This window comes from Onychomys torridus, chromosome 11, assembly GCF_903995425.1.
Source record: "Onychomys torridus chromosome 11, mOncTor1.1, whole genome shotgun sequence".
NCBI classification, from domain to species: domain Eukaryota; kingdom Metazoa; phylum Chordata; class Mammalia; order Rodentia; family Cricetidae; genus Onychomys; species Onychomys torridus.
Window position 1 is genome coordinate 38,374,621 of NC_050453.1, and position 135,409 is coordinate 38,510,029.

The 135,409-nt window shown below is 46.2% G+C and overlaps 2 protein-coding genes and 1 pseudogene across 8 annotated transcripts in view; 2 read left to right on the forward strand and 1 right to left on the reverse strand.

Annotated features, from left to right (window-relative positions):
- The window catches only part of LOC118592865, a 9,776-nt pseudogene extending 2,833 nt beyond the window's left edge, over positions 1–6,943 (forward strand).
- A 35,002-nt stretch (positions 6,944–41,945) lies between these two features.
- Fam163a (family with sequence similarity 163 member A) lies at positions 41,946–121,009 on the forward strand. 3 transcript variants are annotated; one of them, XM_036202842.1, is made up of 5 exons: positions 41,946–42,421; positions 114,841–114,938; positions 117,936–117,957; positions 119,221–119,335; positions 119,919–121,009. In XM_036202842.1, exons 4-5 carry the CDS (start codon positions 119,243–119,245, stop codon positions 120,330–120,332), a joined length of 507 nt encoding a protein of 168 aa, XP_036058735.1. In that variant the 5' UTR covers positions 41,946–42,421; positions 114,841–114,938; positions 117,936–117,957; positions 119,221–119,242; the 3' UTR covers positions 120,333–121,009. The 3 variants fall into 3 exon arrangements, with proteins under 3 accessions (XP_036058735.1, XP_036058736.1, XP_036058738.1); XM_036202843.1 differs by having other exon boundaries at positions 114,844–114,938; XM_036202845.1 differs by lacking the exon at positions 41,946–42,421 and adding an exon at positions 108,353–108,455.
- Positions 121,010–132,082: 11,073 nt separating this feature from the next.
- LOC118592729 (torsin-1A-interacting protein 2-like) overlaps positions 132,083–135,409 on the reverse strand; it is a 37,230-nt gene continuing 33,903 nt past the window's right edge. For all 5 annotated transcript variants that reach the window (XM_036201755.1, XM_036201754.1, XM_036201753.1 and 2 more), the window contains one exon: positions 132,083–134,603. In XM_036201755.1, the coding sequence (XP_036057648.1) occupies positions 133,846–134,603 (758 nt within the window). In that variant the 3' untranslated portion in view covers positions 132,083–133,845. The remainder of the gene's footprint in view (positions 134,604–135,409) is intronic.

Consider the following 135,409-nt stretch of genomic DNA (forward strand, 5'->3'; position numbering starts at 1 on the left):
TCAGAGAGGAAGCAAATTCTCAAGGAGGCACCTTAGAACCTTCAGTGGCTGGCATTTCAACAAGCAATCCTCACACAGCTCATACCCACTCAAGGATGAAGTAGCAGAGGGCCTTCAAGATGAGGTTAGGGCAGGGAGGCTCAGACCTGACCTGGAGCTAAGAGGTAAACGTCATGACATATGTGATGAGCTGTCTCCTATACAAAATATACAGCCAGAGTCTCCGGCCATGGTGGCCTGGGCCCTCCCACATCAGTCACTAATAAAGAAAATGATCTACAGGCCTGCAGACAGCCTGATCTGTTGGAGGCAGCTGACATAAAATCATCTAGCACAATCAACCCCTTGTAAGCTTGACACACAACACTTTTTAAATCATAACCTTTCCTTTTTGTTGTTGTTGTTGTTGTTGGTTCATGCTCAAGATCTCAGATTAATGAATATCACAAACGTAAAACAGTCCCACAGTTCTTACTGATTCAAACACTTTAAAAGTTCAGTCTTTGTAAAAATACAAAGTCTCTTTTAAAATCCCCAATCTCAGGCATTCCCTGGGAGCCCACAGGGCCACTCTGGCTAGGGAAGCAGGTAGACTAACTGCAGATCTTCACCTCTCCCTGCATTCCTCTATGTCCAATCCCCCAGTCTCACCCCCAGCTCTGTAGCAGACCTTCTGCTGTGGCCTCTCCTCACTCTCTCCCCCAGTCCCAGGGGACTAAGAAGATCCTGGTAGAACACCCTGCTTTCCTCCCCCCAGGGGCCCCTCAGCTTTTCCCCTAGCCCATCCCCATTCCTCAGTCTCGGCTCTTGATACCTAGAAATGCATTTTACCTGGAACCCCCAGTCTCCCACTATCAGTGTGTAAGAATTAATGTGTCCATCCCTCTCTCTTCTGATTAGTTTTGGTTTGAAGTCTATTTTGTCAGATATTAGAATGGCTACCCCAGCTTGCTTCTTAGGTCCATTTACTTGAAATAATCTCAGTGTAAAAGGGTACTACATACTCAAAGGAAAAATCTGCCAAGAAGACATTGTAATTCTTAGCATCTATGCTCCAAACACTACTACAGCTTAAATCACATATTGACTCTCACACACTGACAGTGGGAGACTTCAGTACCTGACTCTCACCAATATCATCCAGACAAAACCAAGTAGAAATGCTAGTGCTAACAGACATCATAAACCAAATGGAGCTAACGAATATTTACAGCACATTTCACCCAAACACAAAGAATATACCTTCTTCTCAGCATTTCACGGAACTTTATCCAAAACCGACCACATATTCAGACACAAAGCAAGTCTCAACAGATAGAAGGAAACTGAAATAACACCCTGCATCCCATGTGACCACCGTGGATTAGAGCTGGGTGTCAGAAACAACAGAACACTTACAAATGTATGGAAACCGAAAAACTCTCTTCTGAATAAAAAAAAAAAAAAATGGGTCAAGACAGAAATTAAAAAAGAAATGAAAGACTTTTTAGAATTGAATGAAAATGAATATACAGCACACCCAAACTTATGGGACACAGTGAAGGTGATTCTAAAAGGCAAGTTCACAGCACTAAGTGCCTACATTAAAAACAACAACAACAAACTGAAGAGATCTCATACCAGTAACTTAACAGCACACCCAAAAGCTCTAGAGTAAAAGGAAGAAATCACACTCAAAAGGAGTAGATGGCAAGAAACTACTCAGGGCTGAAATCAACAAACAAATACAAACAAACAAAACCCAATACAATGAATCAATGAAACAAAACGTTGGTTCTTTGATAAATCATTAGAATTGAAAAACCCTTATTCAAGTGAACTAAAGACAGAGGGAGAATATCCAAATTAACAAAATCAGAAATGAAAAGAGGGCCATAACAACAGGCACCAGGAAATCCAGAGAATCATAATGACACACTTTAAAAACCTGTACTCCACCAAGTTAAAAAATCTAAAAGAAATGGATAATTTCTTTTGATAAGTACCACTTACCAAAGTCAAGTCAAGTTCAGATAAGCAATTTAAACAGATCTAGAACCATTGGTGAAATAGGAGCAATCATTTAAAGTCTCCCAACCAAAAAAATAAAATAAAATAAAAATGCCCAGGGCCAGATGGTTTTAGTGCAGAATTCTACCAGACTTCCAAAGAAGAGTTAATGCCAATACTCCTCAATTACTTCACATTATAAGGTCATAGTTACCCTGATACCCATAACCACATAAAGACCCAAAGAAAGATAATTACAGACTAATTTCCTTTGTGAACACAGATGCAGAAAAAAAAATACTCAATAAAATACTTGCAAACCAAAATCCAAGAACACACCAAAAAGATTATGCACCATGATTGTGGGCTTCATCCCTGAGATGCAGGGATGGTTCAGCATATGTAAATCAATAAATGTAATCCACCAAATAAACAACTGAAAAAAAAGCCACATGCTTACTTCATCAGATGCATAAAAGACCTTTGACAAAATCTAACAGCCCTTCATGACAAAAGTCTTAGAGAGAGTAGGACACAAGGGACATTCCGCAACATAATAAAAGCAGTTGACAGCAAGCCCATAGCCAACATCAACCTTAAATGGAGAGAAACTCAAAGCAATTCCACTAAAATCAGGAATAAGAAAAAATGATCCACTCTCTCCATATCTATAGTACTTGAAGTCTTAGAGACACTTGCTCAACCATGTTCATTGCTGCTACATTCATAATAGCCAGAAACTGGAAACAACCTAGAAGTCCTTCAACAGATGATCAACAGATGAAAGAATAGAGAAAACGTGGTACATCTACACAATGGAGTGTTACTCAACCAATAAGGCAGCTGAAGGAGATGAAAGGGATACAAATTGGAAAGGAAGAAGTCAAAGTATCTTTATTTGCAGATAAAGTATACATAAGTTCCCTGAAAACTACCCTGGGGAACTCCAACAGCTGATAAACATTTTCAGCAAAGTAGCTGGATACAAATTAACTCACAAAAATCAGTAGTCCTCCTATATACAAATTTCAAATGGACTGAGGGAAAAAACAAAAACAGGGAAACACTCTTCTCAGTAGCCTCAAGGCAGCTAAAGTTAAGGACCAAATACTGTATCTTAGGGTAACTCTAACCAAGCAAGTGAAAGACTTTGTATTTAAAAACTTTGTCATTGAAGAGAACTGAAGACGGTATCAGAAGATGGAAAGTTCTCTCATGCTCATGGATCAATAGGATTAACACAGTAAAAATGGCAATCCTATCAAAAGCAATCTGCAGATTCGATGAAATCCCCATCAAAATCCCAACACAATTCTTCACAGATCTTGAAAGAACAATTTTCAGTTTCATATGGAAACAAAAATCTCAGCACAGCTAAAACAATTCTGCATAGTAAAAGAACTTTGGTGGGCATACTATCCGGATTTAAAATTGTACTACAGAGCTACAGTAATAAAAACAGCATGATATTGACATAAAAACAGATGTGTTGGTCGATGGAATCTAACTGAAGACCCTGATATAAACCCACATACCTATGGACACCTTAGTTTTGATAAAGAAGCCAGAAATACACATTGGAAAAAAGACAGCATTTTCAACAATTGGTGCTGGTCTAACTGGACGGCTGCATATAGAAGAATCATACTTATTATTCTGAACAAAACTCAACTTCAAATGGATCAAAGACCTCAACACAAAACCAGACACTGAGCCTGCTAGAAGGGAAATTGGGAATGGTCTCAAATGCACTGACACAGGAGAAGACTTTCTGAACAGAGACCTGATAGCACAGGCACTAAGATCAACAATTAATGAATAAGACCTCATGAAACTGAAACACTTCTGCATGGCAAAGGGCACTGTCATTCAGACAAAGCAGCAGCCAACAGAATAAGAAAATATTTTTACCAACTAAACATCTGACAGAGGGCTAATATCTAAAATATGTAAAGAATTAAAAAACTAGCTAACAAGAGAACAAATAACCCAGTTAAAAATGGGGTGCAGATCTAAATAGAGAATTCTCAAAAGAGGAAACTCAAATGGCTGAGAAATACTTAAAGAAACATTCAACATTCTTAGCCATCAGGGAAATGAAAATCAAAACTACTTTTGAGATTCCATCTTACACCTATCAGAATGGCTAAGATCAATAACATAAGTAACAGCTCAGGCTGGAGAGGATGTGGAGTAAGGGGAACACTCCTCTATTGCTGATGGTGTGCAAACTTGTACAGCCACTGTGGAAATCAAAGTGGCAGTTCCTCATGAAGTTGAAAGTAGATCTAACTCAAGATCCAGCTATACCATGCATGGGCATATTCCCAAAGGATGCTTCATTCCACCCCCAGAGACACTTGCTCAACCATGTTCATTGCTGCTATATTCATAATAGCCAGAAGTTGGAAACAACCTAGATATCCTTCAACAGATGAAAGAATAGAGAAAATGTGGTACATTTACACAATGGAGTGTTACTCAACCATTAAAAAAGGGAGAAGGAAAAAAATTCAAAGGTAAATGGATGGAACTAGAAAATCATCCTGAGTGAGGTAATCCAGAGAAATACAGTATGTATTCACTTATATGAGGATATCAGCTGTTAAGTCAATGATAAGCTACAAGCTCTAGAACCACAGAGGTTAGTCATAGAGTAAGGGACTGGGGAGGACCAATAGATTTCCCTAGGAAAGGGAAATAGAATAGTTACAGATGGATGGGGGGTTGGAACAGGAGGATCAAGTGTGAAGGAGCAGGGGGAAATGGGGATGAGGGAGGGAATATGGGGAAAGACAGCTGAAATTAAGGACCATTGAGGGGGGGTATGTAAACCAAATACAGTAGAAGCTTCCTAAAATACATATGTATAGAAGATGATCTAAATGGGGGAGACCGAGTCCCAACTATACATCTCTTGTCACCAAATGAAACTTCCAGTCCCAGGGTTGGCCAAGGGGTCCCCAAATGACCCAGGCTGTCACCAAGGCTATAGGTGGCTCTCCACAAACTGACAGCAAGTTCCTGTTGCTGAAGACAACACCCACACAACTCACTGAACATGGAGAAGTCGAGCTGGCGCCTACATGGAGCCTTCACCCCTATGTTCTAGAGTCTTTAGTACAGGAAGTACACACTACCAAAGGAGAAATGCAAACACCAACCCAGCCCCAAACCCTTTGCCCTACAATGGTGTCTTGCCAGCAAGATATGCTAGGGCAATGGTGGCACAAAGCTTGTAGTTAGTTATTAGAGTAACTAATTTTTGCTTTGACTCAAGGCCCACTCTACAAGATGGAACTCATACCGGACATTGCTTAGGTGACGGAGAACCCGAGAGCAGATAGCCCAGGGACCTAGGGCAAAACCAATTACTACCATTCAGGAAAAAAAAAAAAGTGCAATAAAATAACTTCTAATGACATTCTGCTGTACCCATAGATCAGGACCTTGCTCAGCCATCATCAGAGAAGCTTCCTCCTGCAGCAGAGACCCACAGCCAGACATGCAGAGAGAGAGACCTTGGAATATTCAGCCCTAAAAAGGGATGTCTCCATTAAATCCCTCCCCTCAGGGTTCAGAGAACCCTGCTGAAGAGGAAGTGGATAGAGTGTAGGAGCCAGAGAGGATGGGGAACAAGGATCAAGACCCTTTAAATCAACCTGAGCAAGCCTCACAAACTCCAGAGACTAGCAGCAAGCACAGGGCCTGCAGGGGTCAGTACCAGGTCCTCTGTGCTTGTATTATGGTTTTAAGTTTAGTGTTTTGTGGGATTCCCAAGTGTGAGAATGACTGGGTCTCTGATTCTCGTGCCTCCTCTTGGGCTCTTTTCCTTCTGTGTTTGTTTGTTTTGTCCAATTCTGATTTATTAGTTTTATATTAATTATTATATTATATTATATTATATTATATTATATTATATTATATTATATTATATTACTATCCCTTAGAAGCCTGTTTGTTTTCTAATGAGAGACATTAAGAGTGGATCCAGATGGGGGGTGGGGGATGGGGAGGAACTGAGAAGAGGAGAGAAAAGAGAAACTATAATCAGGATATATTAGGTGGGGAAAAAATCTATTTTCAATAAAAGATTATTAAATAAAATCCAAACTCTCTTTTAAAAATTCAAAGTCTCTTAATTGTGGGCCCCTATAAAATTAAATATAAGTTTAAAACTTCATTCCTTCAGCAGTACATTGAGCTCCATAGAGACAGCGCCGGGGCAAGCGAGAGCCGGACGGGCACTGGGCGACTCTGTGCCTTGTGGAGGAAAATCAACTAAACACGGGCAAAGGAGATCCTAAGAAGCCGAGAGGCAAAATGTCCTCATGTGCATTCTTGGTGCAAACTTGCCGGGAGGAACACAAGAAGAAGCACCCGGATGCTTCTGTCAACTTCTCAGAGTTCTCGAAGAAGTGCTCAGAAAGGTGGAAGACCATGTCTGCTAAAGAAAAGGGGAAATTTGAAGACACGGCAAAGGCTGACAAGGCTCGTTATGAAATGAAATGAAAACCTACATCCCCCGCAAAGGGGAGACCAAAAAGAAGTTCAAGGACCCCAATGCACCCAAGAGGCCTCCTTCGGCCTTCTTCTTGTTCTGTTCTGAGTATTGCCCCAAAATCAAAGGAGAGCACCCCAGCTTGTCCATCGGGGACGTTGTGAAGAAGCTGGGGGAGATGTAGATCAACATCGCTGGGGATGACAAGCAGCCCTGCGAGAAGAAGGCTGCCGAGCTGAAGGAGAAGTATGAGAAGGATATCGCTGCTACAGAGCTAAAGGAAAACCCCATGCCGCCAAGAAGGGGGTCATCAAGGCTGAAAAGAGCAAGAAAAAGAAGGAAGAGGAAGATGAGGAGGAGGATGAAGAGGGTGAGGACGAGGGAGAGGAGGAAGAGGACGAGGGAGAGGAGGAAGAAGAGGAAGACAAAGATGAAGAAGATGATGATGAATAAGTTGGTTCTATCGCAGCTTTTTTTTCTTGTCTATAAAGCATTTAACCCCCTGTACACAACTCACTCCTTTTAAAGAAAAGAATTGAAATGTAAGGCTGTGTCAGATTTGTTTTTAAACTGTACAGTGTCTTTTTTTGTATAGTGAACACACTACCGAATGTGTCTTTAGCTAGCCCTGTCCTGTGGTGTTTTCAATAGCTGCTAACCTCGCCTGGTCCAGTCTGGGGGCTGTAAACTGGCATGGAAATTTAAAGCAGGTTCTTGTTGGTGCACAGCACAAATTAGTTACATATGGGGACGGTAGGTTGTTTTTGTTTTTGTTTGTTTTGTTTTTTTGTTTGTTTTTGTTTTATTTTTTCATCAGTTGTCTCTGATGCAGCTTATATGAAGATAATTGTTGTTCTGTTAACTAAATACCACTCTGTAATTGAAAAAAAAAATTGCAGCTGTTTTGTTGACATTCTGAATACTTCTAAGTAAATACAATTTTTTTTTATTAAAAAAAAAAAAACAAAAAAAACCTTCATTCCTTCAAAAGAGAAGAACCAGGGCACAGTCACAATCTAAGCAAAACAAAACCAAACTCCAACAGTGTAAATAATTCAATGTCCAATATCTGAGATCCACTCACCATCTTCCGGGCTCCTCCAAGGGCCTTGGGTCCCTTTCTCCAGCTCCGCCCTCTGCAGCACACATGGCTTGTCCTCTAGGCTCCAGCTGGCTTCACTCCCCACTGCTGCTATTAGCGGTGGTCAACCGGTATTACTGGGATCTCCAAAAATGCCGGATCTTCTCTGGGTTGCACTTCACCAGTAGCCTCTCCCGGGTTCTCTTCATGGTGCAAAGCTTTTCTCCATGACCTCTTCGATCCCGGGGTTTCCACTGACACCCAGGCTGAACCTTCACCAATGGCCTTCCCAGCCTCTCACAGTGCCAGTCCTCAGCTGCTCTCTACAACCCCTTTATGCCTTCAAAACTAGTATTACCTGGGAGACTATTTCACTTAACCAAGTTTAGCTGCCACACAAGGTACAACCGTGGCCACCTCTGAACTTGCATGACTGACTCTGAGCAAACACTTCCCAGATTTCACTTCAGTGATGCTGGAATCTTTATTCACAGCTGATTCTTCAACTCCAGCTGGCCAGCATCCCTTGTTCCAGCAAAACAAAGGTTTTGCTTTCATGGTCCAGGTCTCTTGTTAATCATAGCTGATTTTTCAGCCCCAGCTGACCAGACGCCATAGATTTGTCACACAAATAGTCTGGTACAGTCTTTGCTTCCTTCTGAACCTTCACAAGCCAGGCCCCCATCGCCTACACTGCTTTCAACATTCTTACCTTCCAAGCTCTTACAGAACGGCCCCACTGACCCCTCAACCCTTAGTGCCTTTTCTACTCCAAAGTTCCAAGTGCTTCCACAATCCTCCCGAAAGCAATATGGTTAGGTCTGCCACAGCAATACCCCACTATCCTGGTGCCAACTTGTCTTAGTTAGGGTTACTATTGCTATGATGAAACACCATGACCAAAAGCAATTTGGGGAGGAAAGGGCTTATTTGGCTTACACATCCACATCACTGTTCATCACTGGACAGGAACTCAAACAGGGCAGGAACCTGGAGGCAGGAGCTGATGCAGAGGCCATGGAAGGGTGCTGCTTACTGGCTTGCTCCCTGTGGCTTGCTCGGCCTGCTTTCTGGTAGCACCCAGGAACACCAGCCCAGGGAATGTCCCCACCCATAATGGGCTGGGCCCTTCCCCGGACAATCACTAACTAGGAAAATGCTCTACAGGCTTGCCTACAGCCCCATTTTATGGAGGCATATTCTCAGTTTGGGTTCTCTCCTCTCAGATGACTCTAGCCTGTGTCAAGGTGGCATAAAATTAGCCAGTACAGACAGAAAGAACGACAGACAACAAACCCCGCCCTTATCTTCTTGGTTCCAGCCCCTACACTGAACTTAAAGGCTAAGAAGCCAGAGATAATTTCTACATAGAAGGACCTTACGGTGAGGTTGAGGCTCTTGCATGTCTGATCAAATTCTCTGAACAAGCCACAATCCTCTCTATCCTCTAATCTCCCTCTGGTTATTTCCTACTTTGGTAACTCCCAAGAGAAAAGCAACCTGAATACTAAGCAGGAGCAGGGAAGAGCACATCTGCCCTAACCTCTGCATGACCCCAATGCGCTGCGGTAGCTGGAGAGGCGAATTAAAGCGAGGAAGCCGAGGAAGCCGCTGGCGTCAGTCTCCATTGACGCCAGCAGGAAGGTGGAGCCCAGGAGCAGATTTGCGGTTGACAGTCATTCTCTCCTCCACCCCCCACCCCCCCAAGAAAGTCAGGGGAGGGCCAGGAAGCCAATCCTGCTGGGAAAATGTTTGCTCAACAGCTTTGCGTGAATTCTTAAAAATCATTGCAGTTTGCGGAAATGCGGTAGTGACGGGCTACAATACCTAGGAGGCAGAGCTTTGGAGTAGGATGCGTACACAGGTCATTTCTTGTCTCCATTGCCCCCCACATTCCAGATGGGCTCCCAGCATGGACTAGTCAGTAACTTCGAGGGAGGTCATTCTCCAAGTCAAGGGAAATGTATGAGGGACCTGTTTAACACAGTCTATGTATCTTCCTGTATCTGTAGTCTGTGCTGATATGTAACAGAGTATCTGAGACTTGGAAACTTGTGGGTACATTTTTAAAAATAATATCAATTAAAAAAAACACATCGGGGTAAACATCTCTAAACATCCATTTTTAAATTGCTTCATAAGTTTCTTTTACAGTTATTGCTGGAGAGATAGCTCAGTATTCATTTTTTCATTCAGTATTTCATTGTATCCAGGTGACATATGAACAATTCTCCAGAATAAAAATTGCAAAAGAAAGAAATCCATTTGAGAGCCTGAGAAGGCAGAGGGTAAACTTGCCTGACAATCTACATTCAATTAGCACAACCCACATAGTGGAAGGAAGAACTGATCCCTGCAGGCTGTCCCCCTCCCCCCTCCCCCCTGTAGTGGGTAGCCATCCCAGCCTTGGCCTGGAAGTTCCAACCCCCTTTGAGGCTTCGGTAATGGTCACGCCCACAAGGCGGGGCTGAGGGAAGAAGCTGAAGACCCAGGATCGAGAGGAGAGGCTTCTCTTGGTTCTGGGACCCTGGACGCTGGAGGTAGACCGAGCAAAGTTCTCCAGAGAACACCGCCGGACTGCACCATACCTTTGCCAGACCCTGCAACCTATCCCTTCATTTGTAAGTTACCCCACAAAAATAAACCTCCCTTTTAACTACATGGAGTGGCCTTAATAATTTCACCAATACCCCCCCAAGGGGGGGTGCTCTGTAGCTGTGTGCACTCATGCACACAAACACATGGATAAATGGAAAAAAGAATAAAATCAAATGGCAGTTAATAGCCAGCATGGTGGTGTACGCCTTTAATCCCAGCACTCAGGAGGCAGAGGCAGGCAGAGCTCTGAGTTTAAGACCAGCCTGGTCCCTACAGCAAGTTCCAGGACAGCTAGGGTTTTACAGAAAACCCTGTCTCAAACAAACAAACAAAGGCAGTTAATGTCTCATTTGTAGTTGAAAAAGTCCCCTTTAACTGAAAGAAACCCACTAAGTATGTTCATTTCTTCCCGCCACAGACCTCTGATGTAGGAAGGAGCTGAGTTCAGGCTTTGGTACCCATGACACTGTCAGAGGGCTTCTGGAGTAAGGGTTAGGGACATCTGTGGCCACATATCATGTACAAGTGTAGGAACTTGGTTGTTGCTGTTACCCAGGGCAGAAAAACACAATGCCGCTGTTGTGGATATCGCTCTGTGTAAATAAAGTTCTGATTGGCCAGTGGTCAGGCAGGAAGTATAGGCGGGACAAGAGAGAAGAGAATTCTGGGAAGTAGAAGGTTGGGGAGAGACACCGCCAGCCGCCGCCATGAGAAGCAACATGTAAAGCACTGGTAAGCCACAAGCCATGTGGCAAAGTATAGATAAACAGAAATGTGTTAATTTAAGATAGAAAAAGTAGATAACAAGAAGCCTGCCTCAGCCATATAGTTTGTAAACAATGTAAGTTTCTATGTGCTTTCTTGGTTGGGTCTGAGCGACTGTGGGACTGGCGGGTAAGAGAGATTTGTCCTGACTTGGCCAGGCAGGAAAACTCTAACTACAAATGGCGCCCATCGTGGGGCAAGAGTTTCCACCTAAAACCTGAGAAAAAAGATTCTAAGACGGAGCTAAAAACAGCTTCCTAGTTGTCTCCCTCAAGTTAGTGGCAGCCTGCCGGTTTGAGCTACTATGGCGGGTTTCTGGCTTGTGCGTCTGACCTGTAATGTGGCGGGAATAAGGAGTCTACAAGCAACACTTTGCTCTGCTGCATGGTGGATTTAGCCTTTGCTAGTTAAAAAAAAAAAAAAAAAAAAAAAAAAAAAAAAGGGTTTCTAGGCTATGCACTGCTTTGATAGAACTGCTTCTGATAGTTGATGGTACACATGGCTCCAGACCCAGAGCTGGCAGTAAACTGTACCGCCGCCATGTTGGGAAACAGAGGTGGGCAGAGCCAGCAGCCACAGCAGCGTTTCAGTCTTACAAAGATGGATATTACACAGAGAATCTGGTTTATGTTGTCTTTGGGATTTTTAACTACAAAAAAAGATTTGATCATAAAAGCTGTTGAGTTAAACAAGTATGTAAATTTTAAAGGTACCTTGACTTCAAAATTTGGATATAAGGATATGTTGCTTTAGAAAGGAGTCTCTGCTTTTGTTTCCACAGAAAACCAGAGGCTATGGATTTGTTCCAGATTAAGATACATCAGGTTTGATCAGCCAAGACCACCTAAAAGGTCTCCAATGACACCATGGCCCAGATGATCTGACATCCAAAATGATTTCAAGGCAACTGGCTCAGAGGTTCACCCTAATGGACTACTCCATAATCCTAAAATTTTCTTTATGTCCCCATAAGATACAGCGCCCCCCTCCAGCAGGAAGTAGTAAGAGAAACTACGCCCACATTCCCAAAATTATCAAACTGGCTTTGGAGATGGAATTGGCTCACTCCTTCTCTAAACCCAGACATATTGCTAAAAGAAACGGTTAAGAGATTCTTGTGTCCCAAATCAGAAGAGCCCTCTGGTGTGGGACAGAAAAAAAAACAATATTTTTCTTTAAAATAGATTGATTATAAACATGATCTCTTTCTAAAGAAGAAAAGGGGATATGATATAGATATAATAGGACAAAAGGGTAGTTTAATGAACTTACTTCTAAAGAGCAACAACTTGTTTAAAATGTTTTACATTGGTTTAGATTTTAGTCTATTGATACAAACTTAAAGTTAATTTTGTTATACTGTGTGCATATTTCTACTCATGTTTAAGGTATTATGTTTATACAGTTCATTTTAAATTGAAATGGATAATTAAAAATAGATTAATAATTAGTCATCTATGATGATCATACTCGTAGCCATGTTAGTTAAGTCTTCTAGGTATACATAGAGATATTTCAGATAGATAGGTAATCTTCAAATACTTCAAAGACCTACAGAATATGACATTTAAAATACTTTTAAAATTTAGACTTTCTGGACAGTGAGACATGTCTTCTCCTGGCAACACCAATTTACTTCAGAGAGGAGGATGGACATTAAAAACACTTCATATGGAGTTTATCTTCACCTTGACAAAAATAGCCATTTGGGCAAGAAACTGTTCTTGCCTGGACTGCTCGATCAACTGGACATGCAGGACCCATAGAAAGATGACCATTGAACTTTGCTTGACAAAATGGTCCTCAGACTCCTGCTTCACAGAGGAAACTGACAGACATTCTACAGGACACTGAGAGAAGTGACCGAGAGACTCTAGCCCTGTGGGCTAAAGACAAATGCCCCGACTTTACAAAGGAACATTAGGTGACTGTCCAGGCTGTCAGCTGTCTCTGTCTACCCTACAAGACTCCCGAAAGTTGCTTGCATCTTTCTCCCGGTTCTCAAGTAATATTATATCCTTCTGAGGTCTTTGATGTGGTTAAAGACTAGATAGTTATAATTTCCTCAATTATGATAAACGTTAAGTTAGATATAAAACCTTAGACTCACAAATGTAAGATAGATAGGATATCTTCTTTAATAGTGTAACTATAATTCTTGCTTGATAATTGTTTTGTTATATGTAATTATACTATATAAAAGTTAAAACCTTCCTTAAAAAAAAAAAGAAAAGGGGAAGTGCTGTGGATATCACTCTGTGTAAATAAAGTTCTGATTGGCCAGTGGTCAGGCAGGAAGTATAGGCGGGACAAGAGAGAAGAGAATTCTGGGAAGTAGAAGGTTGGGGGAGAGACACCGCCAGCCGCCGCCATGAGAAGCAACATGTAAAGCACTGGTAAGCCACAAGCCATGTGGCAAAGTATAGATAAACAGAAATGTGTTAATTTAAGATAGAAAAAGTAGATAACAAGAAGCCTGCCTCAGCCATACAGTTTGTAAACAATGTAAGTTTCTATGTGCTTTCTTGGTTGGGTCTGAGCGACTGTGGGACTGGCGGGTAAGAGAGATTTGTCCTGACTTGGCCAGGCAGGAAAACTCTAACTACAGGCCGCCCTGGTGGTTAACCTCAGTGGCTCTGCATTGTGAGGAGGGCTGAGTTCACAGCTTAGACTATGTGAAGTCAACCATACCCTCCACACTGGTCTGGTGCTGCCACCCGGACAAGGACACAGCCTGCCCCTCCCACTGGGGACTGGCTGAAAAGAAATCACATCCAGACAGAAGGCAGGGGATTTGAGAAGTGTAGTTTCTAGGGTTTTCATTCCTGTGAATGTTCCATAGCCTCTTAGGAGGTGGACTTGAAGGCTGGTCGCCAACACCTCTCTCTGCCTCAGCAAAGGAAAGAGCCACAAATGTTTGTCTCATTGGAAAGAAAATCAGGCAATTTTACAGCTGTCAACTCTTGTGAATGAGAACTTTGTGGCTACTTCCCAACATGTAGCAGTTTCCAAAATGAATTAGAATTCTGACTTTCAATTAATCGGTTAATTTTAGTTTTTGAAACAAGGTGTTACTTTGTAGCCCAGGGTGGCCTAGAACTCACTTTGTAGCCCAGACTTGCCTCAAAGTCTTAGAGATCCTCCTGGCTGCGCCTCCAAAGAACTGAAACTACAGGTGTGAGCCACAGCATCCAGCTAAAGTCCTTTAACCAAATCAGTCTCACTGATGATATCCTGAAACATTTAATCGGCAGAATACGATGTCCAGAGGAAACGGGACTATTAACAAGCAAAGTGGCCTGCGAGGTGTAAATGGACATTGGCAATTTGTGCTGGCTAGTCTCTATTTCAACTTGACATAAGCTAGAGGAGTGAACCTCAACTGAGAAAATGCCTCCAAAAGATCAGGCCATCAGCAAGCCTGTAAGGCATTTTCTTAAATAGTGATTGATGGGGGAGGGCCCAGCCTGTTATAGATGGTGCCACCCTGGGCTGATGATCCTGGGTCTATAAGAAAGCAGACCAAGCAAGCCAGGGGAGCAAGCCAGTATGCAGCATGCCTCCATGGTCTCTGCATCAGTTCCTGCCCTGTTTGAGTTCCTGCCTGACTGGAAGTATAAGCCAAATAAAGCTTTCCTCTGCAAGGTTTTTTTTTTTTTTTGGGGGGGGGTGTGATAGTGTTTCAATCACAGCAATAGAAACCCTAACAGAGTCACATTCCTTCTCTCAATTGCCACCTCAAATATTCCAGGGAATTTCTTCTTCTCCTGCTAGAAACTAAAGGTGGTTGACACAGCTTTCTCAGGAAATGCCAAACAATCTTTAGTTTTTAAAAAGTCCAGTGTAGGGATGGAAAGATGTCTCAGTGGTTAAGTGTTTGCTGGGCAATCATGAGGTCCACAGTTCCAGATCCTAGAACCCTATCCCATGCATGCCAATTACCTCAACTTTGAGGGGTGCAGAGACATGAGGATTGTTAAGAATTGATGTCTACCAGACAAGCCAAAAAAAAAAAAAAAAATGTGAGCCCCAGGTTCAGGGAGAGACACTGCCTCAAAAGAAAAGGGTGGACAGAGGCAAAAGATACATGATGGCTTCTGACCTCCACATTCAAGCAAAGGCTCAAATACACACCCCCACACACACAATAATAATAATCTTTTTTAAACCCAGCCCAGTGTATATCACATTAAAATGACAAACCTCATCTTAGGGAATGTCTCCCCTTGCCATTTTAGACAGTCACAGCCTGAGCTGTGGGTCTGGAGCACCAGAGGACACAGTCAAGCTGACTTACTGGGCTCCTCAGATGCACCCTTCTGTGGAACGAGATAAGAGAGCTCTTTCGATTTCTCACCAGTATCCCCACAAACAAGCTATAATGAGAAATTCTTCCCTAGATCTGGATAAAATTTACGGCTTTCCCAGACTCTCCTGGGTCTTATCATATTTAGTCTTATCATTACTTTTAAAATAGTCTTTTTTTTTTCCCCCTAGGTAGTAGCAAGTCTTATCTAGGGTCAGATAGAAACTTCAAATGTCATTTTATTGAAAACTTCCCACCTCCTCCAGCTGAGAAGTCTGCGTCGGCAGGAGGGTCATATCCAGCATCATTCTGTCCCTCGAAACCCCGCCCCACTTACTAGTGTGGTATTGTACTAGGGAAGCAGAGGCCAGGCCTGTGTTATGGAGCCTGACGCTGGGGCAGTGGCTAATCCTGGATGTTGCTTCTTTTCTTGTAGAGCTTTCTTGTGGCACTCAAGACCTTCTCAGGACACTGGGGCTTCTCCCCATGCTATCAAGGGTCTTTTCTCATGGGGCACTAGGATTTCTGCCCAGCTGCTCTAGCTTCCAGCAACCCTCCTACTTCTCCGGGGGCATGCACCCTCTGAGCATTCCCTTTGGCTAGTTTGGAAGGATTTCCTTTAGAGAAGCTCAGTCTTTCAATTATCAGCAGGCCTCCGGCTGACTGAATGAGCCGCACCTGTGTTAGGGTCTCACCTCTCTCAGGAGGGCAAAGAGCTGTACTCGGACTGCTGATCCAGTGCTAAAGCCAAGTTCAGGATAGATCCTGTCTCCTGCCTCCCTTGGCCACTCTCAGGGCAAACAACAGTAGTATGGGGGTTGCAGCTAGGGGATGGGGGTGGCATTAGCTGCTGCGGCAGCCATGAGCCTGGAGGTGGTAAAGAAGACATGAACATCCTACTTAAGATTTCAAGAATTCTGAAGATGAGTTTTGATATGAAACTTAATTATGTGCAGCTTTGTGAACAATAGGTTAATCGTTGATTATTAAAGAGCTTTGTGAGGCTGCTGATGACATGGCAGGCTGATTTTTGGGAGTCCTGATGAGACATGACAAGTAGTGTAGTCAAGAGAGTGCTTATTGGGAGCTGGGGAGATGGCTCAGTGGTTAGGAGCACTGGCTGCTCTTCCTAGGATCTGGGTTCGATTCCCAGTACCCACACAGCAGCTCACAACCATCTGTAATTCCAGTTCTGGAAGACCCAACACCTTCTCCAGGCCTCCTTGGGTACCAGGTAGGCATATGGTGCTCAGATATTCTTACAAGCAAAACATCCATATACATAAAAAAAAAATAGATAAAATAGTACTTACTGAACACAGTGGAGTGGAAACATTTGCTTTAAAAATACCTATCAGGCTATAGCTTCATAATCCAGTGGGAGGCAGCTTCCGGGGAGAAGTGTCAGGTGTGTTCCTGTGGCAGCATACATTTTTCATGGCCCGATACTACATTTTCATGGTACTGCTGTGTCCACATGTGTGTCCTTATTTACAGCTCTGGGAGCAGCTGCCCTCAAGCAGTCTGTCTTTCACGTATGCATGTCTGAAGTTAGTGGAACCCAGTTGTTGCACGAATCCTAAATGGTCTTATCATAAAAAACCCGGAGCCAGATATTGGGGTAATTGCTGAAAGATCAGAGAGACAAAAGAACAAGCCACTAGAGAAACTTCTCACCACTACCGAATCCTCAGGCCAAATGGAAGGTGAGATCTTGTCTCCATGAATCCTCAGACTGAAAGCCTCTGAGTCCTCAGCCGAAAGGGTCTAGTTCCTGTCTCCTCAGGCCTTACATGCCTTTCTCCACCCAGCCGGTTCACTTACTTCCTAGTGCTGGGATTAATGGTTTGTGTGATTCTCAAATTCTGGTAGCAAAGGCCTGAGATCTCAAATGCTGGGATTAAAGGTGTGTGACTCCCAAGTACTGGGATTAAAGGTGTGTGTTTAAGTCTGTTTCTCTCCTAGACTGAATCAATCTCATGTAGTCAGAGGTGGTTTTGAACTCACAGAGATCCAGACAAATCTCTGTCTCCTGAGTGCTAGTATTAAAGGTGTGTGCCACCACTGCCTGACCTCTGGCTAACTCTGTGGCTGGCTCTGTCCTCTGATCTTCAGACAAGCTTTATTTATTCGATTATAAATATATCACCATACCTAGTAGGGATATGTAGTAGTTATGGCTTGTAGACATTTCCACTATAAGCTTTAATTTTGAATTGAATATTTAAAAGGAAAAACAATGATATAATTATAATGCCATGCATCAATGGGAAAAATTCATTTTGGTGGTTAAATAAGAAAAAAGGCTGAAGCCATCCAAAAGTACCTTCACAGAAACACCCAGAGTATTTGTGTAAATGTCTAGGTACCTATGGGGATTTAAGTGAGAAATATCCATGTAGGTTCAAGCTTTTGAACACTTTGTCCCCAGTTGGTGGCGCTGTTTAGGGAAGTTATGGAACCTTTAGGGGGTGTGACCTTGCTGAAGGAAGTCATTGGGGGCTTTGGGAGTTCATAGCTGCACCCCAGTCCACTTCTTGCTCTCTCTGTTTCCTGTTTGTGGTTGAGATGTGATCTTAGCTTCTTGCTCCTTCTGCATGCCTTTCCTGCCATGATGGACACCTAGCCCTCTGGAACTGCAAGCTAAAATAAACTTTAAGTTGCCTTTGGTCATGGCATTTTGCTATAGTAACAGAAAAGTAAGTAATACAGCATCTGATGTCCCAGGTAAGTTTACATATTATATCAACCATCCTATGACTAAAATTAAACTAGTACCCTTTCATTGCAACACACACACACACACACACACACACACACACACACACACACACCTGGAACTCAGCAGCCTGCCAGCCTAGCCAAAGCAATGAGCTCCATGTTCAACGAACCTGGTCTCAAAAACTAAAGTGAAGGGCTGGAGAGTGGCTGAGTGGTTCAGAGCACTTGCTGCTCTTGCAGAGGACTTGGGTGCTGTTTCCAGCTCCCACATCATGGCTCACAACTATCTCTAGTTCTAGGGGATCTGACGCCCTCTTCTGGCCTCTCTGGGAACCATGCATGTGCATACATACATGCAGGCAAACATAAAAATAAATATTTTTTACAATAAAAAAAAAGACTGTGATAGAGAAAAATACACCTTGTTAAACTCTGGCTTTCATATACCCATGAACATAAATGTATACATATCTGCATGCACACATACATATACCATGCACATGTGTAAACATGTACAAAGATCCAAAACAGGTCCTCTGAAAGAACAGCAAGTGCTCTTAACTGCTAAGCCACCTCGCCAGCTTATAAACAGTTTTTCTTAAGTTAATAAAAAAAGTCTTTTAAAATTTTATGGCCTTTTGATAGAAGCAAAAGCCCACATGGATCAAGCAGGGAGGGAACACTATTGAATTCACAGATGGCCAGGAGGAAGATGACAGACACAGCCGGCAGGCCTGCTTTAGAGCTTCCTAATTAAATAGGTCCAGGGTTGGACAGTTCTTAGTGGCTTTATAGCTCCATTAATATTTCCACACCATAACTCCACCCTACCAAAATTCAGGTAGAACTGAATCTAGCCAGGCATGGTGGCCTATGGCTGTAAACCCCAGCATTTGGGAGTGAGTTCAAGGACAGTAATGGCTACTGAAACATTGCCTCCAAAGCAAAACCACAAACAGAGACTGAACTTGGGTCATTTTTTTGTTAGCTATTAGTTGTACAGAATAATGGGTTTCATTGTGGCATAGATAGACATTGCCTTGATCATGTCCATTGTTCCTATTACCCTGGCATGTGAACTTAGATCTTGAAGTATTCCTGGCTTTGCTGTTCAAGACTGTTCATAGTCAGGAAACCAAAATGCAACTCCAGATAAATCATTTGATTTGACGATACCAAACTTCATCTTCTAGACTCTCAGAACAGTGGATTTCCAGCCCTCAGGTCTCATGAAGAATATTTACAAATCATTTTGGTCACTGGTACTTTTTCCAGATTCATGCCAGCGCCCTGACAGTGTCAGGCACACAGAGGTGATCCACAAATGTTAATCAATTTCCCTTTGCTATATCAATTTCTGCCTGAGGCCCTTAACCTTCAAGAAGGAATTGCTTTCCCTCATTTGAAATACATAGAGAAGAATGGATTGTTCATCTCCAAATGATTGTGAAACCCAGTAAACTCTAGAATTCCCCTTCACTGAACAGCATTATGTAAGTCTGTTACTCACAGCCTAAGTCTTGGCAAGAACTATAACATGAATCTCCAGGGTTGTCCCAAGAACAGCGGGTCCCAGAAAGAGAAGAATGACCTGTGACAGGAACTGTGAGGGGAGCCTCACCTGCTCCCATGATTTATGGTCTCCCTTCCTTGGTAATGACTCCCACCATTTGGTCCAGGCCCACAAGGCACTTCAGCAGAGGGCTGGGAACCTGTCTTGGGCTCACATCACACACAGGCCCCACAAATCATCTTTGTTTCCTGCAAAGTTATCATCTGCCTAACTGTAGAAGATAGGTTTGCTCTATGGCCAGGAACCAGGGCTGCGTATAATAAAACCTAAGTTGAATCCAAGGGCAGCCAATGTCAAGGAATTCCAAACACTTTCCCAGGAATATAGGTTTGATGGAAAATGTCAGCTTTTGCAAGAAAAACATTTTCAGATTTGCGAATGACAATTTCTAATAAAACAGTGTGAAAATGTGTCAACTTGATACAACTCAGAGTTATTTGAGAAGAGAGAACCTCAATTTAGAAAATTCCCCACCAGACTGGCCTGTGGGCAAGCTTGTGGTACATTTTCTTTCTGTTTTTTAAAAATTTTTTTTATTTAAAAATTTTTCCATTTTACGTATCAACCACAGTTCCCCTCCCATCCCTCCTCCCATTCCCCGCCCCCGCCCACCCCCTATCCCCTCCTCCAAAAGGGTATGGCCTCCCATGGGGAGTCAACAAAACCTGGTACATTTAGTTGAGGCAGGATCAAGCCCCTCCCCCTGCATCAAGGCTGTGCAAGGTATCCCACCATAGGGAATGGGCTGCAAAAAGCCATTTCATGAACCAGGGACAGATCCTGATCCCACTGCCAGGTGCCCCACAAACAGACCAAGCTACACAACTGTCTCCCACATGTAGAGAGCCTAGTTTGGTCCCGTGTAGGCTCCACAGCTGTCGGTCTAGAGTTTGAGTTCCTACAAATTTAAATTTGGTTCAGTTGTCTCTGTACATTTCCCCATCAAGATCTTCACTACCCTTGCTCAGGTAACCCCTCTCCCCTCTCTTTGACTGGACTCCTGGAGCTCGGCATAGTGCTTGACTATGGATCTCTGCATCTGCTTCTATCAGTTACTAGATGAAGGCTCTATGATGACAGTTAGGGTAATCACCAATCTGATTACAGGGGAAGGGCCAGTTCAGGCACCCTCTCCACTATTGCTACTAGTCTTAGCTGGGTCAAACTTGTGGATTCCTGGGAATTTCCCTAGCACCATGTTTCTCCCTAACCCCATATATCTCCCTCTACCAAATCTCTCTTTCATTGCTCTCTCACTCCATCCCTCCCCCAGCTCAACCATCCTGTTCCCTCATGTTCTCATCCCCTCCCCTCTCCTGCCCCTCCAACCCCAGTTTACCCAGGACATCTCAGCTATTTCCCTTCCCAGGACAATCCATGTGTCCCTCTTAGGGTCCTCCTTGTTAGCTAGCTTCTCTGGAGCTGTGGGTTGTAGTCTGGTTATCCTTTGCTTTATATCTAGTATCCACTTATGAGTGAGTACATACTGTGTTTGTCTTTCTGAGTCTGGGTTACCTCACTCAGGATGGTATTTTCTAGTTCCATCCATTTGTCTGCAAATTTCATGATGTCGTTGTTTTTTTTACAGCTGAGTAGTACTCCATTGTGTAAATGTAGCTTGTGGTACATTTTCTTAATTAGTGGTTAATGTGGAAGTGCCCAGCCCATTGTGGGTGGTGCCATCCCTGGGCAGGTGGTCCTGAGGTGTGTAAGAAAGCAGGCTGTGCAAGGCTTAAAGAGCAAGCCAGTGAGCAGCACTCCCCCACGGCCTTGAATTCAGTGCCTGCCTCCAGGTTCCTTTCCTGCATGAGTTCCTGCCCTGACTCCCCACAGTGATGGATAATGGCCTAAGAGTTACAAGAAGAAATACACCCTTTCCTCCCCAAGTTCCTTGTGGACAGGGTGTTTTATCAATAGAAACCTAAGAGAAATGGCTATTGTAGGCCATTCTCTAGTCTGTCTAGAACAGAGACCACAATCAACTCTATCAAATACTCAACAAAATGTGAAGTTCAGATGAAATGATATCCAGCAATGTGACATGTGACCCCTGCATGGAAAAGATTGGGGACCTGGGGTAGAAGGTGGAGGTAGGAACTTGAGATGATGGGGGGAAAGAAGGGATGGGAAATGAGGTGGCCTTAGGCAAGTGACTCTCCAGCTCTTCTTATGAGTAGACAGGACAATGGGACAGTTGCTGGGCAGGTCCACTGAAATGGCACAGAGAACTCGTAAGCCCCGTGCCTGCCATACCACGCCACGAGCACACACAGAGGCATTTACATCAGATGGTACCTTTGGCCAAGACAGACTAAAGTTTTTCTTCCATTGCAAATGGAAAGGCTAGTAATATTTTGGGTTTTGGGTTTTGTTTTTTGAGACAGGGTTTCTCTGTAGTCCTGGTTGTCCTGGAACTCGCTCTGCAAACCAAGCTGGCCTCGAACTCAGAGATCCGCCTGCCTCTGCCTTCCAAGTGTAGGGATTAAAGACGTGCTTTACCACTGCCCGGCTAGTCAGGTGTATTAGTTGCTGGCAAGATGAGGTTGGATGAAGCTCATTTCTGACTGAAGAGTGCTCTGGGGGGCGGGAGGGGGGGTGCTGCCATGGACCAGGATCCAGGCAGGGTGAGTCTCTCTCCTCTCTGCTGCTTCTGGCCCATCTTCAGTCTTATCTCAGGACTCAGGTGAGAGCACCCAGGAATTCCTGATCTCCAGACAGGCTTCTTGGCATGCCCATCCAACCTTTGACAACTTTAGAGCGCTGTGCTTGCGTGGTTGTTTGCTTTTGCCCTTTGGTCTGTGAGATGTCACTCTATATGAGCACTTAGGTGGCCACATCTTAGCCGCCGGGAGGAAATGGCAAAGCGGCCAGGATAACTTACAACTGAGGTCAACTGCTCCACTAGAAGAGAAGGAGGGTTCAATGGCTTTTGTCCGTAAGTCCCTGTTGCCTCAAGACCTGGATTTATGTGCAGTGCAGAAGGGCTGCTGAAGTCAGCTTAGCACGTCAGGCATACTGGCTTATGTCTGGAATCCCAGCGCTCACGAGAGGACCAGTGAGGTTGAAGGGTCACAGTGAGTTGTCAGGCAGTCTGGGGCACCGAGTCAGGCCCCATCTCAAAACACAAAGCCGGACAGCACAATAGCAAGGTCCTCTCACTCACTCAATCGGCAAACGCACATCCATGCACACCTGGCCAGCTGCAGTTCCAGAAGGCCATTCCTTCTCATCTCCAGGATACCAGGGCGGGGAGGGGCCTCTCGTTTCTCTTCCAGCCCACAGAAGTCAGCACCCTGAGATCCTGAAGCTTTTCTTTCTTGAAATATATGTGTTCCTCAGATCCCTCCTGTGTCCCGAGCTAATGGAATGCGCTGAGGTGTGTGTCTCTGTGCACGTGTGCATGGACTCAGTACACACCCCCTCTGTCACTGCCTTGCATCGTTACAGATTGTACGGCCTACTCAGCCAACTGCATTTGGGTCTCCACCCTCCAACTCTTCCAAATCCCTCTAGTTGAGTATGGAATACAGACATTCTGATTTCCTTCTAATTCATCGCTGTTCGGATCTTAAGAGTCAATAAGGTGGACGTGTTCGTTCACTACAAAGGCAAAGTGGTCACAATTCAGTGTCATGTATGCAGTGGGCCCAGGGAGGTGGGGGAAGGGGGCGCTGGGCTGAGGATGTTGACAGAGAGAGTCATCAGGCCCAATCTGAGATGTTCCCCTGCCTTTAACGTTTGTCTCAGAGGATAAGCCAGTAGCTTCTCTCTGAGCTGGCCTGGTTTTACAGACGGATCTGACTGGCATCACAATACCCCTGCCCGTGCATACTGCCTCCAACAGGGATCTGTGCAGAAAGAAGCTGAGCTCACAAGGCCCTGGAAATGCCCAGCCATGTTTTCATCTGTCCTCCTTTCCTGTTTTCCACACACTCTTCATCACCGTGCTTTTTCCCTTCCAACCTCTGTTTCTATGAAAAGATTAATCTTTATGGTTCAGCTCTCTAAAAGAAAGCGCTGAGAGTGGGAGAGGCAGTGAGCAGGCACTTTCCCGAGCTGACTCCGGGTGCTGTGCTTTGGCTTTTTAATCTTGCCGCTGTCAAGCTCCATTAGGAGGCCTGAGCATCAGCCTCCTACCTTTGGGGCCTGGCCTTCCATCAGTCTTGGCAGAAAACAGAGGCGGCTGAGATTGGTATAGGAAAGAAGGATGGCTGTGTATTCCAAAGAACAGGGCTCTGACTCAACACCCCACTGGCCTGGTCCCCTTACACCTCACAGGAGGCCGCTGGTCCTCCCAGGGCTAAGTGGTGACAGCCTCTACTGGAAGCTGTCAGAATGCCATGTGCCAGCATGCAGTGGCTTAAAAACAGCCAGTGCCAGGGCTAGGTAATGGATTCCCTCTTTCTGCGAGCACAGGATGGTGCTAGAGGAGAGAATCCCCACCTAAGTGAATAAGCAAAGACACCAGATTAGGCAGAGGGGCAAGGGTGTCAGCTGTTCCTGCTGACTTGGCTTCTCGTCTAGACCCCTGGGTGGCTTGGCTGAGTCAAAAGTAACACTTGGACTCCAGCCTCAGAGGACCAGGACCGGCAATATGTCCCTCAGAAGGAAGAGGCCCTCTGCATGGCTCTCCTTCTACGCCTTTGATATACAGTAGACACCGGCATCGTAAAAGAAGCTGAAGGAGGTGCTTCTTTCTCTGGCTCAAGTTAGGACTTTGGTGTCGCCAGCAGAAAACATTAAGAGCTCAGCTATACAAGTTATTATGCTGGATCTAACGAGACTGTGTATGTATGTATGTGCATATGTATGTGTGTATATGTGTGCACATGTGTATATGTGTGCACAAGTGTATATGTGTGTATACATGTATGTGTGTACATGTGCATATGTATTTATGTGTGTGTACATATATATATGTGTGTATGTTTGTGTATATGTATGTGAATGTGTGTATATACATGCATATATATGTGTGTACATATATGTGTCTGCTTACATATATGCTGTATACTCTTAAAGCTCTTGATATTTTTGTTTGTAAAAAAGTCCTTACTTGTATAAAAGGGATTTAGTAAACTTTTTTTTATATGACAAAAAATGAAAGCAATGATTTTCATTCAGCCTTCTTGCTAGTCCATGCAGATGGCACTAGCTAGGGCAAGGCAGCACGTGTAGGAAAGTAGAGAGGGTCAGGAGCCTGCCTGGCCCTTAGTCTGAAGGCATTGTTGGAATAAATGCTTCATCTCTCAGAGAAGATGGAATCAAACCTCACATGCTTCTTTACCATGCTAGGTATTTATTGTGGAATACTCATTTTTGTTTTTTAATAATTTTGTTTAATTTGGAATTAAAATGAATTTGCAGCTGGGCGTTGGTGGCACACGCCTTTAATTCCAGCACTCAGGAGGCAGAGGCAGGCGGATCTCTGTGAGTTAAAGGCCAGTCTGGTCTCCAAAGCGAGTTCCAGGAAAGGTGCAAAGCTACACAGAGAAACCCTGTCTCAAAAAAAAAAAAAAAAAAAAAAAAGAATTTGCAAATGAGAAACTTAACTGTTCTCTTAGTTATGGATTCTGCCACTGTGAAGAGACACCATGACCATGGCAACTCTTATAAAGGAAAACATTTAATTGGGGCTGGCTTACAGTTTCAGAGGTTTAGTCCATTATCAGCATAGTGGGACACGGCAGCATGCTGAGACACATGGTGCTGGAGAAGGAGCTGAGAATCTACATCTGGATCAACAGGAAGCAGGAAGTGAACTGAGCCACTGGGCCTGGCTTGAGCTTCTGAGACCTCAAAGCCCATCCCCAGTGGCACACTTCCTCCAACAAAGCCACACCTCCCAATATTGCCAGGCCCTATGAGCCTATGGGGTCATTTTCACTAAAACTATCACACTTGTGGTACCTATTTGTTTTGGTGATACAAATATGGCATATTTCTTTTTTTAATGGTTGCGATTCTCTTTAGGCTAAAACAAAGACTTATTAAAAAGAAAAATGTTCACTGCAACAGAAAGCAAACTAAGACATCCTGTTTGCTACAACAATTGCTCAGTCATGAAGAAGTGAGGTGGGAGCTAAGCGGATGGCTTGTTCACGCAAGTGCACGTGCGTGTGCGTGTGTGCGAGTGCACACACGTTCTATTCTAGCACCAATGTAAGAAAATCCAGGCATGCTGGCATACATGGTAGCTGTAACCCAACACTGGGGAGGTGGAGACAAGAGGATCCCTGGGCTCTCTAGCATGACAGCCTGGCCAATTAGTGAGCCCCAGGGACTCCATGAGAGATCCTGTTCAAAAAAAAAAAAAAGAAAGAAAAGAAAAAACAGAAGTGGCCAGGCGGTGGTGGCGCATGCTTTTAGTCCCAGCACTCAGGAGGCAGAGGCAGGTAGATCTCTGTGAATTCGAGGCCAGCCTGGTCTCCAAAGTGAGTTCCAGGAAAGGTGCAAAGCTACACAGAGAAACCCTGTCTCAGGAAAAAAAAAAAAAAAAAAAAGACTCCTGAGGAAAAAAAAACACCTGAGGTTGGCTTTAGTGTGGTATGTGGTACATGAATTTTCACATGCAGGGCACTTTGTGTGTTGTTACCTGTGTGCATGTGGAGATATCCAAGGTTGATATCGGGCATCTCCCTCAATTGCTCCCCACCCTGTATCTTGAGGCAGGGTCTCTCGCTGAACCTGGAGCATGCCCATTCAGCTAGTTTGGCTACCCAGCTTGACCCTGCGATTCCTTATCTCAGAAGCTGCTGTGCCCACCAGCTTCTACTTGTGTTCTGGGGATCCTAAATCCAGTCCTCATGCTTGTATGGCAAGTGCCTTATCAGTTATGCTGTCTCCCCAGCCCCTCCCCCCCCAGTTCTTCTGTACAATTAACAAGACAAATATATTTTGTGTTGGAGGTTTGAAACAAACTAAGACAAATAACCTGGGCAGAGAGACACAACAAGATTTATGAGATATATGCCATAAAAACTATGGGGCCTGGGAGAACAAAGTCACTACCTGAGGGCTGGAGAAACACCTTGTGTGACAGGGAGCTCATCATTTCTGGCGTGAAAGCCTTAGAAAGCAAGGCTGAGCTAATTACAATGACCCAGGATTCTTCTCTAGATAGAGGTGATGCCAGTACCGAGAGTAACTGGGGAGAGAGCCCAAGGGGAACTCAGACAAAGTATCAGACAAGTATCAGACAAATGTACGTGTTACATTTTGACAGTGTTGTTGGACACAGTCTCACTCTGTGACTCAGACTGGCATGGTGTTTTCTATTTAGCTCAGGCTAGCCTTGACCCCAAGGTGATCCTCTGCAGCAGCCACCCAAGTGATGAGATGACAGGGTGAATCTGGCATGTGGGGGATTTTCAGCTACAATTGCCTTGTAGTGAGTGTCCATTGGGCAGAACTAACAATGCTGTGGACATAGCATGGAGACCAAGTGTTGCTTGTGCTAAGCATGGGCCCATCATGAGTCTCTCTCTCTCTCACGTAGTTGCCTAGTAGTGGAAAACAGTCTTTCTCTCTTGTGCCTGTTTTCCTACTTGCTAATACATTATGTAAGGTTGTGTCAGCCAAGGGCAAATAGCAAATCTTTGCAGAGGACAGATAGGATGTCCTTGATAACAAAGCAAGACCAAGATGCCCGCAACACCATTCTAGCTCTCTTCAGATCTTCTTGCACAATCTTGATGTCAACACTTTCCACTCTATTCCCAGGAGTAACACAGACGAATAATCCCAGTTCTCATGGACACAGAGAAGATCTCAGACTTGTGAATTAGTTGCTAAAAGGAGATTGTACTGAGAAATATAAATATGTTAATGACTTGTCTGTTTCAGGTAGCTAAAAATAGTCCAAAGGTTAGCTAATTTCGTTTCTTTAAATAATTCTCCTTTAATTTACAGTGTTACAACAGTCACAGGACCCAAGTACACAGCTTATAAATCTGAATTTGAGAGTGCTCCCCAGTCATTTCCTGAGTGACCTGTAGCTCTCTTACGACTTTCTGCTCAAGAATTGATTTATCCTTAAATACCTTCTGGTGCCCCATGCCAAATGGAAATTGAAGGTCAACTACTTCGTATGGAAGCAGACACTTGGTGTTGGACGATGCTTTATTAAATCTGGACCGCGATGCTACACAGCCACATAGTGCCACACACTTTTTAGCCTGTGTGGAAGTACCTGGAACTTTGGGCTGGAAAAAGCTAGTGAGTGCTAAGAGAAGGAATTGTTGTGGGAATTTGGAAGACAAGATGCTGACAGCAAGCTAGTAAGGAGCCTTCCTCCACGGCGTCTGCTTCAGTTCCTGCCTCCAGGTTACTGCCTTGTGTTCCTGGCTTAGCTTCCCCTGATGATGGACTGTGGCCTGTAAGTGAAATAAATCCTTTCCTCTTCAAATTGCTTTCAGACACAGTGTGTTATCCAAGTGATAGAGAGCAAACTAAGACATCCTAAGAGCTAACTGCTATAACAATTAGTTCAGTCATGAAAAGGTAAGCCAGGAGGTTGAGAGGATGGTTTGTTCAGTAAAGTGCTCAACACACACACACACACACACACACGCACACGCACACGCACACGCATGCACGCACGCATGTATGCGCGCACATACACACACACACACACACACACGCATGCACGCACGCACGCACGCACATGCACGCACGCACGCACGCACATGCGTGCACAAGTTTTACCCCTAGACTAATGTAAGAAAATCCAGGCATGCTACCACACATGATAGCTGTAATCCAGCGCTGGGAGGTTGAGACAGGAGAATCCCTGGGGTTCACTCGTCAGCCTGGTCTACTTAGGGAGCCCGGGGACTGAGTGAGAGATCCTGTTCCAAAAAAATGAAGCAAATGACTCCTGAGAAAAACACCTGAGTTTGGCCCCAGGTCTCTCTCTCTCTCTCTCTCTCTCTCTCTCTCTCTCTCTCTCTCTCTCTCTCTCTCTCTCACTCACACACACACACACACACACACACACACACACACACACACCCCACAATTTTAAAAATGTAAGGCAGACTAAAAAGACAAGAAAACTTAAGGGCACATGAGAAGGAAAAGAAACCATTCACTCTGGAATTGAGAATTAATTTTCTCTCTCTCCTGGTGTGTGTGTTACCTGCACTGTGGTGGGCTATGCACTGCTTTGATAGAACTGCTTCTGATAGTTGATGGTACACATAGGTCCAGACCCAAAGCTGGCGGTAAACTGTACCACCGCCATGTTGGGAAACTGACAGGGGCGGAGCCAGCAGCCACAGCGCTGTTTCAGTCTTAGAAATGCTGCAGTTTAAAGCAATTGATTCACAATAAGACAAATTCAGATGGAACAAGACTTTAAATGCTTTACAATGTGTGTAAAAATGTACGAAGGCTTAAAAGAGAGAGAAAAAGGAATATATACAGTTATATAAACAAATAGTTTTTAAAAATAAAGTCTTTAAAAAGACAGTAAAGGTAGTATAAAAAATAAGCCACGTAAAGATGGATATTACACAGAGAATCTGGATTGTGTTGTCTTTGGGGTTTTTAACTGAAGAGAGATATTTGATTGTAAAGGCAGTGGAGTTAAGCCAATATGTATATTTTAAAAACACCTTGACTTCAAAATTTGGATCTAAGGATATGTTGCTTTGGAAAGGAGGCTCTGCTTTTGTTTCCACAGAAAGCCAGAGGCTATGGATTTGTTCCAGATTAAGATACATCAAATTTGACCAGCCAAGACCACCTGAAAGGTCTCCAATGACACCATGGCCCAGATGATCCAACATCCAAAATGGTTTCTCTTTCTCCCTCCTGAGAGGCTATCACTCACATCTTAGGTTGCTTTCTCTTCCTAAACCTCCCTTCCTTCCTTCCTTCCTTCCTTCCTTCCTTCCTTCCTTCCTTCCTTCCTTCCTTTCTTTCTTTCTTTCTTTCTTTCTTTCAACACCTGCATTGAAGCCTGAGCAGTGTGCTCACTCATTCTCTCTCTCTCTCTCTCTCTCTCTCTCTCTCTCTCTCTCTCTCTCTCTCTCTCTCTCTCTCATTCTAATAAACCCATTGACTCTTTGTTTTGCTCTGACTCACCCTGGAATTTGTTCCTGTGCCTCCAGAGTCAAGGACCCAACTTCACCTGAATGGAGGTCCCTAAGGAAGGGACCTCAGGCTGTTGGTGGAGGTGCTGGGCTGTATCTCCCTACTGCTGCTGACCAAAGTGCTTCATGCTGGTCACAGTTTTCAGAACAGCCTTCTTTAGTGAGCAGTGTTTGTGTACACACACACACACACACACACACACACACACACACTCCAGCAGCAGCTCTGCTGGTTGTAAATGATTCTTTAGTCTTGGTCATCTGCTGATTGCAGGTAAGAAGAGCCACAGGAAAGGATCTGAACAGAGACCTACAGTGTAAAGGACACCTGACTAGTCACAGGAACGTGAAGCTCATGCTGTGGGGTCAGGGACCTGGGCAAGTCTTAGTATGCAATAAATGGTAGCTTTACAAACTACTCACCATGTGTAACCTGCAGGACTAAGCTCTATATCAGCACAGCCTAAGAGCTAAGGTGTAATTCTTTCCCAGTTTCCAGCTGAGGAACAAAAGAAAATGTGAAACTAACATTGGGGGTGGGGCTGGGGTGAGGTGGGACAGTGATCCTCACACTAAGCCTCCTGAGTGCTCAGCTGAATTCACAGCTGAGTACATTTAAATACCATATGAACTTCAGACCTTCTGAATCATTGCCTCCCTAGTCTTTAAGTCACTTCTTGCCTCTTCCGAGACTCCCAATTCAAGGCCAGGTGAGGGAAAGCCTTGAGGCAGGAAAGTAAGGTGGAGGAGGAGGAAAATGGGTTTTGGGATCTGAACTCAGGTCCTCTGGAAGAGGCACAAGAGCTCTCAGCCACTGAGCCACCGCTCCAGTCCAATAAAGCTTTACAACTTAGGATATGAAAGAAGTTGACAAAAAGGAAGGCTAAAACAGCTTCCCACCCCACCCCCACCTACCAACTAAACCCAGCCTCCACCCAGCCCCAGAGAATCCAAAGATGTCCTGTAGGTCATTAGGATGCTCCACCGCTGGGTGAAGATTTACGATACCAATGATGCATGTGACACATGCAGTTGTGTGTAGAGCTACACAGAACACACAGAGACACTTAGAGAAGTCCATGTTATGCCGATAAACCCCGAATCCCAGGGCTGGTGACAGAGATGCCCTGATCATCTGCATAAACATGTGCTAACCTTTTCCCCTGGGCTCCAGCCTCCTTCCTCCCTTGGAAGTTTGTCTCTCCTAAGAAACTGACACTGCTTCTGCTGTCTGCTTACATCCTTGTTGTGAGACACAAGCGCCTGGGACCCCTCTGGAGGTGCCCAGGGAATCCCAATAACTCTGATGGCAGCAACATGGCTCTATCGTTTCCAGGATTCTCAGAACTCCTTCAGCCTTCTCTCTATTTCTGCTCTGTTCTGCCTCTTTTTTTCTCTTTACATTTTCTCAAATGCATGTGGTATGCATGTGTATAGTGTGCTTGCCTATGTGTGGACACACATGTGGATGGTGCCTGTGGTGGCTTGAAAGACAATGGCCCCCAAAGGGAGTGACATTATAGGGAGATGTGACTTTGTTGTGGTAGGTGTGATTTTATTGGAGGAAGTGTGTCACTGTCAGGGAGGGGGGGCGCTTTGAGGTCTCCTATGCTCAAGCTACACCCCGTGTCTCAGTTCACTTCCTGTTGTCTGTAGATCAAGATATAGAACTCTCAGCTCCTTCTCCAGAACCATGTCTGCCTACATGCCAGCCTGTCCCACCATGGTGATAATGGAAGAAACCTCTGAAACTGTGAGCCACCCCCAATTACATGTTTTCCTTTATAAGAGTTGTGTGGTCGTGGTGTCTCTTCACAACAATAGAAACCCTAAGGCAGTGCACACATATGTACATGCATGTGAAGACCTGAGGCTGGTGATTGGAATCACCCTCAATTGTTTTTTTCACATTATTCATTGAGAAAGCATCTCCCATCACACACCTGTAAGGCTAGTCTTGCTCTCACTAGGCCTTGGAATTGGGATTTTTGTAAGATGTACCCAGTGATTTGAGGATCGGGAGTGTGCTGCTTCCACGCGAGTCTAAAGTTCATAGTGTGGTCACATTTACTCGGCTCTGAACCAGTGTGCTGGCTCAGGCTTGTAATACTGATTCTCAGTTTCCTCTGGGGGTCTCCTGCTTCTGTCTCCAAGGCTGGGGTTACAGGCAGGTGGCCACACTCACCAGACCTTTGCATGAGATTCTGGGAGCACTGGTCCTTATACTTCCACAGCAAGTATTTAACCTCTGAGCCATCTCCCTAGACTGGTCTGTTGCTTTTCTAACCCACGTGGAAACAGGTCCAAGGGTAGCTCTCTTCATCTATTCCCACACCCCCAAATTCACTCAAAGAATTTTTTTGATTTGAAAATTTTGCTCAAGATTTGGGAGAAGATTTCATGGAGGATGTGTGCCACCTCATCCTCTGTATGTCTGTGCCCGCTGTTACCTGCTCTCCAGCTTTGCATCTCACAGCCTGGTAGCAACAAAATCTCCTCTTATTTTGCAGAGAACAACTTTTTGGACTGGAGAGATAGCTCAGTAGTTTTGTGTGTGTGTGTGTGTGTGTGTGTGTGTGTGTGTGTGTGTGTATGTATGTGGTGTGTGTGTGGTGTGTGTGTGTGTGTATGTATGTGGTGTGTGTGTGGTGTGTGTGTGGTGTGTGTGTGGTGTGTGTGTTGTGGTGTGTGTGTGGGTGTGTGGGTGTGGTTTTTGTTTGTTTGGTTTGGTTTTTCAAGATAGAGTTTCTCTGTGTAGCCCTGGCTGTCCTGTCCTGGATCTCACTCTGTAGACCAGGCTGGCCTCAAACTTACAGAGATCTGCCTGCCTCTGCTTCCCAGGTGCTGGGATCAAAGGGATGTGCCGCCACCACCACCGGGCTGGATGCCTCCACTTTATAGGCAACATTTGGGTCCATTCTGAGTGCAGTGCAGAAGCAGGGTGAATAGCTGTCATCAAGTAGACACCACTCATTAGGCGCAGGCTGGTAAATAATCATCCCAAAGTAAAACACTTCCACCTCTTAAATGTATCAGAGTAGATGGGGAACAAATGAGCTCACAGGCATATTAAACCCTATCAGGAGGACCATGCCCAAGCGCTTACAGGACACACCAGACCCCCTCAGCAGGGCTCCATACAGAGAAGAACACAACAATGGCAGCTGCCCCACTGACCTGTCATGTGACCGCAGTGTGCATGGCATAGGACTGACAGCAGAGAATTCCTAATTTTCTGCAGGCCTTCTGCTCAGTTCAGCACCACTGGCACAGACTACTCAAACAGCCACTCGTCCATCTGTCTGTCTGTCCACCCGTCTGCACCATATCTGTATCTCATCCCTATTGCTTCCAGAGTCCTGGACCCCACCTCAGCACCTCAGCTCAACCCTGTAGTGGTTTGAGCCTGGAAGCTTCTCCAGTGGGATTGGTTAAGAGCTCATCTAACCACTGCAGCAACGATTTCCAGCTGTGGCAGCCCTCTGCTTCAGCCTCCAAGGAGGCTTCTTTGAACTCTCTGAGCTCAGCAGTGACCTCTTTATTGTTGCCATTCTGTGTGTGTATGTGCGCGTGTGTGTGCGTGCGTGTGCGTACACACTGATTATATTAATATTGTGTGATATGTAATGTGTAATCTGAGAGTTGATATTAGCAATTAAGATCGGAATAGAAGAACCTGCTTGCCAGTGGCCAGCTAACAAAGGAAACAGACTACTTGGCCAATTTCAGCCAACAAAGCTGGCACAGCTTGTAGTTTCTTATGTCTCAGTAAAATGACATTGTAGAAAGACAAATGTGTGCCATCCATGTTTCTGGCATAGCCTGCTCATGGCAGTCACCCCTTGCCCATCCCACTGTGAGAACAATTGGCACACTCACTGGCTCACCAAGCTAGACCTAGATGGGATCAATCCTTTGTTCTGTTACCGTGGCCCTGTCTGGGGTGCATAGAGGTTTGTCCAGGTTTTTCCAAGAAAAATAATTCAATGCCCTGATTTTAAAGAGGTAAGTCTGTGCATCTCTTGTTTACTAGCAAAACCCAGACTGATAGATCCTGTAATCAAGTATATCAATATTTCACAGTAAAATCATTAATATTAACATCAAGTAAGATAAAGATGTATGAGGCCTTGCTGTGGTTTCATTTTGCTTCCTAATCAGTGCGGCTCAGGGATTGTACTTGAATAGTGCATCTTTTTACAACTTTGACTTTCAGAGATTTTTGAAAGTTAAATTGTAGATAAAAGACTGTGAGCCTGCAAGGGAGAAGCCAGGGAGTTGGGTTTTTTAATCTGGCTCCCCTCTAGAGAAAGACTTGGTCTTAATCACCGGTTGTACAGTACTTGACATCTTTAGAGAGGAAAAGTTGAATCCTAGTTCTGATATCATGTGGTTTGACGGCCAGAAGGCAGAGCTGGGTAAATGCAAGAAAATAAATTACACCACACACACACACACACACACACACACACACACACACACACACACACACACTTTTCTTTATATCTGCCTGGGTCTGTCCAGGCTGTTGTAACAATATCACAGACTCAAGGGCTTATAAACAACAGAAACTCCCTTCCCACTGTTCTGTAGGCTAGGAACTCCTCAGTGGAGACACTGGAAGACTGTGTCCAGGGAGTCTGCTTTCTGGATCATAGAGGATGCCTTCTTTCTGTGTCTTCACTGGGAAGAAGGGTGAATGAACTCCCTGGGGACTCCATTATAAAGGTACTAATCCTGTTAGGAAGTGCCACCCTTAGGAAGCCCCTGCTCCTGATAGAGCCTCTTTAAGGTTGATTGTGACCTTTTACTGGGGGAAAGGGCATGAGCATTCAGCCCATGGCAATATTTCAGAATGCTTCCACAGATGCACCGTCTCAAATGAAAAGCTCTGCCCTCCCAATGCGCTTATAACATCAAACTATCTTGAAACAAACAAAAAAGATCTCAGTGGCTAACAGCATTTACTATCCAAAGGTGAGGACCTGAGTTTGGATAGGCAGCACCACAAACATAAAAAGCCCAGGCAGAGATGCACCTACCTGCATCTCCAGCATTTGTGGGCCAGTGAGAGGGCATTCATACAACACTAAGTGCACATATCAGAAAAATCTACAATTAGAAATTTAAGCATCTGTATAAAAGACTCAGAGAAGGTGAAACAAAATCAGCCCGAAGGAAGAAGGAAGAAAGGACAGGGCCTGGAGATGCAGGTCAGTTGGCCAAGAGCTTATCCAGCATGCATGGTCCCCAGACTCCAACATGGCCCCAGGTAGAGGCCTAGACCCCTGTTAGTCACATGGCTTTTGATAGTAAAAGGAGCCATGGACCTCAACACAGATCCTGGCTATGGCAGGGCCACTGACCCTGACATGGCTCTCGACATCAGCTTGGGCCCAGACAACACTATGGCCGTGGGTGGCAGCTCAGGCTACTCAGGTCCACATTGCCCCAACAGCAGCACATCCCTTGGACCCCAACATGGCCACAGGCGGTGACCCAGAAGTCAGGCATCATCTTGAATTTGCAATTTTCAAACATCCTGAAAAGGAGCATCCAGGCCCAGACAATTCTGCAGAAAAATTCTACCAGACATTTAAAGAATTAAATATCATATCTCTTCCAGAAATCAGTAGAGGAAGACATAAATCCCAATTCATTATAAGGAAGCAAGCTTTACCCACATACCAAAATAAAAGGCAGTAAAAGACACACATATACAATTACAGAACTAAATTGATTTTTAAAAATAGCTTAGCAAATTATCATCAGATAAAATGTAGTAAGACTTCAAGCTGGAGATAAAGCTCAGACTGCTAGCCTAGCTTTTGTGAAGCCCAGAGTCTCATCCTCAGGACCACATAAACCAGGTAAGGCAGCAGATTCCTGTAATCCCAGTACTCAAGAGGTAGAGGCAGAAGGATCATAAATTCAAAGCTCTCATCTATGCATCAAGTTTGAAGCCAGCTTGGGCTGCATGAAACTACATCTCAAAAACTAAAAAATAAAATAAGTGAATATAGAAAGACTCTAGTCCACAAATAAACCTTATTATTAACAACTAGAATATCTCCTGTATATAGAATAATCATAAAACTTGGCACAGTGGCACCCACATAGCCTATAATTGCACTTGAGAGACAGAAGCAGAGGTCAGGAGTTCAAGAGCAGCTTGGATTATATCAAGTCCTCTTTTAAAAATAAAGAAATAAAAATAATTATATCTGCACACACACACACACACACACACACACACACACACACACACACACATCAGGCATGGTGGTGCAGTCCTATAATCCTAGCGCTCAGGCTGAAGCATAAGGATTTCTATAAATTGGAGTCTAGCCTGGGCTACTTAGTGAGTACACACCTCCATAATAAGACCCTAGATTAAAAACACACTGGCGCACACCTTTAATCCCAGCACTCTGGAGGCAGAGCCAGGCAGATCTCTGTGAGTTTGAGGCCAGCCTGGTCTACAGAGTGAGATCCAGGACAGGCACCAAAAACTACACAGAGAAACCCTGTCTCCAAAAACCAAAAAAACCAAAAACTTTAATTCCAGCACTTGAGAGGCAGAGGCAGGAGGATTTTTTTTTTTTTTTTTTTTTTATGAGTTTGAGGCCAGTCTGGTCTACCAAGCAAGTTTCAGAATTGTTTAATTGTTCTATCATTGCAGACTGTTTGCAATTTGGGGCTACTACAAACGAAGTTGCCATAAACATTCACCGACTGGATTGTGCATGAACCCACTTTCCATATCTCCAGGATGGATGCCCAGCCATACCAGTGCTAGACGATGTGGTAGCTGGGTGCTTTATTTTAAGAGTCAGAAATTCTGTTTCCAAGAACAGCTACATCATTGTCCTCACTAGCAGTGTGGTTGATCTAGCCTCACCTTCTTCCATCATTTGATGAATGCTGATGAAACTATCACCCGAATCTAGGTAATACTCACACAATGCCCCAGAAAAAGTTCCCTTGTGCCTCTTCATCTTATGTGGGATTCTTAGATGTATCTTATGGTTGTTTGAATATTTAACACAGACTTACCTCAACAGAAATTTGTATGGGCAATATAGTATTGCTAACTATAGAGATTATGTTGTTGACTACTGATCTTGCATAATTGAAACTTTATACCTGGTTCTAGCAAGATGGCTCAGCAGTAAATAATGCTCTTGCAGAGGACCTGAGTTCAGTTCCTAGGACCCAGGACTGAAGCTTAGAACCATCTGTAACTCTAGTTCCAGTGTATCTGACAAGCTCTTCTGGCCTCTATTCACGTGGTGCACATAAACTCATACAGGAAAACACACACACACACACACACACACACACACACACACACACACAACACACACTTAAAAAATTTAATTAAAACCTCTGTACCCATTGGGCACTAGCACTCCATCTTCTAATCTTTCAGCTACTGGAAACTGTTCTAGTCACTGCTTGGTGAGTGGCTGTGTTGACTTCATGGCATTAGCTGGATCAGGCAGCTTGTATGGTTAATTTCACTTAGCATGATGTCCTCCTGGTTCATCCACCTTGTGCAAGGAACAGGATTTCCTTCTGCTGTGTACAGATCACATCCCTCTCTCCTCTCCTCTTCTCTTCTCTCCTCTCCTCTCCTCTGCTCTTCCTCCCCCCACCTTCTTGAAACAGGGTCTTAGATGTAGGCAGACTGGCATTGAACTTGAGATCTCTCTGCCTTACTGTCCCATGGGCTGAAGTTATAGGTGCACACCAGCTAATATATCATTTTTATCCATGCATCTGTTGGTAGGCATTTGGATTATTTTCATATCTAGGCTAAGATGGATAATGCTGAAATGAAGATGGGAGTGCAGCTATTTCTTCAAGATACTGATTTTAGTCTTTCACCCTCCTCCTCCTCCTCCTCTACCTCCCCCCTTTCTTTCTTTTTGTTGTTGTGGGGCCCCATCTTCTTCCTGGAGATTTCAGTTGATATTAGGCCTGGCCGTGATTTCCTGCAGAAAACTGATAAGAGACTCAAACACAAAGACATGTATATGCAGCTAATTGAAGTGGCTGGTGACCACTCATTAGAATAATACCTTCTAATATTTCTCTCAGAAACATGTGCTAGTTTACGATTTGTTTCTGAGGTTGGAGGGATGTTAATCTGAGTATTCCATTGTTGCAACAATTCTCGAACCCACAAGTTAATAGCTATGTTAGCCACATATGGTTTTAATTTTCCTCTCTGTCCTTCTGGACCTATACATTCAAGCCATCTTGCACTGTTTCACTTGAGATAATGTTCCAATTCCTAACAGTTGAATGTTTACCTCCTAAAGAGGCCAAGTTGGATACCAAAATTCTGGTGCAATTATGGTCACGTCAGCACCTGTATCTACCAGACCAGGCAACAAAACACCATTTATTTTTATTGTTAATTTTGGTCTTTGTTCGTTTATAGAAGTTTGCCAAAAATTTTTCTTTATGTTTTCTCCTGAATTTTCTGTTCTCTCTGTTTCATCATCCTGAGCAGCCTGGTTTATTCCAATAGGCATTTGGTTATTTAATTGCTCTGAGTAGGGTTTTCCTCTATGACTGCAGGAAAGGTCTGAACTGGATTCACAGTGGGGGCCTGCCTGAGGCCCCTCTGGGAGTTTCCCAAACACTGAAGCAAAGTATTACCTTGTCTTTCCCTTGTTGATCTATATTCATTGGTCCAGTGTTTTCCCTTACCACACCTTCTGCATACTCCAGAAGGAAGGGGCATTCTGTTGCCATTGTTCCTTGAAGAAACATTGTTTCTAGGAATGCCCTGTTTACAGTCCCTTTTCAAATGTCCTTGCTTTCCACATCCAAAACATCTGACATTCCTCAAACCTCTTGAAATTGCTTCTCCTACCCACATATTATCATGATCATGAGCCTCAACATTAACCGTGTCTCTAATCCAATCTTCCAAGGGTGCAGATCTTGCCTTTAATGGCCTGATTATTCTTTTGCATGCTGCATTTGCGTTCTCAAAAGCCAAAGATTTGATTATTATCTGGCTAGCTTCTGAATTCAGGACCATTCTCTTTACTGCTGAAGTCAGTCTTTGTAAGAAATCTGTGAAAGATTCTTTTGGGCTCTGTATAACCTTTGTAAATGACTCAGTTTTCTTTCCTGGTTCCTCAACTCTGTCTCATGCATTCAAGGATGTCATTTGACATAGAATTAGAGTTTGGATATCATATAAACATTGTTTTTGTATTGCAGCATATTGGCCTTCTCCAACAAGCTGATCCTGGAAGATTTGTATACCTTTATCCCTCCATTTTTTTTTTCTATGTTTTTAGCTTCCTCTTTGAACCACATTTGCCACTGCAGCTTTTGTCCAGGTTCCAGAACAGCATGTGCCATCTCTCGCCAGTCCTGTGGTATACTCCTATTATAAGTTAAATATAGGAGTTTAACATTTGCTTTACATATGGGGAATGCATGCCATAAGATACTATTGCCTCCTTAAACTTTTATAAATCTAACATTTCAACTGGAGTCCAAATATTTTGTGCATTCACTTGACCAGGTAGCTGCTGTACAGTTACTGGATAAATTAAGGGTGATTGTGTGAAAATAGGCTTTCTTTCTGTAACTTTATAATCTAATCCTGAAACAATTTCACTGTTAATTTCTTCTGTCTGAATATGAATTTCTCTATAATTCATTTTAACAGATTTAACAGGTTTTTCCAAAACTTTTATCCTGGCACTTAAATTGACTGTCTTTTTAAATAGTAAAATAAGGATAAAGAAAGTAATAATGTGCATAATTCCATCAACATTAATCTTCTCATATAGTTGTTCCATTTTCAGACTGCCTAAAATGTTATCAAACAAAGACCAATTTTGTTCCAATGTGCACATAAAACCCATTTCTTTTTAATGTGGAAAGAAAATGTTCCCTTTTAAATAGTTTTTTTCTTTAAAATATCTGATATCTTAATTGACTTACTAAGTCTGTTTAGAACAGTAGAAATCCGAGGGAATTTCAAAACAGCTACCTAGCATCCAAGGTGGGAATCCAGAGAGAGAGAGAGAGAGAGACAGACAGACAGACAGAGAGACAGAGAGACAGAGACAGAGACAGAGAGACAGAGAGAGCAAGAAAGCGTAACCACGTTCTGGCTAGAAGCTTAAATCTAGCCACGTGTTCCCACTTGAGCCCAGTTGAGCCTGGGCTCTGGGTTCTTTAAGCTCCGATCACATGCGTTGGCATTTTGGTGTAGCTGTTGCAATTATTACAGTCAAGTGCAGCCAACAAGTAGCTCGGGCAGGCCTGAGTTGTTCATAGCAGCGGCTTTAAGCAAGTAGCTCCAGCTGTGATAACCACTTGTAGCTAAGGCCGAGCTGGGCCCAGGCAGGGAGCCGGGCCCACCCAGGCGGGTAACTGGGCTGCTAACCCAAGCCAAGCAGTTTTTAATGAATTCTTGCCATGTGGGTGCCAAATGTAGATGAACAGTCTTATTAAATAAGAAACACAGAGCCAAATGCAGAGTTAATAGCCCAAGAGGTCAGAGCAATAGCTAAAAGCTAAAAACCCTTTCTTACCCTTCACTGCTGCTGCTGTCCTTCCTCTCTGCAAGAGATCTACTTCCTGTGTGTCTGTCCTTTTATTAACTTTCTATTCTGCCTTCTCATTGGTTGTAAACCCAACCACATGACCTCCTCATCACTGCCTGTCTATACAGACCTCCAGGTCTTCTATGGTTGGTATTGAGATTAAAGGGGTGTGTCTCCATGCTGGCTGTATCCTTGAACACACAGAGATCCACCTAGCTCTGTCTCCCAAGTGCTGGGATTAAAGGCATGTGCCACCATTGCCCAGCTTCTGCTATGGCTTGCTATTAGCTCTGACCCCCAGGCAACATTATTTATTAACATACAAATAAAATCACATTTCAGTACAAATAAAATATCAACATAGAGATGTATCACAAATAGACCAAACCCTAGACACACAGGAGAATATGACAAGGTCAGGATGGTGGCTACTTCAGGAGGAGGGCTTGGGAAGTGGACAGGTGTAGAAGAGGCTTTGGGTTCTGGCAATAACTCAGATGGGACTTACATAGATGTCTGGCTTACAGTGAGTCATTAACCAGTGTACAGACAACATCTTGTTTTTCTGTGTAAAGGTCTGTGTTACAAGATGCTCATATTTTGTTGTTTAACCTTCGCCAAGGAGATGAGAAAGGAATGAAGGTGTGAGATCTGATTGTGCCAATACGAGGTGATCCATGGAAATGTGGGCTTTATATTTACAACCCAGGAAGAGAAAGTAACATAGTCCTGAACAACGGAAGTTCCCTTGCAGTGACCAGGTGGAGGGGAAAGTTGGCCTTAGATGGTTATTTCTTTAAAATAACGAATTGAGAATAATGAAGTCATCTATCTTTTGATGAATCAGATCAGACTGGGAACCTATCACTTCTCATGTTCAGGATTTTATTTTTGTTTCTCAAATCTGTCTTTTCCTTGAACCACCCAGACTGCTTGGAGTGTGAAAAAGAAAACATAGTTGATGTAATGGGCAAGCTCCCTCACTGAGCTTATCCTAAGTGACCCGGTTTCTTCCTCCAAATCTCCAGACCAAACAGGACTGACGCAGAATCCTGAGAAAGGAATTCTGGCCTGAGATCCTTTGGCGAGGATAGTTTCCTTCATTCTCTTCCCGTACTGTTCTCTGAGCAGACCTTCCAACGACTATCATAATTTTCCTGTTTGGGATACAGTCCTCAGGTAACTCTCAGAGTCTTAAGTCATTGAGCAGGGCTGCTGAGGTGGCTTAGAGGGTAAACACTTGTCACTGACCACCCAAGTTCAAGTCCCGGGACTCATATAGTGTAAGGAAAGAACTGATTTCTGCGAGTTGTCCCCTGACCTTCACAGGAGGGCCATAGTACACACATCTACACAGACAAAAATAAATAAATGTTTTGTTTTGGTCTTAAGACGCCAGTTAAGAAATCCCTAGCACCTCTATGTTTCTCTTGTCCCTTTCCTGATAGTCTGACACCAGAGGGGTAGGCAAGCACACACTCTAACTCTGCCTCCTCCACAAGGACCTGGTACATCAAAGGCAGGGACCTCGGCGTCACTAGACTCCCAGACCTGGGAAGAGCAAAAAGGATGAGCGTTTGAGGTAGTTGTCCAGGCAGTCCCTCTTCAGTGGACAGCGACACACTCTGGCGCCTAAATTCTCTTCTAGACTTTCCATGCTGGACCCCATTTGCAGCCTGTCGAGTCCCCACTACTGAGTCATCTCTTGGATGCTGCGACTCCTGGAGTCTGCGTTGCTTGGGCTAAACAGCAGCTGAGCTAAGTGAGGGGGTTTTTTCTGGACAAACACGCCAGCGGACCCATTACATCCCCCTAAGTGCAATTCTCCTTGCTGGTTGGGGATTCTCCCAGGACTCCCGCCAGCGCCAATCAGGTCTCTCGGTACCTGCCCCCATCCCGGGCCACCTGGAGGAGCCTGGAGGTTCTGGGCTGGGTACCCGGCCAGCGCTCTCAAAACCGGGGCGGGCAGAGCAGCCTCACGTGGGCCGGCCAGGCCGCTGGCGCTGGGAGGAAGGCGCGCAGAGCCCGGGGCAGTGCCGCTCGGGAGCCACGGCGGAGCGGAGCAGCCTTGGCCTCGGGACCTACGAGGCAATCGCCCACGCAGAGGGAGCTGTGCGGTGCGGCCACACAGCAGGCGGATCGCGGGGCTCGGAGTGTGGATGTGCCCGGCGCCGGAGCGCTGTCGAGGGCGACTGAACACCCAGGTAAGCATGCCGCCGCGCCACCTTGCGCAGCGCACCGCGCCCTGACCCAGCTCCGCGTTCTTCGTCCTCCTGGCTCCGGCTGCGGTAGCTCAAAGAGGCGCAGACCGGCGGCTGCGAGCTGCTGGAGCCCCTCGCCTCCACCGGTCCCCGCCCGTTGGCCCCGCACCACTTTCCTGGGATCCTGCCTGCTTTCATGGCTGAACCTTGGTGCTGGCGACCCTCTGGGACCCTGGCGACCAGCTGCGGGCCAGGCGACACCGGGTGCTTCCAGGGATGTCCTAGGCATGGGAACCTAGCGTTCCGTGGGTGTGGGAGGGGATTCGGGGACTGGAGGGCGATGTCGTGGTCATGGGCAGTTGTCAGTCGGTGCGTCCAGGTTCCAGCAAGCTTGCTAGGGATTTTCCTGAAGTTTTACGAAATGAGGGCAGAGATGCTTTTGTGGCTTCATAGGGGCGGGGTGTGTGGGCGCGACAATCCAAGGGAGTTCGGGGACAGGCATCTTTGCCAGCGACTCTGGGTCCAGGGCAGCCAGAGGTTTCCCTGTTAAGAGATCTGGCTCCGTGGCAGGTCCATGGCCCGCTTGCTCCTGAGCCCCCAGGCCCACCTCCCGGCGCCCGCATCCCGGCCCCAGCTTCTGCTAGCGGCATCAAGGCTTGACCCAAATAGAGACCAGGGACGGAAGGACAAGAGCTTAGACTGAGTCTGCTGCCTGGTCCTGGCCACCCCGATCTCTGCTGGCACATGTTGGTGCTTCAGAAGACTCCCTAGAAGGGTGGTGTCCTCATAGGCAAAGAAGAAAGGCAGAAATGAGACCTACTATCAGCACCCTAGGGCTACTTTGATTTTGTTTGGCACGCGTGAGTGGGGTAGGGGTAATTGTTTTTGTTTGTTTTGGTTTTTGGGTCTCACCAGGACCTTCCTTTTCTCTGCACGCAGCTGTGGGGCCCTGGATGTTTACACTTCCTAACAAGTTTGATGTGAGAGCTGTCCAGCCAGCAGACTGAGACACATTCTCTGGGTTTTTCCAGTCTGTGAGGACAGCAGACCCTCTCCCAGTCCAGGACCGCGTTATTGGCCAGGTTGCAGAACAGGAACTGGGGTTCTCCCAAGCAGGCCTAGGGGCCGATTCCAGGGAGACAGCCATGTAACTGGCAGGGACTGATGTACGCAGTGGGGGATCTCTGCGTCCTGCCTGTGTCTGAGCCAGTCCCAGGAGAGACAATTCCAGACATAATAGGAGACAGGGCAAGGGACAATGACGGGAGACAAGATACCGGACGTTCACTTTGCTAAAGATTCCCTGGGGGTTTGCAGTCTTCAGAGGGAAGAGGCAGTCTCTTGTGGTACTAAGGAAGTTTTTGGAAGTCACAGACATTTTGATCCTGTCCCTATCAGACAGGCCACAGAGGTGAGCCACAGGAAAGAAAGAACAAAGGCACACTTCGATAACAGTTATAATTTCTCAACCTCCTCTTCCCGCTCCCAGGTAGGAGAGGCTCTAAGCTGGCATACAGTCACATGGGTATCCAGAGAGAACCCTGTGTGGTTTTCTGATGATTCAAATGTGTATTAGGCAAGTGAGCTGCAGCTCTCCTCCCAGCTCCCCACTCACTCCGGGAACATGTTCATAATTTCTACCAGCCTAGGGAGTGAAAGGAGGTGCTGTGTGCTTGAATGGAAAACTTCTGAGTCCTCTCAGGAGATGGTTATTGGCGCAAACAGAGACCCTAGCTGTGGGCATTCCCGTCAGAACTAGAGATCTGTCTTTGGTGACCTCCTCAGAAATAATATCCTGAAAAGGCAGACACCACAGAGTATGGAGCTGATGGAAGAGCTTGGCATTCTGTCAGAGGATTCTGTGTTATCTCTCACCTGCCCATCTGTAATTGAAAAGGAGCCCTGTCTTCTCTCTTTGTGTTCAGACATCTTATGGTAACAAAGAAAGCCAGCCCGGGGCAAACTGGCGTAGCCTTCACTCAGGCCCAGAGAAGAGTTTAGAGATCTACCTCAGGCTGTGGAAGAGGCTAAGGACTCAGAGGAGGAGCTGGGAACGGTCTGGCTGGCCACTTGAGGAAAAAAGCCATTTGATCCTGGTGAGGGAGTAAGAGTGTGCTTTGAGAAAAGTATCCAGGGGGTTAACCCTGAGCTGGTGATTATTAACTCCAAGGAAAGCTGCTACCATTTAAGTACCATTATTAAGTATCTTTCATGTGCCAGATCACAAGGCATTGCAAAAATCAATATTACCTCCATTTTTAATGTGAGGAGACTGAATTTGGAAGACGTAAAATTATTTGCAAAGATCATAATGCTAAGTGGCAGATCTGTGCCTGTAGCCTAATCCCTCAAATTCCTATATCTCCCACCCTGCCACAGGACCACACTTCTCAGAACCAACATTCTGCGATGCCCCAAATCCAGAACCATCATAAGAAAAGACTGTTGTTTACAGACAGATCCCATGAGACTCAGGGAAGGTGCTAGTCTAGAAGAGCCGGATGCTGGTCATTGGCTTCCATATGCACAGCACAGTAACATAGACAGCCCCTCCTTCAGTTAGCAACAGTGGAAAGATGCAGTCCTGGGCAGACAGGCTCTCTCCTATGTTGACGGCAGGGAAGTCAAGTGGTCCAACCTCTTTGAAAACATTTTGGAAATGCCCACCCTGATTAGAAGTTCCTGACCCATCTGTCCTGTTGATTCCGTTTTTAGGGACTCAACTTGCTGCGTGCTGTACTTGTGTGGACACAAAGACATGAGTCTATCATAGCATTATTTGAATTAGGAAAGGAAGGCTATGTATTCATCAAAAGGAAGCTTGTTGAATATTTCACCCTACTTCCAAACAGTCAAACACAGTCCTACTCATCTATAGGAAAAGAATTTGGAAGCTTCCTATATAACTGATGAGAATGTTTTCCAAGGTATGGGTTTAGGGGGCAAGATAAGAGACACAGAATGTATACTATGTTACAAAAGAGTAGGCTAAAGAGAGACACGAAGTCTAAAAGTATCTATTGACCCCAGGACTGATGGCACTGTAAACCCTTTGTGGCTTTCGAATTTTGAACCACATAAAGTTTCAACAACCCTCTTTCCCTGGCCTGCATTTACCGAGTTTCCTCAAATACATCTTCGGCTGAACAGTGTTGGTGATGCCTCCCACTTCCTTTATGGCGCTCAAGAGGATTCTTTTGGATTCAAGCCAAGGGACACAGGGTCACAATATCAGGGCCATCCAGAATTCCTTTGAAACACGCAGGGTTGTTCTTAGGAAGCCAGGAAGAAGAGATGTCTTCAGACAGGAGGCTGTCTTGAGGTGGGTAGACAAGGTATTCTCTGCTGGCTTTGAAAACAATCCAAATAAGCAGAATCACCTCTCAAAGTCTCGCTCTTATCACAGGATAGGGGAGTGCACAGCAATTCTTGGTAAAGAACCAGGAGGAATTCAGTGACATCAGCAGATATGTACGTCTGGTTCTGGGGGTTGTGTTTGGTAGGGGGGCGGGAGGCATCTTTGAAAAACCCCATGTCTTAGTCAGTGTTCTACTGCTGTTATTGCTAATAAAGAGACACCATGACCACAGCAACTCCTATAAAAGAAAACATTTAATTGGGACTGGCTTATAGGTTCAGAGGTTTAGTCCATTATCATCACCATGGGAAGCATGGCAGCACACAGGCAGACCTGGTGCTGGAGAGGGGGCTGAGAATTCTACATCCAGATTCACAGGCAGCAGAAAGAGTGAGCCACTGGGCCTAGCTTGGGCTTTTGGAACCTCAAAGCCCACCCACCAGTGACAGCAAGGCCACACCTCCCCTAACAAGGCCACACCTCCTAATCCTTTCAAATGGTGCCACTCCCTAAGCATTCAAATATGTGAGCCTTTGGGACCATTCTTATTCAAACCACCCCAACAGGCTTGAAAATTATTCTGGGATTGAACTGGCTAGACAGCTAAGCAGTTAGGAGCACTTGCTGCTCTTCTAGAGGACCAGAGTTTGGTCCCCAGCACCCATGTGCACCAGCATGCCTGTAACTCTACAGAAGGTGCCCTCTTCTGGTCTCTGGGCACCTGCACACATGTGACATATACTCACATTAATGAGCAATTTAAAATTAATAAGAAAATCATTCTGAAGTCTAGGGTTATATTGCCCTCAGAGTATTTGAGCAAGGGAGTTTTCACTGGGTTAAGTGGAGTCTCCTGAGATGCCCCATTGATTATTTTTCATCAGTGAAGATGCCAAGTTTACTTCCTTGCCCCTAAGAATCTCTGTCCCCCCGTGGTGTTGGTGTACACCTTTAATCCCAGCACGCAGGAGGCAGAGCCAGGCGGATCTCTGTGAGTTCGAGGCCAGCCTGGTTTACAGAGCGAGATCCAGGACAGGCACCAACACTACACAGAGAAACCCTGTCTCTCCCCTGGCAGCCCAGCCTGGAAGTGATGAAAGCAGAAAGGATGGTGGTGCCTATTAGCTACAGTCTTCCCCTTTGCAGGCAGGGCAGGCTATCGAATAACAGAAAGACTCTGCCAGCCACAAGCAGGGTTCTCCAGTTTTCACTAGGAGCTTTCCAGGTCCCAGCCCCTCTGGGAAGCTCTCTGCTTACCCCGTGTCATTTGCCCTCTTGAACCTGAACGTGTGAGAGCTCAGACTCCTCCCCATGAAGCCACAAGTCTTGCTCCTGCCCCTTCACAGGCTCTTGTTCTCTGTACAGGAGCTTGCAAGCCAGGTACGCCAGCACCAGCTGGGCACACACAGCTTGGATTATAACCAGATGAGGCTGGGAGTCCTGTGCTTTGATGGTTGGAATCACTGTGATAGGTGTAAGTTTGTACACATCAAGGGCAGGGACAAAACTATCTTCTTAGTTAGATTCCCATCTCTCTTCTACCTCTGTGTATATATAAAGGATGGGACTGAGACAGCCTGTGATGTCCCCCGGGGAATGGTGATTGTCATTGCTTTGGTCCAGATACTAGTGGTATGGAAATCTGTGTCTGTACCAAAGAGAAAGGTCAGCAGGGGTATACCTTGAGCCTCAGGTCTGGGCTGGGAGTCTGTCCGATGTTTAGAAGAAACAGCCCAAGACCTCTAAGAACCTTGCTCTCAGGTAGCTCATTGGTGAGGACTCACTGCTGACTTCCATTCCACTTCAGAAAGAAATAGCTTGAGGTTTTCCCCCAAACAAATTCTGGAGCACACAAGGCAATAGCTTTTTTGATGTCCTGTGGTTGCCTACAGAGGTGGGAGCAAGAAGCTGGCCTGGGCTCTTAGCCAAGGCCACTAGAACCTAGCCATCAAGGAGAAAACCCACTACTTTTAAAAAGTAGAAAAAGATGCTTACTTAGCATCCTGGTAATGAATAGTCAGTCAACTCACTTGAATTCGGAAAACACATGTTGCTCAAGGTACTGAGAAATCAGAGCCAAGCAAGGCATGGTTCTTGCAGAATGTTATTTTAAGTGTGTTACTTTTGTTTATGTTGCATTTGTTTGACTCTGTGAAGCTGTGTTACTGTGCCTGTCTGAAACACCTAATGGTCTAATAAAGAGTGAATGGCCAATAGCAAGGCAGGAGAAAGGATGGGTGGGGCTGGCAGGCAGAGAGAAAGGATAAATAGAAGGAGGACTCTGGAGGAGGGAGATCAAGGAATGAGAGAGGAAGGAGGAAGACATCAGGGGCCAGACACCCAGCTACACTGCAAGCCACGGAGTAGGGGTAAGATGTATAGAAGTAACAGAACAGGAAAAGCCCAGAGGCAATAGATGGGATAAGTTAAAGTAAAGGAAAGCTGGCAAGAAACAAGCCAAGTTAAGGCCAAGTATTCATAATTAAGAATAAGCCTCCTGTGTGTGATTTATTTGGGAGCTAGGTGGTGGGCCCCCCAAAAGAGCCAAAAAAACAACAAACAACACATGGTCTCTAGGTTCTAGATACCTGCAAGGCAGTATGGGAAAGGACTGTTCACATCAGCAGCAGAAATGCTAAGTAGAGAAACTGGTGACATGCTGTCAGGGGCACAAACACTAAAGTGGATCAGAGGCTGGCCAACTGACTCTGATGGACTGTTAAGGTCCCTTGGAAGTGACCCTTGAACTAGACCTAGGTGATAGAGTAATTTTGATTGACAAGCTCAGGAGAAAGGGCAGAACCAAGAGAGTAGCTTGGGCAAGGCACAGGGTTACAATATGAAGTAAAGAAACATTAATAGAACCTCATTATTTACCTAGCTTCTGCCGTGGGCATAACACACGGCCTGTTTCTTTCCTTTCTTCCCTTTTTATCTCCTTCTTCCTCTCCTCTTTTATCCCCTTCCTTTCTTTCTCTTCCTCCTTTCCTCTCTTCCTCTCTTTTCCTTCTTTCCATTGGTCTCAAGGCTTCTCATATCCTAGTAAAGCACTCCACTACCAAGCTAATCTGCAGCTTATGGCATTTAAAAATGTTTATAGAATGAAACTGTTTATATCCCCATAAATCATTCACTATATACACACATATTTGGGATGTGTGCATTAAAAGCAATGTCTTAGCTAGGCGGTGGTGGTGCACACCTTTCATCCCGGCACTCGGGAGGCAGAGGCAGAGGCAAGTGGATCTCTGTGAGTTTGAGGCCAACCTGGTCTACAGAGTGAGTGCCAGGACAGCCAGGACTACACAGAAAAGCCCTGTCTCAAAAAACAAAAACCAAACAAACAAAAAGTAATCTCTTGGTAATGGCTTACAGATATTAGAAGTGAAATGCCCCGACTTGTTAGACTATCATAATTTATATCAAATCAACTTTACTTGAAAGGAAAAAGCAGATGGTATTTTATATACCATATGGTGAAGACCATCATTTCTGTTGTCCCAAATTTGTGTCTCAATGGCTTCTTCAGTGAGGACACTGGGTACAAGGACAAGATCAAACCCATCTCACCTTTTGTTCATTTTGTCATTCACTCATTTATTTACTCAGGTGTCACCAAAATCATTTTTGCACTTGGCCCAAGTGGTAGTCTGATTATGGAGGGAGAGGAAGAGGGGGTGGGCAAGCCCATGGTCTCTGTACCATCCAGGGCCACACGGCACATGGACGAGATCATAGGAGGCGCTGCATGCCGTAGTGGAATTGGGGACAAAGGGCTGCCTGAGATCATTACATGTGCTTAGTAAGTTCTGGTTGCTAAAAAGGAATGAACAACATGATAAACAGTACCAGACACTGCAAAGAGAGCAAATGAGAAGACAAAAATATTCCTCTGGATCTGGCCCGTGGGGCTCAAAAATTGTTCATACAATAGAACTCAGGGAAATCACGGTTCTTTTTGGAGCATAACTATGAAATATTCATACGTGACAATTATTGAAAAACATAATTTGGAGCTAAGTAGAACATCTTGTGCTAGGTTCTACTATAGGTACCAACTGTCAAGAAAATTTATGAAACAAAAACATTAGGTAAAAATTATTCTATCAGCCCACTCTTTTCCTATGAGTTGGGGGGGAGACTACCCAAACTCTATTTTCATGCAGGAAACCCTCACACCAGCTGGTAGAACACCAGGACTCCAAGGAAGTGTTGGCATCTGACAACTGTTGATGGTTTTATGAGGACAATTTCAGTGAAGTAATGAGGCTAGAAACCAGATGGTACTGGATTGAAAAGTGAGCGTTGCATTTTCAAGACACCAGCAAGGATTTATCCAATGTTCCCGGGTGCACTGTGGAGGAGGAAGGAAAAGGGTCAACATCCCAGTCCTCATGAAGCTGGATGTTGTTTAGGAGAAACACACTACCACTAAAGAAACATACAGAGATGCTGTGGTCAAAGCTGTAGAACGGCACATGGTGTCTATCACAAGCGTTTACTATGCTGGTATATCTGGGACCCTGCAGGGAGGAACTGGGAAACCACCTGAGGAACTGTGGTTGAGCTGAAACCGGAGGATGGGGAGGAGTTTATAGTAAGGAGAAGAGTTCAGAAGCTGGAAGAGGACATTCCAGGAAGGAACAAAGGCCATCCTTAGAACAAACATGGTGTCTGAGGTTCTAAAGGCCAGTGGATGTAGAGTTCAGAGACTGAGGGAGCATTCTACAAGACAAGCAGAAGAGGTCAAGAGGAAGAAGAACACAAAGTCTTCATCATGTTAAGGATTTTGATGCATGGATCTGAAGACTAAGTACTTGATGACGTCTCTAAGAGTGAGTATTTGAAGACGTCTCTGAAGGACTAAGTATTTGATGAGCATCTCTGAAGGACTGAGTATTTGATGACGTCTCTGAGGACTAAGTATTTGATGACCATCTCTGAGGAGTAAGTACTTGATGACCATCTCTGAGGACTAAGTATTTGATGAGCGTCTCTGAAGGTCTAAGTACTTGATGAGCATCTCTGAAGGATTGAGTATTTGATGACGTCTCTGAAGGACTAAGTATTTGATGAGTGTCTCTGAAGTACCCAGGGACTACCAAAGCCTACCCAGGGTGTGGGGAGGAGGGCATCTCCAGAGTCTTAACTAAGGGCAAGATGACCCACCCTGAATGTGAGCAGCACTGTCCCATAGGCCGGGGTCTGGATGGAATAAGAGAGGAAAAAAGAGGAAGGCTGCTAGAACAGGCTGTCTGCTCCCCCTCTTCCTCCTCCCCCTCCTCCTCCCCCTCCCTCTTTCTCTCTGCTTCCCGGCCGTGATGAGGTGAGCTGCTCTGCCCTGTCACATCTTCCCTTTGAAACTCCAAGTCCAGCTGAACTTTAAGTTGACTTGCTCAGGGACTTGTCACAGCAAAACTCAGTGACACACTCAGAATTCCTGTTTTTAAAGGATCACTGGAGAAAGCACTTTCTGTGCAAAATGTGAGGACCTGGGTTTAGATCCCCAGAACACATGAGGCTAGACATGGTAGTGAGTCTGTAATTCTAACACTGCTATGGTAAAGTGGAATGCAAGGGTGGGAGAACCCTCAGAAGCTGGCAGGCCAACAGCCCTGGCCCACACACATGACAACACACATATGTGCACACATACCCACACACAAATAAAATGAGAGCCAGTGGAAAGCCCACAGCTAGCACCATATCCAATGTTGAAAACCTGAAAACTTTTCTTCTAATATCAGCAAAAAGGCAAGAGCAGCCATCTTGCCAGTTTTGCTCAACGTAACAGCACAAGTCCTAGCCAGAGCCTTGAGGGAAGAAAAAGAAGCAAGGGCCATCCAAGTAGGGAAGAAAGGAATAAAACTGTCCCTATCTACAGAAAACCCTCACGATACCACAAAAATGTTAGAATTAACCAGAGACTCTCTTAAAATACAAGTTCCAAAGTCAATGTGTTTCCTTCCAGCCCTGTGGGGGGTGGGGGTATATGAGTAAGTGTGCATGTAGGCATCATCACCTCTGTATGAATGCATAGAGTCCAGAAGTCCATGTCAGATGTCTCCTATTATTCTCCACCTATTTTAAAAAGACTCCCTCACTGAACCTGGATCTTGGTAATTGGTCAACGGAACGGCCAACAAACCCCCAGGACAGCCAGGACTATACAAAGAAACCCTGTTTCAGAAAAACAGAAAAGAAAAGAAAAGACTAGAATAGAGTCAAGACAGATATAAACCATCAGAGCAGAATTTTAAAGCTCCTAAATACACCCACATATGTATGTTTAATTGATCTTCACCAAAGGCACCAAAAACATACAATGGGCAAAGAGCAGTCTCTTCAATATGTTGGGTGAGAAAATCTATGCACATGACAGAGAAGACGGAACCCGTGTCTAACATCACACACATGAAAACCCAACTCACAGTAGACCGCAGACTGCATGTGATGGTGGACCGGCCTCATGGTTAGCGTTTGGTGTTTTAAAAGCTAGCAGGAAGGATCCAATTTAATGGGAAAGTTATAGGTAAAAGGATCATAGTGTAAGACTCCTGAAAAGATGGGCATCTAGCATGGAATGTTGGATGGAGGAGCTGCCCTCAGGAGGACAGGGGTCTTCTCTCCCTGGGCTGGCACAGAATTGGGTGAAGAGCATCCTTCATCCCTGCATAGCAAGAAAAAGGAGCGGATGAGGTCTCTGGGTGGTGGTATCATCTGATGAAGAGAAGGAAGTCAAAGAGAGAGGCAAGAGAGCAGAAAGGGTTTATTGTATTTTATATTTATATTTATATTTATATTTATATTTATATTTATATTTATATTTATTTTAGAGCAGGTGTGAGGGGGTTTGGTGAAGAAAAGGGGGCGGGCTAGTACTGTTGTACATGTTAGCTATGTGACATCGGGCCTGTTTCCTAATCTGTAAAATAAGATTGACAGCCATAAACACACACACACACCCATAGAATTGTGGCTGACCCAGAGCAAGTGACCAGCTAATGGACTCTGTCACTTCGGCTGTGCCCTCACGGTCAGGGGCTAGCACAGTGCCGAGCACATAATTGGTTTTCATTTAAAATATTCACTAAAGCTCCCAGGGACTGCGTATCTTGGAGTAGTCAGACATCACGGAAGCACCAAAGGCTTTCTTCTCTAAGCACTTGGAAGCCTTTCTTCTGCTTGATGCTGAGGGATTTGTATGAGCTGCTTAGCCGATTCTATTAGGAGGTTTAATCACATGGTCAGGGCACTGAGCCAGGTTAAAGAGAGAAGAGATTCAATTAATTCCAGTGCCCAGTCTCTTCTGACCTTGCGTGAATAGAGGACAGGGTGTCTTTGGAACTCATTCCTTTATTCCTTTCATAATGTTTATTGAAACAACTGCATGTGGGGCTCAGATACAGAGATAACTAGGAATGCTTTCTGCCTTCATGCTATGAATCTGGTGAGGTCAATGTTGCAACAGATGCCAAAAACAAGTTCTGGGGCACCCGGGAGAAAGAGCACCTAGCTCCACCTAGAAAAGGCAGAAAAGGCTTCCGGGGCAGGGTGGGGAAAATTGGTGTTTGAACTGGAACCGAAGATGAATATCTTTGTAAATAGGCAGGAAAATAGGCCTCCCAGGCACAGAGAGGCTCTGGGAGCTTAGTGACTGACAGGGGAGGCCAGGAACTGTATGTAGTTCAGTCATGTCCAAGTATGAAATGTCTGCTTATAGAGATATGAGAGTAGACAGCAGTGTGGTGTACTGTCTGTCTGGTTAAGGACTCTGACTTCTTGGTTATGTAGGAGATGTGAGGCCAATGTAAATTTCTGAGCAGGGACATAACACTCCTGCGTTTATATGTTAGAAAGCTCTGTCTAACAAACAGCGGAGGACCAGTTTGGGTATAGGAGTTGTGTAGGATGGGGGTGGAGGTGGGGTCGTGGCCATGGTCACTATGATCTGAGGTAGAATGATTGTCGGGAGAGTGCAGTGATAGTCCAGGTTGACCAGAGGACAGTTCTGGAGAAATAGATCCTAAATGTGATCTAAATAAAAATGCAAGTGGTAGCCATGGGCATCAAGGAGACAGAGAAATGTGAAGCTAAGGCGTTAAGGAAATCATTTCTCTCAGTGTTAACGTTTTCCGGGATGAAGGGAAGAAAGATGCTAAGATTCTTATTGAGGAAGAGTCAGTGATAGGGTAGGATATATAGCAAAGGAAATCAAATAGCATGGCCCTCGAGATAATGGAAATAGAATAGCCTTGACTTTAAGTCTGGAAAACAGAAGGGATTCACGTAAGATTTAAACTGTTGCCTCTGTCTCCGAGATTAAACAACCATTACAAAATAGTTAGGCTGGGGCTGGAGAGATGGCTCAGCGGCTAATAGTACTTACTAACTGCTCTTCCAGAGGTCCTGAGTTCAATTCCCAGTAACCACCTGTGGCTCACAACCATCTGTAATGAGATCTGGTGCCTTCTTCTGGCCTTCAGAGATAAGTGCAGGCAGAATACTGTATATATAACAAATAAATAAACCTTTTAAAAAAGATGCAAAATAGTTAGGCCATAGTCCCAAGGTTCTGGGACCCTGAGCATCTTAAGGACCACATACAACTTTACAGATAGTTGCCCTCAAAGTTAAGATCTTAAAAGCAGGGCCAAGCCGGGCAGTGGTGGTGCACTCCTGTAATCCCAGCACTCGGGAGGCAGAGACAGGTGGATCTCTGTGAGTTCGAGGCCAGCCTGGTCTACAGAGCTAGTCCAGGATAGGCTCCAAAGCTACAGAGAAACCCTGTCTCAGGGGAAAAAAAAAAAAAAAAAAAAAAGCGCCAGGCATGGGTGGCACACACCTTTAGTCCCAGTACTTGGGAGGCAGAGGCAAGATCTCTGTGTTTGAGGCCAGCCTGGTCTAAATAATGTATTCCAAGACAGCCAGGGCTATGTACAGAGACCCTGTCTCAAACAGACAAAAAGATCTCCAAAGTCATTGGAGTCCGTGTGGGAACATCATAGCCTACAATATTGTCTTGCTGGAGTACCTTTCCCTGGATCCTCGGAAAACTACTATCAACTTCTTTGCAGAGGTTGTGCTGACACACAGAACATCTTGTAACTATGGCAGTAGAATTCAGTGAATAGCATCCTTCATCCCAGAATATAACCTATCTCTTAGCAGAGAGGTATCATGGCTGCCTCATATCTTTTGGGGGCATGCAATCTATGGTCACTTCTGTTCTGGAAACATTGGAGAATTCTAGAACACTACTCATGACCCATGCCCTCAAAGAACTCATATAATTATAAAATCCAGAGGATACACTTGGAAAATAAAGGACAATAGGAGCCTTGAATAGCTTAATGGGCAGACTTGGGTATGGATAGTTTATAAAAGAAATAAGTAGATTGCAACTATCTAGTCGTGAGTTAATGAGCAAAACAAAGACAATGGCATTAAAGAACAGAGAAGAGGCTGGGTGGTGGTGGTGGTGGTGGTGCACACCTTTAATCCCAGCACTCAGGAGGCAGAACCAGATCTCTGTGAGTTCGAGGCCAGCCTGGTCTACAAAGTGAAATCTGGACAGGCTCCAAAACTACACAGAGAAACCCTGTCTTGAAACCCCTCCCCCCACAAAAAAGAAAAAAAGAACAGAGAAGAAAGTGTCTATTCCATCCATGCCATGTGTTAAAGGGTTGGTTCCTAAGGGGGCATTATTGGAAGCTGGTAAAACCTGTCAGATGTTGGGCAATATGAAGTCCTTCTGTTGTTTGGAATGTACCATTCAAGAGGGTTTGGGGGTAGTGATCTCTTTACCTCTTGGCTTTTTGCCATAAAGTAAACAGTTCATTCTACTATATATTTCCTGCCATTGTCTTCTGACATCCCAACCAGGGGCCCAAAGTAATAGATCACCCTGGTCTTGGGCTGGAAGCTTCAGACCTGTCAAACTCCGCTGCATTGTAGATCTCATGTGTTTTGTTATAGTAATGTGAATCTGAGTGACGTGCTCTAGAAGATGAGAAGATGTGTAGAACGTGGTGATTTGGCTGTAGAGAAGAGATAGAGAAGAAATGACCCATGGGTTACTGGAATTCAAGGATTTGGGTGGTGAAGGAGGAAAAGACAAGAAGAAACTTACATTGGAAAAGAGAGCAGGTTTTTAACCATCTGTATCAGTGATTCCTGTGAGACATATATGAGAATATAATGTTTTGAGAGTCACACGTCTAATGAGCCATGGTCATATAAGTGCCTGAGGTAGATGTGGCAGAGCAAAGGCAGAAACCTAGGAAAGGCCCAGGCGTATGAGTTCAGGGGTGGGGTCGGAAGGGAAACGGTTGTTAAAGTGTGAGTAGGATGAGGAGAGGCAGGGCCCTGAGAGGTTGAAGAGAAAAATTAAGGATGAGTTTGGGGGAGGAGCGGCTGGGCAATAGCACAGTATGTGGGAGAGACAAGATGGAGGTCATGGAAGACTTCCTGCAGAAGCAGGCTGGACCTGAAAGACAGATCTCAGCAAGTCCAGAACACGCACATTGTGAGAAGGTAGAGGCAGCAGATACAGATGTTGAGATGTTTGGCTGTGAACGGACAGGGAAATGCAGCAGTCGATGGCTGCCTGTTGCAGGGATGTGGAGCCTTCAAGGACAGACTTCATTCTTCCTGACTTTGCCCTGGAGGAGAAGGGAGATTGCTGGGCAGTAGCAGTGTGTGGGAGCAATGAGCTGTTTCTAAGAGTGACTGAAACTTGATGGTATCCAAGAGCTGAAAGGCCAGAGCCAGAAGAAGAGGGGGAAGGGGCAGAGGTCACAGTCAATGGAGTGCAGACTGCAGGGAGGGTAGGAGATTGACCCAGAGCACAGTGGGAGGCTGGGCAGACCAGGAGAGCCTTTCAGCCTTTAAATGGGAAGTGATAAGGATGAGGGAGGGGTAAGCCTGGACAAGGCTAGTTGAGCTAGGAATGGACAGCAAGTTCAGAAGCCTTTTTTTATTATTAATTAAAATTTTTCCCTTTATTTTACATCCTGATCGCAGTTTCCCCTCCCTCCTCTCCTCCCACCTTGCCCTCAACCCCCTCCTCCCCTCCCCTCTACCCCCACCCCCATCCACCCCTCCTCTGTTTGCTCAGGATGCAGTTATCCTCCTCTGTGACATAGACAGTGTTGTTTGCTAAGAGTGAAGAGGACTGTGTGATTTGTGGGATGAGAAACAAGGCAAAGGTTTGGAACAGTCCCTGAGGAGGGTAAAAGTATCGTGGTCTCAAGTTTTCAGGGCTACACAATTGAACAGTGATTGTGTTGACAGAAATGGGAGTTGTGACTTTGGGGGAAAATGTTAGTTATGTTTTAAGCCTGTTAAGTTCAGGGCAGCGGCAGGAAATCCATATGAACAATTCCCACAGGTATCAAGAACATCTCACAGGGACATGACTGCTAAAAGCCAGCATCTTTCCCAGTCACCAGACTCACTAACAGTGTTTAGCCTATGTAGACAGAGTTTTCATCAGACCTAGATCAGCTCTGCTCCACCAGCCGCTTCCCAAGTAACCATTCAGAGACATTACTAATTATAAATGCTTGGCTGATAGCTCAGGCATATTACTAACTAACTCTTACAACTTAAATTAACCCATTTCTATTCATCTATGTGCTGCCCCGAGGCTTGTGGCTTTTACCTCTCCTGCATGTCCTGCTTCCTCTCCATCTGGTGACTCCTCAGACTCCACTCTTCTTCCCAGCATTCTCTCTGCCCTAAATACCTTGCCTAGCCATTGGCCAATCAGCTTTTTATTAACAATGAGAGCAATATATATTAACAGTGTACAAAGATTGTTCCACAGCAAGCCTAGCTGCTGAGTAGAACTCAGACAGAGGGTGATAAAAACCAGCTAGGTGCTCGATAGCATGCTGTCTCTACACATAGACTATCACAGGCTTAGATGTGAGATTCTTGAATTCCTGAGGCTTTGTTGGGAAGACCATGTAGGAAAGATAGACTAGGGGGAAATTCTTCTGGAAGCTTTCTAATCTTCGTGCTTTTGTAACAAAGCTTGTTCAGAAAGCATGCCGACGTGTTTTGGGGAGAGATGCTTATTTATTTGGATTTCAGGCTTTCCTCAATCTTCATCCCCACTCCTGCCCTCCACCCCCACTTCCCAAATGTTTCCTTTCTGGAAGACAAATAGTAACTAGGTCTTCTGGAATTCCAAATTCAAATGAAGTTTGTTTTTTTTTTTTAAATTTTATATCTTTATTTACTTTAAGTGAATGAATGTTTTCCCTTGTATGTATGTATGTCTGTCCATCATGTGTGTGCCTGGTCCCTGTGGAGGTCAGAAGAGGATATCAGATCCCCTAGAACAGGAGTTACAGGCAGCTGTGAGTCACTGTGTGGGTGCTGGGAATAAAACTCAGATCCTCTTCAAGAGCAGCCAGTGTTCTTAGCCACTGAGCCATCTCTCCAGCCCCACAAATGAAGTTTGCTTTTTTTTTTTTAATTTAACTTAAGATATTTTACTACAGTATTTCAGAGGAAAAGAGTACACTTTTTGGGGAACAGGCCTGTTTTAGTTAGGGTTGATATTACTGTGATGAAACACCATGAGCTAAGGAACTTAGGGAGGAAAGGGTTTATTTGGCTCATCTTTCTACACTGTAGTCCATCACTGAAGGAAGTCAGGACAGGGACTCAAACGGGACAGGATCCTGGAGGCAGGAGCTGATGCAGAGGCCATGGAGGAGTGCTGCTTACTGGCTTGCTCCATGTGGCTTGCTCAGCCTGCTTTCTTACAAACCCAGGACTGCCAGCCCAGGGGTGGTCTCACCAACAATGGGCTGAGCCTTCCTCCATCAATCACTAAGAAAATGTCTCACAGGCTTACCTATAGCCTGATCTTATAGAGGTGTTCTCTCAACTGAGGCTCCCACCTCTCTGATAACTAGCTTGTGTCAAGTTGACGTGAAACTAGCCAGGACAAGGCCTTTTATGGCTTAAGAGAAAAACAACAGAAAAAAAAAAAAAAAAGCTAAAGCTGCCCTGCCCATCCCCCTTTGCCTTAGTTCCATCTTTTTATCTGCTCATGTGTCTACCGTACTTCATAGGCTCTCTATGTGGTCCATGAGTGTAAGTGTGACCAGTTAGCACTTCTCTAGTACACATACACTGGGCCCTAGTCTTTCCTTCTTTCCTGGCCTCTATCTATCCACCTATCCACCTATCCACCTGTCCACCTAGGACTGATGGGGAATGGGTAGGGCCATACAAACTGAGAAGGTGAAGTACTTTCTTCTTAGATGACAGAAGACTTCTTCCTAGAGTTCCTTGAATCCTCTACTCCTTGGGCCGTCTGACTTCCAGACTTAGAGCATCCAGAATCCCTTCAAAGTCTAGCAACTAGGGGTGATGCCTGGTACGGCAGGTACCTTCTCCCAGCCCTAGCCCTGTGGTTGGCATCAGCTCTGATTGAGAAATGGCTTGGTAAACATCTATCATCTTTGCCACTCAGCTCCGCAGCAAGCACTCGCTGTGTGTCAGACATGGGCCAAGTACTGGCGACCCAGTGGTGAACCAAGAAGGGACTCACAGTCTAGGGCTGGTCCTCCCGCTTGCCACCATTCACAGCTCATCACTCATCAATAGGCACATGGTAGAACATTCAACAGAATCCTTGACCTGATCCCACTAGATGCCTGCAGTGTATATACCCCAGTTGGCAACCACAACTGCCTTCCAATGCCCATTATCTCCTTTGGCCAGGTGTAAATCACTGCCCCATAGTTAAGAGGAGAGACATGATCAAACAATCTCAAAATAAAATCACCATCATTTAACCTCAAGATGCTGGGATGAGACAAACAGGTCCATGACTCTGAAGCAAGGTCTCATAGCTGAAGTGACTCCTAAGCAGAAGCCTGAGGGATGGTGGGAAAGGGCCAGTTACTTGGGGAATGGGGTGTTCCAAGGCAAGAGAGGGCTTCAGCTGTGTGGAGATCAGAAAGAAAGGTCATGACTGGGACATAAAAACTACATGGAAAAATGGTACAGAGGGCCAGTTGGTAGAACACTTGTCTAGCATGCACAAGGCCCTGGGTTCCACCCCCCAGGATCACATAAACTGCGGGTGGTAGCATGTGTCTGATTAGTAGCATTTGGAAGGTAGACGTTCAGGGATATCCTTGGCTACATCTAGAATTTGGGGCAAGCTTTAATGACATAAGGCCCTGTCTCAAAAAGAAAGAGAATGGGGGAGAGGTAGAACAAAATGAGACTGGGTAGCTGTGCAAGGGCTACCTTATAGTCCACGGCATTACCCTAAGAGCAATCCAGACGGCTGTGTAATAGGAAAGTAATAGACAGAGACTGTGTTGTATGTTCATGTACATGCATGCATGTGGGTGTGCATGCATATGTCCTCAAAGCCAGAGGACAACTTTGAATGTTTTTTTTTTTTTTCAGGTGCCATCCATCTTGTTTTTGAGTTAGGGGTACTTGCCAAGTAGGCAAGGCTGGCTGGGCAGTGAACTCCAGGGATCCTCCTGTCTCTCCCTCTAACATGCGCTGCCATGCCTGACTTTTTTATGTGGGTTCTGGGGATAAAACATAGGCTTGAACACCTGCACAGCAAGCTCTTTATTGGCTGAGTGCAGCCAGAGATTAATGTTTGTAGAAGGTCGTCTGAAAACTGAACGGCAGGCAGTGGGTCAATGATAATCATGGTCTAGGCAAGAGATGGAGGGTAAAAACAGATGACAGAGACTGGACTAGCTTTGAGATTGCTTCTCATGACTCATGTATCTTGGTCACACACACCCCAAAAAAATCTCCTAGACCACCTTTACTGTATTGTAATACTGATTGGGCACCCGTTATATGCATAACATGTAAGACACTAAGCCAAGAAACCAGAAGAGAGATGGATAGAAGGTATCAGAATGGAGGGGCTGGGAGTCTAATAGTATGAGGAGTTGAAGGGAAGAGTCACTAATCAGCCTGAGGGGGAAGAAGAATCAGCAACCGACTCTGATCATAAAAAAACCATTTAACCTAGTGGATGGACAGGCCAGGCTCAGCACAGCTTCACAAAGCCTCAGAGGGTGTGAGCAAGCTGAGCACCAGGCAGGGGCAAGGAGAGCTGAGGCTGGAGAGGTTGGCAAGAGCCAGAGCAGGACGGTGGAGGCAACATGAGGGGTTCCAGGAAGAGCTCACAAGCAGGTAGTCCTCGGGGGCAGATGAGTGGAGCAGGGATTCCCGAGCCGGGAGCTCCCTACCGGCTCTCACGGCCTCTTTCCAAGCTCCCGGTTTGTATTCCCTACAAGGGTCACGTTCTACTCCTGACATACCAAGCAACATTTACTTCTGCAAACCTCCCATCCTCTTCCATGCCTTGTGCCCTCTCCTGTTGTCTAAATCCTAAAGGAGGGACGTGAGATGGTACATGCACTTAAAGCAATCTTGAATTAGTGTCCATTTTCCAGACGAAAACAAAAATGCCCAAGGCCAGATACTTGTGAAAAGAGGTTTATTGAACTCACAGTTTTGGAGGCCTAAATGTGTAAGCCACATGGTGCTGCCTGTGATGAGGGCCCCCCTCTCCCTTGACTGCACAGCACGGTTGGAAAACATACAAAAAGGGGTGATCATGTGGCAAGACAGAAAGCCAGAGAGAAACCCTGAACGGGCCACTGTGTTTATTTTCTTGTTGCCATGACAACATCCCCTGAAAAGTCAGTTTAAAGAAGGAAGGGTGTATTTTGGCTCACAGTTTGAGGATGCAGACTGTCATGGCAGGAAAGTCATGGCTGAGGGAACTTAAGGCAGCTAACTAGTCACAGAAGGAAGTAGAGAGCAATGTAAGGCCTGTGCCCAGCTAGCTTTCTCTCTCTCTCTCTCTCTCTCTCTCTCTCTCTCTCTCTCTCTCTCTCTTTTTTTTTTTTTTTTTTTTTGGTAGTCCAGGACCCCAGCCCATGGAATGGTCCTACCCACATTTAGAGTGGGTCTTCCCACCTCAATTAATGTAATCTAGTTAACCCTTCCAGGCATGCTGCGGGGGTGGGGTTCCAGTGATTTTAGACCCTGTCAAGTTAACAGTCAATATTAACCATCACAGTCACATTTGTTTTGAGATGGGGTCTCATGTAGCTCAATCTGACTTAAAGTTTACAATATAGCAGAAGATGTCCTTGAACTTCTGATCTTGCATCCTCTACCCTCCAAGTGAGTTACAGTTATGCACTACCACACTAGGTTTATGTGGTGTTGGGGATTAAACCTAGGTCTGCCTACTGAGCTACATCACCAACCATAGTTACTCTAGTGTAAAAACCCTCTCATGTAGCCAGGGCTGGCCTTGAATCTGCTATGGAACTGAGGATGACCTTCTACTCCAGACCCTCCTGCCTCCACCTTCTAGGGTCTAGGATTACAGTGGGTACCATCATGCCTACCCTTCAATTCCTTTTGAAGGCAGAGCCCAAATGACCAAATCACTTCCTGCCAACCCCTAGCTCTTTAGAGCTTCCAACATTCCCACCCTTAAGGTCAAACGTCTAATACATGAACCTGTTAGAGACACAACCAAGCCAAATCTAAACCATGCAAGTATCAGCAGAAACATTTAATAGAAAGTTTCTATAGTAAGCTAGCCACCACTTAAAATGATGTAGAAACATGCTTTACATGTGTGTTGTTAAATTTTAAAACAGCAAGTGCACAGCATAATCTGAGTGTGTGTAGGTGTGGTACGTCTGGGTGGACATAGAATCAAATGGCAGCCACACTTATCTTCATGGACAGATGTGGGTTTGACTTATGTCATGTAAATTTCCTAGCACACAGTTGGTACATTTATGATCGGAAACAAACCCCCACCAAAGCTGCTCTAGGCATCTGCTTGGCGGAGTGCAGAGAAGTACTTGACCTCTGGCTGGTTACCGTGACTGCACGCTGTTGACATAGCAGTATTTCTGCCCAGGAGGACTGCAAGCGAGACTAATTCATTAAGTGCTTCCAGTCCCAAAGATGACAGGAGCCAGGAAAACATAAAGTCTTGTTACTCTGACAGCCGGTAGCCTTGATGTCTGCGTGTTTATTTATTAACTGGACTTCATGGATCCACTCTCCCACAAGCTCTGGGCTTTGCAGCTGACCTTGACACAGATCTCATTCTCACAGAGGATTAAAACCCCAAGAACACTGCCCTAGGAAGGGACATAAATTTGAATGACAATGTTGACCAGGGCTATAAGGTAGTAAGAGAAGAGAATGTTGAGGGGGTTGGGTCATTCTCTCTCTCTCTCTCTCTCTCTCTCTCTCTCTCTCTCTCTGTCTGTGTGTGTGTGTGTGTGTGTGTGTGTGTGTGTGTGTATTAGGTATGAAGTACAAAATGTTTAATATACACTTCCCCTTTTAAATCATAACAATTCTGTAGGGAATTCTTCCCATTTTAGAGCTATTGAAACTGAGATTTGGAGAGAATGTATAATTAGCAAAACAGAAGAAGTTAGATTTTAGTATGGCTATTTCTGAATTCAGCCCACCCCCCTGCTTCCCTTTTTAATAGGCTGCCATTACAAGCAGGGAATTTTAAAGCTTGGGAAACATTCTATTGATTTTGGCGTAGAAGGTTCCGAGCAGGAAGTAGATGCCAGATGCTCTTTGTTCAATGGATGGATGAATGAATGAACAAAAGAAAGAAAATTCTAAAAGGTCATGTAATCAGATCAAGGCAGGGAAGAATAATCATGTTAGAAACCCATCTCATAAATAGATGCTTCGAATGAATGCAGGGAGGGTTCTGTAGGTCTGCTTCCCAGCCCAGATTTACAAGTGCATGCCTGCAACAGAGTAAACATCAGGAGGGTCACTTTGCTGGAGCTCAAAGAACTGGGATCCTGCTGGGTATGTGGGTCAGTCAGTCCTGCTGCAGGTTAGGGGAGAAGGGGTGCTGGCCTGGTTGAGTTCCCAGGCACCAAGCTAGATGTCCGCTGCTCCTGCTTGCTAATCGATCATTCAGGCCCTGCTGGGTCCTAGCTGTTTGCCTGAATCACTTATGGTCTGAGGACACAGAGAAAAGGAATCCCAAACATAGAAGCTTCCCAGACCACTTGTGAGGGAAATGCTTTCTTTTCCTTTTCCTGTGATGTATCAAACTGACAGGCTTCCCTTGGCTCGGATGAAGAGCTGTTTTTCTCCATGTGTGTGCTGTCAGCTCTAGGAATGCTCAACACTGGTTATTGGGTCAGCAAGTAGAAACTGGGGGAAGTCTTTGTTCACCCCTCTCTTTCCTTAGTCATCTTCCTGGCTATGCACAAAAAGGCTCACATGCACCTTTCCCAGCTCAGAGCAGGAGTGAAGCCATTGTACCCAGACAGTGTACCCAGGTGGGGACACAACAGAAATACTCCATCTTCCAGGAGTTCAGAATGTAGGGAAAGAAAACACAATCTTTCATCTACCCTTTGTAGCTCTTAGGGACCACTAGAACAAAACAGTTTGGCAAAGAAAAACTGTAGTGGTATTTGCTCCACCCATGACCTTGGGCTATATGGCCCAAAGGAGGCAGTGTTTCCTGCCGTTAAAGGAGTGCCTCATGTATCTGTTGTTGATCTGCATTCATTGGTCCAATGTAGCTTGGTCAGTAGAACTTGAGACTCTTAATCTCAGGGTAGTGGGTCTGTGCCCCACGTTGGGCGCCACTATTTACAATCAATCCACGTGAGTCTATTAAGTGGGTAACAGAATTTATTAAGATCTAAATTGAGGAAATACACTCATGATTACAGAACGGGGTAGACAGCAGAAGTCATCCTCTGATCTGACCCAGAGCGAATCCACCTGGCAAGCTGGAGCAGGGAGAAAGGGCATGTGACCCTTCTCCAACTCCTTATAAGAGATCATGTACAATGGCAAGAAGCACCACCTCCTTTGGGCTGTATAGCCCAAGGTCATGGGCAAAGCAAATACCACTACAAAAAAACAGGAGCTTATTTACACATAGGCCTGATACATACATGGGAGAAACCAAAGACAACAAAGCCTAAATATCAAGAAGTGGTTTAGGATTCAGGTTCTGGTACCACCTTCAGCTAAATGCAAAGAGAGAAGCATATAGGGGAATCCACTTCCAGAGAAAGTACTAGCATAAGATGTGCCTGTGTGTATGTATGCATGTGTGTGTGTGTGTGTGTGTGTGTGTGTGTGTGTGTGTGTTGCATACACATGTGTGCATGTATGGATGTGCATGCAGAAAACTGAGGAGGATTCCAGGTGCCATTCTATGATTTATTCCTTTGAGACAGGGTTTCTTACTGAGTCAGAAGATAGGCTGGCAGCCAGCAAGCCCCGGTGATCCTACTGTGTCCACCCCCAACAATATTGTGTGTGACTACAGGTAACCACAACCAACTTTCTACATGGGTGCAAGGATTTGAACCCAGGTCCTCATGCTTGTACAGCAAAGTCTTGCCACCAAGCCGTCCCCCCAGCTCATAACCCTTATTAAGTGAATTTACATAGACGCTTTCTCAGTTGATAAACTTTTTTTTTCCTTTTGGCAATATTGGGGACTAAACCCAAGGCTCAGCCAGTGCCCTACCACTGAGTTATATCCTCAGCCCTTCCACTGATAAGGCTTTACTGAGATTTATTCGGGTTTCTCTTCCAAGTGCAGAAGGAAGGCACACTTACAGATGGGCATTTTCCCATAAAAACATACATTTCCCTCAGAAGAGTCATTTACACTGTGTTCTCAGAGTTTCTCTTGTGTCTTCTATATCTCAAAATAATCAGCTCAACATACCCCTTGTGCCAAAGAGGCACATTTTACAGTGCATATTCTGGTCTACAACAGTGTCTCAGAAGAGAGAATAGAACATAAGCCAACTTTACAGCCACATGGCCATGCCACAGAAATAATTGTGAACAGAGAGACTTGGGAGCACGATTCTGGTTGGTTTCATTTTCTAGAAAACTGGGGGAGGGGCTGACAACTCTGCTTCTATTCTCCTTTTAATCTAAGAATGTCTAATTCTTTAATCATAGGTCTGATGAGGTTAATTCACAAAGACCCAAAGGAGCCACTTTCTGACAAAGGGTACGGAATCCCTTAGAGAACCATATGTATCAGGAGAGGAGGCATGTAGTTGTAAGTGCTGGGCTCTAGTATGTCCTACCTTACAGAATAGAAAATGAAGGCTATATCTACCCCATCCCTACCAAAATAGACAAATACCAGCAGGGAAATCTGCCCAAAGCTTTGGACTTGAACTTCAAGATGATTATCTTCCCTTAATCCAAGAGAGATACTGTCCCAGGTGTGTAGAAGAATTTTAATTCCTTCCCTGTTCCTCTGTCACTTTTTTTCCTAGCCCCATCTTGCCAGGAGCATCCAATTTGGATTGAGGAACTGCCTTTAAAAATGATTTCTGCCGGGTGGTGGTGGCGCACACCTTTAATCCCAGCACTTGGGAGGCAGAGCCAGGCGGATCTCTGTGAGTTTGAGGCCAGCCTGGGCTACCAAGTGAGTTCAGGGGAAAGGTGCAAAGCTACACAGAGAAACCCTGTCTCGAAAAACAAAACAAACAAACAAACAAAAGATTTCTAAGGCATTACACACATGCACACATACTCACTGGATGAGCTCTTTGGACTTGATCTGGGAAGTCATAATCACTCAGACTAAAGAGAAACCTGAGCCCATCAAATAATCACCCCAGACTCAGGAGAAATTTGGTTCACACAACTGGTTGGTAGCCCTTAAGTCTCTGGCCAATTCTTGACCCTGCGTCCCATCTCACCACAGGAGTACTAACATTACAGATGCATGCCATTGCGTTTGTTTGTTTGTTTGTTGTTTTCTGTATGTTCTAGGATTTGAACTCACAGCCTCAAGGTTTGCATAACCTGTGTTGTTTTATCCACTGAGCCATCTTTCTGGGCCTCAAGAGATAGTCTGAAGCATAGAGCATGCTCCTGGGGCACATGTGCTGTTAGATATGCTAGGTATAGAGATGTCCATATTCTAACCAGTTCAAGACTATGGCTTTAATCTTAAAGGTGGTGTATGCCTTTAAGGAGGCAGAGGCAGGTGGATCTCTGAGTTAGAGGCCAGCCTGGTCTATAGAGGGAGTTCCAGGACAGCCAGAGCTACAGAGAAATCCTGTCTTGAAAAAAACAAAAACAACAACAAACACCACATCCTTCTTGCTCTCCTACGTCATGGATTTGTTCTTTTAAATGATAGACAAAGGTGTGGTACCCTACTGACCAGGATGTATGCATATGGTGAATGTCAGACAGGTTTAGAAGAGACAGAAGTGCCCAAAGCCAGGGTATTTCCCCACTAATATTACTTTCCAGAGAATGGCCTCAAATAAGTAGAATGGCCGCTTCCTCGGGCCTCAGAAGCTAATCTGGTTCTTATGCTGTCACGGTAGGTGGACCACTTAGGCTCTCCCAAACAATTTGAGTTCCAATAAACATGAACAGCGGGCCCTCACATAAGGAGACCAGCTTCCCTCTGGTTTCAAAGTCTGGATAGGAAGGCCCCTGCTGCTATCCCTCAAAAGCTCTGTCTAGCGCCAGAATCATGTTACCAAAACCGAGCTCTTCTCTCTGCCGAGCACAGATTCCAGGGAAACTTTCCCAGGAGATGTTGTGGAGGAAGGCAGGACAGGCTGGAGTCCAGTTCTGCCCGCGTGGCTGCCTGGGTTCCCTGGGCCAAGCTTGCACTCTCCGGAAAAGCGGCTTTACACTAAGAAGCCTGAAAGCACTCTGCAGGCCCTGGTGCCCCAGCAAGGCCCTGGGACTCAGCCTTCCCCAGCCCCCAGCCCACCCTGCCGGCTCTCAGCACCAGCGAGCTTTTAGTCTCCTGCACGGCTGCCTGCTGGAGTGTGCCACGAATTTGTACCTGTCACTCCACATCCATCGCCTGCGCGTCACTGCTCACGGCGCACCGGAAACCTTCTCCTCCCAGAAAGTTCCCCAAGGACAGCCCAGCCCTTGACAAAGGCGTCTACATTTTTTCTTTCTCTTACTGGTGACACCCCAACACACGCACACCCCTTTTTCCTACTTTCCCTAGCCTATCCAGTCCCCTAACACCCGAACTCCCGCAGCCTTGTGGGATATAGTCATTTGCTGCCTGATGGATAAACAAAAGCTAAGGAACTTCCAGCCTCATTTTCCTAAGAGGCTCCCCAAAAGGAGAGTGAGTGTACCCCAATGCCCTCCCGACCCCGACAAAAGGAATAGCATCCCAGTAGTCTATGACGTCCTTCCAACTCTTACAGCTGAAAAGAACCTGATTGCAAAAGTTAAGGTAGAGGACTGTTTGGGTAGAGAAAGAGCATCATCGAGAGCAGGAGAGGAGGAATGGAGGCGTGTAGTAGTGGAGATAAATTAATGAAGAGCATGGTACACACATGAAGAGGTCATGAAACCCATTATCTTGTGTGATGGCTTTTAAGTTAATGTTTTTAGTTCTTTCGTTGTGTTGTTTTTGTTGTTGTCTTTCAAGACAGGGTTCCTCTGTGTAGCCCTGGCTGTCCTGGAACTCACTCTGTAGACCAGGCTGACCTTGAACTCAGAGACCGGCCTGCCTCTGCTCCTGAGCGCTGGGATTAAAGGTGTGTGCCACCATGCCTGGTTTAAGTTGATTTTTAAAAACACTTAAAATGTAAAAAGAAGGCTGGAGAGATGGCCCAGCCACTAAGAGCACTTACTGCTCCTCCTGAGGACCCAGGCTTGGTTCCCAACACACACATCACAGCTCACAAATGCCTGTAACTCCTGTGCCAGGGGACCCAACTCCCTCTTCTGACTTCTGTGGGCTCCTGTACATACATGACACATAAAATCACAGAGTTCACTATCCTTAGCTATCAGGGAAATGCAAATTGAAACGACTGTGAGATATCACCTTATCCCAGTGAAAATGGCTAAGATTTAAAAATAAAAATAAATGCTGGCATGGATGTAGAGAAAGAGGAACACACATTCATTGTTAGTGGGAGTGCAAACCAGTGCAACCACTATGGACATCAGTGTGGAGATTCCTCAAAAAGCTGGAAATAGATCAACCATCTGATCCAGCTATACCACTCCTGGGTATATTCTCAGAGAACCCTATATCTCACTGTTCATTGTTGTCCTATTCACATAACAGCCTAGATGTCCATCATTTGATAAATGGATCATGAAAATGTAGTATACATTGAATATTCTTCAACTATTAAAAAAGTGAAATTATGAAATTTAAAGGAAAATGGATGGAGCTGGAAATAATTATCCTGACTAGGATAACCCAGACCCAGAAGACAAACACTTCTCTTTTGTATGTGAATATTAGCCTTAAATCTCTAGATATGTGTTTCATTTGGAATATCCTCAAAGGTTATGAAACCAGTGAGGGGCCATTGTATGGGGAAGCAGCATTTCAAGGGAAGGGGACAGAACACAGGCCTTATGGAAAGGGAATAACAGAACAGGAAGGATTAAATGGGGTGGGGGATGAAAGGCTAGGGTAGAGGGGGCAGTGTGGGAGGGATAAAGAACACTAAAGACTTTTGAAATGCTTATATGGAAACCCACTACCTTAGAAGCTTCCTGAAATATATACACATATAAAAGGGACTTTAAATGGAGTTACCCTTTAGCACAGGGGAACAATGCCCTCCTCAGACACCACAGGCTATCAAGCAAAAAGCCTTGTGCCAAGTCTGGTTTCTAGTTGTTGGTCAGTGGGGTCCCCAGACCCTCAAACATTACAGGCTGTTGTCATTGCTCTTGGTCACCCTCTTGAAGTTGATGGTAAAACTCAAGCTTTCAGAGTGCCAGAAGTTTCAGTTTATGCCACTTGGGGGGAACATTATTCAACAATCATACCCAGCTGTGAATTCTGCAAACTACAGCTGCCAGCGGCCTGGCGAGATCGGTTGGTGCAATATTGGCATGCATGTTATAGGAATAATCATCTGCTTTCTGATTGGATTTAAAGATGGCTCCGCAAGACTGTACTCACGCCTGGAGCTATTAACTGAGCCAAAACCCTATGACCATTAGTTCATAGGCCTTAGGGGAGAATGTAATACTTTTATTCAGCTAAATGGACACAGTTTTTAAATTTCCTCCTAAGTTCTTATCTTTATACCCATAGATTAGTGACTCTCTCAACCCTCAACAGAGAAACTCTTTTTTTTTTTTTTTACAGTCGTTGGCAATTAATTAATACAGAGACCTACAACTAGCTAATGTGCAGAGAATAAGAGACTGTGGAACACTCAGCTCTAAATAAACATGTATACCACCTTTCCATCCCGCACCACTCAAAGGTCCCTTGAGTAAGTGCCAGGAGCAGTGGGTGACCGCAGTGAAACAGTATTGGTTGGACATGACAGGGGCATTGTGCACATCAACTCACGTTGGCTGTGACTGCGTGTACAAGACCCAGCCAAGCAAATCCTAGCATAGGTGGGGTAGGGGCTCATGAAGTCCCACCCCAGCTGGAAGGTTGTTGGCAAATGATACCTGCTGTCAGGAGGAGAGTGAGCTTTCTTCAGGATGCAGACCTCATGCTCCATTCGACGGTTCTGCACCCATGACGTAGAGCAGCACTAAGTGGGCCCAGTGGGTTTAAAACTAAGAGAGAGAAGCTGGCGGTGGTGGTGCACGCCTTTAATCCCAGCACTTGGGAGGCAGAGGCAGGTGGATCTCTGTGAGTTCAAGACCAGCCTGGTCTACAGAGCGAGTTCCAGGGCAGCCAGCTGTTACACAGAGAAACCCCGCCTTGAAAACCAAAACCAAAAATAAAAATAAAATAAGAAAGAGAGCACATAAAGTTGGGATGGAAAGTAGCAGAGAGGACAGGGGAAGAGTTGGAGAGAAGGGAATCGGGGGTGGGATTGATCAAAATACATTTTATGCATTTATAAAATTCTCAATAAATAAACCTTTTTTAAAGAGCTGGACACAGTATCACATACCTTTAAAAAACTAAAAATATCCAAGAGGCATCATTAATAAAAACAAAAAAAAATGAAATTCTAAAGTAAATAACTAATTCAGGTATGCTGGCAGATGCTTATAATCCCAACATTCAGAAGGCTGAGGCAGGAGGATCATGAGATCTGGGCTAACCTAGGCTACATGGTAAGACACTCCTACAAAAATAAAATAAAAGGCAATAACTAAACCTAGCCTGGCACCCATGTTTAGGTGCACAGCTAAGCAGCGTGGCTATGTCCACATTGCTAGGCAGCAGATCTCTCAAATCATTTTCATCTTGTAAAACTGAAACTCTACCCTTCCTAAGGCTGCAACTCTTTAATACAATTCCACACATTGTGGTGACCCCCTACCATAACATTATTTTGTTGCTATTTCATAAATATAATTTTGCTAGTGTTATGAATCATTATGTAAATATCTGATATGTGACCCCTATGAAAATGTTCATCCCCCAGAGGGGTCATGATCCATAGGCTGAGAACCATGCAGTAAATGCTAATCCCCTTTTATTCTTCCCATAGTCCTTGACAACCCACTCTCTTCCTGTTCCTATTATTTTGATGACATTGGATAGTCCCTATGAGCAGAGTCATACAGGATTTGTCCTTTAGTGAATGGCCTATTTTCACCTAGCACATTGTCCTTGAAGGTCATGTTTATTGTAGCATTTGAAATGATTTCCTTCCTCTTTAAGGCTGAATAACATTTCATAGCACATACATCCAACTTTTTATTCATTTCTTTGTTTGTATGGCTTCTTCAGTTGTTTTGGTGGTGGTGGTGGTGGTGGTTTTTTGAGACAGGGTTTCTCTGTGTAGCTTTGGTGCCTGTCCTGGAACTCACTCTGTAGACCAGGCTGGCCTCGAACTCACAGAGACCCGCCTGCCTCTGCCTCCCAAGTGCTGGGATTCAAGGTGTGCGTCACAACCACCTGGCTTCTTCAGTTTTTTTTTAACAACCTAATTTTGCAGCTGGTTACCCACATAAACCAACTGAATTGCTAAATACCCTGTAGCCAGTAAAATATGTTTATTCAGAATTTTATCGTTGTCTTCTGAACCAACATTTAGGGGTCTCTGATTAGTCCTGGGAGAATCTAAGATAAACTATTTGAGAACACTATAGGCTGTGGACATAGTAATGGCAAATGGTGTTGATAGTGCCAATGACTATGTGCCCATGAGGACACTTACCCAACCTTAGCTTTGGCCTGGTCAAATATTTTCTGTGCATGGACATTGGATTTTTTAATGATACTAGGGAAGTGTGAACTTATTTGTGTTAATGGTATTGTATTCTTTTTTCATTTTCATATGTGCATATGTGTCGGAGGGGCAGTGCCTGTCCATATATGACCCTGAGGTGATGTTGGGAGTCATCCTCTATTGCTCTTCTATCTTATTCAGTGAGGCAGGGTCTTTTGATGAAACCCAGAGTGCTCACCAACATAGCTAGTCTCTTTAGCCAGCTTGCTCTAGTAGTCCTCTGTCTCTGCTTTCTGAGGCTGGATTATAAGCAAGCCACCATCGCCCACCTAGTATTTACATGGGTTTGGGGGATCCAAATTCTGGAAATGACTTATACAGCATCTTCTCCGCCTTTATGTTTTTAAAGAGACTTTTAAAAAACTGTTATGTTTAGTTCATAAGCTGTGTGTGTGTGTGAGAGAGAGAGAGAGACAGAGACACACACACACACAGAGGAGGAGAGAGAGGGAGAGAGAGAGAGAGAGAGAGAGAGAGAGAGAGAGAGAGAGAGAGAGGAATGTGGAGGTTAGAAGACAACTTTTGAAGTTGGATCTTCATCCTGTGAATCTTGGGGCTTGAACTCAGGTTATCGGGAGTGGAGACACGTGCCTTTCTCCATTGAGCCATCTCGAAGGCCCCTTTTTAAGAGATTCTTAAAGAGGACACACTGAAGTGTTTATTAATTGTACATGATGAATAAGGACATGCTTCGGAATCATCAGAAGGTTTGCTGAGGCAAGGAGGGGTCTGCCTACCATTTTCTCTACCCCTGCCCATGCTTGAAGCGTTCTAAACCAAAAGGGGTTTGTCTTAGAATACGTTTTAATCTTCTGTTTGGATAATGCTGTGCCTGCTTCCTGCTCTGCTGGAACTCTGAAAATCGTTGGTGAAACGGGATAATTTTTACTATTAATCACTTCTCTCAGTGCTGCAACTCTCTGCTCCCTCTTCCCTCATTCTGAAGAATAAAATGTCACCACCACTGTGCAGACCACACAGACGCACAGAAGGATGGCAAAGGCACATAGATAGAAGTGTCCATGGCGGGAAGGCTCAGGTTTCTCCACAAGACGTCCCATCTTGGGGTTCAGGCCTTCCTTCCTGAACTTGAAGTACTTCTCCACTAGACATGCCTTTTTAAAAACTGTAATGTATTTTACTCTTGTTTATTTATTGTGATAGGGTCTCACTATCACTATGTAGCTGAGGATGACCTTGAACTCTCAATCCTCTGCCCCTACCTTCTAGGTACTGGGATTTCATATGTATACTACCGTATCCACCAGCAGACATTTCTATTAGCAGTCACCAATCTTTCTACTTCTAATCAATCTGGATACATCATGAAGGAAGGCCATTGGTTGGTTTGTTGATATATTTATTTCTCCTTTTTCTAACTACCCACATCCAGCCTCCCCTAACTATGACTGAATTTGTCTTTGAATTATCTCATGTTTGTGTGTATAAATCCAAGGCCATGACCACTACTTGAGTCCCAGCCATACTGTCTTGCTGGATTATTCTAGCACCTCCCAGTGGGTGCCTCCATCACTCCTACATCATCCCATCCTCCTCCTGTCACTCACACCCATGCAAGGAACACCCACCTGTCTTCCCACGGTCCCTGGAGGGAATACAGGCTCCAACAGGGACCCCCAGAGGCCTGTGCACCTGGCTGCTCCTTGTCTTCCCAGTCTTACTCTTCCTTCCAATCTTCTCTCTCCTTGACACCCCCTGCCAACCTGAATTGTGTTCTTCAAAAACACCATGTTTGAAGGATGGAGAAACGGCCCAGTAGTTTAGAATACATGCCACTCTTCCGGGGGATCCAGGTTGACTTCCCAACACCCACATGGTCTATCACTGCATTTGCAGAGGGATCCAACACCCTCTTCTGGCCCCTGTAAGCCCTATACACACATGGTGCACAGACATACATGCAGACAAAAAACATTCACACACATAAAATAAAAATAAACAAATCTTAAAAAAAAAAAGACACCATGCCCTTCCTCACTCCCAGCACTGGCACAGCTCTTCCTCTGCCTGGGACACTCCCCTCTTCCCTCTTTTCTCCCATAAACCTTTGGTCTAGAGAACTCCCCCAAGATCAGCTGGAGCTCAGCTTCTCTGAAAAGAAACCTACCTTGACCTCTCTGAGTCAGTGGTTGCCCTGCCCTGCTCACTCAGAAACCCCGTCATCAGAGCACTTTACTCTCTCTTCTTTATTTCAGGTGTTCCATATATTTTTTTAAACAGAATATATCTCACTTGGAAGAAAGGAAAGAGTATAGAAATATGTATCACGAGAAAGGCCTAGTATCCTTGGCTGTCCCTGGATAGCCCCACACTTTGACAGTTCCCTGGCCCCATGACCACTGAAGGGGGTTTCACCATGCTGAATACATGGTGAGGGCCTCAACTTGGTGGACTGTGTGTTCCAGTGTGGTCTCAGACAGCTGCTGGACCTTCTCACGCCGTCTCTATCATCTCAGCCCAGGCACATCAGAACAGTGGCCTCGGGGCCCTTCCTCTTTGGGCATTGGAACTACCCAGTGGTCTCACAGTGCCAGCCATGATGGACCTTCCAAGGGTCACTTCCCCATGTACCCCACCCCTGCTTGAATCTCCACGCACTTTGTGCCCACAGAGCCTCCCCTGACACTGGGCTCCAAGCCCACCCACCCCTCATGTGCTCAGAATCCATCAGCCTTAAATCTCTGATACCTCACAGCAGTACCACCATGAGAGCCTTGGCTACTTCTGCTCTCTCCCGACCACATTTCTGCCTTTCCCTTGTCCTCTCCTTGACTCTGAAGTGGCCCTCTGTCTGTGGCCCTGTGCATCCTTCTTTACTCACTGTTCTGGCTAGTTTTTATGTCAGCTTGACACAGGAAGAGTCATCTGAGAAGGAGAAAAGACCTTAATTGGGAAGATGCCCCCATCAGATTAGTCAGGGGGAAAGCCTGTGGTGCAGTTTCTTGATGGCTGATGTGGCTACGAGAAGGCCCAGCTCACTATAGGATATGCCACCCCCGGGCTGGTGGTCCTGGGTGCTATAAGCAGGCTGAGCAAGCCATGGGGAGCAAGCCGGTAAGCAGCACTCTCCCATGGCCTCTTCTTCTGTTCTTGCCTCAAGTTCCTGCCCCGACTTCCCTCCGATGGAGCGTGACCTGAGAGTTGTAAGATGGGATAAATGTTTTCCTCCCCACGTTGTTTTTCATCCTGATGTTTTGTCACAGCAACAGACACCCACTCGGGCCCGTGTGCCTTCGCTGCCTTTTCTTTTCTATCCCCTTGCCCCTGCCTCTTTCCTTCGGCTACACCAAGCTTAGATCTCCATCTCCTGCAAGAAATGCCCTGCCTGTGACCCCCCCATCCCAGCATCCTGGCTCTCTGCTCCCTCTCTTCATCAAGAGTGGTGACCTGTCACCCCAGCTCTACCACTGATAGTGGTCTCAGTGTCACCCATCCCCTCCTAAGCTGGCTCCTTGGCATCTAGGTACCAGCGATCCTCCTCTCTGAGACCCTCCCTCCCTTGACTGGGACATTTATAACACTGTGGCCATAGACAGCCATGATGGGGCCCTGAAGGAGGACAGACTTTCCTTACTTCCCTTCAGTTCCAAGGAAACGAGAGAGTTTCCTGCCCTTGTAGTTGTGTGGAGGGAGGGTGGTGGTCTGGAAGAGGTGGTATGCCACGTGACCTGGCCTACATGCTGGAAGCCAGGAAGACACCGGTGAGAACTAACTATAACAAGTCCACCTTGGATCTGGGGTCTGGGTGGGAGAGAACTCAGCTCTCAGTAAGAGCTACGAGGTTTCAAGAAATACTATTTATCAACTCTAAAGAGAGCTGTGGGAGAGGTGTCCCAGTTTCTGGAGGAAAGAAAGGAAAGAAGTGGGGCAAGAACTCTGGCCAGTCTGTAGCCTCCCAGCACATAGGGCTCTGCCTTGGCTTCTGTCCTTGTCCACTCTCTTACTGGACTGCTGACTTGTCCCGTCTTCCTAGCTCTCTCTGCAAGTTTTGGTGCGATCCTGCCCTCAGCCCACGCATCTACCCAGCTGCTCCGGAGACAGCCTTGCATGGGCATTTCCCAGCTCCCGGCCTGTGGCCCAACCACCTGTTTTAATTTTCCACTTTGACTCTGCCAAATAGCACAATTCTCCTCTCCAAGCAGCAGGCCCTCTGGACTTGCCCTCTCTGTCAGCGGATGGCCTTCAGTCTCCATCCTGCCGTCTTTGGTACCTACTCGGCTCCAGCAGGCCGTCCTCTAGGTCCTGGCCACTCTGTTGTCCCTGGAATCCTCCCAGTCTCCTTTGAATTTTCCCTGCTCCCACCCCCCACTTTCAGTCTCATTTCCAAGAAGTCACTGGGTGGCCTTCTCTGTCCCAGACATGGTTCCTCCTACTCAGTCTTTATGCCACCAGATCAACATCCACTCTGCCAAGTCCATCCATTCAAACAAGTAGTTCTCAAGGTACAGCTCTGGCACAGTATCCATGTCACCTACAACCTTGTTAGAAGTGCACGTTCTTGGGGCCAGGCAGCTCTACTGTTTCGGAAGCTCTCTTGGCTAGTGCCCAACAATCCGTGTTGAGTAACTCAGACACATACTGAAGTTTAAGAGCTACTACTCTGAAACCTGGCTCAGGGCACCTCTCCTCTGCTTAAAATCCTGAACATACCTGATGCAAGTTCAGTTCAGGCTCAGCCAGATAAAACAAATGGGGAAAATGCTTTAACCATACGAGAATGCATTTCGCTTGCATTTTGAAGAAGTCTGACCGTGGATAGTACTGAGCTGATACAGTAGCTCCATGGTGCCATTAAGGAACCAGGGTCATAGTTTTTTATTTCTAGTTCCAAAGCACAGACCTCTTTAGCATCAAAGTTACCTCACGGTTCAAGAGAGCTGCTATAACCCTAGCCATCACATCCTAATACCGACTAGGAGCAAAACCACGAAAGTCCAAGGGGAGACTCTTCCAGCTGTGTCCATTCTCAATAAGTCACCTTCCAAAGAACACTTCCACTTAAAAGCAGTCGATCCGAGTTTGGTCACATGACTGCACCAGACATGTACCAGAAGCTGGGAAACGTGGTTTGTTGTTTTGGATGGCAATATGCCCAACTGAAAATTAAGTTTCTCTCAAAAGGTTGCATACCATATGATTTCATTTCCGCAACACTGTGAAATGACCAAATTGTAGAAAGGACTAACAGATCAATGAAGGGTGTGTGGCCAGAGCTATCAGAGCATGGCAGGAAGGCACGCCGAGTGTGGTGGCCCCTTCTGCACTCAGGAGGTGAGGGCAGGAAGGTCAGGGGTTTGAGGTCATCCTTGGCTACATAGTGAGTTTGAGGCTAGCCTGGGCTACATGAGAATCTGTACCAAATCTGCAACAAAAGAACAGCGTGACAGATTCTTGTCATGAGCACTGTGTAGCGGTCCCCCAAATTGCATTGAGCTAAATACATGCATATTTCTGTTCACGTAAAATCAGAATGTTTACTGGATGGGGTTAACATCGGTGTTCTGGCATGATCCTGAATGGTCGTTTTGTAAGATACCGTTCGAAACAACTTCATGAAGAATCTTTCTGTATTGCTTCTTATAACTGCTCATAGATCTATAATTATCTCAAAGTGAGAAAGAAAAGGAAGGGAAACAAGACCGAGGTCCTTTCACTAATGAGGAGGGGAGACATCAGAACCCGCTGTGTATCTCTCCTGGAGCCCCAGCCCACCCTGCCCCTGGCAGTCTAGATTTTCTGAAGATGCTCAGGCATTTCCTGACATAGCACAGCGGCAGGGTACCTCCTGAGCAACCTACACCAGGCTGCCACTGCTGGTGTGGAGCATCGCCACCTGGAGGATGGGCTCCGAACTGCCATTAGAACTCAGGGCTCACAGACCTCTTCCTCTGAAGAGTCCTATGGAAGCAGAAATGTTCATAGCCTTCAGACATTGCGGAGGCAACCATTGACGAATTCTGCCCTGTCATCTTCCTCATGTTCTGTTCCTTGAGGCATTCCCTCCCACCAGCTGCTCCCTTACCCCTGGGCAGCTCTGCTGAACTTGACTGTGCCCCCTGGGGACAGAATCACACTGCTGTCAGAAGCTTCTGCTCAAACAGAACCCCGTCCACAAGTTCTTCCCAGCAGCTTCTAAGCAGCTGGCCCTCCTTGAGACAGGATCTCCCTGCGTTCCCCCAGCTGGCCTGGAACTCACTTCCCATGTAAGATCAGGCTGGATTCAAATGGGGTGCAGTCCTCCTGGGTCCACCTCTGAGTGCTGGGATGACAGACATGTGTCACCACACACTCAACCTCGGTTTTTGCTCAAAGGGTACTAAGGAGAGGTGGCTGGGGAGGAACATATGACAAAGCAGCTCTGGAATGATGGAAGGATTCTGCAGGGGCGGGCAGAGAAAAGGTAGGGGAAGGAGATTGGATGGGGAGGGAGAAAAAAGGAGGGGAGGGCAGGGGAGAGGAAAGGGGATCCAAAAAACAGGCAAGTAGAGTAAGAACGACCCAGGCACAGACCTAGGGGACCAAGGGGCAGAGCCAGCATCAAGGGGCATGGACAGAGCACATCTGAGCTTCCTGCTGGAGCACCACGAGCAGAGAACTGAGCCCTAAGTCAGCACGAGCCCAGGGAGGCCAGATACTGCCCGTTTATGGGCACTGTGGCTGCCAGGCCTAGAGGAATGCAAGAGGCCTTCTGGACCTCTTGGCCTGGAGCCCATGGAAGGAGGCAGGGAGGGCAGGGATGGGTGTTTGGGATTTGGTTAGTTCTCTGACTTATAGGCAGAATTCTGTGACTGTGAGTTTTTCTTACAGGAGTATCCATGGCTTTCATCAGATTCTCAAAGAGCTTCCATAGCCCTCAACAGCCAAGAATGGCACCTAGTAATTTGAGAAAAGGTCCTGCATGGGCAGAAAAGGGGGAGGGGAAACAGACTAAGGACCAGGATTACAGGGAACTAACTAGAGCTCAAGAGGAAGTACTTAGCGTTGGCTGGTGAGCTGGGCCTCCCAGACCCCTGTGGGTATGGGTGTCCTGGCTTGCTCTCAGCCAGGGCAGAGGACATGGCCAGGACCTTCTGCTTCATCTCCCAGCTCTGGAGGACCCTTCCCTGTGTGGATTCCTGCTGACCTAACCCCCATAGCTTAACTAAGTGACTCCCCCAAGCTAAGGGTGACCTTCCCTGTCCCCCCAGACTACCTGTCCTCCTGAAAAGGGTTTCCACAGCTCACTGCAGTTCCCCTGTTGGAGATCCATCCAGGGCACATGTCACTGGGGCTGGCGTCTGTCTCGACACAGTTGTAACCCCAGTGAGAACCTGGCCTAGCATTTGGCATAGGCAGACACTCAATATTCAAGGACTATTAATTGGATAAATAAAAATACAAAAGAATATGTTATCATTGGGTGAGGACATATGCTGTTATAGTCCTGCTTGAGTATTGTCAGAAAATGAGTTGGAGCAGGTCATTAATCCAGCAGGAAAGAAGATGAAGATGTCCCCAAGTTTGTGAAGTAACTCCAGGGAAGTTAAATCTAGTTTTATCCACAGAATACCCCAAAGGGCCTTTAACAGGGAAGGGTCATCCTTACTAATTCTTTACATAAACACAAAAGCAGATGGAGCTAAAAACACTCATCAGATAGGGAGAGAGCATTATAGAAATGTTTACATGTAAATATTTGTAAAGCAGATGAGCCATGAATAGACAGTAACAGAGGCCTATGTTCAATTTGTGGTTTAGTCCACAGGCCAGCATTCTAGCTCTGGAATACTTACTCAAGGCCAGTGCTAGCACGAGGAGACATATGTGAGTCCTGGGCAGTAACCACATGAAAGAGAAAGTACCTCTAGCTTTGTTAGCCTAACACTCACTTGTGGTCACTGTCCCCTCCTCCCGTGTGTGTGCATGTGTGTGTGCGTGTGTGTGTGTGCGTGTGTGTGTGTGTGTGTGTGTGTGTGTGTGTGTGTGTGTGTGTGGTGGCCCTTCATTTTCATAATGATATTGGCCCTACCCTCTGCCTGGCTAATTGTCAAATTATAAGATGGCTTTTCATTTAGCAACACTGACGGCCATCCCTTCAGGGTTAGTTCCCCACCCCGACTCACATAAACATAAAATTACCATCATGAAGTATATAGTTCAGCAGCACTTAGTCCGTTCATATTGCTGGGTAACCACTCCATGCCATTAAGCAGTTGTTCTGTCCTCTCTATGAATTTGCCTATTAAGGAAACATCGTGTAAAGGTAATTATACAGTACCTGAACTCTTGCGTCTGGATCCAGTCTCTCAGCATAATGTATGGGGACTCAGCCATGTCAAAGCCTGTTTGCAGTGCCTGTCAATTATGGGATAGAATTCTGTTCATCTGGATATTGGAACTAGTTCCATCTTTCAGTTGTTTCTAAGTAAGTTCTGTCCTTAACATGTATATAAATATTTTTTTCTGTGTATTTACCTAGAAATAGAAGCCCTTTAAAATTTTGCCCCCCTAAAAAAATTTTTTTTTTTTTTAGAGCTGAGGACTGAACCCAGGGCCTTGAGCTTGCTAGGCAAGCACTCTACCACTGAGCTAAATCCCCAACCCCAATTTAAACATAAATTTAAATTCTCCCAGAAAATATTTGCCAAAAGTTTGGTGGAAAGAAATATTACTCATGACAAATTTAGAGTTTTATCTTTTCTTTTTTGTGACAATATAAAATTATCCGACAGCTGACCCCAGTCTCTAATAAAGGTAGAAAAGTAGAGGTGAGCCGGGTGGTGGTGGCGCATGCCTTTAATCCCAGCACTTGGGAGGCAGAGGCAGGTGGATCTCTATGAGTTCGAGGCCAGCCTGGTCTACAGAGTGAGATCCAGGAAAGGCACAAAGCTACACAGAGAAATCCTGTCTTTAAGGGAAAAAAGAAAAAGAAAATGTAGAGGTGAGCTAGGCCTGTCACAGAGGCCAGAGCTGAGTGTGGTGCGTCCCCAGTCCTCCCTGGCTCTGCTGAAGACCCTAGGTCAGTGGTTCTCAACCCTCCTAATGTTGTGACCCATTAATACAGTTCCTCATGTGTGGTGACCCCCAATGTTAGGACTCATAATATCATGACTCACAGGTTGAGAACTACTGCCCCAGAGCCTTGCAGACCCTGGGGAGCTGAGCAATGGAACAGCTACCCCAGAGGCCCCAGTCTCCACCTCCGGCCCACAGGCAGAGAGCTTCCTGTGACTGCTGCCACCTCCCTGGGCACTGCTTCCCAGCAGGAGGCACTTGGGTGTTTGTCCTCAGATTATTCTGAGACACACACTAAGAAGTTGCTCTTTAGTGGGATATGGTGCCACACACATCTGATCCCAGCACTGGAAAGTAGAGGCAGGCAGCTCTCCTTAAGTTTGAGGTCAGCACAGTCTACATAGCAAGTTCGAAGTCAGCCATGGCTACATAGAAAAATCCTGTCTCAAAAGCAAAAAGCAAGCTGGGCAGTGGTGGCACACGCCTTTAATCCAAGCACTCGGGAGGCAGAGGCAGGTGGATCTCTGTGAGTTCAAGGCCAGCCTGGACTACCAAGTGAGTTCCAGGAAAGGCACCAAAACTACACCGAGAAACCCCGTCTCGAAAAACAAAACAAACAAAACAACAACAACAAAAAAGCAAAAAGCAAGCAATAGCAAAAACAAAACAATCTGCTTTTTGTTGCCTGGACATGGTGGTACATGCCTGGACACCCAGTACTCTGGCAGCTCAGATAAAAGGAGTTGGAGTTGGTGTCTAGCCTGGGCTACACAGCAAGGCCTCATCTCCAAAGGAGGAAGGGGCTTTGGGGGATGAGTACTGCCAAGATAGCTCGGTTCATATAGTGCTTACCATGCAAGCATGAAACTGGGAGTTTGATCAAAGATGTGCATTCAATTGCCAGAACCCACATAGAAATTGCCAGGCTTGGTAGCATAGACTTGTAATCCCAGCGCTGAGGAGCTGAGACCGATTCCTGATGTTCACTGACCAATCAAGACTACTTGTCAAGTTCCATGGTAGTGGGAGACCCTGCCTCAAAACAGAAAGGTGGACAGTGCCTGAGGATGATACTCAAGGTTGTTTTCTGGCCTCTATGCGCATGTGTCAAGTGCCTGTGCACCTGCACACCTGCTAACATGTGTGTCCACACAAACACACACAAAACATGAAGTTTTGATCCTGGTTTCCTAATGGTAGGAAGGGTTGTAGCATTCTGGATAAGGCTTTAAGGAAGGCTAAGGTGAGTGTGGGCAAAGCATGGGAGAAGAGAATGAGACACACAAGCCACAAGCTCAAAGGCCCAGTCAGCATCATGTATGAGGCACAGGAGACGGGAGTAAGGCAGGCTCTGGGTTCCATCCCTGTTGGTGGGGAGGGTGGGAGGTAACTGGTTTCTCTATCAGAATGATGGAGCAGTGAATCCATGGAGCTCTCAACCTGTTCCCTTAAGCAGATGCTTCTCAAAGTCTGAAAAGAAAAGCTGGCTCTTCCTGGAATCTGATTCATCCTAGCTGACTGTGTTTCTCTTTTGCTTGGGTTGCTGAGAAACTCACAGGCGATTAGGAGCCACATCCAGCAGTCCTGTAAATCAGCTTGATGACTGGCTTGGCACTCTCTTCTGACCTGCTGGCTGCCTTATCTAACAGATACCCTGTACTGAAGCATCTAAAATCCCTGGGATAATGTATGGTAACAGGAAGCATTCTTCTCCTCTTGCTGTCATGACTACGTCTACCTACAGTCTTCCTACCATTAACTCACAGCCTAGATCCAGAAAAGGCTCCGGGTCAGATTGCAGCCTTCCTCTCCCTGCTCTTGGTCTTGGCTCCAGGAAGAAACCACTCCAGAACAGACCAGAGGAAAGCAGGGAGCCCATGCATAGCCTGGTACAGCCATTATCGGTTTCACGTCACCTGCTTGTGAACAGCCCTTGATGGAGTGAAGGACATAACAAGCCTGACCTCCAGCCACGAGGTATTGGACAGGGCAGGAGGGCATGGATGGTGATGAGGGCACTGATTCATTCTTCAGTCTTGCACAGAAGTGCAGTGTTGCATGCCCACAAGCAGAGAGGAGGAAGGAGGTTTCCTAAGCACCTTGGGAAAAACCAAGCCTTTGAGCTGGGCTTTCTGACAAATGGTGGCGGGAAGGATAGCAGCGTTCTGGGCAGGGGAGATGGCTGAGGGAAGGCTGAGCTGAACGTGAAGAAAGGAGCAGCTGGATGCACAGGCCACAAGCTCAAAGGTCTGCAGGGGTGAGCATCGCACATCTGTGTTTGAGGCATGGGAGAGGAGACTGAGGCAGGAGGTGCCCAGGGCTGGCAGTAAGACCCAGTGTGGCCCATGCCACCTATTAACACTGTCCTTGTGGACCCAGTGGGACATATCTAGTCAGCCAGGCACACACTTGATGCAGGCTGTGAGGCAGAGTCTCAGGACAGAGAAGGCTGACTCCAGAAGGCAGGGAATGGCTAAGCATCAAACATCACCCTTGTGGCTGGAAAAGTCTTTAAAAGGCTTAAGCAAGGAAGCAACATAGTTATACTTCGAAAAGTTATTAAACTGAACACCTTCCATACCCTCCTATATTGAAAAGATAACAGAATACTAACAGTAATGATCATGAGTACTAAGAATTTTGGGGGGGCTGTGGTTGCCACTTTTGGGGTGTTAGTGCTTTGAAATATCTGCACCCTAAGTGCTGGAATTACAGGAGTTGGCCGCCATGGCTAGCTCTGAATGTTTTAAAATTTTCATGCGTTTTACTTACAGTAAGTTGTTATTGTTATTGTTGTTGTTGTTTTTGTCAGAATCAATGAAAGACCAAAATAAACAACACTTGTTATCCTGGCAAGGCTATTGAGAAGTAGTAAGACCATATCAAGCTTTAATGCCAGCACTTGGGAGGCAGAGGCAGATGGACCCAGTGAGTTCGAGGCCAGCCTGGTCTACAAAGCAAGTCCCAGGACAGCCAGAACTGTTATACAGAGAAAGCGTGTCTCAAAAAAACAAAACAAACAAACAAACAAAGAACCGTATCAGGGCACCAGCACTGGAAGAAGAGTTAACCTAGGCTGGCGGGGATGGGAGATGAACACTAGGCGTGAATGGGCTGGAACAGTCAGGAATACCCATTGCCTGTGGTCACGGCAATCCTTAGAGAGGCCAAGTGCCCCCCCACCCCCATTCCTGTTTCCTGGGTGCTTTAATGAGGACTGCTGAGGCTAGTGACTTGGATGGCTTTTCAATGGCACCGAGAGCCAAGTCCTCCCACAGAGTCCCAGTGGGACACGGTTAGTGGATCTCAGAGAAGGAGCCCAGGCAGCAACAAGAGGTAGCTTCAGCCAAATGAACAGACCGAAATGTTCCAGGGAGTGTGGTTTGACTCCTGGACATTTCAGGCTGAAAACTGAAGGGTAATAGACATTCCTATCGCCTGTTCATCTGCCCCTGGTGGCTTCTGCTCTCTTGCTGTACATCACAGGTAGGTTTCTGTTGTTCTCAAGAAGATGTCCCAAGCCCTCCAGAATGACAAGTAGAATTCTAAGTCAAGCAATGGGTGGATGTGTGGCCGAAGCCTTAGTTGGAGATTGACTGGGTTTGATCACTAGCTGATCAAATCAACTCCTGAGAAAATCAGCTCTGTGTACTGATGTTGTAAATAGATTTGTAATGCAGTAGACAGTTTGTTATTCCCTAACATTAAAATGCTCTATAACATCTGGAGAGTCATATATAACTGTGCGTCATTCCTGATGTGACAGTATTTTTTTTTTCAAGACAGGGTTTCTCTGTGTAGATTTGTGCCTTTCCTGGATCTCGCTCTGTAGACCAGGCTGGCCTTGAACTCACAAAGACCACCTGCCTCTGTCTCCCAAGTGCTGGGATTAAAGGCATGTGCCACCACTGCCTGGCATAGTACTGTTTCTTTCTAGAAGACAGCACTTGTTTTCACAAGGAATGTATGTTCTGAAGAATGTTCTGGCTGTGACCCAATGCCTGACGCTTGGCTCAGCACCTGGAGCCCAGGGGGTTGGGGCCAGGCATGTTCCCATGAAAATAAGTAAGACATGATACAAGTTCAAAGGAGAGCCTTCCACATGATGGGCCAAATAGACACAGATGTATGCAAACTTATGTTTCAGGTAAAATCTCAAGGGTGCCCATAACTAGAAGGAGAAAATAATCTATAAATTCCACCTCACTTCTGTTCAGAAATTCTGTGTGATTTGATTATGCCCTGTTATAAGCACATTAAGGAATTGTGGATCTTGGCTCCCAAGTGTGAAGTGGAAAATTTGAATATAAAACAGACTTATGGAAATGTAAGCAGTGTTATTTACCAATAACTGTGATCAAAACAAGGTCCTGATCTAATCCATCAGATTTAAGGAGTGAAATATGAACTAGGCATGGTGGCGCATCCCAATAATATCAGCACTTGGAAGGCCAGCCAGGGATCGATAGTGAGTTCCAGGCCATCCTGGCTACAGAGTGAGACATTATCTAAAAATAATAATAAAATAAAAAGGAGGGGGTACATAAGGTCAAATGCAGGAATGCATAGGGATGGCAGCTTTTCCTTGCTGTGGCCATTGGTCAGTACAAAGGAGATGTTAACTGTGACTGTTTTGGACATACACTTCTGTGTATGGTCCCACACAGAGGTGTGATGTGATCAGCATCAGCAGCATTTGACCACTGAGAAATGCAGAGCCTCAAGCCCAGCCCAGTCTAGAAGAGCCTAGACACTCCAGAGCTTGGCTCTAAGTCCTCCAGGTGATCCTGATGCTCGGATGTTCAACTCCTATGCTGGTGCCTGCCCCTGGATGGTGCCTGCCCCAGGATGGTGCCTACCCCAGGATGGTGCCTACCCCTGGATGGTGCCTGCCCCTGGATGGTGCCTGCCCCTAGATGGTTTGCACTGACCATCTTTATGGTTTCTTAGGTTTGCTGAAATGTCTCACCCTTCATGCTGAGTCAACCAAGCTTCTTAACACTGGTTAAATATCTAATACTACCTAGTTATATCAGCTAGACTAGGGCTGTATTTCCAGACTTGCACCAAAGGACCAGAATGTGCTCTCAGCATCTTGGCAGGGAGGAGATGGAGGGTTCTTCTTAGTCCCAAGTGTGTCAAAAACCCAGGAAGCTGTAACAAGTTCTGATGCTTGGAGATTTCAGAAGAAAGGATATCCTGTGTGCATCGTGCAAAGGTCTTTTATCAAAGTAGAGAGAAAAGCATAGACACAGGGTGGCTCTTAAATCCAGAGGTTTAGCCGACATGGAAGGTAGATTAGTGGTGTGTGTGAGGGAGGGAGAAATAGGATGTGAAGTATGAGGGCGATGGAAATCTTCAGAAAAAGAGGTGATGGCGTGCAACTCTGTGGCTATCCTAAAACCACTATCTCCTCATCAAGTTTCGGTACAGCCGATGATACATGCTCTTGATTACTTGACCGCTCTGACCCCTAAGAAAAGGGTTCAAATGAGCAGGCTCCTGCGAATTGGTGTGTGGTTGGACTGTGGGACCTCAGGTTGGCTTCCTGAGGCAAGAGTACCTTTTCCTGGAGTGAATCTTTACCTCCAGCTTGGCAGGTTCCTCTGGGATTCGTGGAAGGGGAAAGTGGATGCAGGGAAGAGAAAAATGATGTCTTGCCTTGAGCTCGAGTTGTTTCCAGTTCCCTGTGATGCGCACAAATTTGTTTATGCCGTCAGAGAAGCCGGGGGCCAGCTGCTGCTCCTTGGTGCAGGGAAGGCACCTCTCCGGAGCTGACTCCGGCGCTGCCCCAGGGAACGCGGGATGAGCTCAGGGCAGGGTGAAACTCACATCCCGGACGAGGACCAGGCCCCCTCTGCTCACGGATATAATCAGCTTTGATGGGCAGAGGCTGAGGCTGTTTTTCCAATTAGAGCTGTTAGAGGATTCTGGCAGGGACAGCAGTGGGCTTAATTCAACAGACCCGGGATTCATTGAATTAGCGAATGTAGAAGGGCACTAATGGGAGGGAACCTGGGATAGCAACAGGGTAGGGGGAAGGGAGCCCAGAAGGGTTGGTCAGGAAGGACACAGTGAGGCCTGGCAGTGTGGTCAGGGTCATGGGGCAGGCCAGGTAAGGCAGACATCTTTTGGTACTTAGAGGTAAAGCTGCTGAATGAACATTGTGAGCATCTGGACTCTCAAAGGCCATTGTCCGGGCTTCTGGACAGTTGTGTGTGTGTGTGTGTGTGTGTGTGTGTGTGTGTGTGTGTGTGTGTGTGTGTGTGTTGTGTGTGTGTGTGTGTGTGTGTGTGTGTGTGTGTGTGTGTGTGTGCATGCGTGCGCTCCCTTCTTTCTTCCCAACAACCCGGCAGTTGCTGTTATCATTTCCTCTTTCCAGAGTCTACAGTTCTAGTGCGCCCAAATTGGCAGCCTTCTGGCTTGACAATAAAGAACAATAGAGAGCAGACCTTGGAGCTTCCGAGTCCACGTCTTCATTTTGCAGGGGAGAAAGACGTTCACTAGGAAAATTTAGGAACTTGCCCAAGACCACCTAATCCTTTAGAGGAAATGTCAACGTTGCAGTCCAGCCTCCCACCCCTACGTGGCGCTGTCTCACCATGCTCATGATGACTGTCTTCAAAATCAGTGTGCAGACCCAGGCACTCCTAGCGATTTGCATTCCCAACCACCTGAAACCCATTGATTGAAAAAGCAGAATACCAAGCTCAAGTCCACACAGTCTCAGCAGCCTGTAGAAGAAAACAAAGGGAAATGGTTGTTTCTGGCCACTGAGATGATTACTATAAATAATATTGCTAATGATCCATCCTAGCAATGACCTTATGTTGATCAAATTGTGAGTCAGCTTCTATGTCGCTAAGCAACTGTGACATTTTTGTAAAACCCTTTGGGAAAATACCTTGACAATCTTTGCTTTTTAAATGTACATTAAAAGCTAGCCATGGTGGCTCATACCTAGAGGCTGAGGCAGAAAGATCTGTTAGTTTGAGACCACCCAGGGGTACATGGTTCATTTCAGTGCAGCCTGGGATACAGAACAAGAGCCTTCCTCAAAAAGAAAAACGTACATTAAAAAGAGTTGCAAGGGGATGGCTTGGTGACTAGAGCACTTACCATGCAAGGACAAAGACCTGAGTTTGAATCCCAAGAACTGGGGTAAAGTCCAGCCAGGGAGCATGTGTCTGTCACCCCAGTGTTCCACATCGAGATGGAGAGGTGGAGACAGGAAAACCCCCAGAGGTCTGACTTATACTGTGTTGAATATTAAAGAGACTTGCCTCAAAACAAGGTAGAGGGCTGGAGAGATAGCTCAGAGGTGGAGAGCACCAACTGTTCTTCCAAAGGTCCTGAGTTCAATTCCCAGCAACCACATGGTGGCTCACAACCATCTGTAATGAAATCTGGTGCCCTCTTCTGTACACATAATAAATAAATAAATCTTAAAAAAAAAAAAAAAAAAAAAAAAAAAAAAAAAAAAACAAGGTAGAAACAAAGACAGACATCTGAGGTTGTTCTCCAACCTATACACACACGTACACTGTGGCATATATGCACAGACAGACAGACAGATGGACACACACACATACCACTAAGATTAAATAAATAAGATTTGTTGGGGATGTAGGTCATTGGTGAAGTATCTGCCTAACTGGAAAGAGAGGGAAAGAGAATTCATTCTTATTCAAAGTAGTTGGTCAAATACTTAAACACTTAAAATTATTTTTCCTATACTTCTCAATATCCTACTGAAATAATACAAGAGACTTTAAAAGATAATTTTTTATTATTTGTCTAGGAAAAAAATCAAGTCACAGATGTTAAAGCTTACCCAGGGAAGTCACATTAAGTAACAGACCCTGAAACTGGTCCTATGGTCACCCACTATGGGGACTGTTGTTTCTTTTTTCCTTTTTTTTTTTTTTGGCTCTTTGGGGGACCTGCCACCCAAATAATCACACAGAGGAGATTTATTCTTACTTCTGAATAAATTCTTACTTAGCTTGGCTTATTTCTAGCCAGCTTTCTTAATTTAAATTATCCCATCTACCTTTTGCCTCTGGGCTTTCACCTTTCTCTATTCTGCATACCTTTCTTTACTTCTTACTGCATGGCTTGCTGTGTAGCTGGGTGGCTGACTCCTGGTATCCTCTCCCCTTCTCTTGTTGCTTGATCTTCTCTTCCCAGATTTCTTCTCCTTTTTATTCTGTTTGCCTGCCAGCCCTGCCTATCTCTCTCCTGCCTCACTATTGGCCATTCAGCTCTTTATTAGACCAATCAGGTGCTTTAGACAGGCAGAGTAACACAGCTTCTCAGAATTAAACAAATGCAACATAAAAGATTGCAATACATCTTTGCATCATTAAACAAATGTTCTACGACATAAAGAAATGTAACAATCTTCAGTTAATATTCCACAACAGGGGACTGGCACATGGTTTACACTTTTTAATTCTTTATTGTACTTTCCAATTTCTCCACAATGGAGCATGTAAAAACAAACTGAACTTCCTGGAGGGCTAGTGGCTGTAAACAACATGCCCTGATCACACCTACTTTGCTCAAATACTATCTTTACCCAGAGGATAGATTTGAAATGGAATCCTGGAAGAAGAGATGAGCAGGTGACACCTCTGAAGCCACCAAAAGTTTCGTCCTTCTGTGTGGGATGTGAAAGTTGCCCCTGGTTGACAGTAACAAACTGCAGGGTTCCTAGGCAGCCAGGGTACTTAAGACTGTGCACAACTGGTTAAATTTGGAGACAAACATGCCTTTCACATGTGAGAACCTTGAGCCTTTCCAGAACTCACTGTCTTCTCCAAGTATGAACTACTTGTAGCTAAACCTGCCTGTGTCCTCACCCTGGGGCATTCTCATCTCTCTCTCAGAGCAGTTGGTGGAGGAGGTAAGAGGGTGGAATCCCAAACTGCCCAGCTCACTCAACACCACAGCACCGTCGCTTATTGGTGGATATCCTTGGTTGAGTTAATCTTTGAACCTGAAAATGAAAGCAATTTTGTTATGAGATGAGCCCAATTTGTCCAGGCATGTGGCTCATGCCTGCTCACCCAACACTCTGGAGCCTGAGTCAGGAGGATTGTCTTGAGTTTGAAGTCAGCCTGATCTACCTAGTGAGTACCAGGTCAGCCAAGGATACAAGCAAGAATTTGTCACTAAGGATGGGGAGAGAAGGAGTGAGGAGAGAAAGAAGAACTAAATTCTGGTTAACATGGTACCCAGCACATGCTGGGTTATCTTCCCTCACTACAACCCCAGTGTCACCTTGACCAGCACCCTTCCCACTCTGTCTAGCATGGCCCTGGATATTTACATAACCAGACCCAGAGAAAACATGCCTTACAGGATGAGACCGTCTCAAAAGGGATCTACTGACCCGCACTTCCCAAGCCCTTCTCCAGGGTCTAGCCTGATACATGTAGTCTTCACCTCTCATCAAGGAAACTTGTCTTTGCAACAGATGGAGACCACTGCAGAAAAGCATAACCAATCAAAATGTAGAGACATGGAGCCCAGTCCCAATGGATACATCTGCAAAATTCCCACACTTAAGGCTCAGGAAACTTTGGGAAGTGGTTGGGGCTTGTAAGAGTCAAATGATGGGGAATTTTCTGTGAGATGGTGTCTCCTAGTAATAGTAGAAGCTACACCCATAAAATCTCACCAACATGCCTGCCCAGGCATGTGCTGAACCAAGACAGCACCACTGGACATGCCAAGATGGCTGGGGAAAAGCCCGTGAGGACTCAACCCTGCCCAGAACTACAGGCAACTGAGGAGAGCTGGGAGCAGAAGTGGCCTGTTCTAGGAAGAGCACACTCATTGGTTGTCTGGTGCAAAATGGTCAGCCCTGAAGACATGCATACAATAACATACAGACTAAACAGTTTGTATTCGGGAATATAAATGTACATACATACATAGAGATGTATGCGATAACTATTAGTGGGAAAAGATCATGAATTTGAAGGAGATGGTTGGGGAGTATGTAGGAGAGCTTGGAGGGAGGAAAGAGAGAAATGTAATTATATTATAGTCTTAAAAAGAAAAGGAAAACGGAGCCTTGGTTTTTGAAGGAAACACAAACTCAGAAGGAAAAGTAGAGGAACATTGCCCAGGTTGCTTTGACATGCCAGAGAAAGGGGGAGGACACCAGAGTCTGTCCTCAAGAAGATGGCCCACAGCTAGATGACACGTCACAGTGTGCACGGGCTGGAGTCTGCATGCTGGGGTGTTCCTTCCAGGCCCTTTCTAGTGGCTATTTTAGCTCACTGACTTAAGAAGTGACTTTCATTCTCCCCATCTTAGCCCTTCAATTCTGTCTAACAAACTGGACACGCTTCTGTTGCCTAGCTACCAGGCAGGTGGTCCCACATGTCAAAGAAAAGCTGCCCAGCCTTAGAAACTGTCCATGGATGTCACTGTGGGAGGGCACATAAATATAGACCATCAAGAGATTACTCATTTCTAGCCCAGCCCCTCCACCGTCTCCTCGCTGTGACTCACGGATCAATTAAAGGTGCAGTAATTCAGCATGTCAGGGAGGCGGTGCAGAGAGAATGGTTCAAGCCCCCCTGCTCCCCCATCCCCCCAACCGGCACCCTGATGGGATTCAGGCCTCCCCTGCTGGTATATGAGTTGCCAACTGCTTGTTTCGAGAAAACCAATTAAGAAACCATAAATTGCAATCAACTAGAAAGGTCACTGTGAAAGCTATAAATACAGTCGGTTCTAAGCCCGAGTGGAAATCTGTACTTCGTTCTCTCCTCCGCCCACAATCCTCCAGCTGAGGCTTCCTTTGATCAACTGAGAGAACATCCAGGCCAGGATCAAAAAGGCATTCCCTGGCCTTTCATTCGGCAGTGGTCCCTCTCATAGGGCCCTGGGAATTCTTAGCTTCTGGCTACATTGTTTGTCTTGAGCTGCCCAGCCCCAACTTCCGCGAACATTTTCTTCATAATGCAAAGACTTAGAAAATGCTGACAATCGCCATAAGAAAGTAATAATTTATAATCCCACCCTCCAAAAACAAAAGTATGCAGCGGTGGGGTTGTGCTCACTTGTAGTGCCACACTCAGGAGGCTGCTGAGGCAGGAGGATCGCCAGTCTGAGGCCAGCTGGGGATACATGGTGAAACTTTCTAAAGAACAAAGTAAAACCTGGGGAAGAGAGTAGTTAACACTTTAGGATATATTACTTAGGTTTTCTTTGGCTATGTGAGTACATACTTGCTCCTCTTCAAGAACATATTTCAGGAGTGTCATTTAGGAGTTAGCTCTATTTTGTAACCCCCTTGCTCAGCAGCGCTTACAGGATGCTTTTCTGTAGTAGTCTACATGTGGAGTGATTAGTTACCTTCTCCCATTGTTAAGCATTAGGTAACTTCCGAACTTGCCCTCACGTAGAAGACTGCAGGCTTGAAGTTTTCCTCTGCTCATGATTGTTTCCTTCTGATCAATACTGGAAATGAAATTGCTAAGCTCTTGATCTTTAAGACTGGTTCCTGTTGGCAAATTGCTTTCCGGAGAGGCTAGCCCTGTTTACCCTTATTCGACAGTGTGCTTATGACAATTCCCTATGCCCTTGCCCAAAACTATTAATGTGGTGATATTGTGTCCCCCAATATATTGTGCACCCTAATAAACAGAACAGCCACTAGATAAACATAGAGGCCAAAAAATGGTGGCACACACACCTTTAATCCTAGCACTTGGAAGACTTCAAGGGCACACTGGAAACAGCCAGGCATGGTGGCACACACCTTTAATCCCAGGATTTGAGATTGTTATGCCCAGATCATGACCCCAAAGAGACCACCGAAGACCGTGGATGTCCAGAATGCAACAGCGAGGTTTATTTTGTTTACGTTTACAAGCTGCCACAGGGAAGCTCTTTCCAAAACACTCACTCCTAGCAGTGAGGCTGGGAGGAGCCTGCTCTTGCTTTGTGAGGCTAGCTTTTTAAAGGCAAAAACCACAAGCCCTTCAGAGCGGTTGTGGGGGTTGGCTTGGGTGCTACTGGGATGGATTTATTTTTATCTCTGTTCTCTTTTAATTGGATGAGGGTATAAAACCTTTGAATTTATTGGTTGGGGGTTACAATTATCTTTTTGGGGACAGTCTGGGACAAGTCCCAGGCTTTGTCCTTGAGCTGCCATGGGTGCTGGCTGGCCTAGCACGTGCTGACTGTGGGGGCTGGGTCAGTGGTCCGGGCTCTGTCCTTGAGCTGCCATGGACATAGAGAGGGGTCCCAGACAGTAAACAACTGGCTGAACTTTGAGCAGTCAGAGTACGTGCAGAAAGGGAGCTACTGCAAGGACTATGTCTTTTGTTCATGGCCCTCCCAGAAACTGCTTGCTCAAGTCTCAGGAAACTACAGTTGAGGCCTGATCTCTGAGAGAAGACTGAGCAGCCTAACATGGCATCTGCTTGGTCCTTTCAAGATCTCATGTCTTGCTTGAGAAAGACACATGCCTTTAATCTTAGGAAGTGATGGCAGGAAGCAGAAAGATATATAAGGCGTGAGGACCAGGAACTAGAAGCTTTAAGCTTTTAGGCTTTTAGCAACAGTTCAGCTGAGATCCATTCTGGTGAGGACTCAGAAGCTTTCAGTCTGAGGATTCATGGAAACAGAATCAGATGAAGAGTTATTGAGGTGAGGTTGGCTGTAGCTTGTTCTGCTTCTCTGATCTTTCAGAATTCACCCCAATACCTGGCTCCCGAATTTTTTTATTAATAAGACCTTTTAAGGGGCTGGAGAGATGGCTCAGAGGTTGGGAGCACCAACTGCTCTTCCAGAGGTCCTGAGTTCGGTTCCCAGCAACCACATGGTGGCACATAACCATCTGTAATGAAATCTGGCGCCCTCTTCTGTATACATAATAAATAAATAAATCTTTTTTAAGACCTTTTAAGATTCGTGCTACATATTAATATATACTTCTAAACCTCAGCCAATTTTAAAAAGTCATCATTTTAATCTAAAAAGGCAGGGTTGAGGAGATGGCTCAGTAACGTGTCTGTCACGCAAGCATAGGGTCTGAGTTCAGCTCCCCAGAAACCACATAAAAAGATGAGGTAGTGTGTGCCTATGATCCCAGCCTCTGTGTGTGTGTGTGTGTGTGTGTGTGTGTGTGTGTGCGCGTGTGTGTGTTATGCCCAGACATGTGGTAGTGTATGCCTATGATCCAGCACTGTGTGTGCATGCCTATAGTCCCAGCACTGAGGAGGTGGAGACAGGAAGATCCCTGAGGCTTTCTGTCCAGCTAGCCTTGCCAAATAGGTGAGCTCCAGATTTAGTGAGAGACCATCTCAAAAAAATAATGTAAAGGGAGCTTGTTGGTGGTGGCACACCCCTTTAATCCCAGCACTCAGGAGGCCGAGCCAGGTGGATCTCTGTGAGTTTGAGGCCAGCCTGGTCTACAGAACAAGTTCCAGGACAGCCAGGGCTACACAGAGAAACCCTGTCTCAAAAAAAATAATAATAACAATAACAATAATAATATAGAGGGCTGGTGAGATGGCTCAGTGGCTGAGGGTGCTTGCTTACAGGACTGAAGACCTGAGTTTGATTTCTGGAATCCACAGTGAGAGAACAAACCCCCACATATTGTCACTGACCTTCACATGCATGCTGTGTCATATGCACCCACACATATACACACAGTGAATTTCTAAAACATGTGAGGATCAATAGAAGACACCCAATGACAACTCTTACACATATATGCACACATATATACATACACAAACATGTATACATCTCACACCCACACATACACACACACACACACACACACACACACACACACACACACACAAAATCATTTTGTTTACATATTTTCAAACCGCCTAAAAATATCACAGAAAGGTTCCTGAATTTAACTTGAGGTGTGTTTCCTGCTTAGCATCCCCACCCTCTAGAGTGTGACAGCATTTGAGTCCCATATTTGCTGAGGCAGATCCAGAACCAAGCACAAACCTGTAGAAGTTTCTAGACACTTCATCCCACCTGGGCTGCAGGCCTGAAAATCTTCACAAATCTGAATAGGAGCCTAACCCAGCACTTAGGTAGCCTGGGAGCAGAGCCCAGCTCTTGTGGTTTCCCGCAAAGCTCTGTGCTCAGTAACAAAGAGGCATCCCTGGGCTCAGTCTCTCAGAATTTCAGCTCCATCTATGTATAAACTGCCTATGCCCTTTGACATATTTGTGTCATTTGATCCTTAAGAAAACCCATAAAGATGTAAAAGAATTAGCCCCATTGAAAAGAGAGAAGCCTTCCCAAGGCTATATACAGAACTAGGAATTAGATCCATCCTTTAAGCCCCCATTTGTAAGCATTTTCAGTAGGTCCCACTGCTTCTGTGGGCCCTGACATTTTTCAACCCCAAATCTCTCCTTATACACACACATATGTGAGTCAGGACCCAGGAGCTAAGGTCTGTTCTCAGGGGTCTAGTATTGGAAGCTGCTGGCTGGGACACAGGGTAGCTACACTGTGGCAACATCAGTCCTGCTGCAAGGAAGATGATACAAGGTCTTTCTGCCATGGTCACTGTGGAAGAATGAGTCTGACAATGTCCATTTGGTGACATCCTTTGACATACAAATCCCAATTATTGAGGTTTGAAATGAGATTATTTCAAAAACATTAAGTGGTCATGGCGTAAATGGTAACAAACCCAACTAGAGTCTTCCAAGCCCTAAGCAATCTCGTTAGCTCAAGGCTCTTAATTTACAGTAAATAGAGTAAGCTATTTAGCTGGGCTATTAGGTCTGTGAGCACCGAGAGTTCATCCTGAACACATCTATTTTGAGACTTGCTTGATCTAAAATTGACATAAATAACAGGTCAAGGTACCAGAATGCATTTGTTCATCAGCTGCTATTTCCAGAGCTCTTATCATGTGCTGGTCCCTGGACCCAACACCAAAGACAGAGACATGAACGAGACATAGACCCTGACCCCAGACTGCTTCCAAATGGTTGGTACAACTAAATGAGTCTGCAATGAAGTAAGCGATAACCTTGAGAGCAACGCCCTTCGAGAACAGTGAGCAGCTGCTACACAGCAGAAGGAGATTAGGAAGTACTCAGGATCTTTGCACAAACTGGCATGGCCATGGGCATGAGAATGAGGTCTAGGTCCAGGTGTGTCCAACCTACAGCTCACAGGGCACACGCATCCCAGGTTAGTGACAAAGAGGGTCCAACATATTTGTAGATGACACTGTCACCTCACAGTAACAAAAGATTGGAAATGGAGGGAGATGTATTGTGGGGAAGAAGTTTTCCAGGGAGGGAGGGAGGGGGATCAGAGAAGGGAATGGGGAGTAAATATGATCAAAATATGTTGTATACATGTATGAAACTGTCAACAAATAAATACAAAAAAATTCATGAACATCAGGCAATCCTTCACTCCATAGCTGCCTTGGAGTGCCCAGCTTTGTCCTGGGAAGGAGGGAGAACAGGAGAGGGGCTTGATCAAATGTCTTTTAGAGGATTTAATTGGGAGGGAATTGTTTACAGGACTGGGGGTCAGGGAGGAGCTCACCACAGGGCCCAGGTGAGAAGCAGTGGGAAGTGGTAATAGTCATCTTGACAGAGATTAGCAGTACCCAGTTAGGGACCACTCGTGTGTGTGTGTGTGTGTGTGTGTGTGTGTGTGTGTGTCTGTGTGTCTGTGTGTCTGTGTGTGTATGTCTGTGTGTGTGTTCACTTAAGCATACAGCCTGCTCCCCGTAGAAATGGGTCTCAGTGGAATGACATGGCTCTGATGTCCTCCAGCTCAGAGACTACAAAGAAGAGTGACAACAAGTTTTGTTCCTAGAAAGTCTCTGCAAATGATGGATGTGTTTATCCCTAGAAGTAAATTTGCCGGGCATTGTGAAGTCACTTTTTCTTACAATGTGCTTGTGCATCAGCAGCAATGTTGACCTTTAGTCTCTAATGCCTCTACCTACACCTGTTTCCCTGACCCTCCCAACCCTTGATCAGTCAAGGGAGGGCGGAAAACAAAAGCCCTCCATCCAGAAGGAACTATTCTGCAAGTACTGAATCCCTCCTCATTCCCCCCCCCCCCCCAGGCCTGTTCCTTTGGCAAAGCCAAATTACATTAATTTTGGTTGAAATGATGGTTACTTTCAAGCCATGTTTGCCAACTATCTAGAGTCCATTTACTTCTTCCCAAGGGAGCATCCTCAGCCTGACCCTCATAGGGAAAGCCTGACCTACCTACTGCAGGAATGTACCACAGGAATCACTGTAGAGCTCTATGGCCTGAGTGATGGGAACAGAGGTTTAGGTCCCAGCCCTGCCCCTCACCACTTGTGTAATTGGGATGATATCTAAGTTTCTTTTCCTACTGCTATGATTGAAATATTTTGACAAGGGCAACTCAAGGGACAAAGGGCTTGTTCTGGCTCACCGTCCAAGAATACAGTCCATCAGGGCAGGGAGGTCGACAGCAGGAGCTTGAGGCAGCCAATCATAGATATTCACATTCAAGAAACAGAGAACAGTAAGTGTTCATTCTCAGCTCAGTTTTTTTATTTCATACAGTCCAGGATCCCTGCCTTGGGAATGGCCTTGCCTACAATTAAGATGGGTCGGTCATCCCTTGTCAATTAAACTAATCAAGATCATCCCACACAGACTTTCTCAAGAGACCAACCTTGATCTAGAGCCCAGATCTAGATTCTAGACAATCTCTCACAGGTATGCCAGAGACTGGTCTCTTAGGTGATTCCGGATTCTGCCAAATTAATAATACCAACCACCACAAACTAGTAGTTGAAATTTCTCAGCCTCGGTTTCTCCATATCTACATCGGCAGACATAACAATCAATGACTCTTGCAAGGTTGAAAGACTTGATGTATGTGCAGAAATACATAAATGAAGGGCTAGAGATTGGAGAGGAGAGATGTCAATAGAGAGGAGGCAAAAATCTGCAATCAAGTTGCTCTAGTTCTGACCGTTTTCCAGTGGAAGTTCTCACCGGCCTCACTCACAGGCAGTGTGTCCAGCTAGCAGGGAAAAGTGTCCTCTGTGTCCGTGATGTCGCTGAATCTAGGGGTCAGCTCTTAATGCCCTCCCAATGTCCCCTAGGACAGTCTTCCCAGCGCAGACAGCCTCCAGCCTCACACCAACATAGAGAACCAGCTTTGTTGGTGGCCTCTCTGCCACAAGAACTCTTCCATAAGCCTCTGCTTCTTCGTTACTTGTCAGTGTGACACAGACTAGAGTTATGTGGGGACAGGGAACCTCAACTGAGAAAATGCCTCCATCAAATTGCCTGTCTGTGGGACATTTTCTCAACTGATGATTGATGTGGGAAGGCCCAGCCCCCTCTGGGCAGTACTACCTCTGAGCAGGTGGTCCCGGATAGTCTAAGAAAACAGAAGGATCCCACAGAGACAGCTGACTGGTGCTAGTTGGAGCTCACTGACTCTGGACTGACAGCCCAGGAACCTGCATGGGACCGAACTAGGCCTGCTGAATGTGGGTGACAGTTGTGTGGCTTGATCTGTTTGTGGGGTCCCTGGCAGCAAGACCAGGAACTGATTTTTTGGAGCCCATTCCCTGTGGTGGGATACTTTGCTCAGCCTTGATACAATGGGGAGGGGCTAGGCTCTCCTTCAACCTGGTATGCCAGACTTTGTTGACTACCATGGGAGGCCTTATCCACTCTGAGGAGTGGATGGGGGCAGAGTGGGAGGGAGGTGAGGAGGCGGGAGAAGGGGAGGGAGGGGGAACTGGGATTGGTATGTAAAATGAAAAAAATCCTAATAAATAAATATATTTTTAAAAAAGAAAGAAAGAAAACAGAATGAGAGCGGGAGAGATTGCTTGGTGGTTAAGAGGACTCGCTGCTTTTCCAGAGGACCTGGGTTCGGCTTCCAGCACCCATATTAGGTGGCTCACAACAAACTGCCTTTAACTCCAGCTCCAGGGGACCTGACACCCTCTGGCTTCCACAGACACCTACATGAATGTAGTGCACATAAACTCACCCTGGATATACCCATAAATAAAAATAATTTATTTTTTTCAAAGCAGGCTTGAGCAAGCCATGAAAACTCACCAATAAGCAGTGTTCCTCCACGGTCACTGCTTTTGTTCCTGATTCCCTCTTAGAGTTCCTGCCCTGACAAATTTCCCATCTCTCAGTGTTGGGCTCAGTGTTTAATCACTTCAGTAGAAAACCAACTAGGACATGTAACCATAGAAAGGTCAACACAATGCCATGACTGCCCCACGAAGGTAGGAACTGCTAACAGTAGCAGCTAGCTTTGTTGTTGTTTGTTGAGAGAAGGTCTCATGTAGCCCAGGCTGGCCTTGAACTCATTGTGTGGCTAATGATCACCTTGAATTCTTAGTCCTCCGGCCTCCACCTCTCAAGTGTTGGGATCACAGGCACATGCACCATGCACATTAAGCCTGCCCTTCCTTCCTTCCTTCCCTCCCTCCCTCCCTCCTTCCCTCCTTCCTTCCTTCCTTCCTTCCTTCCTTCCTTCCTCCCTCCCTCCCTTCCTTCCTTCCTTCCTTCCTTCCTTTCTTTCTTTCACAATTGTTACATTTCCTGCTGAAAACATGAACTTTTTGTGAACTTTCTCACAAAGCCTCTTAATGATCCGTAAGTTATCCTTATCCCCATTTTAGAGACCTTAGAGGGGACTAAGGCCCAAAGTAGCTGAGTGACTTGCCCAGATTGCAGAGCCATTAAGCTGTGGAGCCAATACTTCAACCCAAGTCTGGCTGATGGTCTTCAGAATCCATACTGTCAACCCGTTACTGAGTAACCCTCTCCAGCCCCCCTGCAGAAACAAGCTGGCTAAAGGAAGGCTCAGCTGGGGAGCCTATAGATGGGCTCTGTAGCTGCTACCTGCCCTAAGAGACCAAATGTCCCCCCTCCACGGATCTGAGTAGGGGGAAGTCAGCAGCCGCTCAGGTTGCGATTTATTTCTTTGGGAAAAGTTCACTGTAGGCACTCCTGTTGAGACACTGCAGGCCTGCCGAGGGTGACCTTCAGAATATCAGAGAATGGGGAAAGATAGGTGGGAGAGAGCTACAGGATCAAGAAAGGAAATTCCTCTAAATCCAAGGGGATTCTTAAGAAGGAATGATACGTGAGCAGCCAGCCAGTGAGGAGAGAACAGACAAGGGCTTGAATCGGAAGCCCCGTCGGTCGTTAGGTCTCCTAGCCATGTTCCCGTTTAAGTCCTAACATTCACAGTCTAAAGCCCAGCAAAGCCCCTCAAAGCTCGACTAATACTCAACCAGCCTAGACATCAAGGATTTAGGTCTTAAACTCAGATAACACATTTGCAAAACAGAGATAGGCAAAAGGAAGGAGAGGCCCCAGAGACCAACATCCTGGGACAAGGTTGAAAGTAGCACGGGTCTTAGACCTGGGCAAAGGAGGCCCTTCTGTGGCTTGTCTCAGGACACATCTCTGGGGTCAAGGAGCTGCCTCTGTGTCTTCCTTGCCTTAGCCTTGTAGCTAGAGACTGTTTCCAGGATCCACGAAAGCCTCCTCTGCTCAGCCTACCACCCACAGCGCAAATACCCTGTGGGTGGTATTGTGTTCCCCAAAATATTGTGCACACTAATAAACTTATTTGGGGTCAGAGAACAGAACAGCCACAATATTAAACATAGCGGATAGGCAGTGGTAGCACACTTTAATCATAGCATTCCGGAGGCAGAGATCTACCTGGATCTCTGTGTATTCAAGGATACAGCCAAGCGAGGTGATTCACGCCTTTAATCCCAGAAGGTGAGCCTTTAATCCCAAGGAGTGATGGCAGAAAGCAGAAAGGTATATATGGCGTGAAGACCAGAAACTAGAAGCTTTAGGCTGGTTAAACATTCAGGCTTTCAAGAAGCAGTTCAGCTGAGATCCATTCTGGATGAGGACTCAGAGGCTTCCAGTCTGAGGAAACAGGATCAGCTGAAGAACTGGCAAGGTGAGGTAGCTGTGGCTTGTTCTGCTTCTCTGATCGTCCAGCATTCACCCCATTAACTGGTCTCAGGTTTGATCTTATTAATAAGACTTTTTAAGATTCATGCTACAGGGGCTGGAGAGATGGCTCAGCGGTTAAGAGCACCGACTGCTCTTCCAGAGGTCCTGAGTTCAGTTCCCAGCAACCACATGGTGGCTTGCAACCATCTATAATGAGATCTGGTGCCCTCTTCTGGCCTGTAGGGACACATGCAGGCAGGATACTGTGTACATAATAAATAAATAAATCTTTTTAGAAAATTTAAAAAAAATTCATGCTACAATATCCCATTTATACACACACACACACACACACACACACACACACACACACACACACACCGGGCTGCAGGAGCTGAGAGAGGCAACGCTTCAGTGCATGCAGCCCAGGCTGGGCCATACTTTATGCGTGTGAGGGGTCTCATGGCTACATGGCCAAGTCTAGAAAAAGAGCAAAACATTGCAAATTGACAACTGGACCACCTGTCCCCATGCTGTCACATTTCAGTATGGAGCCCTGGGGAGGGGGTCTCGGGATGCTGAAATTGAACTTGCTCTTCTACGTGTTATATTTACCAAGACGATATGGTAAGGATGATAACTTTTTTTATTCTAACAGTTTCTAGCTTGCAGTGTGTGTTGCGGGCGGGGAGTGGGGGAGTGGGGTGAGAATTCAAGCCCAGGGGCCTGAACAGGCTAGGCAAGCACTGCCCTACTGGTCTGCATCCCCAGACCCTTTTAAGACCCTGTCCCTGAGTTGTTTAGGCTGGCCTTGAACCCAGGATATCTTGACACTTGAGACCCTTCTGCCTCAGCACCAAGTATTCAGGGCAAGACTTGCAGTGGGAGGAACTATGCACATCACTTCCTCCAAGCACTCAGTCAGGTGTTTGGCAGTCCCCAGCTGACCTCACAGCTGCTCAGTCATTCTCTGGGTCCAGCTGTCCTGCTGCTAACCAGCGCTCTTTTCATTAGTGTCAGTCAGTCTTGCTGGTTTGGAACCAGCAGTTGATAGTGACAAGCGAAGAAGATTCTGCACAGCAATGTAAAGGCTGATGACGTTTGACCTTGTGGTGGTTTAAATAAGAATGCCCCCTACAGACTCATATATTTGAATGTTTAGTCAATCAGGGGGTAGCGCTGATTGAGAAGAATTAGAAGGATTAGGAAGTGTGGCCTTTTGGGGGGAGCGGGGGTGGGCTTTGAGGTGTCAGAAGTCCACACTCGGCTCTCAGCCTGTGGATCAGGATGTCGCTCAGCCGCTCTTCCAGCACCATGAGTGCTGCCATGGTGATAATGGACTGACCCTCTGAGACGTAAGCAAGCCCCCAATTAAATTCTTTCTTTTGTAAGAGTGGCCGTGGTCATAGAACAGTCCAAAGGCTTACCAAACTGATGTGCAAAGTGTGTGACGAGATCATGGGGCATAGAAACAAGATACAGAATGTGTGTGTGTGTGTGTGTGTGTGTGTGTGTGTGTGTGTGTGTGTGGCTTAGTGCTAACTACGGCACTGTGACAGGTCTTGACAGTGACTTGTCAAGTCTCAAGGGGTCTTGGTGAGACAGGTCTGGGACTAGCTCAAATTTCATAGCTCAAAATGGTTCAAAGTTCTTGGAATTGGCTTTGATGGAACTGGGTGCTTTCTCATGCTTGTAAATTAAAAGGAAAAGCAAACTGAGCCAAAGGTAAGTTTCCCTAGCAAGAAACATGAACCCAGCCACAGGCATGGAGATCCCGCTACTGTGTTAATGAGGCCCTGGGCATCCAGTCAGACTACAGAAAGCTACCACACACTAGGTGGCTATGGTCGGCCCCAGCTGACTAACATAGTTATTCCTCCCCACTGGTGAGTAGCAGGCATAATTTATGTGACCAATTGTCAGGCATTATTTAAGGCCCATTGATGAATGGAAAAAAGCCAAGATCTTGAAGGATAGCTAAAGAGACACCAGATGACTGACTTCCTTGAAGCTTCTTCACATGGTCACAGCCAGCATGCCCTGGCAGGACTTGGCAGGAACCCAGGCTGTGGCCCTTGCTCTCTTGAGAGCCTTCTCCTCAGCCCTCAGTTCAGAGCTGTGTCTTTGCTCTAAGTTTAGGGAATTAAAGTGGAAAGGACACTTGGTTCCCAGCATCAGGGGAGACTCAGGCAGCTCTTCCTAAACTTCATTCTCCAAAGCAGCCCTTGAAATAGGATGGCTGGATTGTGCCAGTTACCCTAGCATAATATTTTTATTTATGATTTTTAAAATGCTTATTTGCATTGGTGTTTTGCTTACACATTTGTCTGTGTGAGGGCATCGGGCTCCCCAGAACTGGAATAACTGACAGTTATGGGTTGCTATGTGGGTGCTGGGAATTGAACCCAGGTCCTCTGGAAGAGCAGCCAGTGCTCTAACCACTGAACCATCTCTCCAGCCCACAGCACAATTCTCACTAGCACCCTCTGTGGTGGGTAATCTTTAGTATCCACTTGATGGGATTTAGAATCACCATGGAAACACACCTCGGGGTGTGTCTTTGAGGGCATTTCCAGAAAGGTTTAACAGTGTAAAGAAGACCCACCCTGAATGTGGGTGGCACCATCCCATGGGTGAATACGAATGAGAAAACAGCACTGGGAGATGGCTCCGTAGGTTATGTACTTGCCAGGCAAGCATGGGGCCCCGAGTTTGGATCTGAAGGACCCTCATAACTTCCAGGTGGGTATGGTGCCCACTTGTAATCTCAGTGTACAGGACATCACCCCAAGTCTCACATGAACCATGAATCTAACCTGGGCTTCCCAACCCCAAAGCCTGAGCCCCTTCCTCATTCACAGAGACGTGAACTGTGTTGCTAGCTGAAACAAACCCAGAGAGAAATGGGCACACAATAAGCCCACAGTAAGATGAAAAGGGTGGGTGAGAGAAGGTGGTCACGATGCCTGGAGTGACTGAAAAACAAGAGTGAACTGCAGAGGATTCATGGGACGAAGAGTGAATTTATAAACCTTGAGTATAAAACAATGAAAACAGACAAGGAAAACCAGCTTATTTGCACACCACGCGCAGCCTCGCTAAGCATGGCAGAGTCCACTACCACGTTCTTTTGCCTCACCGTTAACATTCCATTTTTTACCTGATGGCCCTCATACTTTATATAGGTGTGTGTCCAATTCTGTGCATGTAAACACTTTCTTCACTTTATGATAAAGTCCTAAAGTTGTAACTGAATAACTATACATGTCACTGGGTGCCTGTGCTATAAGCAAACAAATGACTTTGGATATTTGTAGTTGATCACTTAGATGTTTATAGTTTATCTCTACTTTTTTCTGACTATAACTAGTAATGAGCTTTTCCCCCTGGTTCCATCCTTTTCCTTACTTATTTCCTGAATGTATTTCTAGAAATAGGGACATTGAGTCAAACAGCGTGAGTGTTATTTGAGGTAGGTGCTAACGTCACACACACAGTTAAAGATATTAACAGAGTCGTTTTCTTCATTCCGACTGCGCAGTGTTCCATGGAAGAACCCTGACTCATTTAGTGATTCTTGCATTGGTGAATCAATGCTTTCAGTCACACTCTTTACGGCATAGCAACATTCCGGCCAACAATGGTAGTCCCACAGGATTATAAACAAGCTGAGGTTTCCCATCACCTAGTGACATTCAGCCATCCTAAGACACAGTCACGTGTTCGTGCCGTAGTAAACAAACAATTGCCATACACAAGCACAGCCTGTGGGGCTGGCTCAGTGGTTACAATACTTGCCACGTAAGTACGATGACCAGGGTTCAGATCCACAGAATCCACTTAAAATGCCAGTTGGGCATGGTGGGGTTGTGGGAATTTTTCTGGAATAAGCACTGTGACGTCAACGAGCATAAAAGAGCAACGTCCCTGGTGAACCAAAGCCAGGACGGCTCCTGAAAGGCCTCAGTATCAGGTCCCGTTTGCAGCCTCATCTTATACCCTAAAATCAAATGGTAGGGATTCAAACAAGTGAGGTTTTACAGAAATACAGAGACAGTCAGTGGGTTAAGAGCAACAACTCAGTGTTCCAGCTTTTTCCCCAGGTCACTCTGTTCCCGGTAGCAAGTGAAGTCATGCTTGGCAAAAATAGGCAGTATAAGCTTTAAGTAAATCACTGAAGAAATCAATAGATCAGTATCTAATAACTGATCTTTTCTACTTTATTCTGTTTCAGTGGCCCCCCTGTAATTTCCAACCCTACAAGGTAGAAATGAGATCCCCAGAGCAAGCTGGCTAGCAAGACTAACCATAGCAGTAAGCTCGGGGGGTTTATTGAGAGACTCTGAATCGATAAAGTGGGAGAGAGGTGGGTGATGGTACCTGGCATCAACCTCTGGCTTATACATGAATGTGTGTGTGTGAGCACTCCTGCACTCTCTCTCTCACATGCACACACACACACCTACATAGATACAATCATGCATATACACACATATTCAAACAACACACACACACACAAACGGAAAAGGAAAGAATAAAATACAGTACATACCATTGTACACACACATAATACTTGATGACAAAGAACAGCTGTCACTAGTGTGTGTATTTCCTATACTACCCTTTTAATCATTAAAGTTTTTGTGTGTATATATGTGCAAGCACACATGCACATGTGTGTACATGTTTATGGAGACCAGAGAACAGCCTCAGGTCTCAGGAATGCTGTTCACCTTATTTTTGAGGCAAGGTCTTCCACTGGCCTGAAGCTCACTAATCAGATTAGGATGGCTGGCCAGTGAGTCCTGGGGATCTGCCTGTCTCTGCCTCCCCAGCACTTGGATTACAAGCAGGCACCACTGTGTCTAGTTTATCTACATAAGTTCTTAGCATGAAGCTCAGGTCCTCATGCTTGTTACTGGCTGAGCTCTATCCTTTTGTTAAAGCTTAACAGAGTCTCACTGTGTAGCCCTGGCTGGCCTGGGACTCACGATGTAGAGCAGGCTAGCCTTGGTTACAGCAATCTGACTGTGCCTGCCTCCTGAGTGTGTACCACTATACCCAGGAAAATGTTTATTTTATGTGTAAGTATATAAGCGTATTTATGTGCACCACATTTATACTTCCCACATCTCCTGTCTCTGCCTCCTGAGAGCTGTCATTAATGATGCAATTAAAATCCTTCGTTGAAAATTTTGGGAAAATCCCAAAGGAAGTAATTTATATATTCTAAATGAAATTATTACTTATACTTAAAAATTATATGGGGCTTAGAGATGTCTCCAAGGCCCTGTTTCCACACTTCTATAGCCACAGCATATAGGAGGTAGAGGCAAGAGGATTAAGAGTTCAAGATCATCCTCAACTATCAAGCAAGTTCAAAGTCAGCCTGAAAGAAGTCATGTCAAGTGGTTGACCTATACTATATCGGTTTGTGTAAATACACTCTGTAATATTGACATAATGATGAAACCACCTAACAGGACATTTCTGAGAACACACATCCTTCTTATAAGTGGTGTGCACTTGTACAAATACTTCTAAAAGCAATGTTCTTATGCAGGTACCTGTGCACATGTGCATCTGTGAAGAATAGGCTCCTTAAAAATAGAACTGGTGGAGTGAAGTGCTGAAGCCTTCCAGTGTATAGACACATATTCAATCCTGCTCCAGTCTCCTCTGCCAGCCCACCCTCCCTCCATCGGTGATAACGCTGCCTTGCTGCACATACTCAGCAGCTAGTTGCAGTCAGGTTAGCCAATGGGAGCATCTTGAAGGATATTTATCATTCAAAACTCTTGCCAAACCTGTCTACTTTGTATCTTCACACACACATACATACACACAGACACAGACACAGACACACACACACACACACACACACACACACACAATTTGGCTTGGTTTTGCTTGTCGGAATGACTTTCTGCCTTGGCCACTTACAATTATTTTAAACGTATTCTTCTGCCCCTACCACTAAATGCCTTCACAGACATCTTTCTCCTTCATCTTTATTAACTATTACTCTTATGTAGTGGTTGTCTTGGGTTCCCCTTCTCTCTATTTAGCATCATCTCATTCGCTGGTTCTTGCTGCAGGGATAGAACTTGGCTATCTGATGATATGCCCAAGAATATACACAAACTCAAACTTTAGCAAGTTTGTAAACCCTACTCTCCTGTATCTGTTTCTTTTCACCCTTGTATAAATTAGTATCTTCCTGTCTTTGAGAGTTACTAGTAATTTCTTTTTGTTTGTTTGTTTGTTATTCAAGACAGGGTTTCTCTGTGTAGTTTTGGAGCCTGTCCTGGATCTCGCTCTGTACACCCAGGCTGGCTTCGAACTCACAGAGATCCGCCTGGCTCTGACTCCCGAGTGCTGGGATTAAAGGGGTGTGCCACTGCCGCCCCACAAGAGTTACTAGTAATTTCTACTGATTAATTTTCTTTAGAAAAATTGTCCTTCCTTGTAATTAAAACCTGTAAAGGAAAACAGAGTCCAGAGGACCCAGGTTCAATCACTGGCACCTAAATGGTGGATCAGAACCATCAGGTCCCAAAGAACCCTGGAACAAGTCTCAGTGCCTGTGGCTCCTCCGAGCACTTCTCTCCCGGCTCCCTGCCCTAAACCTCTCCAACCCGGGGTCTAGGCTTCACTTCCCTTCCTCCAGCTTCTCTTTTTCCCATATCACCCAGTTCTCTTGGCTTCACTCTTGGCCTCTTGGCCCACAGCTCTTCTCTTGGTCTGCTTGCCTTCTCTCCTCTCTTTCTCTCTCACTCCCTCTACCCTCTCCTCTCATGGCCTTGTTTAGTCTGGACTCTTCCAGATGCCTTTGGCTGTTCTCTCTTTCATATCTACAATAAAACCCTCTCCTCAACCATCCCTAGGAGCAGCCAGGTCCTCATGTTCATTCAAGAACCCTCTAACCATCTTTACGTCCAGTCCCAGAGTGTCTAGTGCCCTCTTCTGGACTCTTCAGGTATTGCACACATGTGGTGTACAGTCAAACATGCAGGGAAAATTCACCTACACATAAAAATAAATAAAAATAAGGTTATACATAAAATAACTTCTTTAAACCCCCTCTTCTCATCTCCATGTCTCCTTTTTCTAGCACAGCTGGCAAATATCAGGAGTCTCCTCTCAGGGGTCCCTTCAGGCTTTTCTAAACATCCTGTGCACTGGCTCCTGGAAACCTTCTCTAAGTATATTCCAGTTGCTCGCTCAGACCCTTCGACCTTACATCAATTCAAACAGCAGGATGTCTCCCGTTTGCCTTCTTCCCCACATCTGCAGAGTTCACAAGAGGAGCTGGCAACAAAGTTGAGCAGAAAGCAGAAGGGAGCAAAGGCCAGAGGCACAAAGCTCAAGGTCATGAAGGTCACGATCAGCAGCGTCGTCATCAGGGACATGCTCTGGTAAGAGAAAAAGGGAAGACAGACTAGTTCACATGCACGTCCTCCAGCATAATTAGCCATGAGCTGATTACACATTCTTGCAGATCTAGACAGGACTTGCCTAAACCACCTTTACAAAACTCACAGATATGAAAAAAAAATTGTCTTAAGGGCCACTGTTTTCGTGGTCACTGCTGGCTCCGAAGTCCTGTGTTTACTAAGCTGGTTCTTGCTGTCAGTATGGCCCATGTACCACAGAAGCAAACTCAGGTTTGAGCTGGACTCTGTTATCTCCCTGCACACGTAAAGACAGCACCATTCCCATTTGAAGAGACGGCACCGTTAAAACGTGTGAAGGTCAGAGACTGCCCAGTGCCTAAGAGCCTTGCGCACTGCCTAGCTGCTAGGGTATTTAAATGGCTGCAGCTGGGTAAATTCAAGTTGCTTTCTTCGACCTGTCAAACTCACACCAACCAAACAACAGGGTACCTGCTGATTTGCTTGTTCCCCTAAATCTGCACAGTTCAGAAGAGAAGCTGAACCAGTGGAGCAGAAAACAGAAAAGGAAGTCTGTTTTCTGTCCTTTCAAAGAACCAGCTCGTTCTCGAACCGATCTTTGGTGCGGTTATCTCCATGTTATCCATATCTGCTCTGGTCTTTGCTACTCTTTACTTCTATGAATTTTCAGTTTAACTTGTTCCTGCTTTCTAGCTCCTTGAGATGCAGTGATCGTTATCTAATATTTTTGTCTTTTCAAAAGGTTATTTTATGTGTGTGAGTGTCTCGTCAGCATGCATGTCTCTGCACTGTGTGTGCCCAGTGCCCAGGAGTCTCCAAAATGGTGTTGGATCCTCTAGAGCTAGAATCACATGTGGCTGGGACCAGAGCCCAGGTCCTCTGTAAGAGCAGAGGATGCTCTTAACCACTGAGCCATCTCTCCAGCACCTGATACCTTCTTACCTTTTTGATGGGGCCACTGATTGCTGTAAACTTTCCTCCTGAAGGTGCTATGCTAGATGTGATCCAGTCCAATATGATGTTACCACTTTTACTTGTCTCAAGAAAATTTTAAATTGTGTTCCTTGATTTCTTCCTTGATCCATTGGTTGGTTGTTTTTTGTTTGTTTCTTTTTGTTTTTGTTTTTGTTTTTTGTTTTTGTTTTTTTGTGTGTGTGTGGTTTTCTTTTCCCCCAAAAGTAAATTGTTGCCCATGTTTTGGTATCATTGTCGATGGTTTTCTCATTACTGGTTTCTAGTTTCATTGTATGAGGACATGAAGAATCTTTGAATAGGATTTTAACTTTTAATTTCTAAATTTTTTTGTTTGTTTTTTGTTTTTTGAGACAGGATTTCTCTGTGTAGTTTTGATGCCTGCCCTGGAACTCACTCTGTAAAGCCCAGGCTGGCCTCGAACTCATAGAGAGCCACCTGGCTCTGCCTCTTGAGTGCTGGGATTAAAGGCGTGCGCCTCCACCTCCACCGCTGCTGCCGCCACCACCACCACCCGACTTAACTTTTAACTTTTAAATTTTGGTGAGACTTGTTTTATGCCTTGTCGTATCATCGTATCATCTTATCGTGGAGAATGTTCCATGTATTGATGGGGAAAAAAAAAAAAAGAGTATTTGGTAGTAGCTGGGTGGAATATTTTACTTCAAGTACAATTCGCCTCTGCTGTTCCTTTGCTGACTTTCTGCCTCAGAGATCTGCCCACTGCTAGAAGCTCAAGTCCCATGATAGCTAATTTTGATTGTCAGCTTGATCAGATTAATAAACACCATATCATTAATAAAGCATAATTTTGTTTGGGTCTGTGAAGGTGTTTCCAGAGGGGACAAGGAAGGAAGAAAGGTCCACACTGAATGTAGACAGCATCATTGTTATTGGGGAAATTGAGAGCCCCTCTTTTGCAGAGGCATTTCTTAGTCTCATTGGTAAAAGAATTTTTAAGAGTACTTGAGAGAAGCTGTGTGGTGGTGGTGGTGGTGGTGGTTAGAGACAGAGCCAGGCGGATCTCTGTGAGTTCGAGGCCAGCCTGGTATACAGAGTGAGATCCAGGACAGGCACCGGAGCTACAGAGAAACCCTGTCTCCAAACAAACAAGTATTTGAGTGCTGGAGAGATGACTTAGCAGCTACAGCACTGGCTGCTCTTCCAGAGGACCTGCCTTCCACTCCCAGGCCCCATACGTGGACACACAACCATCTGTAACTTCAGTTGCACGAGATCCAGCGCCCTCTTCGGACCTCCATAGGCCACCTTCTGCCCATGTCCTGAGATCCTGAGTGAGGCTGGATTCAAATGTAATGGACTGATTTCCAGCCAGGATAGTACTCAGACCATGGACTAGTCACTGCCCACTGTTCTCGTCCAGAAGCTACAGTGGGAAGGAAGAAACGGTAGAGCAAAAAGACATGAGCGGTGTGCTGTTTGAAAGGGAGGGAGTGTGGGTACGTTTAAAGCTGCAGGCGAGGCAGGTATGAAAGCAACTGTTAGCATCAGGCAGGGTACAGCTGGGGCTGGGGCCCAGCTGGGAGAGTATGGTGGCCCACCTCCAGCCACAAGAGGCAGAGGCAGTGGATCTCTGGAGCAAGCTCACTTGCCAAAGCAACTGAAATGCAGAGCTTGGGGTCTGGTGAGAAACCTCACTATATAAGGTTCACCGCAATGGGAGAAGACTTCCAGTGTCCACATCTACACACATACAGGCACACACACACAAGCCATTGAGAACTTTCAAAGATGGATGAAATACATTTGCATTGTGAGATGAAAATGAGACTTTGGGGGCCCAGGATAGGATATTATGATTTAAACTTGCGTTTGAGTGACAAGAGGTGGAGTTACAATGGTTCATCTCCACTGTCCCCTTGACTATTTAGGACCATCGTGGATTCTGCCCCTTTACCCTTTTTCCTGTCCTGTTGAGGCTGTGCCTGAGTCTCTCAGCCACAGGGACCTGCACAGTCTTAGAGGACACCAGGGCCAAGGTGATGGGATGGAGGCCCCTTGGGATTTTTCGGGATGATGTGCAGACGCTGCTTTTCAAAAACACACATCTCTGGGAGCCTGTAGTTACTCACTTGAGGCAAAAGGGACTCTTCAGACCCTCATCTGACAATCAGGACCTGGCAGTGGACATCGGCCTAACAAAGCAGCAGCCCTCCCCCTCCCTTCCCCCCCCCCCTCCTCTGCCCCCACCCTAGCCTTGCCTGGGCTTGAGTCCCAGACAGTTTACAAGGAGACAACAGTTCCTCTCCTCCAGCAAGCGAGCGGCTAACCTGCTGTGTTGATTCCACCAGTTAATAAATGGCTGGAGGAGGTTTAATTGCATCGGAAGAAATTGACATCAGGTGCTTAGGCTCCACTCAATTAACTTGTGTTCCTAAGGGGAGGGGGTGGAGCAGGAGCAGCAGCCATTAATTACCTGTCTGAGTGCCAGCTGCATCCTGCATTTCTTCTCTTCTTTAGTCACCCAGGAAGTGAGCGAGGTCACCCTGCTAACAGGAATTTGGGGTCACTGGTGGTAGGGGGCTCCCTCTGAGAGAGCAGAGAGCCCCCTGGTCTAATGGGAAGTGACTTTCAGTGACCCTTCCTGTCTCTGCTGGGAAGAATGTCATCCTCTAGCTCCACCATCCTGGCCTCTTCACTGGCTCTGTGCTGATGTGCCTTTGGCTCCTCTGACTGTCCACCTCCAGACTGCTAGTGTACTTGGCCGCAAAGACACAGAACCCAGAACCAGTCTTGACATGGGTACCAGATGATGCCACCAACTCTGCAAGGTCACCCCTCCTACACACGTCCCACGCCACCCCTGCTGTCTCCAGACTGAAACCTCCTGGAGTCGTTCATTCCTGTCTCACTTCCCAAAAGGGCCAGATGGTAAGATACAAGTCTGGCACGATACAGACTCCTGCACCCACCCAACCACTGTGGCTGTGACTCTGGGAGGGTCGGGGTCTCTAGTTCTTAATCTGTGGCTCAGTACCATCAATCTGCTTCAAGAAAGCACTCCAGGGAACACCTCAGCTGCTGGGGAAATGCGTGGAAACCTTCTGGAATGAGAGACAGCAGGCTGAGTCAGGACGTCCCAGGGCTTCTGCAGGTCTATCTGTCTCGGCCTTGCTGTGTGAGGTTAAGCAAGTTACTCATCCTCTCTGCACCTGGCTTCTTCCTGTTACATAAGATATCAGGGCCAGCTCTCATAGTCTTTTTACATTTCCACAAATCACTTTTCTAACCTGAAAATCATGGGAGCTGGGAAATACAGAAAGGTCGAGGGGTGGTGCAGACAGCAGAGGGACCTCTCCAGCCACTTCCGCCTGAGTAGATACAAACCAGAGGCAAAGGAATAGCATCAGACTGGAGGGGTGTTGACTATTACTCATGACTGGCAAAAACACAAGTCTGTAAAAACACACGCAACTATCTCCTGGGAATGAGTTTAAAAGTAGCCAGATGGGCCCACAGTGTGATGTGACCGGATTGTTTGTTTTGTTTAAAGGGGAAGTAGGGGTTTCTCCTCTGACTATACCTTAAAAGGCTTCTTTAAAAAAAAAAAAAAAAAAAAAAATGTTCTGAGCAAAATCCAGGCAGCACACTTGTTTAATAAAATCAATCATCTTTATTTTTATTGTAGATGTGTGTGTGTGTGTGTGTGTGAGTGTGTGTGTGTGTGTGAGTGTGTGTGTGTGTGTTGCTGTGGGTTCATGGATTTCATTCTCACACTACCTTGTAAGATAGTGTGCACTTTTATTGGCTAGAGAACCAAGAGGGGCTTAAACTTGGCTCTTGCCTTTGTGTGTTTAAGGGCTGTTGTGAGTTTCCCTTAGCCCAGGCTAGCCTAGGCAAGCACACCAGCTCCATTCCTGGGGCCCCTGGCATCTCCTTGCTTAGCCGTTGGGTATAAGGGTATAAGGCACACCCAGCCTCTTTTGTTGGGATTGTCTCATTAATGGCGCTACAGGACAGAGCCCTGAGCCAGCCACAGCTGTTATACCTTAGGGTTGGGAAGGGGGCATTCATGGCTCAGCAATGGCTTTGCCAAAGAAATCTTCCTATCAGCTCTTCACCAAATTACAGATCTACCTTATTTGTGTGGCGTGTGGGACTGGATCCCCACTGTAGATTTAGCACATGGCCAGAATGGGGGACCTGTCCTGAACACTCTGTGGTCTTCTGACTTCTAGGAATATGCTTTGAAATCTCAAAATTCAGTAGGAGCAGCCCCAAAAGGCCTCAGTTCCCAGCTTGAGACTGGACAAAGTCTGGCCAAATGGGGCTCCCAACATAGCAGCTTACAACAAAAAAGACAGCCAGTGAGGGATTTAGCTTGTAAAAGGAGTCTGAATCTTGAACCTGTCCTTAGAAGTGACCTCCTACTACCTTTACAGCTGGCATTACCATTCAGACCTGACTTACCGTTCAGAGAGCGAGAACGTCCTTGAGAAAAGAGAGCCTGGTTGAGCCAGGTGACGGTGGTGCACATCTTTAATCTCAGCACTTGGAGGGGAGGCCAGCCAGGTCTAGAGAGTGAGATCCAAGACAGGCACCAAAACTACACAGAGAAACCATGTCTGAGAGAGAGAGAGAGAGAGAGAGAGAGAGAGAGAGAGAGAAAGGGTCCTGGAGAGATGGCTCAGAGGTAAAGAGCACTGGCTGTTCTTCAGGAGGTCCTGAGTTCAAATTCCAGCAACCACATGGTGGCTCACAACCATCTGTAATGAGATCTGGTGCCCTCTCCTGGTGTGCAGGCATACATGGAGGCAGAATGTTGTATACATAATAAATAAATAAATCTATAAATCAGAGAGAGAGAGAGAGAGAGAGAGAGAGAAGGGTATCTGTAGTGGTTTGAAAGACAATGCCTTCCCTGGTGGAAGTGGCACTATTAGGAGGTATGACTTTGTTGGAGGAAGTGTGTCACTTTGGGGGCGGGCTTTGAGGTCTCTTTTGCTCAAGTTTCCCTCAGTGTGACAGTCAGTTGACTTCCTGTTGCCTGCAAGATGTACATTCTCAGCAACAGCACCATGTCTGCCTGCATGCCACCATGTTCTAGGTCATGATGATAATGGACTGAACCTCTGAAAGTGTAAGCAAGCCACCCCAAGTAGATGTTTTCTTTATAAGAGTTGCTATAGGGAGCCAGGCGGTGGTGGCGCACACCTTTAATCCCAGCACTCGGGAGGCAGAGGCAGGCGGATCGGTGTGAGTTCAAGGCCAGCCTGGTCTACAGAGTGAGTTCCAGGACAGGCTCCAAAGCTACACAGAGAAACCCTGTCTCGAAAGAAAAGAAAAGAAAATGAGGATGGGATGGAATATGATCTTCCAAGTCTTGAAGGCCTTCCAGCTTGTCTGGCTACTCAACATCCACAGGCAACTCCCACTAACACCCCCTCTTCTCCAGCAGGGACTGATGATGCCCTTGGCCATGATACACCCCCAGCTGCTATCTGCTCATGCTCAGCCTGCATGATTGAGCCACCGATGCTCCAGCTGTTTCCTGTGAGTATAAGGCTTTTTTCCCAGAAGTACTTGGGCTCCAGGTAGGAAGATGGGTGTAGAAGGGGTGTCATAAAACCCTGGACTCAGAGAGCAGACCCTCAGAATTCCTTAGAGAACAATAACTTGTCCTCTTTGGTGACTCCTGGTGGCTGGCCACCACTGAGTAGTTCTGTCCCAGATCTGATAGGACTTGCATGGAAACATGGGAACTTTCTTCTCCTTCTCACGAAGCCCCTCAAGAGGCAGAAGTTTTGGTAGAAATCCACAACACTAGCCCTGGGACATCTAAGGGAAAGTCTTACAGGGTTTTTCCATAAGCCCTTGTCTCCTGAAACATCCCACAGGAGTGGGCTAAGGCTTTCAAAGTCAGTGTGGTGGCTTCATATCTGCCATGCCAGCACCTGAGGGTCTCAGGATTGCTACAAGTTTAAGGTCAGGCTGGGCTACATAGAAAACTCCAGACCAGCCTGAGATACAAATTGGAACCCTGTATCATTAAAACAAAAAAACAACAAAGCAAAAACCAAAGAAAAGGCCAAGACTTTCACTGCCCTGTTCCTGCCGGTCACATGGTAGGACTCTGTCTCGCAAGCAAACGTCCGCGGTATGCGTGGAAGCAGGGGAGGGTTTATTGATGTTGTAATGGCATCGTATAAATCCTCTCCAGCATGAGATTTGTCTCCTCCTCCCACCTACCCACCAGATGCTTCAGGAACTCCCAGAAACATGGCCTACCACACATCTGGGCGAAGTCACATCCATCTTCAACAGGAATGCTCAATTTTGTGGATGGAATTAAAAGTTGTGACTTGCTGTCCCCTAGTGGTCAGTTAAAGTAATAACTATCAGTCTGCAACATGTGACCAGAACCAATTACCCAACATTTTTTAAAGCATGCCTGCTGTGTAGGATGGCGTGATGTATAACACTGGGAGCAGCAGGTATGGGAAACAGTGTAACACAGTCCATGGTTGCAAAGGATTTACAGCTTAGAAGAAGACTCAAGATATTTCTGCATTAAAAATTGACTAGCAGGGCTGGAGAAATGGCTGAGCAATTAAGAGCACTTGGAGATTTTTGCAGACGCCCCTGATGCAATTCCCAGCATCCATGTGGGAGCCATCTGTAACTCCAACTCCAGGGGATCCAAAACCCTATTCTGGCTTCCTCAGGTACCAGGTACACGTAGAGTGTCCATACATACACACAGACAAAACCCTCATTCACATAAAAGAAAAATAAATACACATTTTGTTTGTTAGTTTTGAGACAGGATTTTTCTGTGTAACAGCCCTAGCTGTCCTGGAACTGGCTTTGTAGTCCAGGATGGCCTGGAACTCACAGAGATATCTGCCTGCCTCTGCCTCCCGAAGGCAGGGATTAAAGGCATGTGCCCCACACCTGACTTAAACATATATTTTTAAGTTGACTAGAACCCACCAAAATAAGACTTGAGGAGTAAACTCTGGAAAGGCATTGCTCCTCATTTGTCCGGAAGCCTGTTTGCTTCGTGCCTCTCCCTAGTGTGTCCCAGCCTTTCCAGACCCCATTGCAGTTTTCAGAGCCCTGTTCACCACCCCCACCCCCCCCCCATGCTCTTCACCCCCTGGGCTGTGTCACTCATCAGCGCCACCTGTCTCTCAGCTTGCAGGATGCATCTCAGACCTTGTAGGGAGACATCTTCCTCAGTACCCAGCACCCTCTCTCCATGCACGGCACCACCCCTGGTCTATGGTCAGTATCATAGGGTGTCTAAATCCCTGTCCATCGCCAAACTCTAAACTCCCTAAGGACTAGGAGTCCCGCGGGGCAGGAACGCCAGCTGAGGGGACAGTGGGAGGTGAGAGGGAAAAGTCAATGGTGGTGAGCACCCAGGACAGGCAGGGAGGGGGAAGCCTTTGAAGCTGGGTCCGGATGACTGTTCTTTCGCTCTTTTGAAGGTGATGGGAAGTCCTGAGTGGCCTTTGGTGGTATCTGATCTTCTTTCTTGTTTATTCAAATCTTACACATGCTTCAAGGCACCAAGAAGCCTTTCTTGGCTGCTCCACTCCTGAGCCCATGTCCCCTCAATTCTGGGACCTACTGCAATGCTTTTCCATGGTCTGCTCTTCACGTCTTATTTTGATGGATGCTGGCCCACTTAAAAATATACATTTGGGGTTGGGGATTTAGGTCAGTGGTAGAGCGCTTGCCTAGCAAGCGCAAGGCCCTGGGTTCGGTCCTCAGCTCCGGGAAAAAATAAAATATATATATACACACACATTTATTTTTCAGGCAATGCTAGAAAGATGCTGGAGTCAGTCACATGCAGGCATGGGAGGAAGGAGCTGATAAAGGCCAAACTACAGGGAAAGGAATGGGTTCAGACACAAGCCCAGGGATGTTAGTTACGGAGCCAGTACACCAGCTCAGCCTGAACTGGAACAGAAAATGGAACAAGATCAAGAGAATTTGAGATATTTCAGTCAGAGCAGCTGGGCACATCCTATACCCTGCGTGCCAATACATCACCCGAGAGCTTTTTAAAATGCAGACTCCTGCTCCTCAGGCCCTTCGTGGGTGGGAGATGCCTTGTTGCTAGCACACTGCTGGTCCACAGACCAGTCAGCAGTAGCAAGGCTGCCACCTCTAAATGAAGTAGAAGCTGGCTTTTTAGGAGTACCTGCTGGGCAGGTGGTACCTTGGAGTGAAGGAATGGGTACCCCTTCATCCAGGTGACCACACAGGATGCAGGACTTGGTGAGCAGGGGGTGGGTGGCTGAGGCCCAGATGCAGCGGAATCATGACAGACAGGGAGAGCCCAGGAGTGGACATCCATCTGGAAAGCAAAATAATGTCTTTATCTTGTGTATACTGAGTTTGAGGTAACAGTGGGACATCCAAGAGCAACGCTGAGATGAGAATGGGTGGAGATTAGGGAACACACTAACCCCGAGGGCCCTTTCTGGGGAGTCACATTCTCTTCCCAATATCTCAGTGCTTTTTGTTGTCTTACAGGTCATCGTTCCCTACACGGAGTGTAAGTCCTCGAAGTCATCCCTCCATCCTCCAGCTATGAAGCCCCCGCTGTCCTCCAGGGGTGGGGGTCCCCATATGCCTGGGAGGCTCAGAAACCTCCACACACCGGCCTGAATGGCCTCACCTGGAACTTGGCCCCAAGGACCAGGACCAGTTTCCCTACTCTGACCATGGCCTTCCAGGAGCCAGGATGCTGGCTGCCAGCTCACTCTGGGCTCTTGTCTCCAAATGTCCTGAAGCCATTGATAGCTGTGCCCCAGAGATAAGTGACAGAGAGCCCGACTTCTTTTTTTTTTTTTTTTTTTTTTCCGAGACAGGGTTTCTCTGTGTAGCTTTGCGCCTTTCCTGGAACTCACTTTAGAGACCAGGCTGGCCTCGAACTCACAGAGATCGCCTGGCTCTGCCTCCCAAGTGCTGGGATTAAAGGCGTGCGCCACCACTGCCCGGAGCCAGGCCACATGGAATTCCAGGCAAATTTGTCAAAGCTTCAGTGTGGTGCCTCACATGTAGAGCACTCATAATAAGTAGCTGTTTCAAAAGGTTAAAGTGAGGATTCCTGAGCCATTTCCAGGGGAGAGAGAATATTTAGCATAATGCCTCACAGACAAAGTCCTTCCAGTAGTCCCTCTTGGAGCTGCAGAAGCACGGAATCAGAAGTGCAGAATCAGAAGGAGGCAAAGTCAGGAGCGGGAGGGATGGCTGGGTCAGCACAGGGCTTGTCTTGCAAGCATAAGGACCGGAGTTCAGTCTCCGAAGAGGACCTGAATTTGATGTGGTGTGATGGTGGGCATTTGTAATCCAAGGACCAGGGAGTCAGAAACAGGCAAATTTCTAGGGCTCCGTGGCCATCTAGCCTAGTCTACTGGGCGAGTTCCAGGCCAGTGAGAGACTGTCTCAGAAAAAAAAAGAGAATGGTACATGAGAACAACACCCAAGGTTGTCCTCTGACCTCTACAGGAGCACACACATGTACACCCACATACACACAGACATACATATGTACATAATGATAATAATAATAATAGAAGGAGCAGGAAAAGAGAAAGACCAAAAGACTAAAGGAGAAACAGAGCAGTCAGCATGCTGCCTGTCTTTCCCTCCGGCAGCCGCGGCCCCCACCCCACTCTGGTTTAAGCCTAGCTAGTCCTCTGCCTTCGGGAAGCCCAGGCGGGGCCTGGGTCCACTCAGCTCCTGTTCTCCTACCTACTACTGAGCAGAGAATGTGGATCAACTATCGCTCACTTACCGGCATGCGTCTTTGCAGAGTTTGATGGGGCGCCGGGCGGATGACAGCGGGAACAGTTGTGATCACTGGCGGAATCCTAGCTACAGTGATCCTCCTCTGTATCATTGCTGTCCTGTGCTACTGTAGGCTCCAGGTGAGTCCCATGGGCCCATGGTCAGAGGCTGGGAGGCCACCAGCAAGTCACTTCTCCATGATGGGGGCAGAAACTGGAGCTCCACTACGGAGGCAACAAAACCCAAAGCCATAAAATATGAGAAGCCTAAGTCAGAAGGGAGCTGTGCACGTACCCCCGACACAGACACAGACACGCGCGCGCACACACACGCGTTCCCTGCACCCTACAGAGGCACTGGGGTGTCCTGGGAAGATACAGGGCCCTCACATTCACCTTTCCAATGCACAGGGATTGGTAAGAAAGCCACCACCCTGGGAGACTCTCTAAGCTACAGCAGCATCCCCCAGCTTTGTCTTTGCATGGTGTATGTGCCTCCCGTCTCTGCCTCCCTGTCCACCAGGACACACTGAGAAACAGGGAGAAGTATTGGCCCGGTAAAGCTGGGAGTACATGGGATGTGGGGCCTCCAGTTCACCGACAAAGTGGCTGGCACAAGGCACTCAGTGAAAGGTGGAGGAGGGCTGTTCCCGTGCACGCTCACTGGTGTTGGGAGCAGGGAGACCTAGGCTGCTTCTCAAGCATCCCTTTTCCTTCTCCCCAGTATTACTGCTGCAAGAAGAGCACAGATGATGAGGATGCTGAGGAGGAGGAGGAAGAGGAGGAACATGACCTTCCCATCCATCCCCGAGCCCCCACCTGCAATGCCTGCAGCTCCCAAGTCCTGGATGGCAGAGGCAGCCTGGCACCGCTCACCAGCGAGCCTTGCAGCCAGCCCTGTGGGGTGGCCAGCCACTGCACCACTTGCTCCCCATACCGCACCCCCTTTTACATACGGACAGCTGACATGGTGCCCAATGGGGGCGGAGGCGAGAGGCTCTCCTTTGCCCCTACACATTACAAAGAGGGGGGAACCCCATCCCTCAAATTGGCAGCACCTCAGAGTTACCCGGTGACCTGGCCAAGTTCTGGGCATGAGGCCTTCACTAATCCAAGGGCTATTAGTACAGATGTATAATCCTTTCACCCCAGTCTGCACACACCCAACACTGTCCCAGCAGGAGCAATGGAGTGGTGGAGAAGACCCTCCAATCACCCCACAGGAAACCATCTCAGTTTCTCTGGCTTCCACAGCAGAGGGTTCACTAGGATATGAGCTATTAAATGCATTGAGGACCAGGGCGGGACCTATGGCCCGGAAGTGGCGACTTGATAAGTCTGCGATGTCTCCAGTTTCCCTCTGGAGATTTCCCTCTAACAGCCAAGCTCGACCACAACCCCTTCCAGTAAACCTAAACCCTTGGCTTTGCTGGGCTGTGCAAAGGAGCACCAGGGAAGGCTAAGCAAAGGCTCTGGAGGCTTCCAGAGACCTTGATGAAGAGGGCGTGCCTAGAAGAAACGGACACAAAGGGAAAGGTGAGGACTAGACATTCCAGGATTTGAGAGGATCGAGAGAAAAAACTGTTAAAGGAGCCCCCCAACCCCCGCCCGCCCCAGCTTTGCTTGCTGGAATTTGCCAATGAGCTGATTTCCAGTCTTTATTTACTCTGTTTGCCTGCTCTGATAGGTATATGTGTTCTGGAAACAACCCATCTGCTGTCTCGACCCTCCTCATGAAACACATCAAATTGACGCTAAGTGCCACAGCACACAGCTGTTTATGGGGACCATAGCAAGAAGAGTCTATACAACCTTGTTTCCCCTTTGAGTCTTTTCTTATGGCCCCTGCTAGAGAAGCTTCCCTACGTTTTAGAAGCCAAGTGAACAGCTCTTTCTGCTTATCCCTGTTCCTCCATGCTTAGCCACAGATGCGGATTCAACCCTGTGAGGGTGTGTGCATGCCCATTCCCAGGGGCAGGGGTACCCTACTCATCACCAGCAGCAGCCATGTGACTTTGCCTCCTTCAAGAGCTGCAGAGCAGAAGGGTCCAGGGTCCCAACAAGAAAGAAAAATCTGGTCCTCCAGCAGCTGGACCAAAAGGCAATTAAAGTGGCCAGTTTCCATGACAACCAGGAGGGACCAGAGGCAATGCTGCAGAGTTAAGTTCCCATGCACCTGCACAAGCTCCTCTAGAGGCCAGTGCATCTCTTGAGCATCCATCTATGATGTAACATTATGAACAGGACCATTTATCGCATCAGGGGATGTGGCCTTTTTCCCCCCTGAGTTCTGGGGAGGGGGTGTCTCCTGAAGGTTGGCCGTGTCTTAGTAATTAGACTTCAAGCTTGCTTGCCCTCCCTCCTTCGGCCCCCTAACACTCCAGTCTCTTGGTGACAAGCTATTTTTCTGTCTTATTCTAGTCCCAAGTCCCCACACCTCCCACTTATCACCAGCAGTGGCCTTATGGGTTTGTGTTGCTGTTTGTTTGTTTTGCTTAGTTGTTTTTGCTTTTTTGTTTTGTTTTAGTAAGTATACCTGATAAGTTCTCCAGTTACCTCTGTGGCTCAAGGGTCACTGTCCCCACTTCTAAGGGGGTCTAGTCAATGCCCGCATATTCCTGAGTCACAGAATGCTGTGGAGGGTGGCCCAGGAGAAGAGCTGGTCTTTCTCTTGAACTCTTGGTTGGTTGCCTGGTTGGTTTGACAAAGAGTAGGCTGCACCTCACATCTCCAACTGTAAATAAGGAACACTTGGTTAAGAAGCAGAAGACAATCACCGGCCATATTTCGTTCACTCGTTAGCCTGGGACCCGTCAGGTATCCTCACTGACGCTTCCAATTTTCTCCAGGGAAGCAGAGCTTGCCTAAAAGGATCTAAATGTCCCTGAAAGCTCCACAAATCCAAGACATCTTACAAAGATCAGCTAGTCGCCTCTTCCCTCTTGCCCTCATCATGCAAGGCTGCATGGATTCTCCACCTGTCTATCCCTGAGAACAGGGGTATTTGTTGTGGGCTGGAAACCACAAAAGGGGTGGCGGGGGGGAGGGGGGAACCTACAGGATTAGAAGAGAGAATTATTTCAATGGCTGGTGAAAGGCGAACAGGTCAGGCCTAGGGCTGTAGCTCAGTTGGTTGAGTTCTTGCCAGATCTGCACAAAGCCCAGGTTCCAATCTCCAGCACCATAGAAACCCAGCATGGTGGGGCACCCCTCTAATTCCATCACCACTCAGGAGGTCATGAAGGAAGAGAGTAGTGGTTACAGTCGATGTTGAAGGTCATTGTTGGCTACATAACAAGTTCAAGGTCAACCTGTGCTCGTTTGTGGAAGCCCCCTACAGAGCAACCTCAAGTGAACACTGCTACAGGAGGGCACAGCAAGAGGGTTGATGAGATCTGTGTCCTGGGGCAAAGGGATGGCTCCGCAGCTCCAGTGCACCCAAGCCCACCATCTGCCCATCCTGGGCCATGTGCAAGCCCTTGACATGCTGCTGGGCCTGGCAGCTCTTCCCACTTCCTCCCCACCAGCCCAGTGCCTTGTTCTCCTGTGGTTCCACAGCTCTAGACTCCTTCACCCAAGTCACAATGCCATCATCAAACCAATGCCTGTGGGCAAAGCAGGACAACCCAGCCAACTGTAACCCACGTTTGTACTCAGGGTCTCTGGGTACAAAGTGTCCTTCACCTTTGTGTCTCCTGTAGCTTTCTTGGCTTAACCCACAAGTCAAAATCTGGACCCCAGGAGTCAGAGGGAAGGAGGAACACAGTCTTCCCTCAGCCCACATCACCCAAGGCACAGGCTCCGCCGCCGTAGGCTCAGGCCGCCTGCCCACCTCTCTCTTCACTATAGCTCCGTGGCTCCATCCTGGAGAGGAGAAAGCTCATTCAACTCGGCTGTGCTGTCCTTTGGGCTGTGGAGTCTGTCCCATGAGACACAATCTGTACACTCTTCATCCGGAACCCTAAACAGGAAGAGGAGGAGGAGGGGCCAGGGGCGGACAGTCCTCTCCTCTCCGCCAGCCTTCTCCACACCCCTCCACTACTCCTGCTGCAGATTCCTTGTCTTGCATCTTTGATAACTTGGAACACAACCAAGTGAATGTCAAAATAAAGGAGAAGTTTTAAATAGAAAACCCCAAAGGGCCTCCCATTCTCCACCCCCAACCCCCGGGCAGGGCCAGCCCTGGATGGCTTTAAAATGAATACTCCTTTGAACACCCAAAACCACCGTTTTCAACACCGAAATCTGCTCACTTCCTCCCCTCTTCTGCTCACAAATTAACCAAGCCCTCACTTTATTGCAAGGTAACCCTCTTTGCTGAGTCAGCAGCCACAACTAGGGAGGAGTTCCTGTTTCTTGGGAAAGGAGCTTTAAATGCAAATATCTTAGAGATAAGTTCCAGGTTGCGAAGACAGAGACAATTCCAGATGAAAGTACCCAGACGTGGCAAATTCTACTACTGATCAAAACTTTACTACTCTGAAGAGCAAACACACCCGGCCAGGAAGTACATTTGGCTTTTATTCTCACTCAAGAGGTGATTGTGTTTTCCGCCTTGCCTGGGGCCCTCACAGTGGTATTCAATATGCTAGCCTGAAGGGAATTAGCACACAGGCACTGAAGGAGGAAAGGGTCTATATTGCTCCAAAGGGTCAGGGGTCACTGTTCCAGGCCATTGAGTTCCCAGAATACAGCAGCGTCTTTGCGTAAACAAATATTTTACTGGGTGGAGATGCTATTAAAATTTGGGGGGGTTGGGGATTTAGCTCAGTGGTAGAGTGCTTGCCTAGCAAGCGCAAGGCCCTGAGTTCGATCCTCAGCTCCAAAAAAGAACAAAAAAAATTTTCTTTTGCATAAAAGTCTTGCTTGGTGGGGGAGATAAAAAGATGTGATTTTCTTGTCCTAAACAGAAGTTTTGCAGTATTTAGTTGACAGTTCTTACAGGTGTCTTGGGCAGGATGATGAATTCACTAGGGAGCGGTACGGACTTTCCAGGCCTGCAGATTGTCCACCGCTCTACTTTTGGGTCAAATCATTGTTTCTCCGCAGACTTAACAGTGTTACACCATCAGCCCCGTGTGGTGTGAGGAGGGAGGGAAGACCGCTGCACAAACTGCAAAATTAAGAGAGATGGGATGGAGGCGAGAGAGCAGAAGGGGAAGGGAGAGGCCAGGAGTGAAGCTGGGAGTGGCGCACGCCTTTAGTCCCAGCACTGGGGAGGCAGAGGCAGGCGGATCTCTGAGTTCAAAGGTAGCCCGTAAAGGTCAGGGATGAAGTCCACGTGTCTGCGTTTGTGTTCTACGGAGTATAAAAAAGCAGCTCTCCCCCCACCTCAAGGCCACAGCTGGGTGGGCTGCAGCTGGGTGGCCAGGACAGTCCTGTGCTAAGACCTCTGGCCCAGCCACAGCCCTTCTCTAGCAGCAGCTGAGAAGTGCAGCTTGGCCTCAGGGAGCAGCTGGCCTCTGTTCTGCTTATGTGGTTCACATCTGAGAACCGAAGACGAAGACGGCGTCAGCAGCGTGGGGGGTGGGGGGGTGCAGGGGTGCGGGCGCCCTGAAAGGCAGACCTGCCTTTAGTTTATCTGTTTGCCCTCAGGCTTGTGGTGGGGCAACCACCCGGTGTCAGCCCTTTTCCATGATAGCCTTTGACCTTTCTTAGACTCAGGCCACTGCTCTGTCCAGGCCCAAGTGGGAAGAAGAAAGGGGGAGAAACTGCCCTTTGTGACAGGTGGGTGGAAGGACTGGGTGGGAAGGCATGAAGTCACTTAGAACAGTAACCTACTGGCTAAGTGCTAGATTTCCCTGCTTAGAGGCAGGAGGCAAAAAAGAGGCCCGTCTGATCTGGGGGCATGGGGGTGGGGGCAGACACAGCAGGAAAGGGGAGAGGGGGTTACCTGCCAAAGGGGAAGGAGAAACTTGGAGTTTATACAGGAGGTCTGGGAAATGGGAAGTTAAATTCAGCTTCTGGGGCTACGTGCAAGCCTGCAAGTCTCTGCCTCCTGGAGTTGTTTATCCAGACAAGGCTGGTTTATCTTTGGAATCCGACTTGCCCAGGCTATCAGGATGCAGGTGATAGTGAAGAGACTTGAGTTCCAAGGGCAGTGAGGGGAAAGGGCTGGAGTTTCAACACAGGGGCAGGGGATTTCAACAAGCCTTAGGCCCTAAGGCTTAGGAAGGGAACAGAGAGTTACTTGGTCCAGGTCAGGCAGAATTCGTTCAAGGTTTGTTCCAATGCTGTGGAGTGTCCATGCCTCTGCAGATCTGTGACGTTATTGTTCAGGAAGCATCTTAATGTATTTAAGACACACACACACAAAAAAATTTTTTTTTCTAATGATTGATTAAGGAGGATAGACTCCTCTTCTGGATAGCCCTGACCTGTTCCAGAAATGGAAGCCATGAATATCCTGCCAGACCCTCCCTTGTCCCAACCAGGAGGAAGTCACATCTCCTTCCACAATCCGGGGTGTACCAGCTCCCAAAGAGATCCTTTACCAAACAAGAGAAGTCCCCAAGCGAAACTGGATCCAGGCTGCAGGGCAACATTTGGCCACCACACTTCCTCTCTATGTGTCACTGTGGCCCCCCTCCCATACACCAACCACATCAAGGTGGGAAATAAAGCACCATCTCACAGGGTCCAAATAGGTGTGGCAGCTGCCCTCTCCATAGGGATGGGCACCAGATGCTTGGGGGGCCAAGGCGCTCTGAGTAGTCCCTGAGGTCACCTTCCCTTCTGGGTTTGAACATAAATGACATGTGCCTGAGCATGGGGGACTCTCAGGCTCCAGCACCAGGCCCTTTGGCACAAACCATACCTGTGTCCACTCCTGCCCATCCACATAGGGCAGCCCAGGGCTTCTGCCTCCACCCAGAGTTTTTGGACCTATCGGGAAGGGTATTCTTGCTCCTAAAACTAACAAAAGAGCACTCCCCGTGAGAGAGTCAAATAAACATTTTTAAACTAAACTAGAGTCCTCACCTTCTCCCAAGGTCCTCTGAACTCCATCCCCAAACCAAAAGAATGATTACTAAGACCCAAATCTCAGGCCTTTGTGTACTGTGAATCTCACTGACCCTATTCTTCCTTGACCTGAATCCCCTTCCCTTCCTCTCTGCCCTACTCCTAAGGAGAATGAGTCAGGGACTGGGAACAGACAATGAAAAAGAAAAAAATAAAGAATTTTAAAAACAGATGAAAGTGCTGAGTGGTGGTGGCGCACGCCTTTAATCCCAGCACTCGGGAGGTAGAGGCAGGAGGATCTCTGTGAGTTCGAGGCCAGCCTGGGCTACCAAGTGAGTTCCAAGAAAGGCACAAAGCTACACAGGGAAACCCTGTCAAAAAAAAAAAAAAAAAAAAAGCCTGAGATAAGAAAATTTCAAGATCGTACACTCTGATGGGAAAGACAGTTCAATGGTTAAGTACGCTGGCAGCTCTGGCCAAGGACCCATGCACCATTCTCAGCACCCACATGGTGGTTCACAACTGTCTGTGACTTCAGTTCTAGGGGGTCTAATGGCCTCTTCTGGCCTCTGTAGGCACTGCATGAACATGGTACAAAGATACACTTGAAGGCAAAACACTCATGCACAAAAGTAAAATAAAAATAAATCATTTTATAGTCTTCTGTGGAGGGCCTAGAGAGATGGACGGCTCAGTGGGTAAGAATGCTTGTCGTACAAGCATGAGTACCTGAGTTCAAATCCCCAGCACCCATGTAAAAAGCCCGATGTGGCTGAACATGTACCTGTAACCTTAGCACTGTAGAGGCAGGGCTAGAAGGAACTGAAAGAATGACAGAGCAGGATAACCACCATCCTCCTCCTCCCTCTGTGTACATAGATAGGCATACAAACAGACACATGTATAACCCATCACACACACACACACACACAAACACATATATAACCCATAACACACACACACAGAGACACACACACAGATACATATATAACCCATAACACACACACAGAGACACACACACAGACACACAAACAGACACATATATAACCCATAACACATACACAGACACACACACAGACACACACACAGATTTATTGAGAAAGAATAGTAAATGATAAAGGCGACAGAAATAAAGCCTTTCCAATTGATTCCTTATTATGTCATTTTGATTTTGTTGCTGTAGTTTTGAGACAGGGTCACATGTAACCCCGGTGGCCAGGCTGGACGGTGTACACCTTTAATCCCAGCACTCAGGAGGCAAAGGCAGGTGGATCTCTGTGAGTTCGAGGCCAGTCTGTTCTACATATCCAAGTCCCAGGACTACATAGACTGTCCCCCAAACACAAACAAAGACAGCTCTTGCAGCTGAACATAACCTTGACCTCCTGACCCCCTTGCCTCTGCCCAAGTGCTAGGATTGCAGGCGTACACCTTCTGGCCCTGATGTTATTTTTTTTTGTCAATTTACATTCCAAAAGATTTTTCCAAGTAAACTTCTATGAAAACCATCTCTGAAAGGTGGGAGAGTGTGCTGAGCCATCTCACAGAGACCCGTATGGGTAAGTCTGTGTGATGTGTGGAGCGAGCCAAGCATAGCCACGTGGGCATATTAGTGGTGTCTGGAGAAGCTGTGGTAGTTCACGGCTCCAGATCTGGAGCTGGGGCTTGGCTGACACCGAGGCTCTCTGTTACCTCTGAACAGGGAAGGAGCCAATTTTCTCCCCCACGAGGCCTGGGCTGAAAAAAACAGGGTCAAACAGCACAGGTCTGCATTGTATGAATTCAAAAGTATTTCTTGTAGGGGCAAAAGAAAAATCACACAAAATGTGTATTTTGAACCATTTTGAAGTGTACATACGTAGGAGTCCATGGCATGGACTTAGTCACGATACTCTCAAGCCATTCATTAGAATTACCTTTAGATTTACTTTTGTATTTCAAAAAAAGTTTTAAGCTAGGCTCATTCTGTCTGTCCTGGCAGAATGGGGCTCACCAACCCCAGAGGAAGGCGGAATGTCAGGGTCATTATCTCTGCTCCCCACATGACATCTGGCTTCAAGTACATCCCACAGAGGGACAGAGTGGGGAGACCTGAGCAGGTGGCACATTGGAGATGAAAAAGGAGAGGGGGTTAACAGTGGACAGCCTCAGATGAGGATACAGAAGGACAGGGAAGTGCCCAGAAGACCCACAACCAGCTGGGAGTGCAAGGCTCAGTTTGCCAGGCAGTGGTGGCATGTGACCTCCTTCCTCCTGGCCTGTGGGCACACTGAGGTAGGCCCTGGGGTGTGGGATGAATGACAGAGGACTCAGGCAGGCCAGAACTTAAGGGTCCCCAGGCAAAAGGCATCCATTAATGCCCATATGCCACCATTTCCCTCCCCACTGCCCCCCACGGCCTTCTCTCCAATCTCTGCCCCAGACCCTCCTCCTTATAGTTCCTAGACTGACAGAGAGGAAGTCTAGCCGTGTGGGTATTGGGTACTAAACCTAGGTACTAAGATCAGCAAGTGCTCCTCAGCTCCAAGCCATCTCTCCAGCCCCTAGCTTATTTATTTTGGTTGTTTGCAGATTTATTAGTAACCCAAATGAGAACTTGAAATGACATCTCAAGAAATAATCATTATTATATTGACAGTTAATTGTTTTTTTATTTGTGTGTACATATGTGTAGGTTTGTGCATGAGGGTACCAGGTTCCCTGGTGCTGGGGTTAGAAGGTTGTGAGACACCAAATGTGCTTGGCTAGGAACTGAACTCCCATCCTCTGAAAGAGCAGAAAGCAGTCTTAACCACTGAGCCAGCTCTGGAGTCCCTGACAGTTCATGCCTCCGCCAGGGCTATCAGAATAGGAGGGCTTAGTTTTGCTTTGTTTTAAAGTTTTAATCCTCAACTTTGAATATATTGCCTAGGAATTCGACTACTACCCAGTTTGTGTTTGGGGGTAGATACATAACTTTTTCTTGACTTTTACCATATACACTTAAAAATAAAACCACCACCATGCTGCTCATTCACTGTAGCTATTTGGAGCATGTTTAAGAAGCCCCATTCTCTGTGAGCAGGCTCATGTACACTCTGGTTAGCCAAAAGTTATTAAGATATGCTAACTTCTGAAAATATATTTCCCCACACTACAAGAATCAAGTAGGAAATTAGTCAAGAAACAACCTTGGTCTGAGCTGAGGGCAGAGAGCAGGGTCCAACACCAGAGGAAGAGCAGTGGGGGGCCAGAAGCCTGGAACCTAGCTAGGGCTTCTACACAGTAATTCCGGTTTGGCAACATTCTCAGAGTGCTTTTTTTCTGGGGGGTGCATGTGTCCTTTCTCAGGCACAGTCCCTCCTGTTATTTGAGACAGGCCTGGAGCGTGACAAGTAGACTCAAGTCCTAGGGATCTGTGTGTCTCTTGCGTCCCCAGTGCAAGGGGGTGGGGGTGGAGGTGGGGAGAAACCCAGCCATTTCTTTTCTTTTTAAAAAAAAACAGGTGTTGTAAGATTGAACTCAGGTCACTGTGCTTCCAAGGCAAGCATTTTAGCATCTGAGCTGTCACTCCAGCCCTGAGGTGTGTGTGTGCATGTGTGTCGATGTTGAATGTCTTCCTCAATGCACTCCACCTTTTTGGAGAGGGTCTTTCATTCAATCTAGAATTACAGATTCATCTGGGCTGGTTGGTCAGTGAACCCCAGAAGTTTTTACCTTCCCAAGAGCTGGATCTACAGATATGTGCTGCCATGCAGTTTCTTGTTTTAGATTTATGTTAGTGTATGCCTGTGTCCAAGCAGACTGCAGATGCTAGGTGTCAGACCCCTGGGTGTGGAGAGTCCGTCATTTGCAGGAAGCCCAACTTGTCCTGTGTGTGCTGGGGTCCAAACTCTGATCCTCACGTCTGTGCAGCAAACACTTTACTACATACACCATCTTCCCTGGCCTCTATGTTTGAATTTTTGACACAAACTACCTCCTACTTCCAACATACAAGATGTTTGACACGTGCGCACACACACACACACACACACACACTTACTACATCCCCAGTTGGCACACCCCACATTTGGAACAGCTCTCAAGGTTGTGTTTACTGTTTCCCTCTTCCCTAGTCAAGAGAGAGCCGGTCCAGTGGGAATAAAATGCTACATAAGCACTGCCAAGTGTTCTAGACACGCTGCTAGCACTGTACCTCTTCCGTGACGGCCACCGACACTGCCTGGTGTTTCCAGGGTACTTACTTTTGACCCTTCCCACCATTAATGACCACATGCCCGTTTCTGTAACTCTTTATTTTGGAGCTTTTAGTCAAAAATAAGTCAACTAGGAACAATTAAGGAGATTTATTTGTATATTAACCAGCAACTGATTTGAATAAGGCACATTCAACATCATCAATATGGAAACAAATGCAGAAAGCACTCATGGTGCCATGAGCAAGTCTGACATCAATACTGTCAAAGCCATTTAATTTGTAAATGCACACAGGCAAAACCAGTGGTTAAGAAGTCTCGGTTAGCTAGAGAGAGTAAGAGTGTCGGTGAAAATCATCTTGCTGCATTATCTCCACCTTCCCAGGCCTTTGTCTGTCATATCCTAACATCAGTGCTCACAGCGCTCCTGTCTTTAGCAAGGAGAAGTATAAACCAAAGGCTGTGAGGCAACACTCTATCTACCGTCAGCCAACAGTTGGGGTGTGCCACAGGCCAAGCCTCACTACCCCAAGCCTGAGGGCTTCCAGGTGACATTTACAAAATCATTTCCATGGTAAGAACTCTCTAGAACTTCTTTGCTAATCTCTCAAAGCTAACTTAAAAATCTGAATTTTACCCTGAAAGGGAAAAACCCAAGTCCAAAAACAATTTCCAATTCCCCTGCTTGCTTCTGGGACGTGGTATTACTCAAGAAGAGATTCCCATTTAAAAAACAAACAAACAATATATGTCTTTTTGTTCTATGATACTAATTGAACTGTGATGTTCAAACATGGTGTGTGCTATCATGTAGCTGCAAATAATTTTTCTAAGTCAAGCAAATTAATCACAAATAATGACTACCCACACAAGAGGCTGAACAACTGAAAAAAAGTGAAAAACAATGGACTAGATGACGATACATCAGATAGCAGATTTTAATTACGTGACATTTTAAAACATATTTTTGTTTAAAAAGTAATTACATTAAGTTGGTGTGGTGGCACACTCCTATAATCCCACCACACAGAAGTCTAGAGCCTGAGAGTCACTAGTTTGGGCTATGTAGGGACTGCATCAAAAACAGTCACTCGTTCTGGCTCCCAACTAATGAATGCTTCTTTTCAAAATGATGTGTAAGAGGTCTGCGGATGTAGCTTAGCGGTAGGGCACTTTCCTCAAATGGCAAGGCCCTGGGTTCAATCCCCGCTACTGAAAAAAAAATTAAATAAAGGGAAATAGTGGATAGAAAACTGATTAGTATCAGTTGATTGCACTTATGTATAGAAGGAAAAGTGTATTTTAACAAAGTCAACAGTAAAAAAAAATAATTGAAAATTAACTAAATTTTAGAAATGTATTATATCCTAAATTTATGTTGACAGCAAATTATGTAAAACTATATTCAACTGAATGAAGAAAGTTTTTCACCTGTGATCAGAGCCACCCAACACAGACTGTGTACAAATACTTTTACCCGTTCCTCTGCAGTCTGAGGTAGCACAGGTTGAAGGCCAACATAACAGTTCTGCAAGGCACCTTTGGTTCTATGTGATATACTAACATGTTAATGTTAACATGTTAACAGCTAAGAGCTGAAATTAAAGCTGAGAATGATGGTACACATCTATAACCCCAGCACTTAGGAAACTGAGGCAGGGAAAATTACTGTAAGTTCAAAGTCAGCCTTGGCTACAGAGGGAGGACCAGGCCAGCCAGGGCTATAAGACAAGCCACTAGCGTTCAAAACAAACAAATAGAAGTCTAGAAATACAGAGGAAAAAAAAAATCAAATATGGCATACAGATTTTTCTTCAGTCCTTCTGTTTTACATTGGGTTGGAACTCAAATTCCATTCACTATGCTTAAACTTTGTGTTTTAGGGTCTTTTCTCAAATCTATTGAGGATTCCTTCAAAATCCCAAATGTGTACTGTGTTTTCATGTGTGCGTCCACACTTAACTGAGTACACCGAAGGCTCTGGCCAAAGCCAATCTGTGTTCTTTCTGTGGCAAATGTTCTCAGATCACTCCCCACCCCATGTCTCTATGATTCTTTTAACTATCAATAGAGATCTTCTTAGTGTTTCCTAAAATCCCTCCAGACTCAAATAACTTAACTTCTTAATTATATACATGATCTCATAGCAGCAGACGAGCCAAAACCAAGTGCAAAATTCCAGAGCTATTCCCGTCCACGTAATGGAACACACCAGATCATTTTACAAGCGCTTTAGAGTCCGTATGCTGATCGACAGCTACTGGACCCAGTCTAACCACCACGGGACATGGCTTAACAACCCGTACTGGCCATGGTTCCTCCTTCTCTTCCCTTTGGAGGATGTTCTCCTATCTTTCTCCAATTCCTTCTCCAATGGCATTTCTAACTAGCTGTCAAGAAACGAACAAAATGTCCCATCATGGCCTAGCAGATCCCATGGGGTAAAGTTTTGCCAGCTGCTGAGACCGACGTCTCTTCGGAAACAGTACCCAAACCCTCACACAGACAACCATGAATTCCCAGCATCAGAGGCAGAAGTGATCAAGAGAAATGAACAAAGCCAGAGACCACGCCTCTACACCCTACCCTAGCTCGGCTACAGGTCTCTGCCGCCCTGTACAGCAAACCTTACTCCATCTCCCTACGCCTAAGCTTTATCGCTTCCATCTCTTCCTATCCGAGGTCACAGCTTCTAGAATGTGCTTTCGCCGCGTCAATGGTGTTCAAACTTCCTTCTCAGTGAAACACTGCTCCCCTGAAATCTTAACAGAAAACGTTAAGCAGAGGTGTTCTCATGTGAAGGAGGGGCTGCTGGTAGGCACAGAGAGACGATACAGCCAGTTGGAATTTCTTCATCCCCAGTGATTACTAACAATTTCTACATTGATTCTAGTACCCGGGAACGTTTGTGTTTTAACGAAGCTGTTTTTACCTCAGCTCCTTAGTGGAATAAAAGCATACACGAACCAAGTTCTTAGGTAGGATTTGGAGGGTTGAATTCTAGTTTCCTGTTTTCATCTACTCAAAGTGCAAATCTGTGTAAGACACAACCCAACAACTGCCTTATTAAAGTGAGTCTTAAATACTTCCTATGTGGTAGGAGCGTTCCCTGAAATCACTGGAATTACTTGTCTGAGTCCAAACACTGTCCAAGAGGCCCTGTGGAGTCCTCCCAAGGCAGCAGCCCTGCTGAAGCCCCTCTGAAAATCGGATTTTCCTGTGCAATGATTCTGCACATGGACTGGACATTTAAACAATCCCTCCATGTTATGCGTCATGCTGTACTCTAAGCCTGATTTGCTTAAAAAGGCAAAGAAAACCATCAGGCCAATTGTTAGATTTATCAAAGTTTAGATTAGAAAAGTTTTTACGAAAGGAAAAAGGAAAAAAAAAAAAAAAGAAAGAAAGCTTCTTTTCTAAAATAAGGTCATGTGCCCCTCAGCTGTCTGCTCCTCCCAGGGGAAGGGAGCTCTCAGACCTGTCCCTTCCACACCGCCTCTGAGCCTGGCTTCACAGAAGGCAGCCCCGCTCTTCGATGCTCCTGACGGGCTGGACGGGCAGCACCAGATGGGAGATGCGGCTCCACAGCCCGCTCAGTTTGTCTGAGTCCATGTGGCTGAAGGAGCTGGGAGTCTCAGAGTTGGTGAATTTAGCCCAGAGTAAATCCCTCACCTTTTCTTCCGTCTCCCTGGGGCCTACACTTGCTGCTAATGTCTCCTCCTCCAGCAGGACGGTCAGGACCAGGGCCACATCTTTAAAGGCAGCGTTCTCGTGATCACAGTACTTGTAGAAGATCAGGGTGGAGCCTGCAGGCAGGGACTCGAAGCGGTGGATGACAGCCGCCCTGTGGCCATTCCCAAATCCATGGCTGAGCTCCAGGTCAACCAACAGCTTGACGGTATCACTGTCCTCCTGGGCTCTTTTGGCTCCGTCTATGGAGACGGCAGTCACTTTCTGGGAGGAGGTGTAGGCATTGGCAACGTGGTGGCTCAGGCACCTGAGCGTCTCCTTTCCCTCTCTGGCAGCCGTGAAGATGAGGGTGGCAGGCTCAGTGGGGCTGGAGACATTGAGGTGCTTCTGGAGAAACTTACGTCCTCGCTGCCACAGAAAGGAACTCTGGCCTGGAAATTGATCCTTCAGTTGGCTAAACTGAGCCAGGAAAGCCTCCAGAGCCGGGTTCTGGGGCACTTGCTGGGCTGGGGAGGAATAGTAGCTGTTGACGGAACTTAGCACAAGAACCACTACGAGGCAGCCAAGAAACACAGGCCCTGCCAGATGAGAAGATAACAGAAAATGAGAAGACTGTGAGTCGGGAACAAAGCTGGTGGGAGGCAGCAACCAAACAGGTTTCCGTCAGCCTTCTGACGACGGGAGTTCCCTTTGCCTGACTCTCCTGTACTGTCAGTGTCTAACAGAAGCTGAGGAGGGGGATGGTCTTGAATTTGAGGCCAGTATGGTCTACACAGAAAGCAAACAAAAAGTCTGACAGAAATACCTTCTCTAATCTCTTGAAGCTATTTGAAGACAGACGATCTATGTCAAAGTTGTTCATACACTTTGTTATAGTCAATGATACTTTTTTGTTGTTGTTGTTTTGTTTTGTTTTTGTTTTTGGAGACAGGGTTTCTCTGTGTAGCTTTGGTGCCTGTCCTGGATCTCACTCTGTAGACCAGGCTGGCCTTGAACTCACAGAGATCCGCCTGGCTCTGCCTCCCGAGTGCTGGGATTAAAGGCGTGCGCCATTGCAGCCTGGCTTCAATGATTCTTTTGAAAGGTAGTCACGAGAACTTTCTTCCACTTTCTAAAAGTACACATTGGCCAGAGCAGACCATTCTGCAACCAAAACTTAAAAACGACCCAGACAGGGTGGCACAGTCTATACATCTCAGCACGTGGGAGGACTGTGAAGCCTGTGCTACAGGTGCAGACTGGGTCTCAAAGGGGAAAGCAAACGGCCTGAGTGTACAATCTGAGACACTAGCAGCCTCTGACTCAAGAGGCAGCTTCTGGAGGCCGAGGCAGGAATACTGCCATGTGTCTGAGGGCTAGCCTGGGCTGCACAGTGAACCTCAGT

What these genes read in the sequence shown, in the direction of transcription:
- Fam163a (XM_036202842.1), top strand. Translation starts at nt 119,243, where the DNA reads ATGACAGCGGGAACAGTTGTGATCACTGGCGGAATCCTAGCTACAGTG. An exon ending in TGTGCTACTGTAGGCTCCAG is followed by an intron (nt 119,336 to 119,918) that starts GTGAGTCCCATG and finishes CCTTCTCCCCAG; the next exon opens with TATTACTGCTGCAAGAAGAG.